Source organism: Pangasianodon hypophthalmus, chromosome 30, assembly GCF_027358585.1.
Source record: "Pangasianodon hypophthalmus isolate fPanHyp1 chromosome 30, fPanHyp1.pri, whole genome shotgun sequence".
Lineage (NCBI taxonomy): Eukaryota > Metazoa > Chordata > Actinopteri > Siluriformes > Pangasiidae > Pangasianodon > Pangasianodon hypophthalmus.
In genome coordinates, this window is record NC_069739.1 from 5,855,934 (window position 1) to 6,000,112 (window position 144,179).

The 144,179-nt window shown below is 39.7% G+C and overlaps 6 protein-coding genes, 1 long non-coding RNA gene and 6 other non-coding genes across 15 annotated transcripts in view; 4 read left to right on the plus strand and 9 right to left on the minus strand.

Moving 5' to 3' along the window:
• Positions 1-911: 911 nt before the first annotated feature.
• trnag-gcc (transfer RNA glycine (anticodon GCC)) lies at positions 912-982 on the minus strand. The gene has a single exon. It is a non-coding gene; the product is annotated as a tRNA-Gly (tRNA).
• Positions 983-2,061: 1,079 nt separating this feature from the next.
• On the minus strand, positions 2,062-2,132 carry trnag-gcc (transfer RNA glycine (anticodon GCC)). Its single transcript has one exon. It is a non-coding gene; the product is annotated as a tRNA-Gly (tRNA).
• Positions 2,133-3,211: 1,079 nt separating this feature from the next.
• Positions 3,212-3,282, minus strand: trnag-gcc (transfer RNA glycine (anticodon GCC)). The gene has a single exon. It is a non-coding gene; the product is annotated as a tRNA-Gly (tRNA).
• Positions 3,283-4,220: 938 nt separating this feature from the next.
• On the minus strand, positions 4,221-4,291 carry trnag-gcc (transfer RNA glycine (anticodon GCC)). The gene has a single exon. It is a non-coding gene; the product is annotated as a tRNA-Gly (tRNA).
• Positions 4,292-5,370: 1,079 nt separating this feature from the next.
• trnag-gcc (transfer RNA glycine (anticodon GCC)) lies at positions 5,371-5,441 on the minus strand. The gene has a single exon. It is a non-coding gene; the product is annotated as a tRNA-Gly (tRNA).
• Positions 5,442-6,520: 1,079 nt separating this feature from the next.
• On the minus strand, positions 6,521-6,591 carry trnag-gcc (transfer RNA glycine (anticodon GCC)). The gene has a single exon. It is a non-coding gene; the product is annotated as a tRNA-Gly (tRNA).
• Positions 6,592-11,513: 4,922 nt separating this feature from the next.
• Positions 11,514-23,725, plus strand: LOC113529080 (cilia- and flagella-associated protein 57-like). The gene is made up of 22 exons (XM_034301888.2): positions 11,514-11,682; positions 12,094-12,404; positions 12,749-12,984; positions 13,148-13,313; positions 13,665-13,805; positions 13,906-14,045; positions 14,488-14,653; positions 15,510-15,620; positions 16,171-16,377; positions 16,756-16,929; positions 17,217-17,378; positions 17,822-17,977; positions 18,365-18,458; positions 18,751-18,920; positions 19,444-19,617; positions 19,861-20,028; positions 20,509-20,706; positions 21,219-21,326; positions 21,536-21,667; positions 21,819-21,959; positions 22,355-22,451; positions 22,906-23,725. Exons 1-22 carry the CDS (start codon positions 11,514-11,516, stop codon positions 23,085-23,087), a joined length of 3,603 nt encoding a protein of 1,200 aa, XP_034157779.2. The 3' UTR covers positions 23,088-23,725.
• A 4,924-nt stretch (positions 23,726-28,649) lies between these two features.
• On the minus strand, positions 28,650-101,586 carry map3k5 (mitogen-activated protein kinase kinase kinase 5). The gene is made up of 30 exons (XM_026917806.3): positions 100,588-101,586; positions 80,253-80,392; positions 77,485-77,508; positions 73,841-74,034; positions 72,105-72,273; positions 69,527-69,633; positions 66,470-66,640; positions 65,266-65,378; positions 62,390-62,549; positions 60,906-61,059; positions 59,913-60,020; positions 58,122-58,174; positions 54,944-55,039; positions 54,636-54,717; positions 54,138-54,271; positions 48,066-48,193; positions 46,047-46,183; positions 42,960-43,065; positions 40,877-41,034; positions 38,446-38,626; positions 37,483-37,500; positions 37,175-37,352; positions 36,883-37,051; positions 36,584-36,769; positions 33,610-33,715; positions 32,182-32,422; positions 31,837-31,949; positions 31,546-31,646; positions 31,359-31,435; positions 28,650-29,947 (listed from the first exon to the last, which is right to left on the minus strand). The coding sequence occupies exons 1-30, from the start codon at positions 101,024-101,026 to the stop codon at positions 29,887-29,889; spliced, it is 4,104 nt and encodes a 1,367-aa protein (XP_026773607.3). The 5' UTR covers positions 101,027-101,586; the 3' UTR covers positions 28,650-29,886.
• A 6,444-nt stretch (positions 101,587-108,030) lies between these two features.
• Positions 108,031-118,597, plus strand: lrp11 (low density lipoprotein receptor-related protein 11). Its single transcript, XM_026917736.3, has 9 exons — positions 108,031-108,748; positions 111,947-112,104; positions 113,640-113,781; positions 113,909-114,034; positions 114,418-114,576; positions 115,051-115,221; positions 115,456-115,512; positions 116,379-116,495; positions 117,128-118,597. The coding sequence occupies exons 1-9, from the start codon at positions 108,187-108,189 to the stop codon at positions 117,280-117,282; spliced, it is 1,647 nt and encodes a 548-aa protein (XP_026773537.2). The 5' UTR covers positions 108,031-108,186; the 3' UTR covers positions 117,283-118,597.
• Positions 117,154-120,977, minus strand: LOC128317821 (uncharacterized). Its single transcript, XR_008301290.1, has 3 exons — positions 120,403-120,977; positions 117,473-117,517; positions 117,154-117,276 (listed from the first exon to the last, which is right to left on the minus strand). It is a non-coding gene; the product is annotated as an uncharacterized LOC128317821 (long non-coding RNA).
• A 452-nt stretch (positions 120,978-121,429) lies between these two features.
• Positions 121,430-135,060, minus strand: pcmt (protein-L-isoaspartate (D-aspartate) O-methyltransferase). 3 transcript variants are annotated; one of them, XR_004577623.2, is made up of 8 exons: positions 134,795-135,060; positions 130,390-130,494; positions 128,782-128,813; positions 127,731-127,835; positions 127,264-127,384; positions 125,364-125,449; positions 124,312-124,578; positions 121,430-122,784 (listed from the first exon to the last, which is right to left on the minus strand). XR_004577623.2 is itself a non-coding variant. In XM_026917737.3 (8 exons), exons 1-8 carry the CDS (start codon positions 134,967-134,969, stop codon positions 122,772-122,774), a joined length of 807 nt encoding a protein of 268 aa, XP_026773538.1. In that variant the 5' UTR covers positions 134,970-135,060; the 3' UTR covers positions 121,430-122,771. The 3 variants fall into 3 exon arrangements, 2 of the variants coding, with proteins under 2 accessions (XP_026773538.1, XP_026773539.1); XM_026917737.3 differs by having other exon boundaries at positions 124,409-124,578; XM_026917738.3 differs by having other exon boundaries at positions 124,354-124,578; positions 134,795-135,059.
• Positions 135,061-137,501: 2,441 nt separating this feature from the next.
• nup43 (nucleoporin 43) lies at positions 137,502-143,707 on the plus strand. The gene is made up of 8 exons (XM_026917556.3): positions 137,502-137,712; positions 137,825-137,947; positions 139,387-139,464; positions 139,882-140,044; positions 140,609-140,744; positions 141,583-141,734; positions 141,891-142,007; positions 143,394-143,707. Exons 1-8 carry the CDS (start codon positions 137,566-137,568, stop codon positions 143,618-143,620), a joined length of 1,143 nt encoding a protein of 380 aa, XP_026773357.1. The 5' UTR covers positions 137,502-137,565; the 3' UTR covers positions 143,621-143,707.
• Positions 143,708-143,826: 119 nt separating this feature from the next.
• The window catches only part of lats1 (large tumor suppressor kinase 1), an 11,276-nt gene continuing 10,923 nt past the window's right edge, over positions 143,827-144,179 (plus strand). The window contains exon 1 of the mRNA XM_026918304.3: positions 143,827-144,170. The gene's annotated coding sequence lies outside the window, so the exon portion shown is untranslated. The remainder of the gene's footprint in view (positions 144,171-144,179) is intronic.

Sequence of the window (144,179 nt, forward strand, 5' to 3'; positions counted from 1 at the left end):
CTCAACTTTCAATCGGGAGTTCTGCATTGGCCTGGAATCTGACCCGGTCCTCCCGCATGGCAGGTGAAAATTCCACCACTGAACCAACAATGCTGACACGAAAGACACGGGGAAGACCTATGAGACTGTCGTCTTCGGGCAAGTATATTGCGGCGCCAGCAATCTCCTCAGCATGACGGGATTCCGGATTACGTATTTAGGAGGCAGCCATGCCGCTTCATATTTTTGTGGGTTTTGCTTCTGTCCTCTCCTTGAACCTGTTTATTTATTTGTCGACTGCATCAACAACTTGCTCTGTGTAAGAGGAGTCTGGACTATGATTTCCCAAGGCAGCCATGATCCGTAATTTCAAAGTACTCTTTTGTACTTTGTTTCTGGTTCACCAATGATCACAGTCCTTCAAAATAAGCAGAGTACACCTTCATGTACTACACGTTTTCTTGGCAATTGACTCATCTTGTGGTGAGTCTGTTAATCAAATTTGAAAAAGAGCACCTTAAGTGTGATTCGCTTGTGTCACAGAGTGGCATCGAATCCCTCCACAGCCGTTGTTTGTACACCTTCACGTACTACACTTTTTCTTTGCAATTTACTTATCTTGCAGTACATCTGTTAATCAAATTTGAAAAAGAGCACCTTAAGTGTAAGCCTTTTGTATAATTGAGTGGCGTTGAGTCTCTCCACAACTGTAGTTTGTACACCTTCGTGTACTACACATTTTCTTTGCAGTATACTTATCTTGCAGTGAGTCTGTTAATCAGCTTTGAAACAGAGCACCTTAAGCATAAGTCCCTGGTATAATTGGGCAGCATTGACTCCCTCTGCCATGCAAGCTTGGGCAGAATTGACAACGCTCGTAAACCTCCTTGGGTGAAGGTTCTTGCCACACAGACGGCTTCAAAAGACAGCTGTGCATTGGCCGGGAATCGAACCCGGGCCTCCCGCGTGGCAGGCAAGAATTCTACCACTGAACCACCAATGCCTACCTGGTGGGTGCCGGGACGGCTCCGCATGCGGTCTGCAGGTAAGTATGCTGCTGCGTCTGCAATTTGGTTTCAAGTTTGAAAAAAGAGCACCTTAAGTCTAACCCTAGTGTGGGCGGACCTGGCATCACTTGCAATTGTCTTTGGGTGAAGGCGCTTGGCCAACGCTCAACTTTCAATCGGGAGTTCTGCATTGGCCTGGAATCTGACCCGGTCCTCCCGCATGGCAGGTGAAAATTCCACCACTGAACCAACAATGCTGACACGAAAGACACGGGGAAGACCTATGAGACTGTCGTCTTCGGGCAAGTATATTGCGGCGCCAGCAATCTCCTCAGCATGACGGGATTCCGGATTACGTATTTAGGAGGCAGCCATGCCGCTTCATATTTTTGTGGGTTTTGCTTCTGTCCTCTCCTTGAACCTGTTTATTTATTTGTCGACTGCATCAACAACTTGCTCTGTGTAAGAGGAGTCTGGACTATGATTTCCCAAGGCAGCCATGATCCGTAATTTCAAAGTACTCTTTTGTACTTTGTTTCTGGTTCACCAATGATCACAGTCCTTCAAAATAAGCAGAGTACACCTTCATGTACTACACGTTTTCTTGGCAATTGACTCATCTTGTGGTGAGTCTGTTAATCAAATTTGAAAAAGAGCACCTTAAGTGTGATTCGCTTGTGTCACAGAGTGGCATCGAATCCCTCCACAGCCGTTGTTTGTACACCTTCACGTACTACACTTTTTCTTTGCAATTTACTTATCTTGCAGTACATCTGTTAATCAAATTTGAAAAAGAGCACCTTAAGTGTAAGCCTTTTGTATAATTGAGTGGCGTTGAGTCTCTCCACAACTGTAGTTTGTACACCTTCGTGTACTACACATTTTCTTTGCAGTATACTTATCTTGCAGTGAGTCTGTTAATCAGCTTTGAAACAGAGCACCTTAAGCATAAGTCCCTGGTATAATTGGGCAGCATTGACTCCCTCTGCCATGCAAGCTTGGGCAGAATTGACAACGCTCGTAAACCTCCTTGGGTGAAGGTTCTTGCCACACAGACGGCTTCAAAAGACAGCTGTGCATTGGCCGGGAATCGAACCCGGGCCTCCCGCGTGGCAGGCGAGAATTCTACCACTGAACCACCAATGCCTACCTGGTGGGTGCCGGGACGGCTCCGCATGCGGTCTGCAGGTAAGTATGCTGCTGCGTCTGCAATTTGGTTTCAAGTTTGAAAAAAGAGCACCTTAAGTCTAACCCTAGTGTGGGCGGACCTGGCATCACTTGCAATTGTCTTTGGGTGAAGGCGCTTGGCCAACGCTCAACTTTCAATCGGGAGTTCTGCATTGGCCTGGAATCTGACCCGGTCCTCCCGCATGGCAGGTGAAAATTCCACCACTGAACCAACAATGCTGACACGAAAGACACGGGGAAGACCTATGAGACTGTCGTCTTCGGGCAAGTATATTGCGGCGCCAGCAATCTCCTCAGCATGACGGGATTCCGGATTACGTATTTAGGAGGCAGCCATGCCGCTTCATATTTTTGTGGGTTTTACTTCTGTTATCTACTTGAACCTGTTTATTTATTTGTCGACTGCATCAACAACTTGCTCTGTGTAAGAGGAGTCTGGACTATGATTTCCCAAGGCAGCCATGATCCGTAATTTCAAAGTACTCTTTTGTACTTTGTTTCTGGTTCACCAATGATCACAGTCCTTCAAAATAAGCAGAGTACACCTTCATGTACTACACGTTTTCTTGGCAATTGACTCATCTTGTGGTGAGTCTGTTAATCAAATTTGAAAAAGAGCACCTTAAGTGTGATTCGCTTGTGTCATAGAGTGGCATCGAATCCCTCCACAGTCGTTGTTTGTACACCTTCACGTACTACACTTTTTCTTTGCAATTTACTTACCTTGCAGTACGTCTGTTAATCAAATTTGAAAAAGAGCACCTTAAGTGTAAGCCTTTTGTATAATTGAGTGGCGTTGAGTCTCTCCACAACTGTAGTTTGTACACCTTTGTGTACTACACATTTTCTTTGCAGTTTACTTATCTTGCAGTGAGTCTGTTAATCAGCTTTGAAACAGAGCACCTTAAGCATAAGCCCCTGGTATAATTGGGCAGCATTGAATCCCTCTGCCATGCAAGCTTGGGCAGAATTGACAACGCTCGTAAACCTCCTTGGGTAAAGGTTCTTGCCACACAGACGGCTTCAAAAGACAGCTGTGCATTGGCCGGGAATCGAACCCGGGCCTCCCGCGTGGCAGGCGAGAATTCTACCACTGAACCACCAATGCCTACCTGGTGGGTGCCGGGACGGCTCCGCATGCGGTCTGCAGGTAAGTATGCTGCTGCGTCTGCAATTTGGTTTCAAGTTTGAAAAAAGAGCACCTTAAGTCTAACCCTAGTGTGGGCGGACCTGGCATCACTTGCAATTGTCTTTGGGTGAAGGCGCTTGGCCAACGCTCAACTTTCAATCGGGAGTTCTGCATTGGCCTGGAATCTGACCCGGTCCTCCCGCATGGCAGGTGAAAATTCCACCACTGAACCAACAATGCTGACACGAAAGACACGGGGAAGACCTATGAGACTGTCGTCTTCGGGCAAGTATATTGCGGCGCCAGCAATCTCCTCAGCATGACGGGATTCCGGATTACGTATTTAGGAGGCAGCCATGCCGCTTCATATTTTTGTGGGTTTTACTTCTGTTATCTACTTGAACCTGTTTATTTATTTGTCGACTGCATCAACAACTTGCTCTGTGTAAGAGGAGTCTGGACTATGATTTCCCAAGGCAGCCATGATCCGTAATTTCAAAGTACTCTTTTGTACTTTGTTTCTGGTTCACCAATGATCACAGTCCTTCAAAATAAGCAGAGTACACCTTCATGTACTACACGTTTTCTTGGCAATTGACTCATCTTGTGGTGAGTCTGTTAATCAAATTTGAAAAAGAGCACCTTAAGTGTAAGCCTTTTGTATAATTGAGTGGCGTTGAGTCTCTCCACAACTGTAGTTTGTACACCTTTGTGTACTACACATTTTCTTTGCAGTTTACTTATCTTGCAGTGAGTCTGTTAATCAGCTTTGAAACAGAGCACCTTAAGCATAAGCCCCTGGTATAATTGGGCAGCATTGAATCCCTCTGCCATGCAAGCTTGGGCAGAATTGACAATGCTCGTAAACCTCCTTGGGTGAAGGTTCTTGCCACACAGACGGCTTCAAAAGACAGCTGTGCATTGGCCGGGAGTCGAACCTGGGCCTCCCGCGTGGCAGGCGAGAATTCTACCACTGAACCACCAATGCCTACCTGGTGGGTGCCGGGACGGCTCCGCATGCGGTCTGCAGGTAAGTATGCTGCTGCGTCTGCAATTTGGTTTCAAGTTTGAAAAAAGAGCACCTTAAGTCTAACCCTAGTGTGGGCGGACCTGGCATCACTTGCAATTGTCTTTGGGTGAAGGCGCTTGGCCAACGCTCAACTTTCAATCGGGAGTTCTGCATTGGCCTGGAATCTGACCCGGTCCTCCCGCATGGCAGGTGAAAATTCCACCACTGAACCAACAATGCTGACACGAAAGACACGGGGAAGACCTATGAGACTGTCGTCTTCGGGCAAGTATATTGCGGCGCCAGCAATCTCCTCAGCATGACGGGATTCCGGATTACGTATTTAGGAGGCAGCCATGCCGCTTCATATTTTTGTGGGTTTTACTTCTGTTATCTACTTGAACCTGTTTATTTATTTGTCGACTGCATCAACAACTTGCTCTGTGTAAGAGGAGTCTGGACTATGATTTCCCAAGGCAGCCATGATCCGTAATTTCAAAGTACTCTTTTGTACTTTGTTTCTGGTTCACCAATGATCACAGTCCTTCAAAATAAGCAGAGTACACCTTCATGTACTACACGTTTTCTTGGCAATTGACTCATCTTGTGGTGAGTCTGTTAATCAAATTTGAAAAAGAGCACCTTAAGTGTGATTCGCTTGTGTCACAGAGTGGCATCGAATCCCTCCACAGCCGTTGTTTGTACACCTTCACGTACTACACTTTTTCTTTGCAATTTACTTATCTTGCAGTACGTCTGTTAATCAAATTTGAAAAAGAGCACCTTAAGTGTAAGCCTTTTGTATAATTGAGTGGCGTTGAGTCTCTCCACAACTGTAGTTTGTACACCTTCGTGTACTACACATTTTCTTTGGAGTATACTTATCTTGCAGTGAGTCTGTTAATCAGCTTTGAAACAGAGCACCTTAAGCATAAGTCCCTGGTATAATTGGGCAGCATTGACTCCCTCTGCCATGCAAGCTTGGGCAGAATTGACAACGCTCGTAAACCTTCTTGGGTAAAGGTTCTTGCCACACAGACGGCTTCAAAAGACAGCTGTGCATTGGCCGGGAATCGAACCCGGGCCTCCCGCGTGGCAGGCGAGAATTCTACCACTGAACCACCAATGCCTACCTGGTGGGTGCCGGGACGGCTCCGCATGCGGTCTGCAGGTAAGTATGCTGCTGCGTCTGCAATTTGGTTTCAAGTTTGAAAAAAGAGCACCTTAAGTCTAACCCTAGTGTGGGCGGACCTGGCATCACTTGCAATTGTCTTTGGGTGAAGGCGCTTGACCAACGCTCAACTTTCAATCGGGAGTTCTGCATTGGCCTGGAATCTGACCCGGTCCTCCCGCATGGCAGGTGAAAATTCCACCACTGAACCAACAATGCTGACATGAAAGACACGGGGAAGACCTATGAGACTGTCGTCTTCGGGCAAGTATATTGCGGCGTCAGCAATCTCCTCAGCATGACGGGATTCCGGATTACGTATTTAGGAGGCAGCCATGCCGCTTCATATTTTTGTGGGTTTTACTTCTGTTATCTACTTGAACCTGTTTATTTATTTGTCGACTGCATCAACAACTTGCTCTGTGTAAGAGGAGTCTGGACTATGATTTCCCAAGGCAGCCATGATCCGTAATTTCAAAGTACTCTTTTGTACTTTGTTTCTGGTTCACCAATGATCACAGTCCTTCAAAATAAGCAGAGTACACCTTCATGTACTACACGTTTTCTTGGCAATTGACTCATCTTGTGGTGAGTCTGTTAATCAAATTTGAAAAAGAGCACCTTAAGTGTGATTCGCTTGTGTCATAGAGTGGCATCGAATCCCTCCACAGTCGTTGTTTGTACACCTTCACGTACTACACTTTTTCTTTGCAATTTACTTACCTTGCAGTACGTCTGTTAATCAAATTTGAAAAAGAGCACCTTAAGTGTAAGCCTTTTGTATAATTGAGTGGCGTTGAGTCTCTCCACAACTGTAGTTTGTACACCTTTGTGTACTACACATTTTCTTTGCAGTTTACTTATCTTGCAGTGAGTCTGTTAATCAGCTTTGAAACAGAGCACCTTAAGCATAAGCCCCTGGTATAATTGGGCAGCATTGAATCCCTCTGCCATGCAAGCTTGGGCAGAATTGACAACGCTCGTAAACCTCCTTGGGTGAAGGTTCTTGCCACACAGACGGCTTCAAAAGACAGCTATGCATTGGCCGGGAATCGAACCCGGGCCTCCCGCGTGGCAGGCGAGAATTCTACCACTGAACCACCAATGCCTACCTGGTGGGTGCCGGGACGTCTCCGCATGCGGTCTGCAGGTAAGTATGCTGCTGCGTCTGCAATTTACAGTGGGTGAAGTATCATGCGGAAGAGAGCTCTTAAAAGAGCCTGACACTGCCAGTACCAGCAGTGTGGTCCAGACTTTAGGACAGGATGTAACGCTCGTCCTCCCAGTAACGGGAAAGGCACAGCAGAACAATAGCACTCCAATAAGATGCAGTTATCCCCACAGAGAAACAGCACACAGTCCAGAGTCTATACTATTTCCCCAAGCACCAACTCAGCCAAAAGCTTCCTCTTGAGGTGCCTGATGAATGTAAAGGTTGGCTTTTGTCCCGATAATGCGAGTAACACTGTTAAGGAGTACATCGAAGGTGTTACAGAGATATCGACTAAAGCCAGTGAAAGCCAACAAAGTGAACCAGTGGACAGCGAGTATCATAGAGCACTCTCTTACTCATTGGTAACTGGGCTATATTGCAGACGATTGACATAGCACTCCACACAGCCAGCTCCTTTTACTGCGACTTATTAGGATCCCATTGCAGCTCTTTTCAGTGGGTCAGATCATTTGGCTCAACTCACCGATAAGAATCGACTCATTTGGATCCAACTGTCGATTGTCTCAACTGACGTTTTTATAAGGGAAAAAAAAAAAAGACTGGTCTTTTGTCATATTTTTGTGCTCCACTGTTAAAATGCAAAGCTCCTATACAAAGTGTGCAAAGGTTGGTAGTGATTTCAACATTAATTTTTTTGGTACTTTCCTTCTCACCCTCGTTCCACCTGTAATTCCTTTGTGCACCCCACAGTTTAAATATCTGCTCTAAGGTTTCGACCGTGCAGACTCTGGCTCCAGTTTTGACCTACTGCACAGACTCAGTCAAGATGGCGACTTTGAAAATCACACAGTGGAAGCACATGACATCATGTTGTCCACCCATACAATCATTGCCCTGGAGACATGTGGGCATGGGAGTGAGATCTAGTAAGACATTAGAGACAGATGCCGAATCCAGACAAAAATAACCATCATTTTATCGTTTATTAACATTTACTTTAGCTGTGGCCTTGAAAGTATTGTACAAAAAAAATATCCTTGATTAAGTTTAGAAATATAAGCTTTTAGTGCTACTGCAAGGGCAGGTTCCCTCCAGCCACCCTCTGTCAAGGCCAAGACTCAAACCCAGGTCTGCAGCGTGAGCATCAAACACACTACTAGTAAGCCAGGGGTTTAACGAAACCCAATGTTCAGTAGGAAATTCCAAAGAAAAGATCCAGTGAAAATTAATTGCACAAAAATCTCATCAAAGAAGGGATCCAACATAAATAGTCTCTCAAAAAGGCAAAAATCCTAAAAGGTTTCACTTGTAAAAGACACGCAAGGGAAAAACAGAGGAACGTAACTCTTCTCCAAAGGTGTAGCTGGAACAAAAGGGACTCTGTGCTTCCCAGACAGCAAGTACACAGTACACAGTACACAGTACACAGTACACAAAGGGCTGGCCTAGCACCACTACTAAACACCACATGAGGAAACTAAGGAACAGGGCAACTTAAATACACATGGAAATGAGACACAGGTGGCAGCAATGAGACAATTAACAGGCAGCAGGAAAACAACACGGGTGAACAATGGGGACCTCTGGTGGCCAAAACACAGCCTAGCAAGTCCAGAGTCCTGACAACTCTCATTAACCCGGCCCATGGTTTTTTCTTTTAATTTGTCACAAAAAAGTATTTGCCCCCTTCCTGTTTTCTGCATGTTTGTCACACTTGATTGTTTCATATCACAATAGGTTTTAAATATAGCTGGGATGCATGTTAGCTGTTAAACGCTTATAAACTTTATTATCATTTTTTAAAATCTTTTTTCAACATTGAATATAATAATACATGCACTTATCATTCAAGAAATGAGTTCACCATCTCAGGCAAACATGTCTCATTTATAGACCTAGGTTTCTTCTTCTTCTTCTTCTTCTTCTTATTATTATTATTATTATTATTCACACAATAACGCAATAGTAATTTCTACAATTTTTTTTTAAATATTTTATTTGAAATATTTTAGTTTTAGATATATTGGGCTGGGTCAGGCGTAAATGTTGCTGTAGATTATCTGAAACATGCACATAGGTTGTTGTAAAGGACATTTTCCCTAAGGCTCATGGAAAGCTCTTCTGGTGAAAGAGTGTATAATTCATTTAGGTGTTTTTCAACGACTTCCCTCGGTTACAAATAACATATGTTTAATTAAGGCTTAGAAATTACATTGCCTGTCAGAAGTTTCAAAATGTACATAAATGAACATTAAATCTTTGTGGAACTTGTTAGCTGTTTGCGGACAGTAAATGTGTGTAATAAAGGCAGGAACACTTGTAGGTTAAAGCTGTTAAGCCTGTAGATAAAAGACTGATAGACAGTGCTACTATTAACTTACTGTGATAAAGATTTCGGCCTTTTCTGATTAGATTAGATTTTGATTGTTCCAATAAAATAAAGTAATTTCTAACATTTCTCAATTCACTAGGCTTAATATATCATAAGAAATATTTCTCCATTAATTTATACCAATTAAAATATACCTCATTTCACTTTACACTTTTTATAGGGGAAAATTTGTAACATTTTTGGTTTCAGCATTTTTGTTTTGAATTTGCACAAGAGCTGCATGTCTAAAAATCAGCTGCACCATGGATCAGAAGCATCTGACCAACAATCAGCATCATGCAAACTGCATTACACATGACTTATCCCATAAAAATCCCATTAAAATGTTTATGTTAATACAGTATCACTTATTCAGCTGATATCACTGCACTTTGAATTGTTCTAATCAGCAAAAGCTTCTGTTATTGTTAGTGACATTAGCCTCAATGCTTCTGCACAAAATGATTGGAAATGTGGACAATGAACATGTTTGTTTAAGGAAAGTGGGAAATTGGGATTTTGGGAAAGTGGGAAACTTGATTAAGTCAATGCTATTTAATGTTCTTTATAAATTACAAAACATCTCTCTCTCTCTTTTTTTTTTTTTTTTTTTAACTTAATTTGACCTTGTTTGGAGGTGCAGATGAAGTTGCACTGGATGAAATAAATGCTACAGAACCGACTCCCAAGCAAATGATTCACATATTTGTCACTGTAATTTTTATTTATTTATTTATTTATTTGAAAAGTGGCATTACATTGCTTTGTGTGTTTCACTGTAACAAAGATGTACACAAATGGGCACTTAGTGTGGTGCATTTTTTATTAGAACAGAGTGAAAACTATAATTTCGAAAAGAGTCAAAAAGAGTCGAAAAGAGTCGACTCCCTTGTGAGTGACACATCACTAAAACTCCGTAAAAGCGACTTAAAGAAATAGAAACATCTGATGACGCCATAAACGTTGCTAGGGAACCCCTTTATAGCGTAATAGAACACAGCAACGCAACACTAATTTTGTACTAATTCTTTTGGAAAGTTCCTCAGAATTCGATACTGATCTCGAGACAGCAAACGCGCACAACGAGTTCAGATATGGATATACAGGTAAACTCCTCCAAATACAAACAATACAAACATTTTCTTCATCGACCCTAATAATGATTGATCGGCTATTTAATGTACTTTTTTTTTTTTTTTTTTTTTTTGCGGCGAAAATAAATAAATAAAGCCTCTTTCCTGAACTCCACACTTGTCCTATTAAGTAGTTTAATTAAGTTTAAAATATATTTTTTTCTTATTATTTATTATCATTATTATCATTATTATTATTTCATACCCGCCTTAATGGCCTGATAGCTTCTTGTGTGCGCGTGCACGCTTGCAAAGACCTTTCACCAAAGCCACAGAGTGCAACATTAGCAATAAACACCATAAAAACCACCATATTTCCCTAAAGATGCTAAAAATTTCCTGTCCTCCAAAGCTAGAGATGTTCTCCTCTCCTCAGCTCCTCTGCCTGAGTGAGCTGACCTGCACTGTGTGTGTTTTAAACCGTGGTTATGTGCCGTTAGTGCGGTTAGGAGCTTTTCCCTCACTCTGTTCACTGCTGAGTCAAATTAGCCACATTAGCTGCATTTCCCACATTTCCTGTATTTTTCTCACTATATAAAGAGTAATAAGCTTAAAGAAGGAGTTCGTCTGAATCCAGTGTGTGAACATGGCCCCGTTAGACACCACTGCACTGACAAGGCTCTAAATTAGGGCTCATTAAGGCGGTACACAAGGTAGGGCTGGGAGTCGATTCCAAAAAGAATCGATTCCTTGATTCCAGGCCTTTGGGAATCGAGAGTCGACTCCGAAGCTTTGGAGTCGATTCGTTGAACGCACATGGAGCGGAGAATGGTGTTGAATGGAATCGACTCTTGGAATCGATTCTCACATCTTGGAAGTAGGACGTTTTACAGCCAAAAACGTTACCCACTGGGCAGTGGCTACATCAGATCAGTGATTCTGATGAGTTCACTAATTAAATAAATTTGAAAATAATTAAATAAATAAATAAAAGCCATACCAACAATTTTACTATAAAAGTTTTAACTTTCATGAAGACTCCGGTTTCCTCCCACAATCCAAAGACATGCGTTGTAGGCTGATTGGCATTTCCAGATTGTCCGTAGTGTGTGAGTGTGTGTGCGAGCGATTGTGCCCTGCAATGGGTTAGTGCCCCGTCCAGGGTGAACCCCCGCCTTGTGCCCCGAGTCCCCTGGGATACATTCCAGACTCCCCCATGACCATGTGTAGGAAAAGTGGTACAGAAAATGGATGGATGAATGCAACTTTCATAAAGTTTCCTCATTGCCATACAGTGTGTTTTTCCTTCACAGTGTAATGTGGTACCATTGCAGTATCTCTTTCAACTAATTGTTCAACTAACTAATGTTTTAATCGTTTTCTCCTTTCAGAGTGATTATACAAATGCTACAATGTCTTCTGGTGGAATTTCACCACAAATCCAGCCTTGCCACATTTTTGGTGTGTGCAAAGGAGTAAGGAACAACTTACTCTTTCCGGATGAGGAAACAGTGATTTTCCCAAGTGGAAACCATTGTGTCCGCTACCACGTCCATCAGCGATGGACCGAGTTCATTCACGGTAAGCCTGCTGAGAGCTTCACTGTCTGTAGGGCCTTTTTACAAATAACTTAAACATTTAACCAATACACTGACAGAAAAATAGATACTACACAGATTCATATTTCTTCCTCAAAGTACAGTGTAAATTTACTCTCAAATGTACAGTTATTTAGAGTTCGTTTCAAAATGTTGCATACACTTAGGACAAAATGAAAAAGAAATACATTTCAATTAGGAACATACTAAGATTGTACTTTAATAATTATAATAATATTAGATTTTTAATCTCCATTGATATATTCACTTTATAACTGCATCCAGCCTTATTTTTAGTTTGAGCATCCTTTGGATCTTTACTGTAGAAACATTCAGTCCCCTACTCAAACGTTACTCTACTCAAACGTTACTCTACTCAAACGTTACCCAACAGACGCAAAGGGAAGCAAGGGCATGCAGGCCCTGGCTTTAAGCCCCGACCGCCGCTACCTGGCCGTATCAGAGAGCGGTAAATGGGGCACCATCACCATCTTTGACCTAGAGGACGAGAAGTGCTGCAAGAGATGGGTTCTGAAAGGCAGCGACTTCGGCGTTGAGGAGTTCGTCTGCATGGCGTTTTCTGCTGACTCAAAATACCTGCTGGGCCAGGCTGGAGGACCCACATGGACCCTCTTCTACTGGCAGTGGGAGGAAAAGGAGCTCATCGCTACTGTGAAGACCACGAAGGATAACGTTATCAGTCAGGTAAAAATACTGAATGTCTTTTAGTTGTAAGTGAAGGCAGGCGGACTTTGAAATACTGAAGACATTTCTCCATCCAAAACATGCGTACAACTATGAAGAAAATAAAAATTCCAGTTTATCCATTTTTATTTATTCAATCATGAATTGCTGATGTGTACAGGAAAGGAAAAAGTTTAGATCGTGGTCATGAACCTGCTACAGGTGACAGTGTGCTGAGCCAAATGGGGTGCTTCTGATGTATACTAACATGTCCCCTTCCCCCCTTTTTTAGCCTCAGACATAATAACCATTTCGCATCTGTGTTTTAAGAGTGTATACTGAATGTTCTCTTTTCTCAAACCCAGGTCAGCTTTAACCCTCAGGATGACACACAGATCTGCGTGAGCGGAAAGGGAGTCTTCAAGATCTTCGAATTGAAGAACGGCTTCCTGAGACAGGCCAACTCATATAAGATGGAGCACGAGGAAGTCCTGTGCCATACGTGGATGTCTGGGGACTGCATCATCGCAGGAACCGAGGCAGGGAAACTGCTAATGTTGAAGTCCAGACACTTGCACAAGCTGGGGAGACCATATGAGAGGTAACACTAGAGAGAGAGAGAGATGCAGAGAACCTCTCCAACACCCTCTTGCTTTTTCTGATGATCTGTTTTATCTTTGTAATGCTTGTGTCATCCTACAGTGTACAATATAATTTTTACCAGATTTTCCCAAATCTCCGTTCCACATTCTCTCCCTCCACAGGCAAACGGAGGAGAGGGACTCGTCTTCATCTCCGGCCGTACCGGCATCTGTCACTGCCATCACGCGCTATTCTAAAGGCTTTGCCTGTTCAGCTGGCCTGGGTTTAGTTTGTCTCTATGAGAAAACTATGGAGAAAGACAACTACAGGAAGACCGCGGAAATAAGAGTGAGTAATTCATATTTAATATTCGGAAAAGAAGCTTTTATGCAAGGACACGCTGGGATTTGAAACAACAACGTTCTGCAGAACTTGCCTGAACTTTGACCATAATTCATTTTGTGTGAAACAAAAGGATATTTCAACTCTCGAGCACAAGAGAAGAGAGAGGATAGTGGTGAACTTGTATAATCAAGATATCTGATATGCTAGGAGTGTGAAAGCATGTGGCGTATACTCTAAAGTACAGTTCTACAGGATTGATATTCTGACACTCTGTATATGTATTGTTTGCAACTCGTTGTGAGGCTGAGCGTCAATGTGTTTAAGCACTAAGACCTGTTTTCATCTGATCTGCAGATTCCTGCGGACCCATACAGCAATCAGCCACGTCAGGCAATTGCCACAATGTGCATTAGTCCAGCAGAGGAGACACTGGCCATCAGCACAGACCAAGGCCAACTCTACCACATCAGCCTCACCTCGACTGAGATTAGCGAGGTAACAGAGCAACAAGCGGTGTGATGAGTATACAGTAATAAAGAAAGCCATTAATTTGAAAATGTACTGACTTCTGCTTCTCCATTGCTTCTTTTTTCAGAGTAAAGAGGCCCAGTTCGAATTCCTGTCTCACTCGCTTCACTCGAAGAGCATCACCGGTCTGTCCATCTGCAAATCGAAACCCCTCATCTCCACCTGCTCGAAGGACTGCACCGTGCACATCTGGAACTACAGGACCAAGTAGGAGCTGTTCATTTTTTTCTTTACACAGCGCCTTTCTCAAACTCAAGGTCACTTAACGAAAGCCAACAACAATCGCAAGCAATAGACATAAAAAGAAAATAAGACTAGTTAGGTAAAAAGTGTCTTATTTTATTCTTACATCATCTGGCTGGAAAATCTTACTTCATTGGACACTAAGAGAATACTGACATCCTGAGGCTTAACTAGAGAAAAAAAATAGCATGTTTGTTTTGCGTCAAATTAATCTACTATATATATTACTTGTAGAGCAATACCAAAAAATGTTGGTACTCGTCAGTAGTGAAATGAGTAATGCGTTGGTGATTGATCAGTCAGCATAATGATCATCATCAGACATGGTTACCAAAATGTAAATAGTGCTAATTTACTGTGACAGTTTTCTGACTGTATGGACGTGTCATGTTTTTTTTCTCTGCAGCTCTCTGGAGCAGTTTAAGCTGTTTGATGAGGAACCGCTCTGTGTGTCAATGCACCCAAATGGCCTCTCCATCCTGGTGGGCTTCTCCACTGAAGTCTGCCTCATGAACCTGTTAAGTGACAACATCCGCACTGTCCAGACCTTCGCCACAAGCAACTGCACTGAGGTGGGTCCTCACTGACGTGACCTTAGTGTTAGAAAGTTTTGTCTGGGTGGAGATGTTTTGAGATATGGGACATGAAAGTTTTGACATTCCAGCTATCAAAACTCTAAAATCCTGAAATCTACATTTACAGCTGAACGAGACTTACACTGTAAGGTTACTTCAAATTTACATTATTGAAATTCTGAGACATTTAGAAAGAGGATTTAAAAAAAAAAGATCAAATGCAGATAGATTGTTATTGTGCTGTAAGCTCACATACTGTTTTGTTTTGTTTCTTATTAAGCAATTTCTTATTCTTATTAAATGAATAATAAATGGTCAGTAACTCAGTAGAGAAAGACATTTTGTAATCATATATACTTTTCAATACATTTTACTTTGCCGAATGTATTCTCTAAGATCTAAAATACATATTTAAATTTTGAAAATATTTTACTATTGAAACTTTGTAAAACCTTTGACAATATTAAAATACATTTGAACATAAAATACATGTTTCTGTGCAACCACACAAATGCACACACAGTCTGCTAGCTGTAATATTTAATGCTAATGTTATCTGGACTGTGTACCTGAGATTTTATGATTCCGTGGGTATAAAGTGGTAAAGGGACAAATCCAAACAACAAGTCCCAGTGGATTCCATAGACGATTCCTCCTCATATAACTTCCTGTGTTTAGCACCAACTCAACTGCAATTGGTGCTCAAAAATGGAAGAAAAGACTCTCTTGTATTTTTCTGGCTTTATTGATTGTCTGTATAATGGTTGGATTTCATATTTGAAATTTGTGTGTTGTTTGTCCAGAAACTGTGTATAGAAATATTGACGAAAATAAAGTATGTGTGTGTCCACAGTGTGTGTTCAACCACGATGGCAACATGTTCGCCGCCGTCAACAAAAATGTGATACACATTTACAATATCAGAACAGGCGAGAAACTGGACCTGAACGGCCACCGTAAGAAGGTCAGTACAAATTGTGTTTCACAGCATTTTACTACCACAGTGTCTGTGTGAAGAAGGCGTGCCCTGAATGTGGGTGTGTCACTGAATCCTGTTATACAAGACATGTGCGTTATATGTGCATGTATTTTCACATATTTTGTTTGCAGTTAATATGAGCTAACCTGACAGTTCATAACCTTCATAATGTCCAGTGCTTGCTGACGGGATGACAAACTAACTTGATTTAGGGTTTCTGACAGGAATTTTAGGTTGCATTCACATAGCTGGGCGATAAGGCCAAAGATTTGGATTTGTTTTGCATGTCACCATATCATTCTACAGTGTATATTTATTTTTCAATAATTATTATATGTATATGTTCAATCTGAATAGTACTTTGAGCCCATATTATACAACGTTTTTGAACACTAAAATTTATAATTCCAAATATACCTATGAACAAAGACAATTACAAAATAATGAATACCAATAATATATATATTTTTTAAATATTTGAAATATAATTAAGACCATTAATAAATATCCATGATTCCCTGTTCTGACCCTTCAGGTGCAGACGGTGAAGTGGAGCAATGATGACCGTCGTCTGGTGTCATGTGGGATAGACGGCGCCGTTTACGTGTGGAACACTCTGACCGGCGACTACGAGAATAGGAATGAGACTAAATGTAGCTACACGGATGTGACGTTCTCGCCTAACACCGGCAGCGTCCTCGCTGTAGACCACTTCAATCTTAAGGAGATCCATAATGAAAGGGTAAGTCCAAAAAAAACCCATCATACTGTATGATTGCTTTGACTCTGAGAAAGGTGGATTTAGTTACAATCACAGCAGCTCAGCTGCACAACACATAATGAACAAGCTCTTTATCCACAGATTCAATACAAGGTTAGAGCAAAACATGACAGGATTTGCAAGAGTTTCTGTGTATTTAGCGATCATTTCAATTTAATTTTATTTATATACCGCTTTTAACAATGGACATTGTCACAAAGCAGCTTTTTTAATCACCGCGCTCTGATCTTGGTTTTTGCACTGTGATCCTGAAGACTTGATATTTTGTTCCACTCTATATGTGTGTGGACAGAATGACGAGGTTTACTTGATTTGTATGTGTTTTTTGTTTGCATTTAGATCCGATGGGAAATGGCCTCAGATGGTGTGACCTACACGGCCATCTCCATGACTCGTTCAGGCCAAACAGTCTTCATTGGGACTGCTGCTGGTACTGTTAGGGTCATCGAATACCCTTTTGGAAAGGAGACAACGTGGACAGAACATCTGGCTCATTCTGGTCCCATCACCAAAGTACGTGTGTGTTCTATAGGAGTGATGATATGCCAAAATAAATAAAAGAGAAATAGTTATATATTATACTATTGTAGAGTTAATGTCCAAAGAAGCATTCTGATATCACAAAAAAATAACAGCCAAGCAAGCGACAATGAACACAATGAGTCTATTTCCTTGGCTGTGTGTGCTTCCTCCTGATTGACAGAGTTATTTAACTAATGATGATTAAATCTGTTCTTGCTGCTTTAATGAACTTTTCCATTCTCTCCAATTCAACGTTATTTCTTTCATCATGTGCACAGATGGTTGTCACACCTGGTGATCAGTATCTGCTGACTGCCTCAGAGGACGGCACCCTCCTCATCTGGACGATCACTGGCCAGGAGGGAAGAACGATGGAGATGGTAAAAGAAATAGATTACGCTGAGGAGGTCCTCTGTACAAAGGCGTATCTGGATGAAAAGGTAAATATGACCATGCAATGAGCTATATAATCTTTGAAACTGATGGAATGATGTTTCACTTACAGTAGTACCTTTCACATTGGTGCAGTGGGGTGCATTGCCGCCTCACAGCTCCAGTCCTGAGGCCAGGTTACTGTCTGTGTGGAGTTTTGCATGTTCTCATTCATTACTATAGAAACCATACTGTATTAGAACGAGTGCATTAATAGATATCTGTGATTTGCTTTGAAACATATAGTACAGTACTACACTACTGCACTAGCCATACTGTTAAAACACTGCACTGTGGAACCTTGCATGCTCGGTTCTCTACTTAGCAATGGCTGTTCCACTGACCCAGGCCATCTCTTCATATTTTATAGTGATACAGCTCCAGGATAAAGACTTTGCATTGACGTACAGCCTCTGATATTTTTCTGTGTTAAACTTCTGTCATTATCCAGGACCAGACTATACATGAGCTCAAGTCCCACATCAAGGGTCTGAAGGTGGAGCATGAATACAAGCTGAATGTGAAGGACATGGACTGCAACAAGAAGATGAACAACATTACTCAGAATTACCTCCAGCAGATAGAGGCTCTGAAAGACCAAATCCAGGTCAGGACTTGAGATCTCAGCTGATAATTTATCTGTAGGGCCTCATGAGTGAGACAAGGACAGTAGATAATGATAAATCATTAGGTTGATTTCACACATTAGGCATCAAGCGTGAAAATATTCAGATAAGCTCTGTTTCAAGTCATGTGCTTTATGCAGTGTTAGTGTGTGTAGTGTGTTCACACTGAGTGGTAGTGAGATAGTTTATCATGAACATTGTGCGCTTATCGAGTTATTTAAGACAGCCATATAATTTCATATGAAGATTTCTTAAATTGATTTGTCTCTGATTTTTTTGTATTCTTGAGTAACAGGCGACAAATAAGTACAAAGTTATATTACATATTGAGGAATAATTCAGTGAAAATGGTATATATCTCACTATAGGTGCTGACTACTGAGAAGGAGAATCAGAGGGTCTGTCACCAGAAGGCACTGACTGAGATGAAGGAAAAACACTCCAAAGAGCTGAAGGATAAGGGTAAATACACTCACTACAGTATATGTCAACATTGACTCAATACAGAATGGCTTGTTTATACTTTAACATAGAGTTTGGGTTTTAAGGTTCACGTGAAATTGCACTTGAAAGCTCAGCTGCATTAGAACAATTTATTATAAAAATATAACCATTTATTTCTCAGACAGAAATGCGCTCGCCTCGGTGTATCTAATGAGCTGCAAGCATGTTTTTTTTTTTTTTTTTCCTGGACTACTCCTTCCTGTACTACACAAGTACATGAGTTAAAATGCATGGCTAATTTTGTTCCTAGACCTGAGCTACAGCGGGAGGATGATTTTGGAGTACGATAAGTACCGTGAGTTGGAGCAGAAAATGCAGAAGATGCAACAGAAGCATGAGAAGAACCTGCACGAAGCTGAGGACAGCCACCTCCGTGCTATGGAGGACAGGAAACAGGCTTATGAAGCCAGGCTGCAGGAGGTGAGGAAGCCATACCGCTGAAGCTCTCACTGTTGGCATGGATGCTCCTGTTTTGCTCATTTGTTCCTGATCTGGCTCTGCTCAAGACCACAGGGGATCATTATTGTTATCTAGCTAGCTTAGCCTTTGTCTCATTCTGTCTTGTGTTTCAGAAGTCCTGCATGTGTCAGTGCTGAATCTTGTTTTTGAGTTCCAGTCTCCCACTTCCTTTCACTAGAATTCTTACTAGTTTTTCTGGTATTAACATTTTAGTGCCCAATTTGACACATGATGCACTAGATAGGGTGCCTACATTAAGCTGATGTGCAGTAACCGTTAATATTTAAGGAATTGTTGACTTTATTGTACCCTCAAAATCCTACTATTAGACATACTAAGATATACTTGTTGCATTTGTGTGCCAGCTCAGTTAATAAAGTCCACTATGTGGGGAATTGGGATCCATTTTCAGTCCAACCTTGGGATTAGTACTTTTGACGTTTACACTGTAGTGTGCATCTCCTTGTCCATCTCCACTCTACAGCTACAGGCCAAGTTGGAGTGGGAAGTGAAGAACTCTGAGGAGAAGCAGATGAAGATTAAGGACAACGCTGAATCTGAGCTCATGGAAATCTGCCACGATTACGATCACGATCTCCAGGTGGAGAAGGAGACCAAGCTGAGAGTCCAGTGTGATATGAAACTCATGGAGAGGAAGGTGCATGTTTTGGGATTTTTTTCCAATCAGTGTAGCTTTTTAAACCGGGTGCATGTGAGAAACGCTAAATAATGAACCACAAAGTGTCGTTTTTCTACATTTTTGTCACTTGCTATGCATAGAAATGTGTACAAAGTAAACACCTGATAAGTTTTAAAATCCTTGTGAACACCAGCAGTCAGTCATGATGTGATTTGGCACACCCACATAACGTAAGTAATATGTGCATGTGTTTGTTTTAAGATATCACGGTACTGGACAATGAAACGCGAGATAAATGATCAGGGGTTTAAGATCTGTAAGCTGGAGGAGGAGGTGAAGAACCTGAGGGACCAACTCAAGAATGCGACAAACAACATCGAGGATCTGACAAAGGAGATGGAGGAGCAAAGCAAGATCATCAGTGACCGGGTGAAGCTCATGCAAAAACTACAAGTGCTTTTTGGCAAACATTCAGTTATTCTCAGTGTACAGCATGTTTTTGGCGTAATTCTCTGTTTATGTTGCATTATAGTACATATGTGTTAGTGTTATAAATTGAGTACTCCATTGTATAAGCTAAAACATGGTGATCAGATTCAGGTGGATGTTAGACTTTCCATAAACAAGGTCTTTAGCACTTTTTCTTCTTCCAAAAGAAAAGCCACCAATGTTTTAAAAAATATTGTTGTATATTTAGATATTATTATGTTTCTTTTTTATTATTATCTATTCTGGTATAACAAACAGTAAATACATTATGCAGCAATTTGGTCACACCCCTAGTTTTCAGTAACTAATTGCTAAAGGTCTATTGATTTATAAAAAATATTGAATAAGTCAACCATTAAGAAATTAAAACAGATTGACCTTATACAGTAAATAAGAAGGGAGTCTGTTCTGTCCCTTCAGGACCGCTACATTGAAGAGCTCCACGAAACAATTGAAAAGCAGGAGATGAGCTTAGAACAGAAGCAGGAAGAATTGGTCAAGATGATCTTGGAGAGTAAAAAGCATGAAGAAGAAAGTAAGCTGAAGAGCGACAAAGAAAGGAGTGAAGTCGAGCGACTTGAGAAAGAAGTACAGGAGAATAAAGAGACGTTCAAAGAGGTGAGGAGTTTAATAGTATGACACTAGGTCAGATTTACATACAGCAAATGACTGATACTACTATTATTATTCTACTGGTACTACTAGTACTATTAGATTTTTTCAAAAACTGTTTTTTTTTTCGCTACTCCTCATATAAATTTTGTCCAATCATCACCAAATTTGGCACACGTCATCTTCAGAGTAAGTTTCACAAAACGTATTAAAGGAACAAAACAAAAGTTGTCTGTCTAAACAAAAGTTAGCAAAGGAACTCTGATATTCCAAACTGTTCTCCCATAAGGGACTGGCAAATGCATGAAACTACAAATCATTCTTGAATCCCTTTGCCTACAGTTATGGCTCTGCTTTCCTTTGATTGCTTATGCAGCAATTTTAGCGCATCTTGGAATGTGAGGATCACCGCGTCTGGGTGCTTGGCCCCCGGAAATGCTGCTTGCAGCTTTAATTATTAGAATTATTTTTGTTGTTGTTATTATTTATGACAAGCTGATCGGAGGATGTTATTTTAGATTGCTGCTGATGTGGTGCGAGTCAAGAAGAAGAATGAGGAGATCATTGGTGGCCTGAAGCAGAAGCTGAAATCAAAGGACAAAGCCTTGCTCATCGAGAGGCATAGGGTGTGTTTCACCACAATATGCTTTGTTTATGATTAATCATTTCTTTGGTAATTTCTTGGAGTTCTTAGAATGGTTCCAGGAATGTTTCTGCTGCTATTCCAGTGCCAGGATTCAGCATGTGATTATTACTCATATTATTAGTGATATGGATAATAAGGATTACAATTTTACCACAGGTAACACTGATTGTAATGTCTTTGTTTCCACAGGTCAGAACCGTAGATGTCCTTGTGCAAAGGATGAAGGGCGACATCCAAAACTGCGCACGCTTCATCCAGGAGCCGAAGAAACTGAAGGAGAGCTTCAGCGAGCTCCATGCACGCTATGTCCATAAACCAGATGTGAGAATAATACACATAGATACACATACACACATGTCTACACGAACACACACACACACACACACACACACACACACACACACACACACACACAGACAGAGTACGCAGCCTAGTAAGCTTATACCTGACTGCGTGTGATTGACTGCACTAGGTGACAATCGAAGTGGATGCTGAGGTCATGCAAGAGCACACCATGCAGATGGAGCACTTCCAGAAGATCTTGGACTCTCAGAAGACAAGGCAGGCTAAGGAGATCAAGCATGAGAAAGCGAGATACTCCAAGATCGTGAAGGTAAAGAGGATTTCTTATCAACGTTTTTGCCTGATTCAAGTTTTTAACATGTGAAGCATCTCAGGGATCTGGCTTGTCTGTCACTCACTCATGCTAAATAGACAGAGTTCTCTATTAAGGGGGCGTGCTTACTACACTAGCTTGTCGCATAAAGTCGCATTTATCTAGTTTTTTCATCATTAGATTACCATAAACCAAACATAAGATTGTTAAACCTATTTGCAGACTTTTTTCTACTAATTTCAAGCTTTAATTTTTCATGTTCTGTTGGCTTCTTTCTAGAAAAAAATGCTTAAAATTAGCAAAATTACCTGCCAACAGAACAAGACTAAGCTTAGAATTAGTAAAAACATATAGAAATAGATACACTTTGACATGTTTTTGCATGTGTGTAGGAGAGTGGCTTTCTGATTGAACAGCTTAAGGAGCAGAAACTAAGCCACCAGCAGCTGCTGATCAGCCTCAAAAAGAACAATGTCCAATGTGTCAAGAGTAAGTAACAAAAGAGAGACAAGTATCTTTTATTATACACTTTTTATCATTGTAGAAAGTAGCTTTGTGGTCAATTCAGCATGTGGACATTCAACATGTGGAGTTATATGAAAAATGTGTTAAAATATATAACATACGTACAGTTAAAACACCTCAGGCTCATAATAAGAAAAACTAGTTAAAAATAATATATTAGATGCATGAGCATTCACCTCTAAGTATTTTATAATAGCCTTCTCAGTATCTGGTTTTAAACCCTATTAAAATGATGATGTAAAGAGGACAGTATTCATTTTAATTTATTTTTAATTTTATTAGAGCGTCATGCACAACACTTTCCAGTCATTTTTGAAATCATGTACAGTGAGGTACAGCATTCTGGACATGCCTAAAATGTCTTCACCTGGTTTAAAGCACTCAAAAAGCATATTTTTGCACTTTGTTTTTATTTCAGCTGCAGCATCCTCTGCGATCTTACTGGATGAGTCCAGGCCAGTGGTCCAGCTTCAGCGCCCAGTAAACCAGAGGCTAAAGAGGAATCTCCTGGATAAGAGACAAAGCCAAATCTTTGCACTGCAGAGTTCATCAGGCCATGACAAATTACCACCCATTATCACCACCAAGAAGACCAGATGATTGCCGGGGAGGTGTCGAACACTTGGATGTAGTCTAGTGTGGGGGCGCGCGCAAGCCGAAGTCTGAAAGCTTTCCAGGAAACTATTCACCAAGTGCCCATCCTTGGGTCCATCCTTGTCCTACACAGGGTGGACACCGAACTGGGGTCTAAGCCACCAGTTGGCTGCCCTGAATTGGCATTGCCATAGTTTCCAAATTGGTGAGGCGGTGAACAGAGGAACAAGGGTAATGGATGTACACATGGTGCAGCACACGGTGAATTAGAAAAAAGGAAAGACTTTGTGGGACGTCTCGGCATTAGAGGATATCCAGGTGTTTGACACTACCCCTGCCCGTCAGAAGGAATGAAATAAAAGCAAGCCTGGTATTAAATCTACTAACTGCCATCATTTAAGTCCTGGTGCATGTAGAAACAACTGAAATCGACAGAGCACACACAATACTGAACTGATGCCAAGTAAATTATTTGATAATGATACTATGATATCATTGATACTATGAGCTATTTTTTGTGTACCATTTCCACCCTTTTTTGTTCTAGACCAGAAAGAATTGTCATGTTGCAGCTCTGTGCTTTGGTTCAATTTACTTTTGTTATGACAAGCAAGGGTTATTATGGTTTCATATGACTGGAGCACTATAATTAGCTCACCTTTGTATTGTGACTGCTTGTACTGAGAGCATCATGTAAACCGCCCGTCTTGTGCCAGCTTGTCGAAAAATTTTATTGTACAAAATGCGCTCCTCATCTGCAGGTATTCCTGCCTGATGACATGCCATGCACCCAAAAAGCAATTTTCTTTGCCGGTTGATGTCATGTCATGTCATGAGTCGGAGACTGATGCAAATGCAGTTTAGAATTTATTTAAAGAAACTGGCAAATGGATCCAAAATGTGAGGCAAAAATGGTAAACAGGAACAGGCAAATCATCAGGCGATCGGCAAACAATACAAGGGCAAATCCTAAAACCAGATTGCAAGGCAAGATCAAAACCAGAATATCAAACACAAAATCAAAGGCTAGGTAAGTTCAGGTAAGGCACACTAAGTTCAAGTAAGTTACTTCACCCTGAACAAAGAAACACAAGGGCTTAACCCCTTCAGACCTGATTTTTTTTCTGCTGAGCAAAAAAAAAATTCCCAGTTGATTTTTACTCCCTTCCAGCATAGAAATAAAGGGAATTTTTTTTTTTTTGATAACTCATGTTTTTATTGGTATTTTTTTGTGTCCATTACAATGGACACCACGACTAAACGAATGTAAAATGCCAGGAAATCTTAGATTAAAAAAGGCCATGTTTTTAACATAGGAGGTTATCATGGAACTTCCAAACACATTGCTAACTTTTAACATTGCAAGCTAATAAGAGATCACACAATTACTAATAAATGGAAAATCACAAAAATACATCTGCTGGATATTCCCATATATTCTCTCATTTGCAATGAGCAGCCTTGAAGCTATTTCTGTGTGGCACAAAGCAAAGGTGGATGTTGCATTTGTCACAGAATACATGTGTTTTCCCTGTGCAGTATGGCCTCTTGCATCTGGTGGCCTCTGTCTTCTCATCATAATTCGGCATGTGGTCAACCATATCGTACTGCACTTCAGGTAGAGGCCTTGCATCCTGAACTCGTGGTCTGTGGGCATGCGGTTGTGGTTCTGGAGACATACTGGGTCTTCCACATTTTGCTGCCACTGGTTTATTGACACTCACCAGACACTGGGCCACATTCATCTTGAAATGGAGGAGATCCAGGGTGTTTTTTTGTCTGGAGATTGGCCCTCTTGGCATCCAGCCTGTACTCTAACCAACTGTTGACCACAGCTAGGTCAAAAGCATGTGTAATCATTCTCAGGGTCCACTTTCTTGACCGAATTTCTGTGCGGTACAGACTAACAAGTTGATCGAGCAGGTCAACACCTCCCATTGCTTCATTGTACAGTTTGACCACTTCCGGACGGGACACCTTCAAAAATCTTCCCTGCTTTTTATCCCACCGCTGCACTTCATCCATTGTGCTGACATCAACAAAGTTGGAGGCCATCACGACTGATCTGCTGTCAAACCATTTGACCAGTGCAACCTTACCATCAAGGCTTACAGCTTCATCGCAGCTTCCTCGCTGCATTTTTGCCATCACTTTGTCAGACTGTAGAGGAGGGTTGGCAATGCGACAGACCCTTGCTGTTCCAGCGGCATGAATTTTCTTCTCAGCCAGCAGCTCCAGAAGATTGTACGTTGTGAAATAATTGTCAAAATACAACTTGTGGTTGGCCTCTGTAATGCGCTGGCTGAGATGGTACACCACTCCAGCTCCAAATCCTAGCTTCATCTCTGACAGTTCACCCCCCCAAGGGTGTGGCTTGCCTTTTACGTATTGTTTGACAGAGAGAGATCCACGAAATCGCACAATTTGTTCATCAACACAAAGGTTTTCCTCTAGTGGAAGCTCCAGGCATCTTCTGCGCATAGCATCATAGAGAGGACGCACCTTATAAAACACATCATTGTTCTCTGCTGGCCTCTCCAAATTGTTGACCAAATGCAAATGTGACTGAAGCTGGAAGAATCTGTCACGGCACATGGTGTTTCGAAAAATACCAATGTCCATCCCGGCTTCCCAGTACATGCAGACTCTTGGCATTTTCATCACGCCCATAGCAAGGTGGAGACCAATGAGGGTTCTGATTTCCCCTGAACGGGTGGGTTTGAAACCTAGTGTGCCACTTTGCATGGCATAGTTGTTGGTGCTGTCAGACATCAGATCGAAGAGCTCATCTGGTCCATACTGTTTGAAGTATTCGTATGGGCTCATGGGATGTCTGTCATAAATCAGATGATTCTGAAAGGAAGTATTGTGATTGTGATGAAAGGCCTATGGCGCCACTTAATCTCATGCTTCCTGGTTACTGTCATCTGCTCATGATCATCTTCCTCTTTGTTCACTGTAATCTCCTCCTGATCCTCTGTCACTACACTTTCTTCTAACTCAACCTCAGCTGCCACCTCAAGTTCTTCAAGCATGCATGCATCTCCACTGTCCCTTTTCTCTGTCCCCTGTCCTATCCAATAACAATACAATCACATTTATAACTGTTTTTCCATGTTCTCACTCGTGACCTCACATGCATTTTCTGCAATCTCCATTTACAAGGTGTTCAAGGAAGTCTATGACTTCATACTCTAAAGGAAGATTGTGTGAAAAACAGATTATATACATAAAATAAATCAACTGTGAAGTCATAGCTTAGCTATGAAATGCTTACAGGTATTTTGTTTCTTTGCTTGGTGACACTGACTAACTGAGTGGTGGCTAATATCTCTTATCAATATCAGTGGGATGGATATTAAACTTTGAAAAAATTCTATAACTGAAATGAAATGAGATGAAATGAAATATTTTCAAAATAACGTGAAATATTAACATATTATTGTTAAAATATTATTGTTAAAATTATGCTGAGAGAAAATGTATTAGGCTAGCATGAACATAAATTAACATTTTTAATGAAAAATAGGCACTTACTCCTTCCTCTCTCGAGCTTCAGAGCCATGCTTGTCTTGGATGATGGCTGAAGCTCTCTCAGATCAAGTTAAAAGTCATTTCTCCACTGTGATTGGATAATCAGGAACCAATCAGTAATAAGCATTATTCAAACAATGAAATCAGATATTTTTTATTGGTTTAGACCCAGAAATATGTAATGTCCATTCCAATGGATGCCAGGTCTGAAGGGGTTAAATACAAAAACTAATCAAGGGGCAAACTGAAAACAGGTGAAAGTAATCATGACACACTAGGGAGACTACCAATGACAAAACATGGGCAGAGACAAGACGTGCACCAAAACAAAATGCACGTCAACGTAAACAAATATGACAACACGGAGGTAGGCCAAAAGTGATGTTCGTGCAATTGATCTACAGTTCTAAAGGAATTCTTCTATGTCTGTGCAGACCTGCAATTATGAGCCCCACCCCCAAATGAGCCCAGAATCAGTCCTGAGTGTGGACTCAAATATTCAAGTGTGAAAATGCCCTGAAAGTCCCAATGAAATGGCTTAAGAGCCGTAATTTGAGTCTATATTTCCTTTTGAAACAGGAATTCATAGTAACGCTGTGCTGAGGAGCTTGACTTATTTGGACTACAACCAATGGCATTTTATATACATCACACCCCTGACAAATCTAAACAAATGTAACAGCAGCTCAGCAAATTAGCTAAATATGGAGCATGGTGAAGAGTTTAGCAAGTCTTTTTTCAACCATGGAGGATTTCTTACTTTCACTAATGAGGACGATAACCTACACAATGGGACACAGTGTGTTTGTGGAGTTATTTTTGGAGTCATAAATACGGCAATTAGACATCTTTTAAACAAGTAGCTTACCACTTACTTACTACTTCGTATAATATTTTTATATTTCATTTTTATAATTCATCTGCTGCCAAGACTGCCATTGCTAATACACTTACTTTAAGTGTCATGTCAATTAAATTAAGTGTGTTATAACTTAAGCATTTACAAGGTCAGCTGTATTGCTTCTTGTTGTTATTATATATTTGAATTCTTTAAAGGAATTCATTATTAGTGTTTGTTGTTTGACTGTAAACTATACAGCCTTAATTCGCTCCATTTCTAGCTTTTCCAACAAGCATGTGAGCCATTCTGAGAGCCGCCATTTTTAAAGTGAACACGCACAGGACTTGATAAGGAAAGCCAAGCTCAAATTATACGAGTTGTTAACCCGCGTAGTGATACCAGTTAACCCAGAGAGTGAATGTTTGGTTAAGTGAAGCTGGCTATCATACTGAAACCCCAAGTTTTTAAAGCTTTCATTGTGGTACTGCCTGCCGAACTCCTTTTGTGTTTTGTGTGTGTGTGTGTGTGTGTGTCTGTGTGTGTCTGACCTTGCTAACTTATTAGTATGGAACCCATAGACATTACCAGATGCTGGATTTCTTCTTCCCTGGTGATGCTGCAACAGGTCTTTACTGCAGCTGGCTTTAGTTCCTGCTTATTTTTGGGGTATTTTACTTTCAGGAAGTGAAATGGATCCTTATTTGGATTCAGGTGATTGACTTGGACGTCGAAGATTATACGTAATTCTTTGGTTTAAAAAGTCTTGGGTTGCTGTGGAAGTTTGCTTTGGGTCATTGTCCATAAGTATTGTGAAGTGCCGTCCAATGAGTTTTGAAGCCTTTGGCTGAATGTGCTTTTATCAGCAGTCACATCATCAATAAATACAAGGGAAGCAGTTACATGGTACATAAGGTGACATGGTATGTTTGGGATTATGTGCAGTTCCTTCCCTTCTCCATACTCTTCTCTTCCCATCATTCTGGTACAAGTTGATCTGTCCATAGGCTGTTGTTTCAGAAATGTTTATTTATTTCAGCTCCAATACACTGTAGTAGACAGCTAAAATAACAATAATTTTGTCAATATCGAAATATTTATGGATCTGACTGTATTTTTTTCCTCCAATAGTTTTAGCTTGCATTATTACAATAATAATACTAAAAAAAAAACATACTCCCAAACAAACTCTCAAATGATTTTCAGGTCCCACTTTAATTTCACAGTTAATTCTTAGGATTGTCATATAACATTACACAAATAATCTCATTATTTAATTATGATTAAATAAACAAAAATGATATTAAATACCAAATATCAAATACAGAAAAAAGCTGTGTTCACTGAAAATGATCAATATATTAAAGCTAAGTATTATGACTGTGCTAATGATTTATAAAGTCATGAATCTTATAGAATGTAGATTGGTTGGAGGTATGTATTAAGAAATATAAGTTATGACCCAAAAAAAATCCTGCACTTCACTTGTTACAGAAATCTGGCTTTTAAAACATCTTCAAACTTTGTTCCATGGTCACATCTATTTTAATACAGTACAATTTTAAAGAATTGTAAGGATTATGCATTATGAAAATGGTATAGATTTATGGCAATTGACTCAAATATGCAACACATTTTGTTGTGCCAAAATACAGGACTCAGTACAAAAGCTCAAACAAGCAGGTCAAAAACAAGCGTTTACACTACGCAATATATAACGGAAAGTAAAAACAAAACAAAAAAGCGGAAAGTCTCAGTAGACAATAATAATAATAGTAAAAATATAGTGTTAAGATTGAAACCCTAGTTACATGTTTAAAATACAAGCGCAAGATATCTTAAGGTAACTCTGGAAATTCTAAATGAAGAATTCTGCCTGTCTTTCAGGACAATAATCAGTCTCAGTTTCTTTTTGTAAACATGAACAAGCAAAGAAACAAATCATATTCTTCCTGTATGAAGAACGTCAACCTGTGTACTAGCCTCACCAGTGTACACACTCTTCCTTCCTTCCTTCCTCTTCCACAGCCTTCTAATGGGTTTTTAAATAGTGACAGAAGGTAACACACTGTACATGTGAACAGAACAGACCCCCAAAATGTTCTGGTACAAGCTGATTTTAAAACTTGCATCAGTATAAAAGTTAATATCATGGCTGCTGTGAGCAAATCTATCCCATGATCATGATCAAATCTATCCCATGATATCCGCACCAAAAAATGACTGGGTATTAAAACTCAAGTCACTGTCAAATTGGATATTGCATAAAGGGCCGAGTAGAATGTCCATGTTGACCAAATTTATCCTACGGTTCAGGCCAGAGCTTGTGCCATGCCGTATCTTGAAGCATCTGTTTGGTTTCTGGAGCAGGTTCTCAGGGTTTTGGTCTGTAAACACACCAGAATAAAGTAGAGCAGGTAGCAAGCCGCCATCTCATCCAGGTTTCTCTCGGTATTCCGTAATAGCTTTCCATAGCTTACACAGGATTCCACCCCTGTGTGTGTGTGTGTGTGCGTGTGTGTGTGTGTGTGTGAGAGAGAGAGAGAGAGAGAGAGAGAGAGAGCACAGGAACAAATTAAGTCCACATGAAACAACACTACACAATATTATAGCAAGGGTTTACATAACAGTAGTCCAGGCACCCAGGAAAAGCAGATGTTATGTCACGCCTGGGCTTTTTTTATTTATAGTTGCTTGGCTGACTTTCACAAAACAAGAGTTTTAAACATACTGGTGGTGTGATGTAGCTGACAGAAGAACGATTTTTATCTAGGCGGATTCATTGGCGTGTGCGATGAATGATCTTTTTTTCGACAGATGATCTTTTTCAGAATCAGAAACGTGCAGGTTTGGGAAAACATTGATGAAATCAAGCTACATAAAGCATAGCACAAAGTCGTCATATAACTCTCCTGCTAGGAATCATAAAAAAAACATAATCGAGAGGACTTAAAGCCGCTAGACAGACATAAATAATAGAACACTACCGATCATAGCTGAAATGTTGACGGATGAAAATCCAGTTAGTTCAGTAAAAAAAAAACATTCATATCCCATGAGAGCTTCTGAGTTTGTCTAAATTTACATATAAGGAGACTCACTAATGTAAAAATTGATTCATAGTCGCTTGATATTATTATATATATAACTACAATAATTATTACATTACATAATTATATAATTAACGATGATTACTGCCATTTTATATATGGATTACCTTGTAAAGTTTACATCACTTAATCACTTACAATTCAATTGTACACATACATACATTTATGAAAATTTGATGAAATTGAAAAAAAGTTATTTCATATTAATGACTTAGAAAGAAAGTAATCCAAAATAAATCCATAAATCAAGACAAATAAGACTAGCCATTCAATTAAGACAAAAGTAATGGTGCTCTATAAAAGGAGGATGAGTTACTGTGTGTTTTTATCTAATGAGCTGCAATGGCTGAGTGGCATTACTTGAAGATTTAGCATACGCCACACTTAGGAGGCACTCTTTCAACATTTAGTTGTCATTTTGTTTTTTTCAGCTCTCTGTGATCTTTGCCTTTTATGGAGTTTTGTGGGCGTCACTAAATTTAAGTCAACTGTGCCATGAATGCACTTGGTAATTTACGGCTGGTTGGCATTTATCTATATATATATATATATATATATATATATATATATATATATATATATATACATATATATATATATATATATATATATATATATACACACACACGAGTACAAAGAAAATCAGCCAGAACTTTTGTAAATCTGGCAGGAATTTTTAGCTCAGTTTGGCTCACGAAACCATTTATACATTTATTTATTTATATATATATATTTATTTATTTATATCATTTATTAAAACACTGATAAATTTTTTTGAAATAAAAAAAAACTCACTTTAATCTCAGACTTTTCAGGTCGTCTCTGGTGACGTAATGAAGGATGTCGTCCAAAGTGTAGTCCTCCGCTACAATCTACAGTATGAGAAATGCTAAACTCAGCATCACCGGTAAATACTTTTTTATTTTAGGGGAAAAAAAAAAAAAAGCAATATTCGTAAAATAAAGGTGGAGGGAGATGTTACCCTGTCTATAGAATCTGCGTCAGCTCCATGTAGCCTGAGCCATTTAAGCAGCTCAGGGTCACTCTGAGTACCCTGAGTACTCACCGAGGGAGTGGCAACATCTACAACAACAACAACAACAACAACAACAAAAAAAATACAAATGCTTAATTATATAATAAAAAAAAATCGATTACTGCTAAACTAATACACAGCATTAACACCAATAATGATTGCAACAGTGGGCCCGATGGGTAAGGTGTAATGTAAGTGTGTGTGTGTGTGTGTGTGTGTGTGTGTGTACAGACTGACCGATGGGTTCAGAGCGAATCTTCAGTAGTTTAATCTCCTTCTCCCTCTCTTCCAAAACCTGATGCAGGATACACTGATACTCTCTTTCCCTCTCCACCAACTCCTCTAACAACCTGAAACACACACACACACACACACACACACACACACACATGTCAACACCACAAGACTGCTTTTTAACTGCTTTTAACTGCTTTTATTTCATCAATAACCAAACACTACTATAAAATTTGACCTTAGCTTCATTATATTTATATAAAGATTTTGTACCAGAAAATAAAAAAAAAAAGACAGAATCGGACAAATAATTTGTTAAAGTCATATTAAAAAGTGTTATAACGCCACCTGTTGGTCTCAAGCTTCATACGGCCCAGTTCCATGCTGACGGAGCGCTGCGCAGTTTGAGACTCTGAGACGGTCGAACTGAGCGTGCTCACTCCAGACGTGGCCACCGTGTCATCATGGGTGGCAATGGTCGGGCTTCTGTGTTTGTTGGTGAGGCTTCCATGAGCGATGGCGTCCTCATCGTCGTCTTCGTGGTCGGCAGGGTCACTTTCGGATGCTAAGCTGAAGTGTGGCCTGAGCTCTGGGAGCCCAAAAAAACCCCAGACAGACACAAAAACAAACACCAATGCTAAGAAATTCAGGCATTGAATTTCATAATCACTCTCATTTTTTCTCTCTTGTGACTTATCTACATAAGACAACCTCAAACTATTAATCCATTCACAGTTCCATTAAAATTTCTTGAACATATACTGTATATATTTTCACATTTTGCAACTGAACGCAAATGGTCAAAGCATCTCAGAATGCACAATATTTCGAACCCCGAGGTCGATATCACATCAGGTTCCACTCCTTTCAGCCAAGAACAAGACTTCTGAGGCTACAGTGGGCACAGGCACAGCAAAACCTAGTAGCTGAAAACTGGAAAAGACCTGGACTTTATACAAATCTTCCCCTGTCCTGCTGACAGGAGTAAAACCCAATGTGTCTTCTGCTGTTGTAGCCCATCCACCTCAAGGCAAGGTTCAAAATATTGTGCATTCTGAGATGCTTTTCTGCTCACCACAGTTGTAAAGAGTGGTTATTTGAGTTACTCTAGCCTTCCTGTCAGCTTGAAACAGTTTCCTCTGATCCCTCTCATCAAAAAGGCATTTCTGCCCACAGAACTGGATGTTTTTTTTGTTTTTCCACACCATTCTCTGTAAACTCCATGTATGTCAGTAGGACAGTAGGACAGATGGTCCAGTGGTCTCCTTCCCTGAAGAGGGTCTTACCTGCATTATAAGCCCTGATTTATTCTATTCTAACCAATCATATTCAAAATAAAGGCCAATATCCATTGGCTCACTTCTTGAAACACTCAAATGCTAAATTCATGATATTAAAATATATATTGTGTACATTTACTAAATTAAACAATGTAGCATTTATCACATTTATCACTAATTATATGCTAACTGATTCAATTTGCTTACTACTTGGCATGAAGCACCGTAATGCGCGCCACAGCATGCTTCATAATGTAGACCAACTAATCTCACATGAAATTCACCAAATATTTTCTACTGTATTTTATACATTATTTTTATTACTGTATATTTTTTTTTTTTTAAAGATTTTGTCAATTAGTTGAAACCTGTAGTTTCACTGAATGTGAACTATGAGAAAGGACACTTACTATTAATATTTATATAATTTTTTTTTTCCAAATTACAGAATATATACCCAGTTAGGTCAATGACACAGTGGAAAAACAGTCATTACCTGGCACCAGGATGGTGATGGCGGTCTGTACGGCTTTCCGGATGATGTTATCCAGAGCAAACATCCAGTGAGGTTTGATATTGTGATTCCGCAGCACTTTGTTCATCTGCAGACACACGTGCAGTTCAAACACACATGCATACGAAAAGGAGACACAGAGCAGACATGTAACGATAATGTGTATTATGATATGTAACGACTGGCTGTTATAACAGCACGCCTTGTCATGTTTTATTCCTTTTATATCACAGCTATTTGCCAATTTTTAGTATTTAAAGAACATGTCATGCTTTCTATCCATTTACTGTTACATTTAATGCTGTGGAACGTAAGTAAGTAAGTAAGTTTTATTTATAAAGCATTTAAACCAACAATAGTTGTCCATACATAAGTGCTGTACATATATAAGAATAAAATTTTGACTAAATATACAGACAGTAAATAAGAAATAAATGAGAAGTAAATAAGTAAATAAGAAATAATGCTAAGTAAATAGGGAAATAAAGAAAGAAAGAAATAACACTGTAAATAAGAAATAATGCTAAGGGATGCAACAGTAACAACAATAACAAGAATAAAATAAATAAATGGGAAAATTCATAATGCAAGCATGAAAACGTCCAGGGAAACAAGTTTCTCTCATCACTTAGGTTATAAGAGCTATTCCTTCACCAGCTTCTCATTTTATTTTATCTCAGTGTTATGAAGAAAAAAAACTGATCTGAGATTAGATTTGAGAATTCACCAGCGCTGAGGTATAAATCACAATAATCACAATGTGCAATTTTGTAATGTAAATGCTTCAAAATATTAGACAAGCCAGCTGTCTAGGTCAGGTACTATCCAACTATGACCTGTCATACAGTTTTATCTGTCCTTTAAGATCACAAATAAATGAGTGAATATTTGCCATCTTCTATCTTTGGTGTGTTTTTTTCTTTCATGTCAGTGTTCTTGCCACTAGATGGTGCGCAAACACTTGTGTGTTGGGAAAATAGACACTCTGAGGGAACCTGTGTCAGAATGAGTGGACAGAAGGAGCAGAAAGTTCACGCAAAGGTCACTGAAGCATCATATATAACTGTAGAGCTAGACTACTAACATCCTGTGTTGTTCCGCATGTTGTTCTATGCAAAAGATGGTTGCTACTTTTTCATTTCTATAAATTGAGGAGAAGGTGTTAAACTTCAGCAGTCAGTCTGTTTAATATAGACTGTTAAATTCAGCAGATTGTGGCCAGAGCAACCCCAGCTCCAGTCTGCAGATCAGTCTGTCCCAATATCTAATAAACTGTTTGCTTTTTTTGTGCACGCTGACTTTGTGTATTCCATGGTTACTATTTAGGGCCAGTGGGGTCACATGATCACGTTATGATACGTAGTATACGTACTTACTTACTAAATTACTTACTAAATTTCAAAAGAAACATCTCTACGTTCTCTTCACTTTTAAACAGCCCATATCTCTATAATCATATATTAGTAGACACATAAAGTGAATGTTTAGCATCAGATAGTTGATCTTACATTAGCACTGCAAAGAAAAAATCTATAGTCATCTTCAAATAATCCTTAGGCTTGTTCAATGAAGGAAATTCATAAATACTACAGTATGATACAGTCTTATGGCCAGTAGGTGGCATCATGGTAAAAGTCTTTAAGGGATGTTGCGTAATCTTTGTGAAAGGAGGTACTTATCTCTGAGTTATCAGAGTGGCATATCCTTACCTCTCTCAGCCTTTACTCAGGATTTTCAAAAAAAGCCCTTGCAGGGGCCTTAACCATTTATCATCACTGCAGTAATAATAATAATAATAATAATAACAACATTCTTTCATAATGCCTATGAAGCAAATCTTAGATATCATGAAGCGAGTGTGTAGGCTGAAGACCTTTTTTTCATTTCTGCTGAAATTATTTTGCTTTCTTTTCTTCTCAGTAGCTTGCATAAGGTGGAACATTTTTTATATATATATATATATATATATATATATATATATATATATATATATATACACACACACACACACACACACACACACTACACAGGGTCATGGAGGAGCCTGGAGCCTATCCACTCACACACACACACATTCATGGAAATGCCAATCAGCCTACAAAGCATGTCTTTGGACTGGGGGAGGAAACCGGAGTACCCAGAGGAAACCCCCAAAGCACGGGGGAGAACATGCAAACTCCATGCACACAGAGCGGAGGCGGGAATCGAACCCCCAACCCCGGAAGTGCGAGGCAAACATGCTACATTTTGTATCCAAGTGTTATAAATAACTGGTACTTCCCACATTCCCTCTAGCTCTTATTTATACTTTCGGATAATCTATGTACATAAACATTGTTAAAATTAATACCTGGAAAAAATGGGATATTTTGGGAATGTTGCCTATGGCAGTGCAGGAGTTGTTAAATTATAATCATAATTAGCTAGCAAGTAAAAACTCCTGCAAGTAGAAAATGTGCTGCCCAGTGCCATGTTTTGGCTGCCTGGAAACCTGACTATGCTAACATAACATAATAAAACGTATGGCGATCTAGTTAGCCATTTAAGTACATTAAGTGTTAAATGCAGACTAGGGGAAACAAACAAGTTTACTATCCTTATCCACTATTCCTAAGTTTTTAATGTAAGATAAGATAAGATAATCCTTTATTTGTCCCCCAGTGGGGAAATTTGCACTGTTACAGCAGCAAAGGATAGGAGACATATTACTTATAATAGTAATTATATACAATCTGATTATAAAAGATAGAGAAGCTGTAAAGATATAAAGATATAAAATATATATAGAAAAATATATATATATGTATTAGGCACATCATGTTGCACCTTCGACAGAAAGTTGCTGGCCAATGTAATGTAAGGTTTTTTCTCATTTAAAAAAAGCTAGAAAGTCTGGACACGAAACCGATCTGCGGTTCATTCTCTCCCCAAGTGATGAAGCTGAACAGAGACTCACCGCGTCCTGGAAGCTGAACAGCACCACCTGTAGCTGGCTGATAGCAACGCTGTCGAAGTCCAGCTCCAGTTTGAGCTGTGACAGCGTGTTGGCAATGATCTTTCGGTCAGCCATCCGTACAAAATCCCCCAGGCTGGCCACCAGAGTGGAAATGTGCTCGTGCTTTAGCTTGGTTTCCTCCGCACCCTGCAGAGAGAATGTCAACTCGTCAAGTTTGTTTTTAATTTTCATCTTACGCATATCCAGTGTCTTACATAAGTATTAAAGTCACTCCGTATGCATTGTGTGTGTATGCTCACCTGCGTGAGCACTTCCTGCAGGTTGGTGACTATTTTGTCTCTGTCCTCAGTGAGGATGCGGTGCAGCGTGGCCCTGCGCTCACTGTCCTTTCTCAGCATAAAGAAGCCAGGGTCCTTCTCCTCCGGAGACGGGGGGGCGCTATGGTCCTCAAACTGCTCCACTGGGATGCTGAAGAACACACACTCTCAGTCTACACACTCATGAACCCAATGATGGTGTTACTACTTTACATTTCAACTCAATGGCCCCAGGTTGTCTCTTTCTACTGTTTCTACTCCACGGTCTAGTTACCTGAGAAAGAGCGAGCGATGCCCTTTGACCTCTCTCTCACTAAGGCACTTGATGCTGGGCTTGAAGACGAAGGGGTTGGCGCTCAGGTCGTTGTCTGGAGAGACGGAGCCATATTCACTGCTGCTGCTTGTGTCCTCAACCACCACCGGAACAGGAAGTGAGATACTGCGCACATATTCTGGCAAGACATAGCAGGGATTAAGCTCCAGTTACGTGACTGTGCTATGTCATGTACTCTTTCTCAATTTCAATGAAGCTCATTAATTTCCTTAGTACTTAGCAAAGTCTAAAGGGATTAGCAGACTCACCAGTTGCTGGGGTCAAAGCTAGAAAAAGAGAATAAGAAAATACATTAAAAATCCTTAGAGTTAATCTTTTAACATGATGTAACTTAATGTTATTAGTATAGCACTTTTAAAGGAAGCAGCTAAAAGTGCTTTGGTGAAACCATAGACGAGAATGTGGATGTATCTTTGTGGAAAGAGGAAGTCATTAGCATTCATAGATACGCATGTATCTGCACTGTGTCTCTATTTACAATGTATAAATGTTTACACTCTTAAAGCAATTTTTAAAAATGTTCTCAATCTGCACTGCTAATGCTAGCCACATAGCCACATGACCCTGCTAGCCACATGACCCTGCCAGGATTTCTGAGGAAATGTTAATAATTTTTGTTCACAATATTCACTGCTAATGCTATCCTGATAGCTAACATACGCTAACCTAACAGGTTTTCTGAGAGAATGTTTGAGTAATTTTGTTCATTGTACATTGTACAAACATTGTACAAACAGATGGTGATCACAAGCCACACAGACCTTAACCTAATCTGTAAAATAGACATCTGTAATTTTCTTCACAAAATTCACTACTAATACTAGCCATATTGCTAACATAAGCTAAACTAACAGGTTTTTTGAGAGAACGTTTAAGTAATTTTCCAAAAGCTTCACAATCTTCACTGCTATTGCTAGCCACATAGCTAACATAAGCTAATCTGACAGGCTTTCTGAGAGAAAGTTTAAGTAATTTTGTTCACAATCTTCACTGCTATTGCTAGCCACATAGCTAACATAAGCTAGCCTGACAGGATTTGTGAGAGAATGTTTAAGTAATTTTGTTCATTGTACATTGTGCAAACATTTCACACTGTACAATGAGAGATGACGATCACAAACCACACAGACCTTAACCTACACTGTAAAATAGCAATCTATACAATAAAACACAACTTGTGCATATGCGCACTACTCAAAAAAGAAACACACCTGTGAAGTTGTTCCCCTTGGCTTTTTTCTTGCGAGACGTGACGGTGAGGAACTCGTGCATGAGCAGCTCGTTGGCTGTAGCGCGCCGGTCCGGGTCTGGCTCGAAACAGCGCAAAATGAACGCCTTGGCCTCAGCCGACATGGTGTCTGGAATTTCGGGATGGATCTTAAACATTCCCACCTACATACACACATACACACACACACACACACACAGAGCAGCTCACTTAAAAGGAATAAGAACACATTATCTAATTAATAAACAAAGAGGCGCTTCATGGCTTAATAAAACCCCTATTTTATGAAGGCCTTAATGTCATCTTGCACAAATCAGCAAAACCTTTAGAAAATGTCAGTGCTGGCGGCCTCTACAGTTGCATTCTCTCATGGACAGCATGGGATTATGGGCAATCCCTTTTTCGGGAATACTGACATTCCCTACATGGCTGAGGAATGTAGAGCTGAGTCTAAGAAATAGACCAGAATCAATAACATTCCAGTACTGGGCTTTGACTAGAGGATAAGCTGTCTGTGTTCATGCCATGAAAATGTTTATTTAAATTCTCAGGATTCCTGTCTGTAAAAATTTCCATGGAAAGTTCCATGGAAACCTTTTCCATGTTCTCAGGAACTCCACTGGTGTCCTTTCAGTAGTTTCAGTTATATCACTGACAGTGAGCTTCAAAGAAGGTCAAACAATCTTTTGTTATCTTCTTTTTATACCTATTAAATCTGATGATTTAGAAGACAACATGCTGAGTTGTTTTGGTGTTTTCTTGCAGATTACTACATCAAACGTAGAAAGTTCATTCAAAGAATTGAACATCCAAATGAAAGAGACTATTTATAGCGTACCTAAAGACTGCAGTCTGCTAAACAGGAGAAAACACGCAAGTTGTGTTTCATGTGCTGATGTGCACTATCTGATCCCAAATTCCAACCATTGCTTGTTAAGGTACCAATTTCACAACATCCTTGTGAGGCCCTTGGCATGTTTATCTAGCTAACTTCCGTACCACAACTTACTGAACGGTTAGCTAATATCCTTGATTTGGCTAGGTATTAACATCTGAGCTTTCTAGCTTAGAGGTTATATTACCTTAGTTATGTTGTTAATAGAAACTGACATTTCTTAACCTACTATTCAAAGGCATGTATTTTGCGAGGAAAATTAAGGAGCATAAAAATCTATTTTAACAAGTGTATTTCAGTACATGTTTTTAATTACAACTGTTATTTGTCAGATGACTTCTAATAGAAACTCTTCAATAAAATGCTAGTGTTTCTAGAGGGATCTCTTTTATATAACATAGATTAGGTCCAGTTGACCGCACATGGACATCGATATACACTCTCCGAGTGACTTATTAGAAACACCTGCACACCTACTCTTTCATGCAATTAACCAATCAGCCAATCATGTGACAGCAGCACAATGCATAAAATCATGCAGATACAGGTCAAGAGCTTCAGATAATGTTCACATTATAGATCAGAATGGGCGAAAACGTGATCTTAGTGATATGACCATGGCTATGGTAACTCAAATACAGCCTTGCACATTGAGGTGGATGAGCTACAACAACATATCGGGTTCCACTCCTGTCAGCCAAGAACAGGAATCTGAGGCTACAGTGGGCAGAGACTCCCCGAAACTGAACAGCTGAAGACTGGAAAAAAGATCAGGCGACATTTTTCAAATGTTCAAATTTCCAGATCCACCTCAAGATTCAATGTGTTGTGCATTTTGAGATGCTTTTTAGTTCACCACGACTGTAAAAAGTGGTCATTTGAGTTACTGTAGCTTTCCTGCCAGCTAGAACGAGTCTGGTAATTCTCCTCTGACCTCTCTCATCGATGGGGTGTTTCTGCTTGTTTCATAAATTTATACATTTTTACAGAAATATTTAAAAATAAAAAAATTTCAGTAATTAATAGCTTAACACTACTTTGCCCGGTTGGTATGCAAACATTTGCACCTGACTGTACATAAGCCTGTGTATTTTTTTTCCCATATACTGTACATGCACTTCATCCTCATTTACGTTAATGAGTGTCTCGTTTTATTGAACCATTGTATTCACACATTACTGTAATTATTTGATGCTAATTTTATGATTGTCTTTGTTAATGTTTAATGTGTTGATAACGTTGGTCACTATGGCCATAAACCGGCTGCCTGTTTACACAGGCTGGAGGATGGTGCCATTTTTTTTTTTTTTTTTGCCTACAAAGAAATAGGGCTTAACTGATACCATAAATGAACAAAATATATACATAAAAAAAAAATCACAGATATAACTTATTCTAAGGGCTTCCTAAACTAAACTTTAAATGACTTAAAAACCAAGTAGCCATGACCTCTTGCATTTGGGACACAGGCCAAGTCTCTGCAAAAGCTTGTAAAATGAATTATGGGAAGTTCTCAGACCTTAAACATGGCCGCCTGTGGTTCTCCCAGCTCATAAAAAGGTGGTTTCCCTGTGGCCATCTCTATAATGGTACAGCCCAATGACCAGATATCCGCTGGCTTCCCATAACCACGAGGGCCTTTGTCTATGATCTCAGGAGCCATGTACTGTAACGTTCCTGCAAATAAAAACACACCATAAACAACACACAGTGTCATGTTCTGTTCGTCACTTAGCACTGGATGTCCTATAAAACTAGATCTTCTCTTGTGATTTTATAGAATGTTTTACTGTTACTCTTAACTAGCATTTCTAAAACCTGCATGTAAACAACAGGAAGTTCCAACAGACCTCAGTTCTAATGTGTGATAAACTTATTAATTTCACTAATGCAATGAGATATCTTTCTTTAATGTGTGTGAAAGTTGAGAAGGTCTCTAGGCAGATACAGGCATGGGACAAACACACTGCCTTTAATTCTCTCAGAAAAACCTCAGGGGGCCAAATGTTCTCTAAAGAGCAGCTCAGTCCAGATTGGGAGTGCCTCAAAGGCTAAAGAGATGGAGAACGACCAAAAACATTTGTTTAAAGAACTAAATGTACTCTTCCGTGTAATTATTTATTTGTAAAAGCACTCATTAGTTTCCCAGGCCAAAAAGTACACAAGTCAGGACTTTATAGGAAGTCAGCTAGACTCTGATGAAGTTGAATTCAAGAGAAGAGACTAATAGTGTGATAATAAGACATTATTAGAGAACACTTATATCATATTTAAAAAAAAAACATTTTGCTTATCTACTCTGAATACCTCTGGCATGTTTTGTTACTTACTGATAATAAAGGAATATCTGTGAAACCTAACATTAAATAAATTTTTTGTTTTCTCCATTTTGCCCTAAAGGTATGCAAACATTTGCACTTAATTGTGTAGACAATAGGGTCCACTACTATTTCTAGATGAACTGAATATCCTGCTTAAAGATTTATTCAAAATTTAAAATGATTCTGATGCCATTTATGTCGTTCCACATGTAAACTCTCAACACAAAGAGTAACAATTGTAGTTTTTTTAATTATATTATATTAAGAAAGGAACTAAACACCTGGGCGGGTTTTGTTATAGGAAAATAATCAATGTTAATGTTAAAATCCCAAAGTTTATTATTTTCCTATATCCTGAAATGTTTTATTCCTCTTTTGGAATTGGCAATTGGTATAAGAGCCAATGATTTTTAATTATTTTACAGATTTTTTTTTTCGCCTTTTCTTTTCTTTTTTTTTTTAACAATTTTTTATTTAATAAAGAATGACTTCTTGCACTATTTGTAGTTACAGTTATGATTAAATGTCATGGAATGACCCCAAAAGTTCCTGTTATCACTTATATTATAACAGCTACTAAAAGCTTTGCTCTGTTTGAAAAGAGTCTTTTTTTCTCATGTGAAGTTTGTTAAACAAACAACAAAAAAAAGCTTGTCTTGTTACCAAGAAACCAGAAAGAGCAACGTTTTCCATCCTAAAGACTTTCATAAATAAATGTCTCCTTCCAGAAAGATTCAGCATATTGATATTTAGATAGTAACAGCACAATCTGTTTATTATTAGATTTAGATTATGTGGTGCATCTGCCATAAAAAGTCTAGCATAAGAACTGTAATATACAGTATAAACCTGTGATTTTTGCCTTGCAGACGAAACTACTGTCAGAGCTGCTGTTATAGAAAATGAATCAACTCCTTCTGAGATTTCAACACTCCATTTAGTCAAGAATGGTTAATTCTCTCAATCAAGCAGTGACTTGATTAAATATCAACCTGGAGCTGGGGTCACAGGAGCCGACAGATTAGAGAAGAATCGTGGGATCAAGACCGAGAAACATACCTTAACAGAAATGTATTTGTTTTTCACAATACAAAATAAGTTAGTTGGTCTTTCAGAATTTTCGGACATGACAATAAACTGCAAAACTTCCTAAAATTGTTAAATAATCATTTGAAGGCGCTCAGAATAAACTACTAAAAGTACTAGAGAATGTATAGTTGATACTCAGTAGTAGGAAACACTAGAGTACTGCAATTTTATTATAGAAAACATGTTGGATACCAGTGAAGGTCTCGGTACAGGGGTTGATGCCAGCCAGACGCTTTGACGTGCCAAAATCAGAGATCTTCAGAACTCCACTGTAGGTGTTTATCAGGACGTTATCTCCCTGTGTAGGAAGGAAACATATATATGAGATGAATCATCATAAAAATGTGCAAGAGGCCAAAACTGAGTCATTTATAAATTTTAAATAGTACCGAAAAGGTAGTAAAGATGTGTGTTTCTGATTAGTTTAGGCCATTTCAAACTAAAAGATTGAACTCCCACTTGTGCACACACACCTGCTATCAGGAAGATCCCAAAACATAGGTTTTATGTGGCTATTTACACTGTAATAATGCTTAATTTAATATATTTGACAATTTGTACAAGCCAAAGTGATGGCTATACAGTCAACAGAGCAGGAATTTTAAACATGGCAAAGCTGATTTGATCTTGAAAAACTTCAAATATCTTCTTAGTTACCCTGTTAAAAGATAAGAACATGTCTTTGTGTTGCTATCAGCACTATTCCTCGGAAACTGTGGCACTGGTCCAAGTAAAACCACAAGAACACTGTATTTGTGCACGCAAAGAGATTTTCTAGTGGCCACACAGCAGCACAAGTCCATAAAGACAGGGCAAAAGCAAAAACAGATTAACATTTCCTGACGTGACCCTTCACACAGACTTAAGTAAAGAAATGAGGCGTGTATGATGTAATGATGTCACTCCATAATGCTAACAACCCACACATTCGAGAAAATTCCCCTCTCACAACAAGACAAAGAAAGGCTTATCAACAAGGAATACAACTAAGAAATGATGGTTATGATGTAATGTATTTTTATTGTTCCAGGCTTAGATATAAATAGAGAAACAAGGTTGAAGAGAGAACTGTCATTAGTTTCATGTAACTGATAAACATGCAAACATTCTAGGAAATTCCCCTGCTCTGGATAACCTTGTTAAATGTGGCAAAGTGACCCACTGTAGATTTTTATAACAAAGCCAAATGAAACTTTATGTGCATTCCTAAACCTTGATCTGACTTAAAACCATTACTCATTACTTACAGCGTTAGATAACGTTAATAACCCATGAACCTCTGTGTTACTACACCATGGGTAATAAACAAGTAAACAACCTTGGTATTCATTTGTTTGTGTAAATGTTAACTAAATAATGAACACATGCATTAACCTATTTATGACTTAAGAAAACACTATTAATTCAGATGTAATTGTTTAAATAGGTAAGAAATAAAACATTTGGAGCATGCAGTTATAGGAAAATAATCAACGACGGGGTGGTGTGATGCTGCAGAGTTACTCTTACCAGCCCACAGCTAAACGTTTTCCAATAACAGCACATCCTAAAGTGTTTTATTCCCTTTATACCACAGCAATTTGTGAAACAAGTTAGATTATGTGGAGCGCCCACCATACAAGTCCCCGTGTAAGTTAGTATAGAAACAATAACATATTTGCATGAGAACCTTAATACAGTTGGGGTCATACAGTTAGGTCCGGAAGTACTTGGACAACTTGGGCATTTGGCAGCTGTTCGACTGGAGCTACCAATATGAAGTCCAAGGAGATCTCAATGCAAGTGAAGGAGGCCATCATTAGGCATGTATGGCTGCCAATGGAACGGGCTCACTGGTGTTTATTGATGATGTGACTGCTGACAGAAGTAGCAAGATGAATTCTGAGGTGTATAGGGCTATACTCTCTGCTCACATTCAGCCAAATGCTACAAAACTGATAGGACGCCGCTTCACAGCGCAGGTGGATAATGACCCTAAACATACTGCGAAAGCAACTCAAGACTTTTTGAAGGCAAAGAAATGGAATATTCTTCAATGGCCAAATCAGTCACCGGATGTCAACCCAATAGAACTGCTTTTCACTTACTGAAGACAAGACTGAAGGCAGAAAGACCCACAAACAACCAGCAACTGAAGGTGGTTGCAGTGAAGGCCTGGCAAAGCATCTCCAAAGAGGAAATTTGAGTTTTGAGAACATGCGCTCCAGACTTCAGGCAGTCATTGACTGCAAAGGATTTTCATCCAAGTATTAAAATTATGGTTATATTTACAATTATGTCACTTTGTCCAAATACCTCTGAACCCCTGAAAATGGAGGTACTTTGCTGAAAATGGCTGTAATTCCTAAAAGGTAAATGCCATATTTTTGGGGAACCTCTTAAAATAAAGCTGAAAATCTACACTTCGATCACATCTTGATTGTTTTATTTCAAATCCACTGTGGTGGTGTATAAAGGCAAAATCACAAAAACTGTGTCATTTTCCAAACACTTCTGGACCTAACTGTAAGTTTACATACGCCTTGCAGAATCAGCAAAAAGTTAATAATTAAAAAAAAAAATAAGAGGGATCATAAAAATTGCATTTTACGTAACCGATGTATACAAATAGTCCACAATACACAATAATAACTGAATGTACACAAATGAACCAGTTCAAAAGTTTACATATGCTTGATTCTTAATACAGTGTGTTGTTACCTGGATGATCAATGACTGTTTTTATGTTTTGTCATAGTTGCTCATGAGTCCCTTGTTTTTCATGAGCATTTAAATTGCCCACTGTTCTTCAGAAAAATATTCTGCACATTTTTTGCTTTTCCCGCAACTTCTGCACATTTAACCCCTTTCCAACACGGCTATATGATGCTGAGCTCCATCTTTTCACACTTAGAACAACTGAGGTTCTCCTATACAACTATTATAAAAGGTGCAAACATTCACTGATGCTCAAGAAGGCTACATTATATATTACAGGGGGATGTAAACTTTTGAACAGGATGATCGGTGTAAATTGTTATTATTCCGTCTCCTGAGAAACATGTAACTATCTTATATCTTATGTAGCTTCTGAAGGGCAATATTTAATGAAAAAAATAAGATCTTTAAACAAAATGAATTAACATTTAACATTCATACTACAGGAATTAGGATATTAATGTTATTACATTTTGTCCTGACAATAGCAGAATTAATAGTTCCATAATATTTTCTACTGATGAAGGTGAAACTAATTTATATTGTTGTTTTTTAAATAGATTTTGACATGAAGGTTGGTACCTTGATGTCTCGGTGGGCGATCTGGTTATCATGCAAGTATTTGAGCCCCTCCAGGATCTGTTTGGTGTAGAAGCCGATGGTTGGCTCGTTGTTCTTCAGTGGACCCCATTTGGATCGCAGCAGTGCTGAGAGACTGCCTGTGAACAACAATACACACCACAGTTACAGTTAACAGAAACGAAAACTATAATAAAACATTTTTGGAAAGTGAAACTATACATACTAAAATTAAAATCACTTCTAGTTTAGTGTGGAAAATTGTGGCTGGCAGGAAAAGAACGAGTGTGGTGTATTACATTATGTGGAATATTGTTGAATTCTCTTTCATAGAAAATGGTCTTATTTTTAACTCTCTTACTCAAACAAAAACTGTCTGGGTTCTATTGATATGGTGTGTTGCCAAAATCAAGTGAGAAATTCCACCAATTTGAATGCAAACTTGAACACTAGTCATCCAAAAATTTTAATAAAATGTCTATTAAAATATCTACACTATATTACCAAAAGTATTCGGTCACCCATCCAAATGATCAGAATCAGGTGTCCTAATCACTTGGCCTGGCCACAGGTGTATAAAATCAAGCACTTAGGCATGCAGACTGTTTTTACCAACATTTGTGAAAGAATGGGCCGCTCTCAGGAGCTCAGTGAATTCCAGCATGGAACTGTCATAGGATGCCACCTGTGCAACAAATCCAGTCGTGAAATTTCCTCGCTCCTAAATATTCCACAGTCAACTGTCAGCTTTATCATAACAAAAAGGAAGAGTTTGGGAACAACAGCAACTCAGCCACGAAGTGGTAGGCCACGTAAACTGACGGAGAGGGGTCAGCATATGCTGAAGCGCATAGTGCAAAGAGGTCGTCGACTTTCTTCACAGTCAATTGCTACAGAACTCCAAACTTCATGTGACCTTCAGATTAGCCCAAGTACAGTACGCAGAGAGCTTCATGGAATGGGTTTCCATGGCCGAGCAGCTGCATCCAAGCCACACATCACCAAGTGCAATGCAAAGCGTCGGATGCAGTGGTGTAAAGCACGCCGCCACTGGACTCTAGAGCAGTGGAGACGCGTTCTCTGGAGTGATGAATCACGCTTTTCCATCTGGCAATCTGATGGACGAGTCTGGGTTTGGAGGTTGCCAGGAGAATGGTACATTTCGGACTGCATTGTGCCGAGTGTGAAATTTGGTGGAGGAGGAATTATGGTGTGGGGTTGTATTTCAGGAGTTGGGCTTGGCACCTTAGTTCCAGTGAAAGGAACTTTGAATGCTTCAGGATACCAAAACATTTTGGACAATTCCATGCTCCCAACCTTGTGGGAACAGTTTGGAGCGGGCCCCTTCCTCTTCCAACATGACTGTGCACCAGTGCACAAAGCAAGGCCTATAAAGACATGGATGACAGAGTCTGGTGTGGATGAACTTGACTGGCCTGCACAGAGTCCTGACCTGAACCCGATAGAACACCTTTGGGATGAATTAGAGCGGAGACTGAGAGCCAGGCCTTCTCGACCAACATCAGTGTGTGACCTCACCAATGCGCTTTTGGAAGAATGGTCAAAAATTCCTATAAACACACTCCTCAACCTTGTGGACAGCCTTCCCAGAAGAGTTGAAGCTGTAATAGCTGCAAAAGGTGGACCGACATCATATTGAACCCTATGGGTTAGGAATGGGATGGCACTTAAGTTCATATGTGAGTCAAGGCAGGTGACCGAATACTTTTGGTAATATAGTGTATCTATCCATCCAACCATCCATGCATTAAAAATACAAACATAAACCAATACAACCAAATAAAAACTCTTCATTTTGAATGAAAACTGCAAATAATCTAAAAATCTAAACTAATTTCTATCAAAAGTAGAACTGTACTGATCCCTACACGTAAAGTACCTCTGTTTTTATTTCTAACGTTATTACAGCCATTTCTACTTTTGTTTTTTTGTTTTTTTTTTTGTTACCACTAAAGACATGCTGGGATACACTGAGTCTCCATGGATATGCTTCTGTCTCACCTCCTGGTACCTGCTCCATAAAAATCTTGATGAAGCCGTCTTCACTGATGGAGCCCAAATACTGCACAATGTTTTTATGTTTCAGGTGCTTGTGCAGGGCAATCTCCTCATGCAGAGGCTGGGAGTACCTACACACACACACACACACACACACACACGCACGCACACACACAATTATAACAGTAATACATACCTGCTCAGATTATATCTCTCAAGCAAGATACCATAATTCTTGACCGATTTGGCCACAACAGTCTTTATGCAGTGAAGCCATATTCCCAGACGTTATAACCCAGAACCACAGGCTATCCATGGACGCTGGCACTCAGTATGTCCAAACACGGCATGAGTATTAAAACCCTGTACAGGATCATGCAGGAGCAGAACTCTCCCACGCTCCTCGTGATTAAAAATAGTGACAGGCAGGTAAGACTCTCCCAAAGCATAACTGAACTAAGAGCTTTTCTTTAAAGACGTACTTGATGTGAATGGAAGCTTCAAGAGGCTGGTTAGAGTGAGTGTTATTCTGCTAGACTAATGGCCCTCTACCGGCATTTTGATTGAAACCTTGATTTATTTTGCTCTTGTGTGTGCAGACGTTATTAGGTTTTTCATACCCACACTTGTGTTACACGGCTGGTGTAATAGGAACTTTGTTTATTTGGGAAAAACCCACACCGAACAACCTGTACATCAACATTTTAGAATTAATATGTGACATTCAATAGCATCCAAGATTTATAGTTGACTTTTTCAGTTTAAACCTGTTCCATCCACATGTTGGTCTATTTGAACTTCAGTTAAGGGTTTCCTACATTAGCCACGATTCACCATTCAACTGACCACTGATAGTAGCAACTGATGATAAAAAAAAAAGGGCTGGGTTTATATCGAGAGAGAGAAAAACAGGACACACCAGTTAGACTTTGAGGGAAAATGTGACGATGGTGTGGTTTGCTGTTGCTCATCAAATCGGCCAGTGGGGGTGTGATCTTTCACAAGAGATTTTCGTTATAACCTCAGCTCCAGGTTGATATATTTATCCTCAGTATGTTTTACTGCAGCTGACACACACCTCAGAGAAAATCGACTGAGAGCTGATCTTTGCTCCATTGCAGTGAAGACTCTCTGACTTTGCAAAAGGGACACATATTTGCTATGTAACTCACTCTCCTTAACTTCCATCTTTATTACCCTCACAAATGAGAACCAAGAAAGAGAGACGATAGACACAGATATATAGCATAAGATTAAGGGAAATGAAGTTAGACAAAGAAACAAAACAGATAGGCTACTTCTCATTTCTCTAATTGCACTCCCTCATTTCCTTTCCTTACATCTTGGCTTCCTTCCCCTGATGAAATGAGGGAAGGATGTAAGCGTGAGATGTGAACAGAAAGGAATCAACATAAAGCAAGAATTGTGCCTAGGAAGCACCTGTGTACTCTAATCCTTTAAAGAATTCTATTCTAACTATTTAAAGAATCAATATGTCATTAATAATGATACTCATTGTTGCATCCTTCAGAGGCTGAATCATGTAGCATTCATTATTTTTAAAGTATTCATTAAAATATTATGTATTGTGCATAAAGGGATGCACAAAAATATATATATATATATATATATATATATATATATATATATATATATATATATATATATATAAATGAAGTGATAAGTCTATCACAATGTTTACAAATCATTTTAATGGTAATAAAAGTTTCAAGATAAAAGTGAATTTTAATAATAAAAGTGATTTAAAAAGGCGAGCAGCAGCAGGTCAGCAGTAAAAGTGTTGGATGTGTGGAAGCATCTCATGGTTTCTGCAAGTGATTTGAAATCACTGTTCATGCCAAGTATCAAGAGCGGGCACAACAGCCAAGGACTTCTCCACTACGAGTCTGAGTTTGAGTTCCGCATGGCTTTGAGACTTATTGTCAACCTTTAGCAATTGCCTGACTTGCCTGTCCTGTAGATACGCTTCTGGTTCTTCTTAGTATACATAATACAACAAAACTAGTAAAGCAAAAAATACAAAAAAACTAAAGCAAAAAATCCAAAGAAAGTCCCTGTTAGCGCACCAGTGCAATCTTTTCCCTTCCATTTTCTCCCTAATTTGGTGTTGGCTAATTCCCACTCACCAGCCAGTTCTTTCCTACCTACCAGGGAGAGTGAAAATTAACACATGCTTCCTCTGAGACACCTAAAGCCAGCCAACTCCATCTTTTTTGAACTGCTACTCATGCTGCATCGCAGGGCAGGAAAGCGCTATCTGCCCTCTTCCATATACACGAGCTCATAGACACGTAGGATTTGACTCGTGTCGCTGTGATTGACATGGGAGGGAGATTGTTCCAGGGAACTTCCAGCCACAAATGGCTGTGGCATCTTCAGGATTTAAACTTACAATTTTCAGATGATAGGGTGAATGCTTTCCTGTTGCGCCACTTAGGAGCATATCATTTAAAAAAAATACTAAAATTCATTGCCTCGGATGACCAACTGTTCCTGCTTCTCTATACAACTTTTTTGTTGCAAACAAATGAGGTCATGTGCCGACTGTGCTGTAAGTCACGCTAAGTAGAGCAGTAGAACAAAAAGTAATAATTTTAGAAGGTTTATTTTTGAAAAAAAATTGTAAAAAAAACAAAACAAAACAAAACAAAACTGATTTTCAATAATGAAAGTGTTTTTTCCTAAATTAATCACATTGCTAATTAAAATAAATCCTTACAGTTATAGAAAGATCAATGCTATGTCTATACCTAACTCTAACCCTAAATTTAGGGAATAAAAGTATATCTTTTGACTCAAATAAAATCTGTATTTGTTGTAATTTTGTGAAGATCAGCCAAAGGTCTTCACAATCTACAAAATGTCATGCATTACTGTCATTATGAGGATATTTGGTCCTCACAAAGGGCTTAAAGCCTGCACATGCACCCACACACACACACACACACACACACACACACCCACACCACTGCCACCTTTATGAGAGCACTTTAGTCTATTGTCAACGTTGTTACCTCCCACTAGAAGTAATTACATAACAGTAAGAGTAAGCTTACACAATCTGACGCTATGGATGCTACCATGTCTACCAGATCTTTTGGAGAATTTTGCTCAGAATTGAACGGTATAACTGTATAGCTGCACACAGACATGTTTCAGACTGCTGAGTCACGTTCATACTCATCATCTCGTCATTGTGTATCTCATTACAGCACAAACAAGACTGTGACAATAGAAAAGTACAGCGGCATATCATGAGAAGAAAATCTCACCACAGGGCTTCATAGTGTTCACAAGAAATCATATCTATGTTCACGTCGTGCTCCATTGAACTCGGAACAGACGAAAAAATTGTCTCAGCACATGCTACTGCACATTCTCCGAAACAACAGTTCATTCAGTAGACAAACTTGCGCTGAAAGGCAGGGGTTAAACGTAAGGAAAACAGCAATGCAGTGCAATCGAAATCAAAATGAAGTTAAAACCCAGGAATAATGAACAGAGAAAGATCAGAAATGCACACTGGTGTCAGAACTGCTGCGATAGAGAATTAATCAACACCATCTGACCAATCAGATTCGAGAATGGAACAGTGCTGTGGTATTAGGAGCCTGGTTAATTAAGAGCAAAGCTTTGAAGATCAGTGGTGAATAAAGAGGTATAAATACACCAAAGTTAATCACGATGATCAAAAAACACACAAGTTCAAAAGTTTCCCTTTGAGAAAAGCTTTAAAGGTTTTAAGTCGAACCCTTTTAAGAGTCTGAAAATGTTGCAATGGTGCAACATTAAAAAGTGGAAATAGGTTCGATTTATTTGTTCCCACCTTCCTTAAAATTAAAAAAAAAAAATACGAAATAACGGAGTCATACAGTCAGGTCCATAAATATTGGGACAGTGACACAGTTTTGGTAATTTTGCCTCTGTACACCACCACAGTGGATTTGAAATGAAGCAGTCAAGATGTGACTGAAGCGTAGACTTTCAGCTTTAATTCAAGGGGTTTAACAAAAATATTGCATTAACCGTTTAGGAATTACAGCCATTTTTTACAGAGTTCCTCCATTTTCACAGGCTCAAAAGTAATGGGACAAACTAATATAATCATAAATATTAGGATTATTTTTATTACTTGGAGGTAAATCCTTTGCAGTCAATGACTACCTGAAGTCTGGACCCCATGGACATCACCAAATGCTGAGTTTCCTCCCTTGAGATGATTTGCCAGGTCTTTACTGCAGCCATCTTCAGTTGCTGCTTGTTTGTGGGTCATTCTGCCTTCAGATTTGTCTTCAGTAAGTGAAAAGCAGCTCAGTTGGGTTGAGGTCAGGTGACTGACTCGGCCATTTAAGAACATTTAATTTCCAAGCTCTTGGGCTGCTTTCACAGTATGTTTTGGGTTGTTATCCATCTGTACTGTGAAGCGCTGTCCTATCAGTTTTGCAGCATTTGACTGAATGTGAGCAGAAAGTATAGCTCTGTACACTTCAGAATTCATCCTGCTACTTCTATCAACAGTCACATTATCAATAAACCCCAGTGACCCAGTTCCATTGGCAGCCAAACATGCCCATGCCATAACACTGCCTCCACATGTTTGACAGATGATGTGGTATGCTTTGGATCATGAGCCCTTCCTTTCCTTCTCCATACTTTTCACTTCCCATCATTCTGGTACAAGTTAATCTTGCATCAGAACTGGTCAAGCTTTTTTTAGAGGTTTTTTAGCAAAATCTAATCTGGCCTTTGTGTTCTTGAGTGTTACCAGCGGTTTGCATCTTGAGGTAAACCGTCTGTATTTACATTCATGAAGGTGGCTCTTGATTGTAGACTTTGACAATGATAGGCCTACCTCCTCCAGAGTGTTCCTGACTTGGCTAGATGTTGTGAAGGGGTTGTTCTTCAATAAGAAAAGAATTCTGCAATCATCCACTTCAGTTGTCTTCCATGGTCTCCCAGGCCTTTTGGTGTTGCTGAGCTCGCCAGTGCATTCCTTCTTTTTAAGAATGTACCAAATTGTTGATTTGGCCCTCCTAAAGTTTCTGCTATCTCTCTGATAGGTCTGTTTTGGTTTTTCAGCCTAATGATGGCCTCCTTCACTTGCATCAACACCTCTTTGGACGGCATATTGAGAGTTCCCATGAACAGCTACCAAATGCAAATTCAACACTTGGAATCAGCTCCAGACCTTTTATCTCCTTAATTTATCATGATATAAGGAGGAAACAGGCCACAGCTGGCCATGAAACTGCTTATCAGTCAATTGTCCCATTACTTTTGAGCCTGTGAAAATGGAGGAACTCTGTAAAAAATGGCTGTAATTCCTAAACAGTTAATGCAATATTTTTGTTAAACCCCTTGAATTAAAGCTTAAAGTCTACGCTTCAGTCACATCTTGACTGCTTCATTTCAAATCCACTGTGGTGGTGTACAGAGGCAAAATTACCAAAACTGTGTCACTGTCCCAATATTTATGGACCTGACTGTATCTGCTTTGACGTTATTGAGACTCAACTTTCTGTGTTAAAATCACAGAATTGTAAATCCAAGGTTTCAGTATATTATACCATGAATTACACCATTTCCATCATGTACATGTACATGCATGCATGTTTTATTGTGGTTTTGCTCTTATTGTATTTAATATACTGTGCATGCTTTCTATGTCTGTGCTTCTCTTCTGCATGTTTCAGTCAGTGATTGCATGTATATTTATAATAGAATTTTAATAATTTTCTAATTTCAGTGTTATATTTTGTTCTTAGGGTGACTAACAATCTGTCCAGGGACTACGGATGAAAAATAGCCTTTGGCTAACTCTGGTGCATTTACAGTAGTGTTTATTAATGTGTGCTGTCCCTAATAAATAACCCAATAAATAAATAAATAATCACACAGGATTAATAAAAAGACAATAAATCAACGGTGTACAACGTTTCACATTATTGTGTAAGTTTAACTGTGGTATGACGCAATCCTACACACACACACACACACACACACACAGAGACACTTTTTTGGCTATAGTAAAGCGAGTCCTGTGTATTGTCGTACCTGCTGTCCCGCTCGGGAATCTCCTTGATTGCCAGTCGCACCTGGTTACTGAGGTCGCGACCTGCATAGACGATGCCGAATGTGCCTTTACCCAGAATCACCCTCTCGCCGTGCTCATCGTATTCATAGTCATACTACACAGACACACACAAACACACACAGGAGTGTATCACTGTACATGTGAGAACTAACTACACAGACATTTTAATTTTTTAGATTAAAAAACTACCCAAAGTTATGAGTTTCTTTCACATATATTTGAAGAAATTGTAGCACAACAAGCACACACACACACACACACACACACACACACACACACTCAGACACTTTACAGAAGCTGAGCCATGTTTGAAAAATGACTCATTTCAGGTGATTGTTGCTATTTATTTAACTACACAACAGGTGGAGTCCACCACCAAGTATAATTTGTATGGATGTATGCATAAATGAGTGTGTGTATATGTATGTGTGTGTGTGTGTGTGTGTGTGTGTGTGTACCTCTAAAGTTTCAGAGTCACACTCCGCCTCTTCTGGACCTTTCCAGGCTTCTTCAGTCAGACTGTTCACCAGCTCACAGAACCTACACACAGACACCCATTCACACATATATAAAGATATAAAAACTTTTTCCCTTGAATTAACACAAACACGTAACACAAACCGACCTCAGTCTTTTTTTCTACCTTTGCTCGATTTGCTTAGCAAAGCACATACACATGCACGCACACACACGCGTGCATGCACACTCACACATACGCGTGTGCGCACGCACAAACTCGCACATATATATATACACACACACACACCTTTTGCAGTGCATCTCTGTGCAGAAGTAGATCTGGAAGTCTTCTGAGTTGTTCACTACATAGAGGAAGGAGCTGCGTTCATCAAACTTAGAGATGCTGCAAGCAAGAGAGAGAGAGAGAGAGAGAGAGAGAGAGTGTGTGTGTGTATTCACCTGGAAACTTATTTTCAGCTCTTACATTATGTGTATTGTTCATTTCGTTCTTAGTCTTCGCAGAACTGAAAAGCAATTTGGTGGAGCCTACGTGTGAACATTCATATTCTCTATCCATCTCTGCAAATAGCTCTATGATTGTGGTTAAGGTGATTACTGCACTTCAATTTGCATTTAATACAGCAGTCCTGTAACATGGTGAAAAAATCTGGACAAAAAAAAAGAAATTTATACATTTCTACCATTAGCTATGTGGCTAATTGAGCTAACAAGTATATATAAGCTACCACATATGCCAAATTCTCAGGATCGTGTTCAGTATCATGGAGCTCAAGCAGAACTCACAGGAAAGCCTCCACTACTAACAAGTCTAGAACTTCCTTACGAATTCATTTGTCCCAAATATCCTTAAAGTTTACTTCACACAGGAAGGAAGCTGTTGATGAAAAACTATTTCATAGATTTGACCTTACTGTGACCATATAAATACTACAAACTTTCAACAACTCAACACAGACGGACGGACAGACGTATAAACATAACGCTTCCACCCAGACGCATAAAAACGTTAGACGCTCTGTGTAGGTGAGTATCGCTCTGTGCCAGCATCAGCGCTGTTGAATTCTCGATTCTGAAGGGGTTGATTTATTTTCTACAATAACAGCTCTGACAGGAGTTCCAGATGTAATTCAAATCGCAGGTTTATATTAATACACTCGTTTGAATGTGTTACTGATTCTATAGTATCAACTTACTTAGGGACTTATATGGCACATGTCCCATATACACACATTAAAAAACGTGTAATCGGTTATACGGTGAAGTTTTCTGTGTGGTAAAATTATTTAGCACTTTTGGAAGGAGTCTCCAGTGTCAGAGCTTCAACAATCAGAGGTTTTCTTTAACAGTCAGAGGCAACTGAGGGAATGACTGCTTATAGTTGCTATAATGTAAGTGATAACAGGAACTAACTTGTTTTCACATTAAATATAACCATAACTGGATAAAAAGTAAGACATTGTTCTTTTATTCATAAATGGATAAAAGTAAGATATTGTTCATTGAAATGTAATTACTGACAAATTGCTGTGGTATACTAGGACATGGTATAGTTCCTCTGCTTGTCTGCTCTATTACACACTCGCACGCACACACACACACACACACACACACACACAAAGAGAGAGAGAGAACTAAGCAATCAACAAAGACCTCACTATTGCACTTCACCCAGTACTGAAGGGACTTTCCTTTTGGTACACTCTGTGTGTGTGTGTGTGTGTGTGTGTGTGTGTGTGTGTGCGCGTGCGCGCACGCGCGCATGTGTGTGAGATAGAGCAGACGAGCAGAGGGACTTCAGAACGTGTTAAACAGCTTGTGCATTGAACAACTGTTCATTTTGTGCTGTGATGAGAGTGGGAGAGACAAAATGTGTGTGTGTGTGTGTGTGTGTGCGTGCATGTGCGTGTGCGAGTGTGTGTTTGTGTGTGTGTGTGTGTGTGTGTGTATATATATGGGTGTATGAGTATCTGCTTTGTATTACACTATAGTCCTCTTTTATGAGTGGACCTTCAGTGGATGTTCCCTAGCAACCCAGACTCTGCTCTGACCAATCACAGCGCAGCACTGAAACAGTCGGGCCTTGCAGGTGTCCTCCAGTCAGCGGGCAGAAAATAAACTAATCTGTACTCGACACTTACACGTCCGTGACCCATTTTCAATTTTTACTGGAAGTGGAATGAAAATTTCTTCTTGTTGTTTCCCTGTTCACAACAGAACCCCTTCAGGAACATAAGAACCCTTAACTATCTAATATGGTATATAATTATCCGGATAGGATTGTTGATGAAGCTGTTGATGCCAAACAACCAAAAGGTTAAACCTGCTTAGAAGTGGGTTAATTTAACATAGAAAAATGATTATACACATTTCAATGGAAAAATGTAGTAAAATATGCGTTCGTATGTGTACACCAGTTTAAGCAGATGTTGTTTATCAAGTCTCCGTTTGGGACAGACTTTTAGTTAAAATATATTTCGGCATTGCGAAGTGTTACGGAGACTTATGCCACAGCGTTGATGAATTCTACAACGTGATTGGTCAGATATTTGCGTTGATTCATTTTCTTTGTAGAGCGGCTACAACTCAAATCCCATGTGTTCATCAGTGTGCTTGTTTTAGTAAATTATCATTTTTATACTAACTGCTAATTCATGGGGACTTGTATGGCAGACGCTCCATATAATCTAAGGCTAATAATAAACTAATTAAAAAAGTGACATGTTGATTTAACGTTTATGGAAAGAGTATTCAGCGTCATTATAACAGACAGTAAGTTTTCCACCATGGGAAAGTCTTCAGGATTTTTGCGCTTTGCGGTTTCTCTGTAACATGACAACCTGCGTATTTTGGTATTATTAATTTTTTTTACGAGAGAGGAAAAGAGAGGCTGGTAAAGGATATGATAGCTTTAACGTAAGTGAGAACAGCAACTAACTTGTTTAGCAAATGTTCCACAATATTAAATGTAACTATAAATGAATGATGTGTCATTCTTTAATTAATAAAAAATGTTAGTGTTGGCAAATTGCTGCGGTATAAGAGGAATGAAGTGCTTCAGGATGTGCTGCTAAAGGAAATTAAACATTCAGGATGGTAAAAGTAAGTCAACTCTGCATCGGGCCACATCACACACGTGCCATCGTTTATTATTTTCATATAACAGCACATTTCCCAAGTGTTTTATTCCATATATATGATATCATAATTTTAGGAGATGTATACATTTTATAGATGTAATGATATACAATCTAAATAATTGGCCTGGGTCAATCGGACATCCGTCGCTAATCAGGGAAGAGAGCATGAAGGTTGCGGTTGTTGCTTGAGGCTGTAAGTGGCTGTAAGTCTTCACTTTCAAAACTACACAAGTGTAGCCACTCATCCCACACTCTGTTAGTGAACTCAGTGCTGGTCATGGTTGGACTTATGTCTCGTTTTGAACCTTAAGGTTGGAGAAAACTCACCTCACGCCTCGCACTGACGCTGCACTGAAATTCCACTCATGGATCCCCTTATTCTGAAAGAGAGAGAAAGAGAGAGCGAGAGAAAGAGAGCAAAATGTTATATCATAATGTAGTTTGTTGCTGTTGACCAGTGTGTACGTGCACATGAGTGTGTGTATGTGTGATTTTCTGCATAAGAAGAAATGAGAGTAAGGGTTAGAATTCAGCCCACAGCAGAGAAAGTGAGAGAGACAGATAGAGAGAGGAAATATGTGCGTGTGTGTGTGTGTGTGTGTGTGTGTGTGTGTGTGTGTGAGATCTCTCGCATTAGAAAGAAAAATAGTGAAAGATAGAGCAAGACAAACAATGATAACATTGTATAATATGGCACACATGGCCAGATTTCTCTGAAGTGTGTGTGTGTGTGTGTGTGTGTACTTGTCTGCATTAGAGACAAAATGATTGACAATGCAAAAGAACAAGAGAAACAAACAGACAAAAGAGAGAGACAAACTATTATCAAAATGCATACATGGTCATTTCTCCACGTTTGTCGGCAGAAGAAAAAAATAATAGCAAGAGATGAGTGAGTGAGAGAGAGAGAGAGAGAGAGAGAGAGAGAGAAGGTAGAAACAGCAGGATGGTGAACATCTATTGAGTCAGTAATAAGAAGTATAAGAGTCTGAAGGTCATAGAGTGCAAATTTCCTTCTCAAACACACACACACACACACGAAGAGTGACGTAAATGCAGATCCCTGTCAGAAGCACACAGACTGATCTGGTTAAATCCATCATAAATCAGGTGTGTGTTGTCATACACTGTCATTGTCTCCCACAGTGCATGTGTGTATTCAGTGGTTGTGAGGATGTGTACTTGGTCATACAGTGTGAGCAGTCTGTAGTTATGAATGAATAAAATTATTTATAAAAAGTTTCTATTTTGCATGTGTGGAAATTTGCACAAATTTGGCCTACTACTGCAACGACACCAGTTTAAAACGCTCAGTATAACGTGAGGTTTACGCAGATTCAACGTAATGTTCAAATTTTTTCATCTAATTCATTTCAAATTTTATTTATACCATGAAGTTCTCCTTTCAATGAATGCAGAGCAACTTTTTCAGACTTTTTTCCAAAGCGATATCATGGAATTACTAGTTACTGGTATTGTTTCTAAATTTTAAACACCAAAATGAACAAGTGAATGATTGAGTGAGTGAACGATTGAGTAAATGAATGAGTGAATGAATGCATGAATGAGTGTGTGAATGAGTGACTGAATGAGTGAGTGAATTAATGAATGAGTGAGTGACTGAATGAGTGAGTGAATTAATGAATGAGTGAGTGAGTAGGTGAATAAATGAGAGTAAATGAATGAATGAGTTAGTGAGTGACTGATTAAGCGAATGAATGAGTGAGTGAATGAATGAATGAGTGAGATTCTGAGTGAGTAAATTAATGAGTGAGTGAGTGAGTGAGTGAATGGGTGAATGAATGAGTGACTGAATGATTTAATGAGTGAGTGAATTAATGAGTGAGAGAGTAAGTGAGTGAATGGATGAATGATTGAGTGATTGAGTGAGGGTGTGAGTGATTGAGGGAGTGACTGAGTGAATGAATGAGTGACTGAATGAGTGAGTGAGAGAATGAATGAGTGAATTAATGAGTGAGTGAATGAGTGAGTGAGTGAGTGAGTGAGTGAATGAGTGATCGAGTAAGTGAATGAATGAGTGAGTGAATTAATGAGTGAGTGAGTGAGTGAGTGAGTGAATTAATGAGTGAGTGAGTGAGTGAGTGATTGAATGCTCACTTTGTCATCAGGAGCCACGTGCCAAATGGAGAGTGTGTTCTGTTCCACATCTTTGTTGATTGACAGGTAAGATGGCTGGTAGACTTTAGTGGGCTCCAGAATCAATACCTGTCATAAATACATAATACATTCATGCATTAATAACTAACAAAATGTATAAATAAACAACTTGCCGCTAAAGTATGATATTCGTACAAGTTCAGATTATATCCAGTACGATGCAAAGAGCATTACCATGAACTGTTTGTTTCATCTGCGATCTGAAACTAATACAATATTAAACTAATACAATATTTATTAACATTTCACAAACAACATAAAATTATTCTTTACTAAGTAAAACTGTTTATTGTTATTGACTAAAAACAGTAGGTATGATAATGATATAATAAAATTCTGTGCATTATTATTATCTGTACTCAATCATTATCGAGCCTAGTTGAATCCTCAAATCTGATTGGTCAGAAGACGTGGATTACTTTTATATAACCGCACAGCTCACACAGTACTTCCGGCTGTAACATAAACAAGAGGTTTTACGTTAAAGCTCTTGCTCTAATATGATATTGTTTCTATAGCAACAGCTCATTCACAGGGACTTGTATGGTGGACGCTCCACATAATCTAAGCGTAATAAGAGAAACAAATAATTGTTGATGAGGTGAATTTTTTTAGGAGACATTCAGGTAACATGGACTGATGTCCCTCCCCCCCCCACTGTTTTGTAACAGTCATGGTGTTTTGCAAATTTTCCTAGCACAGGACAGAGGAGTTTACACGTTCTGGTATCTTCTTCTTAAAAATGACAAGCTGCGTTTTATCTATTTTTTTTTCCCCTCAGTAACTTCAAGAGAGGCTGGTGAGGTGATTATTACATAAGTGATAACAGGAACTAACTTGATAATTAATGAATTTAAAAGTAGACTCAGACTTTTAGACCCTACGTTTGTGTATGCATGCAGATTTGTGTGCGTGTGTGTGTGTGTTTCGTACAGGGAAGCGGACAGACGATACATCCTTTTTGGTAGCCTCTACCAGGAAGTCCATCCAAAAATCCACTAGTTCCTGTTTAGGCCCTGGTGGCTCAGTCGAAGGTTTCTTAAAGTGCTGATAGATTAGAATGGTCTCAACCAGTGAGCAGAGGTACCTGAAACGTGCACACACCCACACACACACACACACACACACACACACACACACACACACACACACATCCCAGTAATATTATTGTTTTTATAATAATTTTTATTCTTATTAAGACATGACATATAACACATACAGTAAGGTAATGTTACACTATCCTTAATAGACTAAGAATTCCCATATAATTAAATCTTTAATACAAAAAAAAAAAAGAAAAGAAAAGAAAAAAGAGGCAAGAACATATAGTTGTTCCTCTCCAGGTTCACTCTATATTGCAGCCAAGCTATCTTTATCTCGTCTGCATCGCCCACCAGCCGACAGGATTTCTCAGGATTTTGTTTAATCCTCTGCACGTTTCACTCAAATATGGGACTTTTGGAGACTTTTAATTCTGCAGGATCGCTCTGGCTGTCATGACCATACCAACAGACAACACTTTGTGATGTAGATGTGGAGATACTGCCAATTATGTTTTTGGCTTTGACTGTGGCATGGCTGATGGTGCCAGTTGGGCTAGTTTGTGTATTTCAGAAACTGCAGATCTCCTGGGAGTTTCACACACTCTAGAGTTTACGCGGAATGGTGCGAAAAACAAAAAATATCCAGCGAACAGCAGTTCTGTGAGTGGAAACGTCCAGTTAATGAGACGTTTAGAAGAGAAACATCAGACTGGTTTGAGCTGACACAAAGGCTACTGTAACTCAAATAACTACTTTTTACAACCGTGGTGAGCAGAAAGGCATCTCAGAAACCACAACATGGAAAACCTTGAGGCAGACGGGTTACAACAGCAGAAGACCACATCAGGTTCCACTCCTGTCAACCAAGTACAGGAATCTGAGGCTACAGTGAGCACAGGCTCACTGAAACTGGACGGTTGAAGATTGGAAAAAGATCAGGTGATGTTTATATCTGTCTAGTATCAGATAGGAGGTTGGAAAGCGTGTGGGTATATGTGTGTGTGTGTGTGTGTGTGTGTGTGTGTGTGTGTGTGTGTGTGTGTGTGTGTGTACTTATGCGAGTATGGGAGCTTGTTTGAAGATCTTCTCCCATGCCCCGTATTACTCATTGCGGTTTCATGCCCGATATATTACCAGTTTGTGTGAAATGTAAGCATGGGAGCTGCAGGTTTGAAGCTCTACACCCATGACACCTTTTAATCATATGGCTGCATGCCAAAAAGTGTGTGTTAGTGTCGTTAGTTTTCCTTTGTTTACACACCAGACCAAGATAGAGACGTATACAAGACAGTATAGAAGGCTGTCTGGCTGCAGGCCAGAAGAACATTAATACATACAGTATATACAGGTGTGTGTTTGTGTGTTTGCACATACCAGACGGGAGCTTTAAGTTTGAAGAGCTTCTCAGAGGCTTGTAAAACACGGGTGTTGTCGCAGGCCAGAAAGCTAGCGCCCAGGAAATATCCCACATCCCAGTAACTCTGTAGCTTATCCAGACTGCCTTTCTTTCCCAGGAGACTGCTCAACTTTACACCTACAACACACACACACACACACACACATACACACACACACACATCAAACTATTACAATGCCTAACTAATATGTCTCTCTACAACAGACATAACAATAAATATTAACTTAATCTCCCTCTTTCATGTTGCTTACTAATATCATACAAAATACACACACACACACACACACACACATGCACAGGCATTACACCTGCACACTGAGGACCAGACTTCAGAACCATCCTTTGTGTGTGCCTTTATTTGGACCTTTTTTTTTTTTTTCATTGCTTTGATAAGTTATACACCTTCACATATTCTAGCCCTTGCTACGTTAACTTTTAGTTTGTGGTTTTAGCTGGCGTGTTTGCTTTCGGAGGCCACGTTAAGCTCCTCCAACATGATGTTTGATATTAGTCATACAAGCTATTTGAATGCTAGCTCCCCAAACGCCTCCAAACCATCTTCGTGTAAACAAACTGAACTTGACATACAGCAGAACAAGATATAATCCACATAACGCTAGTGCGCAGCACTGACCAATGGTCTGAGTTTCCGCCAGGATTCTCATATAGAAGTCTACCAAAAAATGATCAAGAGGTCTGTACTTGAGCATAGCAGCTGGTAGTCATTAAGAGACAATTAACACTGGTAGGACTGTACGATTAATTGTTTTATATTGTAAGAGTTCTTATTAACAGTGTAATTTTAGCAAATATTAAAAAGGGAAATTCAACCCAATGGCAACTCCATTACAGTTACCCTAGCAACTTATTGAATATGTGAGGAATAAAACGCAGAGCTGTTATTAAAATGAACAAACGAGGTGGTGTGATGCAGCCCGATGTGAAGCAGAGTTACTGTTTCTACCCTGAAGTTAATGATTTTTCTGTAACAGCATGCCACAAAGTGCTTTATTGCTCTTATATCACAGCAATTTTGCCAAAAATTCCATTTTTAATTAATTAAGAATGATACTTTTTCGCATTTAACTTTAAGGAACGTCCATGAAACAAGCATAGGAGTAAGAATTTGTCTGAATATGACTGGGGAGAAAAAAAAAAAAAAAAAACAGTGGTACAGGCAAGAGCATCATTTCAGCTGATTTTTCCACGTAGGAACAAGATATTCTGTAATTATGATTTGTAGATACTATGTAAAAGTCCATTACAGGCATATTTATAGTAAATCATGGTCAGCAAATGTGTAAATATGATACTCAGATTATTCATATTATTCCACTTTCATAAGTGGATTTCATTTCAGCTTTCAATATTGTATTCTTATTCAACAATTATCACATAAGTGAAAAGTAGTATTGATTTTTGATAGTGGCCACATTAATTAGAGAGACAGTTTCCTTCATTCTACACTCAGTTTTCCATTTTTTTTCCATTTCATCACCCCTTCAGACCTGCCTGTCTACACGCACCTAATCATGCTACATTTTACTTGTTTCCCCATTCAGGCTGCTGGAAAGGAAGCTGCCGAAGTGAGGAGCTCAATTATGCATTTATTCCCTGACAAAATTTCACTGTGTGCAATTACGCAGTGGGCGACGACACAGATGACAGCTTTATTTTAAGCCCCAATGCTGGATTCTGCAATACGCCTGACAGGCTGTTCGACTTGAGTTTCAAGATTATCAAGTGCTGTCTTACAGAATGTCCCAGCCACAAGTACAGTGGTGAAGCTCCAACAATTTGGAAATTTCCAGCTCAAGACTCATTTTACTTTAGACTTTTATAATGAGGTTTTGTTCCAAGTTGTTCTAGGCCATGTTCCACACCCTACACTAATACGTTTACCTTTTGCACTTACGCTTACACTTTTACACTTTTTTTTTTTTTTAACACTTAACCTGCTGAAAGTAAACATCTGTACGATATTCTCAACAGTTACCAATGTTAAGAAAATACCCGAGTCAAAACCTGCCATTAGCACCTATGAATCAGTGTGAAATTATGTAAATGTACCTCTTTCAAAGAAGCTTGGCTCATGAGAAAAGTGATCATTTCGATAAACGTGAAAACAGTACTCGAAACAATACTCGAAAACAATATTTCAGCATCATGTACTACATAACATTATGTTGTATGCAATAAGCTTTACAACAATATTCAATTCAGAAGAGATTTAGTAAATGAATGAAAACTGATGAAGCATGAAATAGAAAGAAATTGATGTTATGTATATTTATGTTTCTTTATCAATTCCTGGAAATTTTGTTTGACATATTGTGAAAGATGTGGATATCCAAAAATCTGAAATCGCTAGCAAATTAGGCATTTACGCCTCTGGTACTGTTGCTTTTACTTTTGTTCTTCTATTGTTTGTCATAACTGAATATGTTCTGAGTGCTCTTCCTGTTTTTCATGTTTTGTGAGAACTTTCTTTTTCATGTTCTGTAATTCAAGCTGTGTCCTACTGAGAATGAAGTTTACAGGAACCAAGCATAAGAACTTAAAGACTGGAGAATTAAAAAAAATTGGAGGTTGGGGCATATGAGCCAGCCTGCGCAGGTTTGGTTCAAGGAGTTTACTGAACCTAAATATTTGAATCACATCGTAACTAATTTACAAATGAAAATATCAGCTTAATTTGTTACTTGTCACCTGAATCACTGCAACAGTAAACAGTAGTAAACAAATGGTCTTCTGTCAACAAAAGTAGATTACTGTGCAGATTTGCGTATTTGTGTGTGTTTGTGTGTGTGTGTGTGTTTGTGTTTTGACTCACCCACTTTACGGAGCTCGAAGGAAGTGTCAAACTGGTGACCAGCGGCCAGCAAAAGCACAGCATAGTTTATACCCGAGTGCAAAGTGGGCTCTGATTCAAACCCTCTCCTGAACCTATTGGGGGTAAGAAATAAGAGAGTAAAGACAGTTCATGCAAACTTTTTGTGCATCATAAAGCTATCTGTTAAATCATTTATCCCAAGAAGTCACTTAAACCCATAATTTATCCAAAAGAAGTCACTTGAACACATTAACATAGCATGACTGGTTTAAAAAAATGACAAACTTTGCAAACACCAATTTATTACAATTTCATTATAACTCGTGTCACATGACACCTGCTTTAACCAATGGAATTTATTGAAAGTTAAAAAACAGGCCACAGCACAGAGAAAAATCGAAAAATCTGTCTTTGAAGATTTTTGTTTAAACTTTGAGAAATGGGCAAAAAAAAGGAAAGAAACAGTATGAGTTGAAAAATACTTACAACCTTAGCCATTAAACCTTAAACCATTTAAACCAACGTAGATCTGATTAGAAAGACCGAGATCTTGATCACAATAACACAGAAAAAAATGTAGCTGGTTACTGAGAAAACACAAAGCCCTCCATCCAGAAGACTTAAAAGTTACAGCTTTACCTCTGACTGTTGCAGAGTTCTGACACTGGAGACTCCTTCCATAAATGCTAAATAAACAGCTTATTTCTAAACAACACTTTTACAGAAACCTTCAACATATCAATAATTACACTCGTTACAAAATCTGTTTATGTTGAGTGTCGGTCATATATGTTCCTGTGTACGCTGTTACTAAAGAAACGTATTAGAACAAGCGCATTAATATAAACTACGGCACTACTGTCAGAACTGCTGTTATGGACAATGACTCAGAAGTTTTGACTGAACAAGCCTGAAGAAGTTTATTACAGATTTTACACTGTGTTATAATTAGAAAGCTAAATTTGAAGGGTTTACATAATTTATGTCCCATAATAATGAAACTCCCTTCAACACTTCCTGTTTCTCAATTACTTTTTGTTTTATTACGGCTCTTTCAGTCTCCAAGTATCACTTCTGTTTTTGAGTACTTGGATTGCATAGATGTGTGTTCATTCACATGAAGTGAATGTAATGCTTGTACGATACTTGTGCATATTAGACCAATCCTGCACCAGTGCATTCGGCAAATAAAGCTTTTGCTCACCATTGTATGCTGCTGTCTCGGCTCTGAGTGTCAGCGAAGTGCGAGTCCTGAAACATGTCTTTATAGATGCGTCCCACCAAGCAGTAAATGTCCGAGGCCACCTGCTCTTCAGACTCCACCAGAGGCAGCATGATGTCCAGAGCTCGCTGTCTGTCCCCAGGCTGGTTCCTCCTAAATACACGAGTATTGAGTTGGAAACCAAATATTAATAAGCATGATTAATTATTATAATGTAATGGTTATGAAATCTCACCCATAAATATTACTATAATGCTGTCTGTTTCCTATTTAAGATTAGGAAAGCACTATGAAGGCCCTGTCTTATTACTGCACTATCTATCTTAAATAGATACAAAAAATAAATTTCTGTTTAAATGATAAAGGACAAATATGAATCCTGAAAAAAAAACAAAAAAAAAAACACAATATTATTCTATGCCACTTTCCTCCATCTCTGCTTTGCACACACACCTGCACTCAGGGGAGTTCCCACAGATATTAACTTGTAATCACTGAGATAAAGATAAGTTATATTGGGTATTTTAAATTAAACGTTCCAGTTGCATTGCTGTAAAAACAAAACAGATGGGTTGCGTCAATGTGACATCAAGGAGCAAGTTAGTAAATGGAACGTAAGCATCACGTTATGATGTTGTCCTTCATTACCTTGCATGCAACTTAAAGGAAAAATCTACCACGAACATCTTCAGTGGAGTCCAAGATTTAATTTGCAATGAAATTCTGAGTTGAATTTGTAGTTTTAACTTCTTCCATTGACATTTTGGTCAATTTTTCACTTTGGTTAACGGTTTCCTACATTACCCACGATTCTGCTTGTCTGCCTGCTGATAGTGGTGCCAATGGGATTGATCCCTTGCTTCATTTCTGCCTAAGGAGAGTGATGCAGCAGCGCTTTAGTCCTTTCGTCTGTCCAGCCACCTCATCTCTTCATCGGTACACTCTGTATATCTTTATACACCATCGTGTTCGTCATCACATAGTTGAGCCGAGATGGTTCCTGGCTATAAGCCTTAAATCGGAGCCAACCACGTTATAGCTACTTTGCAGTCTTTAACTTTAAGTCTCCGCTATTCTACACTGAATTTCCTATTAATACTACACTGAATACTGACGAGTGGGAAACGAAGGCCTGCCTCTTTTGTTTTTAGGAGCTAACAGCAAAACCTGACCATTATTACACTCCTATTAAACTCCACTACATCTGTGCAATGAATGTCACCCCTTGACATCAGAGCAGCGCACAACTCACACAACTCACACAACAGGAAGTTACAGGACCAACCAACACATTAGCACCAGAATCGCTAAGCACATCAGAAATATTTCAGTATAAACATATTTAATGTGTTGAAGGGTGGAGTATTCCTTTAAGGTTCTGGTTCATAACAAGTTAAAGAGGAGAATGCAAATGCGAGATTGTGAAAGCAGCCATAACATGCTGATTGAATAACAATGCAAACAATAGACTCCAGTCTTTAGCCCAGACAAAATAAGAGAGAATGAATGAAGTGAATGCAGAGCCAAATAAGAAAAGAAGAAAGAACGTAAGTCAAGAAAACATATTATCCCCTTAAACGTCTAGGTTCACATTCCTCCCTTACTAAAACATACTGCAGTTACTGAATAATTCAGCTTAAAGGGTTATAAATCGCTGTGCTGTTAATAAGACTGTGATATATTAGCTAACTAGTCATTAAACTAAAGTGTTTAGCAAGGAGCCACTGAGTCACTTCTACCTGACAGCTTAGTTTAACGAAACGTCAAACTACTTCCTGGTTATGACAACACCAATGGACAGATAAGTAGGTTTGCTCATTTGATTTTAAGTGACTGGATTTTTACTTATGAAATTTGAATGACATTTTGTTTTCATTTTGTCCTAAGGGTGTGCACATTTTTGCACTATGTAGTCACTGCTATTAATCATTTTTATTTAGTATTAACTATGGCTTAAATAATACTTAGCAAATACATTAGTTACTGTTACGCATAATAATTAATTATGCATGCAACCCTTAAAGCAAAATGCTATGGATAGAAATAGACAAATTGAGAGAGAATATATGAAGAGCTAAAAAATATAGGAAAGAAGCTCAGAGAGATGACTAGAAGTCAGGAAAACAGGAAAGACAGAACAGAAAGAGGAGAGAGACTGAGAGACTGAATTAGCCAGAAGGTAGAAAGAGAGAAATACAGCAAGAAAAAAAAGAAAGATATTGTGGGAGACATCGACTGAATGAATAGAGAGAGAGAGAGAGAGAGAGAGAGAGAGAATGTGCAAATGACCAACTAGAAGGACAAGCAAGAAGATAAAAAAAACAAAAAAACACATGAACAAGAGAGAAGATTGGGAGAATAAATGCCAAGAGGTAGGAAACAGATCTCATCTCTATACAGATCATCCCACTTGTGCACCTACACACACATCTATACAGTTACACAGCTCACTAAAAACACAGATAAATCCAATATCCTCCATCACAGAGCCTCCATCAGACTGGGCTGTTTCATCTGCAAACCAGCGTTAGATGTCACCGCCATGGGTTTGCACTTTCTCACACCTCCCCTGTGACACACACACGAGTCATTCTCCATGTCTGGCTCTGAGGCGTGACATGATAAACCGTCCCCTGGGTGACAATTACCAGAGAATTTCATGTCCCCCTGCGAGCCTGAATCCCCCTGACTGCCCCTTTTCGTATGGCAAGTAAGTGCAATTAAATCTCTCTTCATGTAACACGCTACTGTTTTTCAAGGGCTGGTGCTTGAATGGAGGAAATTGTTGCAATGCTGTTGAAAAGTGGGACGTGTTATAAAAAAAAAAAATAGAGTGAATAGAAATGAAAAAGGATGATCTACCCATGAGTCATGAGTGTATTACTGGCAAGGATTCATCACATCAATGCTTTTCGTAAATAAAACACAATATTAACACATGCAAATGAACAGGGAAGCCCATGAATATTATAAGTGTCTGAAGGAAAGCCATTCTTACACAGACACTCAACTACACACACACACACACACACACATCACCTGTTTAGAGCGAAGGCATAGTGGAATTTCACATGAGGGTTGGCAAAGGGGTCAAACGTTGGAAGCTTTTCTAGAGACTCAACCAGCTTCACAACGGATTCATAATCCTACAAACAGACAAATAAAACTTTCACTAATAAATCAACAATAAAGGATTTCCAATAAAAATATTCCTTCATCATGTAGCTGAATAGTGCAACATTATTGGAGCAGCCATCTTAGACAAGCCAAACATTATACATATTTGGTGCAATTTGGTATCATTCAATGCTGTAGGCTCCGCCTCCCATCATTTGAAGGCCATTTACAAAATCGTTTATTTAAAAATAAGATCATATATTTTACAAATGTGTTTAAAGTAGGTATATAAAGATTCAGGCATTTATTTGTGGAAAAGATTTTGGTTGCGACAGACTTCCATTACTTAGATACATTAGCCTTAGTAGTTGCTTTAGTGTAAAAATAAATAAATTATTTAAAAAAAAAAAAACAACCATAGGATACCAAACATGTCTTGGATGATCAATTAAATTTTGCATAAATGGAAAATATTACATTTCAACTTTCACCAAACCTTTAAATATCTCGCTTGTCCAAAAACAAGCTTAGATTTCTTCATAAACGTCTCTCTTGATTGATCATACATGAGTTTCGTTTTATTAAAATGCTGTTTTAGAAGCAGCGAGAGATGGTTATTTCATTCCCAACACACTGCATTATTAACGAAACCCTCCTGCATCATACTCTTGAGCCACTGCACAGCATGAAACCACTCAATCCAATATAAATAATTCAGTCAACCTTTACAATATGTCATATGTTGATATTAATTTTATTTATTAATAAGGGATGAGGTGACATGCTAGTGGCATATGCTAGATTCAGTGTGTGCTAGTGGTAGTGAAGGAAAGGTTATATATACATTTATCTGTTATATTCAAGTTTGTCACAGATTGCTTAATAGTTTCTAAATTGCTTAGATTGGACAGCATTGTTTGTCATTAGACTGGGCCACGTTTCTGTTTGAGTACTTCCACACACTGGCCTGTGTCTGTTGCCGGTTTGTTTTGTTCACGTCTACCTATTTTCAGGTGAACCGCGTCTCCTTCAGACTGGACTGTACAGACTTTTATTAGACTTCATAATACTTCAGAGCAGAGTGTGTCCTCTTTACATTTAGTTACACTGGACAGTGTCTGGTCCCATTAGACTTGACTGTATGTAACTCCAGTAAATGGCCACAATTAGATTGGACTCTATGTTCCCTCAATAAATTAAATCATGTTTATCACCACTTGATTGGACTGTCTGCCTTTATTAGAACAGAATGTACCTATGTCCATGAGACTGGACTACATTTATTTGTATCCACAGCCATAAACTCCAAAGTATGTAGATCCACTTGACTGGCCTACTCCATTAGATTGGACTGTGACAATTTACATAGACTGTGTCTATCTCCATTATACCACTGTTGAAATGAACTGAACTATGCCCCATTGGATTGAGTTGCGTTTTCATTAAAATAGACTATGCTGACCTGTATTAGATTGGACCATACCTGCCTCAGTTAAACTGGACTATTCTGACTTCCTGGACTGTGCCTTCCACTGGCAGTTTCAGGCATTTCCTGCCTCTGTTTATCTTTGTTCATGTCCATATGATTGGACTACATTCTGTTAAACTACAGTGTATCTCACCCTTGTGTCTCGCTGTTAGATTTGGCTGTGTCTAGCTTTGTTAGATTTGGCTATGTTGACCTCCAATGAACCTCCACTAGGTTCATTAAAAATGGACTGATTCCCTTTGCTACACTGGACTGTCACTTCCATCCATTCAACTGGACTGTGTGTACCTGCATTAGACCGAAATTTGTGAAGCTCTGTTAGATCAGATTGTATTTGCTTATAGGAGACAGGAAGCCAAATGCAGATAGAGGGAGTCCCTGGAGACTCAAAGCTTATTAAACATTTATGCTCAGACAAGAGTCTCATTTCAGTTCTGAGAAATTCAACTCCTACTGCACTTCACCTGCTCTCAGTGGGTATTTTGAGTTCTGATTTAAAAAGTGGCCTGTATATCCTATTAAAATTACTATTGACTGGTTAATTACTATTGGCAGCCAGACTTGGCTGGATGGTTGAATTGTTTGCATCTTAAATATTGCACTTTAGCAATGTGGAATATCTCTGATAGAATTAGCTAAAGTAAGCGAGACGTTTTTTCTAAAAACATTAGGACTAAGTCTCTCATAGTTGTTCAAATGGCTTGACATCTGGTGACCATGATTTACATCCTCATCAAACTATTCCGTGAGACCTTGTGCACTGTGGATGGGGTCAGGGTCATCCTAGAAGACACCACTCCCATCAGGAAAGAAATGTTTCATCAGAGGATCAGTCAGAAGAACTTTGTATTGATTTGCAGTGACGTGTCCCTCAAAGCAGACAAGTGGACCCAAACCATGGCAGCAAAATGCCATGACTTTACCTACTAGAACTCTGGCTGTCTTTATTGATGATTTATAATGAGAGAAACATTGACCAACAATAGCAATGGAGAAACCTGAGGATCTCACTTGTATGTCTCTGTATGATAAAAGCAGGTTGATCACGATGTCAGCTGACAGACACTCTACGTTGTCCAAACGCTGCTGGATCCGCCCCATCTCTGCTGCAAGCTCCACCCCCGTGTACAGCTCCCGTGCTTTGCGGATCTCGTTCAGAATGGTTTCCCGGAAGTACTGGCTATAAAGACACCACAAACACAGCATGTCAGTCTGAGTGCTGTGCTGAGAATGGATCACCACCCAACAAACAATGGCCAGGGGTGGCGCTGTAGTGGTGCCTTTCCCCTAACAGACAGGGTTGTCTTGAGAAAACAAAAACTCTTGGCTGGCTGGGAATCCTCCAGGACTGGCTGGAATATCTGCTAGAAATTAAGGTTCTAAACTGGATTTGCACATAATGTCATACCAATCAAACCTTGAGTCAACAACTGTTATTGTTACTGAATCCATACAAACCACCAAGAATCTTCTTGTGGCCTACTTTTGCTCACAGGTTACTCAAATATCACCGTTTTGTGCAAGCTATGCTTTTTTGCCCACGATTTTGAGCTAAACTCGCGAAAAGATATTTCTGTTTTTCACATGATTTCCCCTGAGAAACTTTTTAGCACCTAAGAAGTCACGCTGTGTCTCTTCCACTCCCACCTGTCTAACAGAAGCATCTGAAGTGGCTCATTTGAACAATTTGTGGTTTATTTAAATCAGACTGAACCAGATGGATTCAAATTCACGTTCACGGTTCTGGGTCTTGAGATATGTATTATATGTATGTAACACTATGTAATAAAATATGTAATAATAATTGCGATATGCAATAACCTAGGAGATACAAGGCAATGGTTAAAGGTCAAGGTTAGCAGGTATTTATGAAGGGAACTTTTAACAATGATCTGTAGTTCGTTTTGCCCATGCATGTCATCCATGAGGTCATGCAGCAAATTTAGGGTTTATCACAGTCAGTCTTACTTCATCCCCAGGTTAAGAATGCAAACAACAGAGTGTCAAAAAGTACACCTATAATTTTTGGTTGTTCTGGTGTTTTTGGTTGTATGTCACAGCAAAATATTAAAGCAGGAGTTTGTCTTTTTAGAGCCCTCTGGTGCCTTTGCAATTGCAATTGCTGCAGAAACATTGATAAGCGTTCCTCTTCCGCCCAAACGGCCCCATCCGCTGTGTTGAAGCCTTGTGACCTGCCATTTAAGGAAAAAGTGCTCTAGAGCTAATTTCTGGGGTGGATATGAAGCAAGCTAGATATGAAGGAATTAGCAAGATCCATTTGGCAATGTTATGGAGTACAGTTTCTCAAAGGAATCTCTGACCTACTATGTGATTATTATTGTTCTAGAAACACATTTAAAAAGGTGACATCTAAAATTTTTAAATAATACATGTTATATCTAAAAAAAGAAAGCAAAAGAAATCAATTTGAATAATTTTTTGGGCACAGCCAGTTCTCTCAGCCTAACAGCCATGACTCAGAGCTTTCTCGATGTGACAAAGAGGAACTTGCGCATTGAATAAACACACACACACACACACACACACAAACACACACCGAGAGATCCCTCCAACCCTCCGGCATCTCTGTACTTTCCCTGTGGTGAGTAACCTAGTGTAATCATTAACAACCTTTAATCATAACATGCAAGCGTAAATCAAAAAATCTAATACCAAGAAAATAAAATCAGACACTGAGACAGATCAGAGTCAGAATGTGTGTGTGTGTGTGTTTCGGTTTCACTCACCAGGAGCTGGTCTGTGTGCTGGTGAGAAGCTGGGTCAAGCGATCCACCAGAGGCATGCAGATGGGACCGAGGAGAACCTCAAAACTGGGCTGCATCAGCTCACTGAGGCCTTTCATGAAGCTGCTCTCGCAGCAGTACACCTTATTCTGAGGAGTCACTATGTACGGAATAAACAGGTAGTTCGCCGCACATGACTGAAGATAGAAAGAACGAGAGAGAGGAAGATAGAGAGAGACAGAGAGTATATGAGTATATGATAGGCATTGGCAGTAATGAAATTCAAACATTCATGGCCACCATGTACACAAAAAAACAAGTAGTTAATGGAGTGAAAGAGGTGAAGAGAATGAAGCTCAAGGTTCTGAAAATAATGCAATGCTAGCCTTGGACAGTAATTCTAACATTTATAGTCACCATGTACAAGAACAAAATAAGCACTCAGAGAGAGAGAGAGAGAGAGAGAGAGAGAGAGAGAGAGAGAGACGGACATTTATGCACAAATCTGTCTGCCTGTCTTCTTTATCTATCTCTCTACCTATCTGTCTATCTGTCTATCCATCTATCTATCTCTTCTGTAAATCACTCTGGATAAGGGCATCTGCCAAATGCCATAAATGTAAATCTATCTATCTATCTATCTATCTATCTATCTATCTATCTATCTATCTATCTGCCTGCTTGTCTGTCTGTCTATGTATGTATCTATCTATCTATCTGCCTGCTTGTCTGTCTCTGTCTGTCTGTCTGTCTGTCTGTCTATCTATCTATCTATCTATCTGTCTGTCTGTCTATCTATCTATCTATCCATATGCCTGCCTGCCTGCTTGTCCATCCATCCATCCATCCATCTATCTATCTATCTACCCGCCCGCCCGCCCGCCCGTCTGTCTATCTATATATCTGCCTGCTTGTCTGTCTGTCTATCTGTCTGTCTGTCTGTCTATCTATCTATCTATCTATCTGCTTGTCTGTCTGTCTGTCTATCTATCTATCTATCTATACATCCATCTATCTATCTATCCATCTGCCTACCAGCCTACCTGCCTGCTTGTCTATCTATCCATCTATCTATCTATCTGCCTGCCTGCTTGTCTGTCTATCTATATATCTGCCTGCTTGTCTGTCTATCTATATATCTGCCTGCTTGTCTGTCTGTCTGTCTGTCCATGCATCCATCTATCCATCTATCTATCCATCTATCTATCCATCTGCCTGCCTGCCTGCTTGTCTATCTATGTATCTATCTATCTAAATAGCTATCTAATTTATACTCATTTAATTCTAATATTCGTAGTCATAGATGTAAGTGGTTTATTATCAGTAATGCAAACATTCATGGTCATGTACAGGATGAACAGACAGTTGCTCACAGACATGGATAAAGAGAAGTAAGGGATTGTTTACTCTGGGACTCCAGGCTTAGGTAATAACTCTAACTTTTTTTTTTTTTTTTTTTTAAATGTTAATCATCACCATGACAGGATGAACAAAATAAGTAGGTATTAAGGGCAAATCTGCAGAGAGAAAGAAGTAACGAGCCATGGGAGTAATGTAAGTTTAACATTTAAAGCAAACAAGTGCTAAGCCATACAGAGAGACAGAGACAGAGAGAGAGAGAGAGAGAGAGAGACCCCAGGCTTCAGCTGCAATACAGTCCTAATATTAACGATAATAAAACTTTATTAAATTGAGCTGAAATGACTTGGCAGCCATTAGCGATATAATACGTCAGATATTACGAAGAACAGTGTGTGATGCTGAAACTCGAAGTAAGAAACAAGATGTATTGAACGTGGTGTTTCTGAATACAGAGAAAGAAAAAAAAAGGCGAGATATATTCTCTTCCTCTTTCTCTCTGTCCTTCACACACATACACACACTCTTTGATCAGTTCTATATATACACACACGTCCGGTGTGGTCAGACACTTGGCTGCGTCACCTGTCACAAGCTCATTCATATTTTAAGCAGCGAGGGACGCAGACACAGAGACAGAAAGAGAAAGAGAGAAAGAGAGAGAGAGAGAGAAAGAGAGGGGGGGGGGGGGAATGGGAGAGAGAAAGAGAGAAACACAGACAGCGTGCACTTTCATTCAATTTAGAAAGCACGCCCTTTGAAAATGAACCTTTTCAGCTGCATTATGAGCATCGTTATTAATCTATAAAAGAGAACGAGTGTTAAAACCGTGTGCTCGGCCTCCATTTTCTCTCTGCTGACTTACACAACCGAACCTGACACGCATAACAAACACGTCTGAAGAAAAGGGGGGGGGGGGGAGATTGAAAGATCAAAAACAGGGAGACAGGAAGAGGATTAGTCATCGACTTGATAGAGAAGCAGAGGTCAAAAGAAGAAAAGTAGGTGCTGAAGAAGACAAGATTAAAAAAAAGAGAGAGGAAAGAGAGGAGCAGTGAAACAGAGGGAGGAATCACACTCTTGCTGTTAGACAGAGAGTCAGCGCTGGTGTTTCCTGCTACCTGCAGCTCAAAGCCACCTGATCCTCTGAACCACTTATAGCCTCACTAAAGCCTAGCGAGCAACCCACTAACCCTGCTCTCTCCATCTGCTGCAGGACAAAGAGAGAGAGAGAGAGAGAGAGAGAGAGAGAGCGCGAGAGAGTTTAGAAGAAAGAGCTTTTCATTACCAGACTAGTCAGGTCCAACTGCTGGAGTGATGCTTTTTAAATAATCAACTAATAAATCGACTCGTAATTATAATAATTGTAATAATGGCCCAAATGTCCGAGTTGATATTATTTCATCAGATGGAAAAAGTATATTTTATATACTTTAGGAATACATTATTTGACCCCAAGACCAATAATCTGTTTAGCTGTTTCAGAAATCAACATGTTTTTGAGCTATATCTCAACTTCCTGTTTGTAAAAAAAAATTGCTTCATTTTTTTAACTATCATGATTCAGTGATGTGTGGCAGCCTGGGAAAACCCTTCGTATGATACAATTTTCCACTACATATAGTTCTGAAAGCTACAGTTGAACTGAAACTGAAATCTGGTTCTCTTTGGCACGTATCTTTAGGCAGGTAGAGATTTGACTCTGAATTGACTCTGAGTCGACTCTGAGTCGACCGGACTGCAGGAAGTGAACCAAACACACCATGCATTTTGGGTTATGTGCAACATTTTTTATAGACATTAGCTAAACTGAACCACAGGAGATTTGGACCAATGAAGAAAAAGACAAAATAAATTCTGGATGTGACACATAAAATGTTTTAAATTAGTTATACGCAGAGCATATAACTATCAAATGATTTATTGAGAACTGACTCCATGTGTTCTCCATGCTTGGATGAGGCCAATGTTTGTTTTCCTTTTTCAGTTGCCAGATTTCTGAGTAAAGATGAAAGAGTTTCACGAGAAAGGTTTCTGTTTTACATGGCCCTCAGGCGGTGTTTTTTTTTTTTTTTTGGTTTCTGATTCATTTAATTATGTGCAGTGTAAAGCCAAACTAAACCAAATATTATATGAATCAAAAGTATTAGCCAGCAAGGTTTCAGACATCTTTAGGCAGACCAGCTGTTTTTTTCTCACCCACTGTGTGTGTGTGTGTGTGAGAGTGTGTGTGTGTGTGTGTGTGTGTGTGTGTGTGTGTGTGTGTGTGTGTGTGTGTGTGTACTCACAGTGTTTTTCTGGCACACGACTTCCTGCAAAAGAAACACGAGACATGCGTGAGTTTACAAGCCCCTCAGTGAGGCCAATAAAACTTTACAGCATCCGCTCTAAATCTTTTATTTCATGCGAGTCCTGTTAATCCGCTCCTGTACGCATTAAGAGCTCATTAGCGTTCCCAAACAAATAAGTCCCTACATGCACACTATCACAAAATACATCATGATGATACACAATCATGGCAGGACTGGCACAGAGGCAGCATTTAACTCAAGCAAGACCCTTGAACAAAGGCTTCGAAAAGGAATCTAATTTACTCTGTTTAGTTCATTAATGTCTTTAGTTTTACGCTAGAGCTACAATGCTAATGTAGCTAATAAGTAATGGAAGTTAATGTCTCACCCAAAATCCAAAGGGAAACTATATTATCATCTATGTCTAGCTTTCTGGTATAAGTCCAATTTTAAACGTTCTTTCTTTTATTGTTGCCAAATTATGTCAAGTAATTATTAGTTGTCCAAGATGGCTGCCACCAGGGGCACCAACATGGCTTCAACAATGGGTTAAACATTGGGTTAAACATTGTTAATTTCTTGTAAATTATAAAAGAAATTAAAATATAATTTCCATTCTTATGTTTATGTCATTTTAAATATTAACCAATTAATTGTTATGTTGTTTTACCACACATTTCTTTTCTTTTCTTTTTTTTTTTTTTTTTTTGGATATTTCCCTGAATTTCTTCCTAATTTAGTAATAGCCAATTCCCCCTATCAGGAAACTTTCCCCTATCACACAACAGCTACCAATCAGAGAGGTCGAAGGCTATCACATGCTTCCTCTGAGGCATGTGAAGCCAGCTGACTGCATCTTTTCGAAATGCTGTTCCCACAACTTCAAGTGGTGGAGTAACACACTTTGAGGAACTCCAACTCCACAGACTCCAATGACTGGCTGGTTTCACTGTGATTGATAGGAGAGAGAGTATTCCACCCCTCCCTCCCTGAGAACACGGCCAATTTTGCTCTCTCGGGCTCCAGGCCACGGATGGCTGTGGCATCACCGGGATTCGAACCTGCGTGCTGCGGATGATAGCTTTTCTGTTGCGCCACTCAGGAGCTCTTATCGCACATTTTTGTCATGATACAGAATTTATTTCAATATGTATGGTTAAGATGTCAAAGTATGTTATAGGTTTGTTATAGAAAACCCCAATTTTGGCCGATTTGTCATCTTTTTGGCTATTTTCCAGAATTCAGCCACAGCATAATCCGACAAGTTTTCCCAGACCGCCACACATTTAAGGTTTGTAGGCGAAAGATTTTTATGGAAAATATTTTTGGAGAAACATTTCTTATTAGCTAGAAAAACTGTCTGTTGTAATTGTGTACATTTGAACTAAGTGGAAAAATTAACTCTGTAAATTAAATTTGACTTTTCAACAAAAAATTATTTTAATCCTCAGCTAAAAGTATTGATTGCATTCTGTCTATCTTATATGTCACTAAGCATTAAAGCGACAAACGTACAATCCAACATGAAACCTACATGTGAAAATGATAACGATCTAGAAGAAGCTACAGTGTTTAAAAATGACATCTGTGCAAACTCCACAAGATCTCATCTGGACTGCAATCTGAAGCGCTGCGTGCTTCACTTCACTTCACTGTGTGTGCGCATGTGTGTATGTGCATGGCCTCATCAACGGAGATGAACACTGTCCCTGCTCTGAACTTGTGTGTGAAATCAGCGCCTGAATATCATGCACTCTAATGCCCCTGAGCCCCTCACAATCTATTTCTCCTTTAAATTAGGCCAGAGACAGGACCTGCTAAAGCTGGTGGGATTTCTGTACACCACAATCAAAGGTGTTAAAAGTGAAATGAGTCATTCCAGGGTGTTAATGCGCCAAAACAACACTTATAGCTCTCGAGCTTTTTATAGTACATGAGAACAAAACTCTTCAGCATGCTGTAGTGCAAACAGCTACAGTGCACACAAGCACAGTGAAAGACAACATATGTTATTTGAATCTGAATGCTCAATATTCACTTATATACACTCTTTAATCATGAAAACACTAAACCCACGCAGTCAAATTTGTCAATATATCTTTGTGGCTCAGTTCAGTTTCTGGAGCTTTAGAGTTTGATTTACACTATCGCCAAAGCACCTAAACCTGTTCATATCATATCATGTGTCAATTGATTAAAGGGGCAGTAAGGAATTTTAGCTTAGCATTTTAGCTAAACAAATACAACCCCCTCCTTCATTGTTCCCTCTAAACGCATTCCTAATCTGAAACGCCTCACTGCTTGTGTAACAGGATGAGCTTTTTGAATTGGCAGTGAACATGATTGACAAAAAAAAATAGATACACTTTCTTGTCCTGATTGGCTGGATCCACTTCATTTGTTTGTTTATTCTGAATACAGAACCTGGGGCACTACTGAGACCAAAGTTCCCTTTGAGTGCATATTTTAATGACGAAAAAAAAAAAAAAAGTCCTCAGACTTAAATATCACTGACCACACCTTTAATCATCTAGTTATATTTGTGTATGTACAATTGATGTCGAATCTTTATTGTGTATTAGCACAAGATTAAACGTTATATTACAACTGCAGTTTAAGCCTCTAGATGTGTGTCTACTATATGACTTTGGTGATGTTACGGGATCATTTGTGAGATTTGGACTTGCAAAATATAGAGCGAACATGTATGTAATGTGAAGATGTTGCACTACTGTGAGAACAAGACTTCAGTGGGATTAAGCTACCTGGAGGTTCTGCAGCGAGTCGGAGTTGGAGTCACAGTACAGGATGATGTTGTTGGCCATGCTGAAACTCTCCCTCACTCCCAGGTGATAAAAGAGAGACGGCTGTCGGAAAGCGTCCGTCATTTCCACCACAGCAATATCTGCAAGACAACATCGCAAACTTATCAGATGGAGCTCCCAGATGACTTACAGTGTGACGTATAGAAAATGAGATTATGCCAATTTATTAGACACATCTACCTTGTAGCTACACTAATTGCTCCTTTTATCAGCTGACAGTACACATGGTCATAAAGCAGCTTTTTTTTTTTTTTTGAAGATCCCTAATGAGCAAGCCAGAGGAGACAGTGGCGAGGAAAAAAACTCCCGGGAATGACACAATGTAGAAACCTTGAGAGGAACCAGATGCAAAAGGGAACCCATCCTCTTCTGGGTGACACCTGATTTATAAAATACTACAGTATACAGATGTAGAAGAGAAAAGGCAAACAATAATATGTATGAGCATACTGTGAATAGGAAGTTCTGCAATGAGCACAGGACAGTCTTCATGATTACAACAGCAGCTCTCGGGTACAAATCTACAGTATCCGGGTGGAATTATCCACAAAACAGGAGACTGGTGATTTAAGCGTTTTATTACATAATGTGATTTTTTTTGGGGGGACCACGTATAGCTGTTAGTGTATACCATACAGCATCGTCAGATTAAAAAAAGTGTACTGCAACAAGACAGCTATGTTGGTTGGATAAGAGTGTAATGTGAGACACACACACACACACACACACACACACACAGGATTGTTTTTTATTTTGAGCAGTTCTACGGTAGAAAAATACTGTGGAAATCTAAATAAGCCCCTATGCAAAGAAAGAACTGACAATCCACGCACGCACTCACTTCCACAAAAACACAGTCTACTGATGTTGGCTATTTGTTTTTGCGTATATGTGTGTGTGTGTGGTGTGTGTGTGCGTGTTGTGCGGCTGATTTCCATAGGGCCTGTCCCTAGCACAAGTTTTCAGTGACTACATGTAAATATTGACAGGAAGTCATTTCTTCTGGTGTGTGTGTGTGTGTGTGTGTGTGTATGTGTCAGAACTTCTGTTCATTTGCTGGTAAAACAAGAGGAAACGATTCAAATTGTGAACTGAACAGCATGCACACACACACACACACACACAGACACACACAGACACACACCTTGTGCAGAACCCACATACACAGCAGGTGCCAATTAGTCATTAATCTTTCTGCTAAATATTTAACTTGTGTAAACTCATTTGTACGAACAAAAATGACTAAGACAGACTAACTTCATGGGTGTGCACTGGCGCTAGTAAAGGTTAGCTAGCAAGCACAAATTAGATAGGGAAGCTAGCTACAGTGTAAGCTAGCAAGGCAGCCTTCATAAACACAAGCCACTTTGAGAATGTTTAAGTGATTATAAAACTATGATTATGAGATTTAGTTTAAAAGCATTTAACAAAAAATATCAGACTAATAATGCTAGTTAATTCACAAGCCCTTGCTAGGCCATGCTAGCTAATCTAACTAGCTTTCATTCCATGTTAGCTAAATTAGCCTCTTTTTTTGGGTAAATTAGCCCTGTTGCTTTCAGAATAGGTGAATGCAAACATAAGTGTGGGATATTGTATGTGTGTTAGGGAGCAAATGACATTTTTTTTAGCTTTTTGTTTAGCTTCATTTTTCAACATTTCAGTCCCCATGAATGTTCCACAAAAATGAAGAACTCTAACAAGCTGGACTGCCTCCAGTCACAGCAGCTCACTTGAACAACTCACTTATTTTCAGAAAGTTCATTATGTAAGCAAATTAAAATCACAAGGTACAACAGGCAATGAAATGCACATTACAGGCAATGACTCAGCAAAAACAGTCGATTGTTTCTCATGTTTTATTTATTCGTTTAACGGATGCTTTTCATTTACCACATTAAACGAAACACAATCCCAGCACGCAGCTCAGTAGGTATGGCTTATTGGTTTTGCTCAAACATTGAACATCCAACAGCTACCACAACCCTCTCACCTACTGCCAGAGAAACCACTGTGCTCTGCTAACAAACCCTTGTCCCTCATATTCATAAAACACACACACTCATGTCTTGCTTGTTAGTACCTTTCACTAACATAATTTTTAATATTAATTAATAAATTATTAATTAATTTTTTTTGTCTTTTGTCAAAAAAAAAAAAAAAAAAAAAATGCAGATACCCCTACATGTATTCCCCACCAAGATAGAAAAACCTTCCCACACATACAGTGCCTTGCAAAAGTATTCAACCCTCTTAAAAGTCATCAGATTCACCTGGATTACAAATGACACTTACCCGGATTGTTCCTGCCAGTACTTTTTTTTTTTTAACTGCAAACCAATATGATCATGAAAGTACATTTTCAAAGTCAAAATTCACTATTACTTCAGTTCCTACCAGCTCTGCACACTGTATGGAAGGGATTTTCACCCATTCTTCCTGTCGGATTTGCTCCAGGTTCTTCAGGTTGGTTGGATGTTGTTTGTTGACTGCAATTTTCAAATAGTGCCACAGATCAGATTCCTAATGGGATTCAGATCTGGACTTTGACTTGGCCATTGTAGAACATTCACCTTTTCCATTTTAACCACTCTCAGAACTCTTCTGCACTAAGAATTTCATTGTACAAGGAAAGCTTATGAATATGACAATGAAGTTCTTTAAATCCCTGATTAATACTTTTTCCAGAACTTTGTCCTGGACTTGTTTTTATAGCTCCTGGGTCTTCCTGATGCTGTTTTTTTTAGGTATGTTTTCCAACAAACTCTTCCAGCTGCATTTACATTGAGATTATGTGACATTGTAATCACACAAAGGAGGACTCCATTCAGCCAATCATGTGACTTGTAATGGCAAACCTACTTTAGGGGTTTTACAGCAAAGGGGTGAATACTTATTCAATCACAACATATGTTCTTCATTTGAAGATACTTTTGCAAATTATGCTGGTTTTTTATTATATTCTCCCCACAATATTACAAACTATTTTGTGTCAATCCATGATTTATAATCCAAATTAAATCCATTTCTGTTCCAGGTTGTAACACTACAAAATGTGGAAAAGTTCAAGGAGGGGTTCAATACTGATGCAAGGCACTGTATATCACGCTTATATGTCGATTTGGATGAAAGCCTCAGTACAAATTCAGTATATTAATGAAGTATAGTGAAGTATTGTAAAGGAATAAATGCACAGTCACACAACCATCACAATGTGCGAAATACGACCGTATCACATAAACTGATCTCTGGGATTGAAATCCTACAAGAAAGGGAAAAAAGCCATTCTCGATACTTGGCATACATATTTGCCCTCCCACCCATTTACACACACAAAAAGCAAAACAAAAAGACAAAAGCTCACTCAGGTGTGGCAAAGGAGGCAGTCAGGGCAGTTTCTGCCCACAAATCTCTCTATTTCTCTCTCTCTCTCTCTCTCTCTCTCTCTCTCTCGTTCTCTCTGCTACTCCATGATGACAGAGCCATTAAATGATGATCAAAGCAGCAGCCTTATAAATCCAAATTATCTCTTCAAACGTGAATTTGTGTGACTGAGCATGCATGCATGTTTCATCCTTATTAATTCATTTATTTTCCGAGGGGATCAGGTCCCAAGTCCCAAGGCCTCAACAAAGCTTCAAAACCTCAAAGCCTATGAGAAAATGGATTTAAAAAAATAGGCTGTATTCAGGCACCAGACTAATGTGACTCATGCTATAGTGATACTCAAAACGTGGCTAACCTGATCTCTTCCTCTTGCTTAATACTCAGCTTTTTTTTCTGAAGATAATGGCCCAAATGGTTTTTAACACCGGCACCTTCACAATTTTAGAGTGCACGCCATGATCTTAAAGAAAAAAACACCCTGGTTGCTTTGATATTAATCTTATATTCTGTAAAAATGGATCTTCAGTGGCATCCAAAATTTGAGATCGGAGTTGATTTTTTTTTTTGTTTAAACTTCTTTTATAGACAGGTTGGTCTATTTTCACTAACCGTTAATTTAACAGCTTCTTACATTACCCACAATGCCGTTCAACTACCTGCTGATAGTGGCGCAGTGGGATTTAGCCCTCGCGTCATTTTTAGTTAAAGACAGTGATGCAGCGGGGCTTTAGTCCTCTACTCTGTCCAGCTCTCTCGACTCCTCATTTGTGCACTCTGCTCAAACAGATCAGCTTCAAAAGCTTCAACTTTCATGCTAATATCACCATCAACACCATTATGCTGGTTATCTCATCGACTGCTAACAGTAACATTCTGGTACTAATGTACAAATGTTTGCCGTCTCAACTAATTCTATGTTGGATTTTTAATTAAAATGACATTGATCATCACTGGACATCACTGGAGCTAAGAGCAAAACATTTCCGTTATAACTGAACTAGCAACAAACAAACAACAAATTAGCACCAGAATCGTTAAGCACAACAATAATTTCAAAATAAATTTATTTACTGTGTTTCAAGGAGAAGTTTTACTTTCATTTAATCAACTGTGTTCATCTAGAGTTGAGTCGAGTGTGAACGTGTGTATTGGGTGAGACGTAGAGTATTTAGTTCAAGCTTGAGGCGCTGTTTATATCTATATTTATGATCAGAGCCGTGAATTCACTCTTGCAAACGATCTCCAGGTAAAGATCCATGCCATTACAAATACATGCTGTAAAATTATGCCGACGGCATGACTATCTAAGTGCTAGATATGTTTATCTCTAACGCTGATGACTGGCGGAAACTCCAGACACACGCATTCCATTTGTGTCAGGGCTTTTCTAGCAGGCATGGGCCTGGAGAAGCTCTACATCACTGAGGAATGTGTGGAATTTCAGCACAGAGGTGTGGATGTGTGTGAGGGGGATAGAAAACGGAAAAGCAGGGTGGCCGTAACTCCTGATCTCAGGAGTTTTCCACACTGAGTGGGAGGTATGACAAAGGTATTCGCTATCTCAGTAAATTCCATCAAGAATAAACAATACGCTGAGCTCAGGTTGAAAGGAGTACGCTGCAAGTATCAATCGTCACAACTTTCATGATGGCTTAATGACCAAACATAGAAAGCCTATAAACAACTGTTTATTTTGTGTAAGCAGTGAAATACAAAATGTATAGTTTCTCGGAAAACATGACAAGCTGTATTTAACTTTATCAGAGAGAAAAGAGAGAAGCTGGTGAGGGAAGGCAGTTTATAGCTGCTATAATGTAAGCGATAACAGGAAGTAACTTGTTTTTGCCTATGATGTGTCATTCTTTAAGCAACGTGTGTTGTATAATAGGAATAAAACACTTCAGGACATGTTGTTATTTGAAAATAAACAACTTCAGGTGGTAGCAATAACTTCAATTCGCATCAGGATGCATCACACCACCCTGTCATTGATTATTTTCCTATAACTGCATGTCCTCCAGCATTTTATTCTTTACTGATGAAAACAAATGTAAGATTAAGCCTGTATTTTACTAATTTACATACAATTTCGAGGTTGAAACTGTCTTATTCTATTCAGTTAATTTTGCTTATTTCAAGAATTTTTTTTCTAGTAAGAAAGGAAATTTATCTCTTAACAGAATAAGACAATGTCAGGCTTGAAATTAGTAAAACAATTCTAGAAATTCAAGACAGTTTCACTTTGCTGAGATAACTTTTTTGCAGCGTAAAAGTAAAAAACAAACACAACAGCCCAATTTGTCACACTGATGAAAAATATGTTTGTAAATATACGTGAATTCCTTGTTGCACAGGTAGCTAAAGTTTAATTCCTATTTTGCTAACATGACACATCCTCACAGCTTTCGAGGCTAACTTATCATAAGCTTTAGTTATCCAGCTAACCAGTATGATCTCTCTAAAGTGCTTCCCACACACTAGGCCTGTTGAGGTTCCGTTGCTACTGCGATGCAAAACAAATTTATGTACTGTTTCATTACCTGCCATGCTAAAATTTTGGTTTTTAAGCTCCGTTTGGTAACATAAATACATAAATAAATAAATAAGGACTAGGTTCCTACAATGATAACATTTTTGACCTTTATCCAAAGAGCCTGGAGCAACAGCAGCAAAATTAATCTTCACAGTATGTAAAGTGGTTAAAGTCCAGTTTTTTTTGTCACTGGTCAGACAGGTTAGCTCATGCCTTGGGCTGTGGATTGGCAGCTAAAGAGCATTAGGGGAAGCTGACCCCATACCAGAAAGCTGCAGGTTTTGAGATCCAGACATTCAATCCCACAGAGCCCTTGGGTAGTTTGGCCTTGATGGCTCGGAGTAAATAAAAGGTGAACACTTTACTTGATGTCAAAATGTCAGTTTTGTATGTCTATTTCCATAGGATGAAGGTATATATATATATATATATATATATATATATATATATATATATACATGTATATATATATATATACATATATATATATATATATATATACATATATATATATATATATACACCAAAGTGTTAAACAGCATGTATAACCTGTTCATATGCAAAACGGATACTTGTCTTGGCTTCTACCTGGTCTAATTTGGTTCCTTTCAGCTGTGTTTTTCCTGCAAAAAAAAAAAAAAAAAAAAAAACGAATCCCACATGAGGCAGGTGTAGCAGTAACAAAAGCTTATTCAACCTGTCTGACAAGCTTAATAGAATTAATTCACGCTCACTCTGTTACTAAATTCAGACTCAAACAATTGAAGGATTTTACTGAGAGTCTCTGAAGTCCAATTCATAAATAAAAACTTTAGAACAAAGACGAGATGCCTGGTGAACAATAGTCAACCTTGAGAGCGAAGAAGGTGGTATTTATAGGTCAGAGAAAGAAGTGTGCGCAATCCCTCCCTAAGAACCATTATTCCTAAATAAACCAGAACGGCTTGTTCTTTCTGCCTCATGTTTATTGCTATTATGCTTTTGCTCACAGTTGAGGCGCTTGAAATGAACGCATACCTTAATGATATTCAAAATATCGCTCTTCCTCTTGCTCTCATATTCGTTCTTACCAACATAATGAGCCAAATACTTTTTAGACAGCCACTCATTTTTGCAAATGCACACTAAGATTTTTTCCCCCACCCTCTCTACCATTCAGTAGCTATCTCTCCCATATCACATGACTACTACCAACCACAGAGGTTGGCACTAATGTTTGTTTCCTCTAAGACACAAAAAACCAACCTCTGCTTTTTTTCTTTTTCTTCTTCAAACGGCTGCACGTGCTGCATCACAAGCCAGCGTAACACACTTGGTGGAAAAGTACTTTCTGTCCTCTTCCTCATTCATGAGCTCACAGATGCCTACGATTCACTAGTGTTGCTCTGATTGACAGAAAAGAGAGTATAACATCCCTCCCATCCTGAGAGAACAGCCAATTTTGCTCTCTTGACTCCCAAACACAGATGGCATTGGCATCATCGGGATTCACACTCGCAATCTCCCGACGATTGGGTGAACCACTCGAGAGTTTGCTGGCTATGATTTTAATTTAACTAACCAATTGTGCCTTGAGGAGTGAACGCAAAACCGGAAAGGTGAAAGAATTCAGAGAACATCTTTGCGTTGGAGCTTAAAGGCAGTTTTGCGAGATCAGGATCAAACCCTCATTTCCTGAGGAGTGAATAGTGGGGTGTTGGAGCGAGTGATGTGTATTGGGACTGCAGGACCCAACAAGAATAGGTGCAGGAGCAGGTAGATTTCAACTCTCATGTGGGTAGGAGTGGGAGGTCAGATATGAAGCTCAAATCTGATAAAAAATAAGTGTGGGAGCAGACAGGATTGGTAGGAATTCCTTCAGGAGTGGGCAGGAGCGGGACTAAAAAACAGTTCGGTGCACACCTCTAGCAGGAAGGAAGACAAGAAAGTTGTCGGGGGTAAATCATCAACAAAGAGAAAATGGTAATTCTGAGAAACATATCTAGGACCTTGTTATTATTAAGTACTAAATGTACAGAGCTAATAAACTGCCAACTTGGTTTCAAAACCAACTTAAATCAGATCCAACCAGAAGCTGTTTTCAATCATCAGCAATCATCATTGGCATCCTCTTTTTCCTTCTCGTCTTTCCTTGTGTGTGTGAGCACACTTCGCAATAAAAGCTCTTTCTGATTGAATCTGATTCTGATTCCTTTGGCTGTCCGGGCTTTAATTAGGCCTTGACATCTTATCTTTTTAAAATGCAGCTTTATTACCATGTCTGCAAGCGTGCTTATTTATGGCTGAATGCCAAAGCAGAATACTGACGCATCATTTCCGCCGATGTCCTGACAACACAGACATCAACGGGATATTAATATCCGGGTGTTAACTTCCCAAGGCGCTTTGAGATGACAAATTTCCTCTTTGTCATATACAGCTAAAGACCTTATTGACATGAAGTCTACTCAATAAAAAGACAAAAACACTCACTGGCCACTCAAATGCATAAAATAATGAGGATACAGGTCAAGAACTTCAGTTAATGTTCACATCAAACAAAAACGATGATCTCAGTGACTTCAAATGTGGCATGGATCTCATGCCAGAAATACATCAAGATTTGTGTATTTCAGCAACTGCACAGCAATGGTGTGGAAAACAAAAAACATCCATGGAGCAGCAGTTCTGCAGGCAGAAACACATTGTTGTTCAGAGAGGTCAGAGGAGAACAGGAAGCACTCTTTACAACCGTGTTTGTATATTTGTAACACTCTCTGAAAGTGTTACCATGAGTTGTAGACTTCTACACAGGACCTTTGAGGGTTCCTTTTTAAAGTTCTAGATCAATCCCAAGGGTCCAAAGGTGTCCAAAGACTAATTTACACCAGCCTGTGAGCTGTACCTTGAGTGATCTAACTGATTATCAGAACATGCCTAGCGTTAGACGCATGCATGCGTTAGCATATGAATGAAATATGGCATCAGAACCAGATAACAAGTGAACAGGATACGATTTTAATTGCGATACAAAAAAAAAATGTCTCAGTATTAAACAATCTGCTTTTGAATAGTAAGTTGGGTTTACTTTATTCATTGTAAATTGTGAAACAAAATGGTTCTTGGTATAAGTGATTTTTTTGCTCGCAGACTTAAGAAACGTTGTATAATAAATAGATGCATGAATCTTTAGGTTCAGGTGGGGTCACGCGAAAAGCTGCCACTGGCATCAAGCTACATCACTTTCACTTCCTGTCTTATCACACCAGGAAGAGGCTGTCTCGCTCCCTCCACTCTGCTACTGCTGCACAGGACTGAAACTGAAGTGATAATGCAATCGCGCACACACACATACACACACACATACATATATATATATATATATATATATACACACACATGTACATGCACAGCTGCTCATCAGGAAACTGTAGCAGTCACCTCAAGTAGACTGTGAATCCCACAAAGTAGGGGTTGCCATCACATGTTTGCTTCATAGTTCTTACTGTTGTGTGCATTTATTGTGTTGTGCTGCACTTTCATTTTACTGATACTGTAGTTTGCTGCCTCACAGCTCCAGGGGCCTGGTTCAATCCTGAGCTCAGGTTACTGTCTCAGTGTTTGCATGGGATTCCTCCGGGTTATCTGGTTTCCTCCTACTGTCCAAAAACATGCATGTAGGCGAACTTATGACGATAAATTGCCTGTAGGTGTGTGTGTGTGTGTGTGTGTGTGTTGAGGCCCTGAAATCCCACCAATCCCGCCTCACACCCAGTGCTCCAGGGAAAAGCTTCAGATCCAATCCAACCCTTGATCGGCATAAAGCTCTTACTAAAGATTTTAGACTAAAGTAAACTAAAGTTTAAAGTTTTTGAAACAGACACTGGTGAGTAAGCATGGTTGGTTGTTTGCAATGTCAGTCACATGGCAACTTCCTGTAAAAGTAGGCAGTTCTTGGGCATGTTTAGTCACGAAAAGTACCGGGCTCTCTAGCATTGCAAGACTAATTGAAACATTTCCAAAATTTATAAACATCAAATTGCCTGTTATTTAGAGCATACTTTATTATTGTTTAAATTAGATATCAATTATCTAATTAAAGGCATAAAACACTCAATCAAAGTGTAAGAACTAATATCTACTACTAGAAAACTATTATGTAGTTTAATTTAATTGGGTGTGTAGTGCATTACGCACATTCTACAATACACATCACCCAATGTAGTGAGCATACATAATAACTGGACTTTGGCCTAATTGGGTGTTAAGTAAGTAATAAAATATACCAGGATGTGCTGTTAGAAGACATGCCGCAGAAAACGTGACCATATCAATGAATATCAATGAACACTTTTTTTTATTCATTTATTAATCTTAGATTATGTCGAAGTTGTAACTAAGTTGCTGAACATCGGTATAAACCTTTCAGCTGGAACTACTGCTGTTATTGAAAACGATGCGACGCCTTCCAACCAATCACAATCGAGTATTCAACAAGAAAAATAAATTACTGTTTGTGAATAAATAAAAATCATTGAGAAACGATAGCATTTCTGATAGAGTTATGATTTATGATGAAGAGAGTTATGATGATACTTCATGTTAGGTGTCTTTGCTTAAGAAAGTGATTTTCACCTTCTGTGGTTTAGGTGGTAAGAATAATATTTGAATACTAAATAAAAAAATACTAGCTGAAATACACAGCATGTTGCATGATGAGATTTTGTCCCTCAGAAACAAACGTATATTCAGTGACGGCTTGTCTATTGGGGCAGGTGGGCAGAGCCCAACCATATATTTCAGCCATTCAACAAATCTTAATCTTTAAAGTGTCTATTCACAATTATATATTTTAAATTCCGTGAAAATACTAATTATCTCTTTTGAGTGACCAATGATTAAAAAAAAATGTTGCTGGCTGACCAATATAAGCCAATGTTCCATTGATTTGGTCGCATTTGTAGGCAGCGTGTTTACCGCCCCATTTAGGTTCCATTGAGTTATTATTGCACCTAGTGGTCAAAAATGGGAATTGCAACAAGTACTAAACAGAGGCCCACTGAAGCAGGAGTCACTTTGCCCCCTGATATTACACCTTCTGCATTCATCTTGCACACTGGCTACGTTTACATGCACATCAATATTCCAGTATTAATCAGAATGTGGTAATATTCTAATTAGTATTGATTCATGTAAACTATGCAATCCGACTGCCTGATTCAGATTAAGACAATATTCTTGATTTCCACCCCTGAAATATGCCTGTGTTAATCAGAATTATTTTTGCACATAAACACCTTATTCAGAAAATCCACTGAAAGGAGATATATGTGCATGCTCAGTCCACAAGGAATTATGGGTGCTAATAGATACGTAGCTATAGGCTAGGTATTTAGGAAATGGAAACTCAGGCATACTTACAACAACAACGTATACAGGAATATTCCGATGTCTGTATGCATATAAACATCGTATTCAGAATATGAATGCAACGTGAATAGACCATAAACTGAATTTGATGTGCATGTAAACGTAGCCACTGTGACAATGGATACGAAAACCACACCTGATCGAAAATAGTTCATAGTTTAAAAATTCATTTGAATGTATGCCATCTTTTTAGTCCACAGTTTTCAGTCCTTTCTGTGATTAGAAACGATGTAACTAACAAGTGTAATTTACACTGTTATCTAACTACCTATGTTATAGCTAGTTATAACTAGCTAGGGTGTTTAGCTTTAAAGTGCAATTATCAGCAACCAGAAACCATCATAACTGCACCAACTGCACAATTCATATCTTCATAAAGTCCTCATTAACAAGTCCATACATTTTAAAATACTAATGACCAACGATTCTTTTTTAAATGTTGGTATTTGACAGATATAAACTGATGTTCCTTTGATTTGCTCGCCTAGATGTTGCGCAATTGCTAGGCAGTGCGCTCTCTTCCTCTCTTTGTTCTCTCGCACACATTCTCTCTGTAGAGAGCTTTACAGCTTGTACTGTAGATCCTCTTGACCCCGTTTTCTCTATCCTCGGCCAGGATAAACGAAACACTCAGCATTAGCCATCGGTGCACGTGAAAACTCCTGCTGTGTGTTTATACAGGCGTACGGCTGAGCTGCAGTCTCTCACCGGCCTACCGCTATTTACTACGACCGTATTTACAGTGTACATAGTACATAGTGTGTGTGTGTTTTTGCATTGTGCAATTCTCGCTCACTTTCATCTTCTCTCTCTCTCTCTCTCTCATTTCTGTCTCTGGGAGTTGCACCACGCCTGGCTGTCTCTCAAACAATCGTTAATCTTACACAGCAGATCTGACCTGACGGCAAAAACTCATTCAGCTGGCAGAGGTATACGACAGTGAAACATTTTGTTTAGGTACGTGGCGTGTGGAGTTTGTCGTAACTTATTGGACCTGAGAGTAAAACCGAACAACAGGGACTTATAGAAATAACCTCTGCTGCTGCACTTCTCCTGATGACATCATGTACCCTTACGGTTTCCTGTTTCCTGCCTGAGAAATCACTCTGATTTCCAGGCATGGTGGCAACACCTTTAACCTGATCTAGATCCCTCTCAGGAGGACATGATGATAGCTTTCTTCGTTTGATCTTTTTTAATAAGTTAATTCAGCTGCCATGTTATTATTGTATCGATTTGACCATTTTCTTAGTAGATTTAAGATATGGTTCAGCCCCTTCATACATTTCTGACTTCTGCAAACTATTGTCATGTCTTAAGATCATCTTGCGCAAACCTAAAAAGAGTGGTGAAGCAGCCACTTGTTTACATTTAATTTGACGGTCCCTCAGTATAAGAAACTACATTGTGAAGTAGTCACACAGAATGAGAATCTTGGTCATGTGATTTCCACCAACGCATTAGGTAGATGACAAGATTTTCTCTCGTCGTACAGTGTAAGCTCTGTTTAATTTGGAAGGTTGTGGGTGGGAAGCAGGCAATCAAGCAACCAGTGCAGGAGGGAGCAGGGCAAAAAGTACTGTGGTGAAATCCCACACAATAGCCTAATAATTATAAAATAGAAAAAAATCTGCCTTCGCAAAAAAAAAATTTAAAATCCACACGTTTTTCATCAGCAACATAAAGTCATCTCTGACTATTAAGGACTGACACTGGAGACTCCTTCCAAAAATGTTAAATAAATGTATCCTCACACAAAACTTCACATTCAATGATTGTTGTTTAAAAACAGCATATTTTTCATTTTTTTATTTATAGGCTTAAATTATGTGGCGTAAGTTATCCGCCATACAAAGTCTATGTTCTCTGAATGAGCTATTAGTATAGAAATGATAATATATTATACATATACAAATTTGCAGTTTTGTTCAGAACTACTGTCAGAATAAGTGTTTTTATTCAATAATATTGCGCAAAATAAATAACAATTACTGCACATGTGTGAATGAAGGAACCCCTGTGTTACAGCAGGCTAGTCTACTTGGTTAGCGAATGTGGAGTCATCAAGAAAAATCCACATCTGTTTTGAATTCAAAACAGCGTAAGTACGTAAAGTCGTCATAAGAGTCGACATAAGTGCATGTATGGAGTGTGTTTACGTGAGACTCTGAAGGTGGGAGTAGGACAAAAACATTAGAAGGCAGAGTGGCACATGGTCCAAACAAACCCAGCACTGTGTAGGAGCGAGATGTAATCCGTACCACTAATACAAAACATCTCAAATGTGACTCATGGGCCTTAAAAGAATGCTGCTCTGTAGTCTTCTAACACTGCAATTAAGCCAACTATACTCGCAAGGTTCTTCACAGACCACAATGACCTCACTGACCTCAGTAACCTCATTAACCTCAGGTCAAATCATCTGGTTAGCTTAGTGTCAGACTGAGAGTCCATTTCCACACCCTGCTGCATGCGCTGTCCTTATACAAACTGCCCCAAAAACTGAATACGTGTTAGTTTAAATTATGTACACCACACACTTTTTAAGATTTAGTCAGTGATAGATTTGTGCGATATAATGATTTTATCATCTCTACACCATATTATAATGAAATCCAGTGACGTTTACTCTGATTATATTATACATTATACTGATTACATTGTACATCATACGTTATATTATATATAATACCAACCATTACGCATTTTGCATAGGAGATCCACAATTTAACATCAGAGTATGCTAGTACAATTTATCACTCAAAAAACTATTCCTAAAAGGAGTCTTTTTATCCGCAATAAAACAGGAGATGAGTAAACCGACATATGAATCTGGAAAAATTTAGGCAAGCATGTTCAACTTTCCAATATTAGCTGACACCAACTGGAAGCCCCGCCCCCTTCCTGCCACATCTCACAAGCTATTGACTCACGCTGCTCCTTTTCGTACCTTCGTTAACTGAGAATTTTGAGGTCATTAAATGTGAATAAAATCTATCAGTGTATGTTTGACTTAGCTAACATTCGACAAGTATATAGTCACCGAAAAAAAACAAAAAAAACAAAAAACAAAAAATGGCCAAAAAAAAAAAACACAAACAAAAAAGAAAACCCCAGCTCTTCTGGGCTTTTTTTTTTTTTTTTTTTTTTGCCAGAAATGGAAATAGGAAGTAGATTTGATCTTTTTAGGTCAAAATCTAACACTTTATAAATAATGTTAATAGTGGTGTTAATTAGAGCATGATTAAGTATGCCGCGCTTGTGTTGTGCTGAATTCCGGCTCCCAGCAGAAACACACTCCCTTCACACTCATGTGGGTTACAGAGTAAGGGAGCCGGATTCTGGTGGGGAGCCAGAATTCAGTACAACATCAGCAAGCAGTTGCCAACTGCACAGCCGGTAATATTATTACACTCTCCCCAGTACGCCTTAAAACTCAAATGGTAGAAATGCTTCTTTTCATGTCTTTTTCTAAGCTACTGGTTCTAGATGAAATTCTAAATTTTTTAAAATGGCAAATCAAAGCAAAGGGGAAAAAATCTATATCGCACAATCCTACTCAGTGAATTTAGCAGAGGTTAGCAAAAGCTAGTTGTTTCTGAAATTTAAAATTACAATTCTACAGACTTCCATTCAAAGCTCCTTCCAAAGCCACACCCCCCAAAACACTGTTGTTTGTGGTCCGCAATAGATATCATCACAACAAAGACATCACGATAGATATTTGGATGAAGATTTAGATCCCTAATGAGCAAGCCAGAAGTGACAAGGCAAGGAAATACTTGCTGAAGTCACATGAGGAAGAAACCTTGACGGGAACCAGACTCGAAAGGGAACCTGTTCTGTTCTGGATGACACCAGATAGTGGGATTATAAATCATGATAATCAGGTGTGGCAGAGTAGAAACAAACAGTATAGGACGGTCTTTATGATCACAGGAGCAGTTCTTAAGTACGCTTCTACAGTATCTCGGTGAGATTATTCACTGAAGCAGAAACTTTTCTGGCAAATGGACATTTTTAGGGTCTCGATATGGGACTATCCACAGCAGCAGAAGGTGAATCACAAATTCACAAAGCTCCATAAAGAAGTAGAGCCTCGAGGCTTGTTTTGTGTTTCGGTGAGGTAACTGAGGTACAGCTGTTCACGAGAGTGTGTTTGGGAAAAGATCCAATCAGGTTTTGGTTTTGGACATGCCTCAGCATGCCTCTGCCACCCTGCTGTCATCCTGTAGAAATCTCAGTCAAAAGATTTCTGAATGCTCCAAATGTTTGCAGGAAGCAAAACCAACAAAGGAGCAGACATGCTCTTATATTCAGCGACTAGCGTTCGTTTGTGTCTACAGTTATTCATTAGGAGGAACCTTTTATCTAACCAGACTTACCAGTGAGACAGAGTACATTCCAAGCATAGATCTTTGACGGTTAAGGGCCTCGCCTGAGGGCCTAGCTCTCTGAAATTGCCCAGGATGTGAACTCGCAACTTTCAGGTCAATAGCACAGAACCTTAAAGGAGCTGCATGCAACGTGCATCAGAACTGCAATGAAAACACCGGCAAGCTATCTTCTTTCCCCCTACCTGCCCCTAATACTATACATGCAAATACATTTGCCTTGTAAGTTGCCTTTTGAGGAAAATGTGTAGAGCTGGACTGCTCTTCTTAAGCTGGGGGATGGAGCTTATTTCAGGGCTGGAAAGATTTAAACAGAAGCCTAAAATGAACAATTAAGCCACATTCAAAACATGGTTTTTATCACATATCTTTGGAATTTTATGATTATTATAGATCTAGAAACACTTAAAAAAAATGACAAACTGCACCTTTAACTGTTGAGCTACCTGCCTTTTCATTTTTCACAAGCACAAATAATTGCCACTAGACAATTTGTAATGACATTAATGATTAAATTTACTTCAGGCTCACTGCTAGATACAGCAGAAAGTTGCCCGCCTTAGTTCATGCCTTTAGGGTAAACTGGACTGCTATAAATATTCTCAGCACAGTGCCAGTGACCATATGTTGGCAGGTTGCTACTGTAGTCCAATCTTTCAATGTCACTCTTAAACTCTTTACAGCCGTAATCAGGGACAGCAGATTCCTCTCAGTATATTCAGATCAACCCTACTCCTGCACTCAAGTAACGTGACTGCACTCCTTAATGCCACTGAGTGACATTTCACACACACATTCTCTGACCCTGAGCATGATAAGATGAAGGGGGGATGCCCCACAGTGATATCTTCAAGCTCTCTTTCTTTTGTTCTGGCATTTCTTGTCATATCTATGTACCACAGTGCTGTTAAATTCTCCATTCTGATTGGACAGAAGGGGCTGGAATTTTCCTAATTTTCCATTCATTCATAGATGAACTCATTAGATTTTGAGATTGAGCCAAGCATGGTCAAGGTCATATGTCTTCATTTACATTTATCTCATTTATACAGCTGAGCAGCTGAAGGGTAAGGGCCTTGCTCAAGGGCCCAAATCAGCAACTTGGCAGTGCTGGGATTTGAACTCATGACCTTCCGATCAGTAGGCCAACATGGTTTTAGGCCAACCACTGACCTACCACTGCCTCTTCAATAGCTTCCTACATGTCTGAAGTATATTTTAAGGGTATTTCATGCATACAGATTATGTAACAAGAAGGATTAGACTTCTTGTTCTTGACATCATGTCAAGTTCTACTTGTTTTCAGACATGTTTTGATTGTATGCACTAATTAACCCATTTACTCCCACTGGTCAAAACCGGGTTTAAATGAGTTAACTCTTTCCTAACTATAATGATGCTTGAGAGCTGGGGTTAACTTCTCAGATTCATCTATACAGATATCCACCAGGTCCTTCATGAGATGAAGTGAATCTTAGAACAAGTAATGTACATTACACTCATGTGCTATATGCAACAAGCCAATATTGTACAGATATTCTATTATGATTACAGTGATTGCAGATTTGTGATGGTTAATTGTGACTGTGATTAGAAATAGCCAATTTAGGATCCATCTGTGGTTGAAACCGGCCAGTGTATTGCACTAATCCTAACTCACTTCTTTCATGTAGTCCACTGAAGATACTTTGTCTGTGTGGTTGTGTATGATAAAGAACAGGGTATGGGGAAGCACAAGAGCTTCCACTTAGTGCTGTCAGGAGAGAAAAAAGCCAAACAGCTTCAATAGGCTTAGGTGGAGCACCAAGCCTGAGATTTGCTGGGCTTTATGAAACACTTCCAAAGTCATGGTACCACTGAGACATCTCCTGAATGAAGCAAGTGGGACTTGGGACAAGTTTGACCTGCAATACCAAATACCGCCAAAGCTCTTCAAAACTCATGCAACTCATGCTCAACTGTTCTAGAGCCCCATGACTGCACCATGTACCACGTACATACTTCTGTCCGTTAGTGATAGTGGTTGAAATGTGACTGAGCCAAACTGGGGAATTCTAACGCACTTGAATGAGGTAAGACATGTGAGACCTTGTTTTTCAAAAATAAATTTACACAAGATCTGTTTTTTGTTTTTAATCAAGTCCCAAGGATATCAACCAGTGCCAGGGGATGTGCAGGAAAGCCACAAGTGTCTCACCACAAGTCATATGACCAGTGTAATGTGCGGAAATTGCAGCAGAAATCTGTCCTCAGTGACATTACTGAGGTTTGCAAGTTTTTCATACCCTTATCCAGCTAATAAAGGGCTTGAAAATGAGATGATCAGATGAGATGATGAGCGGAAACAGCGCAGATGAAATGCAAATTCTTCTGTGGTTAAAGAAACAAAAAAATTTAAAAAATCAAGTCCTCACTTGATCTGAGATCCTTGTGATACTGCACGCTCTGCTGCGTATCTGCGGAAGGCCAGTGTGGCTGGAGGATTTGATACCAACCAAGAAGGAGCGCATTTGAGTCCATTTCAGTTTTCAAACAACTGATGAGTTGTATTCGGTGTGCTCCTGCTTAATCAGAAAAAAATGTGCAGTAGTCGATTTTTTTTATTCCTTACTAACCTGAAAGATACGTAGAACATGACAAAAAAAAAAAAAAAAACAACAACAATGGATTAAGTCATGGCCTTAGCAAAAGTGTATTACGTCATTGAGGAAACCTGTTTAACAGACTTCCGGTCCAGAATGCTTGTTTGGGTTTGGATGTGTCTACTGTCAGTCATTCTATAGACACTATATGAGCCAAAATTGATCCTGGGGGATCAATTGGGGAATTATTCAAATGTTGAACCCACCTAAACCTTAGAGACCTAATCTTGGAAATAAAGACTAAGCTTACCCACTTCAGCCTTAAATGTTGTTGTTGCTCTTTCAGCTGCTCCCCTTAGGGGTTGCCACAGTAGATCATCAGTCCATGTATATTTGATTTGGCACAGTTTTTAAACGCCAGATGCCCTTCCTGATGCAACCCTCCCCAATTTTATCCTGGCTTGTTACCAGCACTGAGAACATACTGTTGCATGCAACCCCATTGGCTGGGGTTGGTTCCCTGGCCAGGAATCAAACCCGGGCCGCAGCAGTGAGAACGCTGTGGCCTAACCACTAGTCCCCTAGGGACCTACTTCACCTTTCAATGTACCTACAGGCAAATGTCATATTATCTACTTTCATGACTGTTCCTCTACAGCTATGTTCCTCTAACTCAGTGTTCCACACTCCTGGTCCATTTTTGGGTTTTCCCTGGCCTGAACACACCTGGTTCAGCTAATCAGCAAGCCTAAACTGGGGTGTGATAGAAGAGGTACCGTGGCATGGTGTCCTCGGTAGGACTGAGAAACACTGCTTTAAGAAAAAACCCTAGTTTATTTCTGAGAGTACTGCAGTTGCATCCATTTGTAGGTAGGATTAGACACCACAACCACATTTTAACCTCATGGGGGGCTTATTTATGCACAATGCTAAGTGCAAGTGCAAAGCATAGACAGTGCACTATTTCGGTGCAAGGGCAATAAGGGAAAAAGATCAGCAAACACAGATCTTTTGCTATGCTGTATTCCTGCGGTCCCAACAATCTGCACATTTTGGTGTTTTCCAGTGGCTTATTATTTAGGTAATAAGTTGTGTCAGGTCTGAAGCAGGGAAATCACCAAAATGTACAAGGAATGGGGTCAAGAAACACTGTAATAGAGAACGAATCGCGGATTCTCAACTCCATTATGCGAAACCTACTACCCTGCATAGGCCAAAGTTCTCCCTCTCCTGACCCAATTCATCAAGGACCTCATGGTTTGCTGATCCGTTAGCTCAGAGGTTCTCAACCCTGGTCCTGGAGAACCTCCTCTCACGCAAATTTTAGTGTTTTCCCTGCTCTAACACACCCACGTCCACTCCGGAAGGGCTGTGAATTGGCTGATTAACTGAATTAGATGCATTAGAGCAGAGAAAACACTAAAACCTATACTAGTTCCCAGGTTCCCGGGATTGAAGTTGAAAATCTCTGTAACCATGACTAACTAGCAGGACCTCAGGGGTTCTGAAAGGTTTTGGTTTTTGTGCGTATGTACTGGCTTTTTTAATACGCTAGGGGAAAGAATGAAAATAGCAGTTCTATAATTTACAATAATTCGATTTTTTTTTTAAATAGGATTTATTAATAGTAAGAACTCTACTCTATTGGTCTTCAATGTGAAATTAGTTTACTGTGACACTTTTGGAAAATATGCAAGAACAAATAAAGAAAATGCTCAAAACTAATGGTATATTCTTGCAAAGGACCTCCTGTGCTCCTTTAACATGAAGTCTGTCATTTTTAAGAATGATGACAACTAGTCATATGGAGTCAGAGCAGTGTATGGAAGAATGGAAGGATAGTGATATTTTAACTAGGACACATTTGTGCACCCTGGACCTCAGTGAAATGTGGATGCTGGTTCCTGTGAACACGGCGCTCGCTGCCTGTAATGAAGCCTCGTTCACAGCTCCGAGGCTCAGCGACCCACCTGCGTTGTAGAACTGGTCGAGCACGGCCATCTCTCCGAAGTCCAGCTTGCCGAAGTGGACCACGTCCAGCCGGCAAGCCGCCGCGTCGCACGCATCCTTCAGGCACTGCAGGGCCGCGCTCTCCGCCGGGCCCGACTCCGAGTTCAGCACGTACGCGACGCTCGCGGCTCGGCTCTTGCACGCACCCGCGCCCGACGTTCCACCGACACAGCCGCCGCCGCTGCTATTACCTCCGTCCGGGCAGCTCACACTCCCCCCCGCGCTCGCGCCTCTCACCACCGCGGGCTCGTTCCAGAAATCGCCGGCCGCGGGGACCGGAGCGCTGTCGCCGAACCCGTCCGTGTGAAGGCACGAGGCGCTTCCTCGGTGCGCACCGTCCGCACATTCCGGCGCCGGGAGACACAAACCTTCCCGATCCGAGTTCATCATCATCATCATCTGGCTCCTTACACTTCTAAATCCCGATCTCCGCGTGCACACGAGCGTGCTTTAAAGTCTCACCCTCGCGCTGCGACATCCTCCGTAGAGGACAATCATGCATTTTTTTTTTAAATGCAACGTCTCATTTTCGGAAGAAATTAAAAAAAAAGTGCAGGGAAATGGACAAATTATGTGCACGCGCTGTCGTGTCGTGAGCAGCGGCGCTCTGGAAGTCACGACCCAAACGCTGACTCGCGCGCGGTGCGGATCCGGAACGTTTCACGCGCACACTTTCCCACGACGCGCTCGCATAGTTTCCCAAACTTCACGCGGTTCTCTGTGAAACTCCTCCCGCGCGCCCCTGGCTTAAGAAGGAAAGGGAGAGAGGAAGAAAATGCCTTCCGTTTTTAAAACAAACAAACAAAACAAAACAAAACAAAACAAAACAAAAACATTCAACTGCTAACAGTCACTGTCTGGATGAATTCATCCGGCATGAGCAACAAAAACAAGTTGTGAAATCGTTTCCCGACGTCTGCTGTCTGTGTTGGACCCTGCCCTGTTTCCAGTTATCTCTCTCTCACACACACACACACACACACACACACACACACACACACACACACACGGTGGGCGGAGTCTGAGGGCAGGGCGGTGACGTTACCATGTAGGGAATGAGTCTAACAGCCAAAACAGTGCTCCACTTCCAGTATGTTTACTATGGCAACTATTCTACCTTTCTATTTGGCTATTTTCCTGTGCAAAGATGTGCACTCTCTTTACACAGGAAATAGTTCAGATCTAAGATGTTCTTCAAAGTCAAAGTCAAACTTTATTGTCAATTCTGCTATATGTACAGGACACACAGAGGATTGAAATTTCGTTTCCCTCAGGGTTGCATGGTGTGAGACACCAACATAACAAGACAAGTAATTAAAAAAAGTAAAATAAAATAAAATAAAATACAATATGTACACTATAGACATTCACGGCACATGTGAGTGTGTAGATATTTACATTTTAGTGCAAAACAAGAGAGAGCAGCAGTTGTGGAAGTGGACCTGGTTACACTGTAGTGCAACAGAGAGCAACAGTAGTAAAAGTGGCTTGTGCATTTGTGTGATTTGGGGTGTGTGTGTGTGCGTGTTGGGGGGAGTTACAGTTCGGTGACTCTTAAAGCAGAGGGCAGAGAGGGGAGAGAGTTCAGGTTTCTGACAGCCTGGTGGCTGAAGCTGTTCTTCAGTCTTGTGGTTTGGGCCTGGAGGCTGCGAAATCTCCTCCCCGATGGCAGAAGACTAAAGAGGCTTTGTAAGGGGTGGGTGGGGTCCCCCGCTAGGGTGGGTGCTTTCCGGGTTAACTGGGTGTTGTAAATGTGTGTGAGGGAAGTTAGTGTGGTTTTTCCTGCTGCATTCATTATGCGTTGCAGTGTCTTCTGGTTTTGAGCAGTGCTGTTCCCAAACCACACAGTGATGCAGCTGGTCAGGATACTTTCAATGGTACCACGGTAGAATGAGTACATGATGGGTGTTGGGGCTCTGGCTCTTGTCAGTTTGCGGAGGAAATAGAGGCGTTGTTGTGCTTTCTTAGCCAGTGATGCAGTGTTGGTGGTCCAGGAGAGGTCCTCTGTTATGTGCACACCCAGAAACTTGGTGCTGCTCACCCTCTCCACAGCAGCACTATTGATGATCAGAGGAGAGTGCTGGGTGTGTGCTCTCCGAAAGTCAACAACAATGTCCTTTGTCTTCTCTATGTTTAGAGAGAGATTGTTGTTGGTGCACCATACTTCTTGCTACCTGAGAGAAAAATAGGCCTACCAGTTTAGCAATATTCAAAATGCAAACATAAAACACCAGCGGGGAACCACCAACCATCTTGCAACCATGCTTTTAGAAAGGTAGATTGGTGTTTTCCAACCGGTGGTCTATGCATCCATTTTGCACAGTGCTAAATTGGTAGCTATATGCTTTTATTGCTAAGCTAAGTTTACTTTTAACTTATAAACTAATTAGTCCAGGCATATTACCCTTTTATGGTTTTTATGGTTTAGCATTCATTTGGAAAATTCTGGTCTATCGTTGTCTTAAATGTTGGTTTATTTCCACTTTAGTTAATGGTTTCTTACATTACCCACAATGCCGGTCAACTACCTGCTGATAGTGGCGCCAGTGGGATTTATCCCTCGCTTCATTTAGCTAAAGAGAGAGATGCAGCAGCGCTTTAGTCCTTTAGTCTGTCCGGCTAAAGTCTTCAAGTCTTCATCTGTACATTCTGCTCAAACAGGTCAGCGTCCAAAGCTTCAACTTTCATGCTAATATCGCCATCAATGTCATCTTTCTCATCATCCTGTTGATGGCTAACTAGCCGAGCCAAGTCTCTGCTGCAACTCAGAACAACTACTCTACTTATAATTTTACATTCTGGTGTTTTGAGTTTGTTGTCTCCACTACTTCTATGCTGGATTTGTCATTAATGTGACGTTGAATGTTGCTGGGAAATGGTGAGTGAGAAAAGCTTTTTGGTTTTTAGCACTTATGTTTGAGATCATCAGCGCAGCACACAACCGCTAACTTGTTACCGGAGTAACGAAAATACAGCAGCAACCAAAAATTAGCAGCAGACTCACTAAGCACAGCACACATATTTCAGTATAACCATAGTTCATGTTCTTCAAGGTGGACTATCTGGGGCAAGTTTCAAATTAACTTGTGAGGATTTTAAGCACCCAGTGGAATGGAGCAGTCAACCAACCTCTGGGTTTCTGATTCAATCCTGAGCTTGGGTTACTGTTCTCCTTGGGGTCCATGGTTGAGTCCAGAGCTTGGGTTACTGTTCTCCTTGGGGTCCATGGATGAGTCCAGAGCTTGGGTTACTGTTCTCCTTGGGGTCCATGGGGTTTCTTCAGGGTTCTCCTTGTGTCCATGTGGGTTTCTGCAGGGTTCTCCAGTGTCCTCCCAGCTTCCAAAAACACACTGGTAGGCAGATTGACTACTCTAAATTGCCCCTTGGTGTGAAATGAGTGTATGCCCAATGGACTGGTGTCCTATTCAGGGTGTGTCCCTTCCTCAGACCTAGTGTTTCAGTATAGGTTCTGAATCGACTGCGACCCTGACCAGGATAAAGTGGTCTACTGAATGCATGAACTGTGAACTGACTGAAAAAGGCACTATGAGATTTTTTTAATGATCATTTCAGTCACTCTGATGACCTCAAGTGGTGGACGCTGGCTAATGCGTGAATGAAGAAACGACTTGGAGGGCTAGACATCCCACTCAGTAGCATATATAGTAAAACATAGACTAATTAGTGCAGATGTTATTATTTCATGCACTTAAATATGCAGTTCTGAGCCATTTGGGATTCAGCCAGACTTCAGGAGGGAAGGGAAGAGGAGGAATAATTAATCATAAACAAATGTAATGAAATTTGAAATATTGTTCATTTTGGTTTGGTACCGAAACCCAGATTTGGGTTATACTGCAATGTCAGTAGTCCTGAGCTTTATTCTGAGTTGAACTGAAAAGAACAACATGTGACGTCACATACATCCAGCTGCTTTTCTTGCCCGGGTTGCCAGATTGGACTGGTGGATGCATGTTTCACTGCTTTTGTTTGAAAGTTTGGCAACTACACATCGAATTTCAACACAATTGCATGTATTTTGTTTTATGTAGGTGCATTTCAATATTTTAACCAGTAATAATTCTAACCAATGTGAATTTCATTAAACCACAGCTTTGTCAAGTGATGTTTCATTAACATTTCCTAATTATTCCCTCATGATCCACTCATCCCATATATATCCAAAAGGAAAAAAAACAGAATATTTTCACAGGTGTACATTAAATCAAAATTCAATTAGCCTAACTTAAATGAAACTCATGTTGAGATTATAAGTAGTGTCTATTGTTTAGTAATTGTTTAATTTTTTGTTAGTTATATTCTGAACATTGGTAGTTCAGTGTATATTTCACAAAAAAACAGTTTAGTTTGTTTTGTAGTGCTTTGTTGTTGGTTACACATTAACTACAGGTTCCCAACCGTGGTCCTGGAATACCCCCTGTCCTGCATATTTCAGTGTTTTCCCTGCACCCAACATACTTGATTCAACTAATCAATTAATTAACAGTCCAACTAACAGTCCTTCCTGAGTTGAAGTATGTGTGTTAGTTAATCTCTCCCTCTCTCTCCCTCTCTCTCTCTCTCCCTCTCTTGAGCTACACATGCTACTCCTGAGATACCAGTGATCCTGACCCCTTCTGCTCTCCAGACCTTCCTGATCCATCCTGATGCCCTACTTCTGGTTGGAGTTCTCATCGGTTGGAGATCGCTCACTGCTGCTGGGGTTGGCCCCACATGGACGGCATGAACATCATTGGGATTACTGGGGATGGTGCTGCTTGGGGAAAGTGAAGATGGCTTTGGACTGCGGTTCATATGGGCAGTTGTACTGTGATGGCTTGGGACTGCGATTGCTGGGGTGGCTTTGGGGCTGCACTCAGGTCTAAATCAGTGGACCGTGGATAGGTTCAACTGCAAGACAGACTTCATGTAAAAACTGTAATGAATTTCCTGGTTACACAATTGCACTAGTTGTCCATGTAGTACACAGTTATAAATGGGATTTACTTATAATTGCACTTTCCGGTGTCACCCAATTGATGATGGGTTCCCTTTTGAGTCTGGTTCCTCTCAAGGTTTCTTCCTCATATCATCTCAGAGAGCTTTTCCTTGCCACCGTTACCTCTGGCTTGCTCATTAGGTATAAATTCATACATTTACAATTTATATCCTGAATGTATTTATTTCTGTAAAGCTGCTTTGTGACAATGTTCATTGTTAAAAGCACTATAGAAATAAAATTGAATTGAATTGGGAAAACACTAAAATGTGTAGGACAGGAGGTTCTCCAGGAACAGGGTTGGGAACCCGTGCGTTAAACAATAGCCTAAACAATACCATTGATATTATCTGGCAACCACTGTTTTCTGTTGCAGTAGTGCCCTGTTGGTGTCACATGCACTCGTCTCCTGGTGATGGGAATCACTTTGCTGATTCAATTCGTTCAAACAAATCCTTTAACCATGTGAGATCCCAACCATTTAGGACCCAATGTGTTTATCCAATGATATTTGTGTTTAGGCTTGGTGCACTCGATGAAATTATTCAAATTCTCCAGGGATCTTGCAGAATTTCACAAAAATAAGCACAACTTTAGACCAAAGCAAACATGGTGGTCCATTTCCACTGCAGTTTCTGTCTGAAGTTTCTGTCCAGTGTCTTGTTTTTGTCCCTCTGTTGTAGTAGGAGTTACAACATAATATATGAATGTTTATAGACAGTCCCTTTGATTGTATAACAGAACCAGCTTGTCCTCCAAATGTTTGGTCTGTCTTGTTTGCAAGTAAGTCTCCATTCATTCTGCTGCTTGGCTTCAGGTTTAATCTCTAGCAAACATATCACCAGATAATGTGAAAAGTCTAATAATTTAAACCCAAAATAGGTCCATATTGTGCTTCCTCACTGGGATTGGGATACAACCTACTTATTAACATTATTTAAGCAGCAGTCTTGGTTTTGTTTTCATATTGTGTTATGGGTAAAGTTGGAAAAATACTGAGAAATTACACTTAAGTAAAACTTTAGATAATGTGTTGAAATCTTGCTCAATTAAAAGTCAAAATATCCAGCCAAAATGTATTGAAGTGAAGGTTAAAAAAAAAAAAAAAAGTTACTATGTACTGTGTATCACAGGGTCATGGGGGACCCTGTTGCCTATCCCAGGGGACTCGGGGCACAAGGAGGGGTACACCCTGGACAGGGTGCCAACCCATCACAGGGCACAATCACACACACATTCCCACACTACAGACAATTTGGAAATGCCAATCAGCCTACAATGCATGTCTTTGGACTGGGGGAGGAAACCAGAGTACCCAGAGGAAAGCCCCGAAGCACGGGGAGAACATACAAACTCCACACACACAGGGCGGAGACAGGAATCGAACCCCAAACCTGGAGGTGCGAGGCAAGCGTTTTATGACTGATCTAAAACCGTTAGAACATTATTTTCATTTTAAAGCAAGTATGTTGTTTTGCCTGAAAACATCATACAGTCTGTGTAAATTTGCTGTTAATAGAATCGAGAGATTTGTAACAAGAACTTGTAAAAATGTAAGGAGAGAAAAGGCTTTCTTATCTGGAAAGTGTGACTAAGTAAGAGTACAAGTATTCAATTTTAGTAATACTCACATATAAATATGGCAAAATATATACTTTAGTAATAAAATACAGTACTGTGCAAAAGTCTTAGGCACCCTATTTTTAGTACAAACTTTGTTATAGATTTTTATTTTATGATTTCTACATTATTGAGTCAGTACAAAAACATTAGTTTTCCAGCACAAAATTAAATGTTACAGAAAAATGTTTGTAAAGAAGGCAGCAGATGACATAAGAGACACTTTTCAGACAAAAAAAACATAATGAAGGCTGCTGGGTTTCGCTGCAAAAATAAGAAGCGAGTCGACAGTCAAAGTCTCCAGAAGAGCTGTGGCTGCTTCTGCAAGATGCTCAGTAACACTTACACTCATTTCCTTATAAAACTGCACACACTGCACCTGAGACTACTATTTTTATTTTTATTTTTTTTAAAAAAGCAAATGATCGTCACACCAGATATTGACTTTGTTTCATTTATTACTGTTTACTGCTCTTTATAGTATTTTTTAAAAATGTAGAAATATTTATTTCATTATTTTCAAAGGCATCTTTGCTCTACAGCATTTCTTTGCATGTGCCTAAGACTTTTGCACAGTACTGTATATTTTTCAAGTATTACTATATAATAAAATAACATTATTATATAATATTCAGGTATTGTGGGCATAACTGCGTTGTACAACAGCTTGATCAATGAAAGCCAATGTTCTATAATGTTATAGACTACACGGGAAAAGGCATGTTCGATTCATTCTGGTCAGAATCGACTCGCGTAAAGGATTCAGAAAGAACCGATTCGTGAATCTCTCATCACCAGCATCTCTGTCGAGGACAAAAGCGGCACCTGCGCGCTGGATGGAGACGGAAATGCAGCTTTGTTTCTGCTGAGATCTGTGACTTGATCAGGAACACAACAGTGGTTATCTTCTCGAAAGTAAACACAAAGGATTAGAGGGAATATGTTGTTGTTATCAGCGCTCTTCCATCACCAGCTGGGCTTTGTGCTTTTCTGCTTCGCCAGTGCAGGCGTCTCTGGCGCCTCTCAGATTTCCGATCTGAAGTCCAAGCTGTCCGGTGTGGAGGAGCTGCTGGAGGAGTTCCGCAAGCAGCTGCAGCAGGACGACTCGTATCAGAGCGCGGAGGACGCCAGCGACGCGTGTCTGAGCGACTTCGACGCGGCGGAGGAGCGCATCATCCGCGCCATGGCCTCCATCGAGCGCGGCGCCACCTTCCTGTCGGCCCCGGGCCGCGTGTACAGCCGGCGGGACTGCGTGCGCGCGTGCTGCGCCGAGCCGCGCTGCACCACGGCCATCGTTCAGGAGCAGCCGCAGCAGCCGGACAGCGGCGGTGGTCTGCGCTGCTACCTGTTCAACTGCACGTACGGCGGCGCGAGCGTCTGCGCCTTTTCGTTTCAGCGGGGCTTCAGCACCTTCAGCCGGGTCGCGCGCAACGTCAGCGCGTCGCGAGAGCGTCACCGCAGGCCTCCAGAGGAGGATGAAGATGGAGACTCGGCGATGCGAGGTACAAGGATTTTATGGAGATGCACCAGGCTGGATGGCTGCTGAGCTGAGATCAAATGCCACCCTAATATTCAGATGCTCCTGAAGGTCATGGTAGATTAGCACTGTAGTCTTGGAGTAAATACACACACACACACACACACTCTGGCCTGCTTGTTTTTTTTCCTGGCTCTAAGCTAATTGATAGGCCCTTCTAGTTGTATTATATCAGGAAAACCACTGAAACATGCCAGCTGAATTTGCAGACTGTTACAGATACAAGGTTGAGCATTCGTGCCATTGACCAGATAGCACATCACCAAATGTTTGATGCTTGCACTGTATCTGAATTTTGGACCAGAAGATCTGGTCCATAACATACACCGATCAGCCATAACATTAAAACCACCTGTGTAATATTGTGTAGTTCCATCCTTGTGCCACCAAAACAGCTCTGACCCGTCAAGGCATGGACTCCACAAGACCTCTGAAGGTGTGCTGTGGTATCTGGCACCAAGATGTTAGCGGCAGATCTTTCAAGTCGTGACTAAGTTGTGAGGTGGGGCCTCCATGGATCGGACTTGTTTGTCCAGCACATCCCACAGATGCTCGATTGGATTGTGATCTGACTGGTCACTTGCTGCCTAATATATCCCCCTCCTTGACAGGTGCTGGGTAACAAGATAGTCAATGTTATTTATGTCACCTGTCAGTGGTTTTCATGTTATGGCTGATTGGTGTACCTGAGATACATTCTTATCAAGGTGGAATCGTGGCTGTTTTTTTTTTTTTTTTGGAAGCCAGATTTGGATGGTCTAGCATTCTTTAGAGTTGAGTTGAGTTATAACCCACATCTTAGGTGGATCTGCAGGATTGGGGGAACAGTATCCTATGCCAGTGGTCACCAGCCAATGTCTGATCTCTACCGTGGGAAGAACAGGGAGTGGAGAATTCCTTTGGTTATGGACTACTTCTATGAGCTGATTAGATTTCTCCAGAAGGAAAGTTGGTGAACACAGATATGCACTATATGGCCAAAAGTTTGGACACCTGATCATCACACCCATATGTTGAACATCTCATTCCAGATTTAGTCCCCTCTTTGTCGCTATAACAGCCTCTACTCTTCTGGGAAGTCTTTCCACTAGATTTTGGAGCATGGCTGTGGGGATTTGTGTTCATTCAGCCACAAGAGCATTACTGAGGTCAGGCTCTGATGTCAGGTAAGGAGGTCTGGGGTGCAGTCGGCGTTTCCAGTTCATCCCAGAGGTGTTCAGTAGGGTTAAGGTCAGGGCTCTGTGAAGGACACTGAAGTTCCTCTGCGTCAAATTCATCAAACCGTGTCTTTATGGAGCTTGATTTGTGCACAGGGGCATTGTCATGCTGGAACAGGTTTGGGCTTGACCCCTTAGGTCCCTAGTATTATTAATGCACTGATGTGAACATTTCAGTCTGATCAGTACCAATACTGACATTGTGGGGGTTTGGCTTTCACAGTTTTTGTCAGCAAATGTTTTTTTGTTTTCTCATATTTCAAGTACAAGTATGTTTCTAAAATATATAGATAAATGTAATTCCTGATTTATGCACATTTATGCACTGGCATTTAACAGGTGGATTACAAGTATCAGGAAACTATCAGGTATCATTCTTTATTTTTTCAGTTTCTAATGAAGCCAAAAGAGAAAGCATGCTTTTTTTTTTTTAATGGATTTCTCTTCAGCTTATTTCACCTTCACCCTCTGACAGCTGATTACAGGTAAAGGCTAAAAGAGAAAACATGAACACAATAGGCCCAGAGCAGATGTTTTCCGTATCTAAAGCATCACCTGCGGCATCTTTTCCCCCGCTTATGACTCACATGAAACAATCAGCACTGACTGTTGGCTGTTTCGAAACAGCTTCTGTTGGCTATTATGTCTGTGCATTTTTGTTTTAATGATTGGTACCATTTATTGGCCAATACATTGGGGAACCCCTCCAAGTCAGAAAAAAAGGAAAAGCATTATGATTTACACAGACGTGTTTCCCCAGGTACATAACAGGCGTTCATTTTCACTTCAGCACAAAGCAGGTCTAGATTGCGTTCCACACTTCTGGAGCAGATTGTTTGGTCAGGAAACCTAGTTAATCATTTACACCTTTGAGCCTTGATTCTGTCCTGTAGCACTAATCTAAAATAACGAGGAGAGTAAAGTGATTTTATTAGATCTGCTGTTGAATTACCTTGTTTTTATGTCTTTGTTTGAATTTCCATTACATATCAACTTGCCAGATTATTAGTTAGTAGACTATATATGTATATATATATAGTGTTTATTATCATATATAAATATATATATAGTAATAAACATTTCACTCAGTGCATATAGGCTATTCAGTCACATTTTATAAATTCATAATTCTGCTAATTTCTGTGAATTTTTTACGTTAGTATTTAGCAGAAGACAGTATGAATTTGCTGATGGTTCTTTACAGATATGTTGCCATATAACTAGGTAGCAGTAATATTAGGTATTTGTTCCTAGATTTAAACTTACAGATGTCTCAGAAACCAGTGCTGGGATAAAAACACACAATTTTTGGTACATTAAAATCTGCTTAATAACGTCACACTTGCAGCTGGAACTGTTGAAAAATTAATCAACACCTTCTGACCAAACAGATTTGAGAATTCAACAGCACTGTGGTATAATAAACCACTAATCTCAAAGTAACAAAATAAGTTAATATGTATTACTTGATGCTAAACTAAATACTGTATTAACAGATGTTTATTTCAGCCATAATTAAAAAAAACCCCACATATTACAGAAAAAAATAATTCACTGAGCTTAATATTGGCAGCCACCATTTGATCTCACTTTTTGCCAAATTTACCAAATAACCACCACAAACATATTAATTATGGCATTAGCTGATAGACTTATTTTCGCTCATGGAAGGAATTAATACAGGGATTTTATACGTGGCTTATTTGGTTTGTTATTTAAAGTTATACAAGCATTAAATACTATCATGATTTGCTGGTTCATTCACGAAGACTAATGCTGTAAATAATGTCAGGAAAAGTGTTAACTTGAAACTTTTCTTTTGGTGAAGGTCACAATATGCCATCGGATTTGTACGTACTGGGTTGCCAGTTTATTTAGCTATACTGGTGTAGAAAATAATGAACTGATGTGTACTCTGTGATCTTTGTTTTGTTTTTTTTTTTCAGAGCTAGACGAACCCCCACGCAGCGACGCTGGAATGGACGTGGTGATCCAGCTGCCTACGGACTGGGCCATACTGGATGGCAGGGACAGCATGGATGACCACGGTGTCGTACGTTACGAATGGGCTCTCGTTAAAGGAGATCCGTCAATCAGCATGAAGGTATAGACACTCAGCACTGTACAAACGGGATTACTTGGATTGTAGGAAACATTTGCTTAAGCCTTGCAGTCATGCTTTTTTTGCTCTCCTACTTAACACACAACAGCACTATAATGTGGCAGCAGCACAATGCATAAAATCATGCAGATACAAGTCAAGAGTTCCAGTTAACGTCAATGTCAAACGTTACAACGGGGAAGAATGTGATCATAGTGACTGTAACAGTGGTATGGTTGTTGGTGAAAAACAAAAACATCTATTCTTGTTGAATGAGAGAGGTCAGAGGAGAATGGCCAGACTGGGATGACCTGACAGGAAGGATACAGTAACTCAAATAACCACTCTTTACAAACATGGTGAGAAAAGCATCTCAGAAAGCACAACACATCAAACCTTGAGGGCCACAACAACAGAAGACCACATTGGGTTCCGCTCCTGTCAGTCAAGAACAGGAATCTGAGGCTACATTGGGCACAAACTCTTTGACAGTTCGCATGGTGTCCACTTATATATAACAGTCATTGGTGTCTACCTGCAGAACTGAAAGTTTCAGTTCACTGGAGTTTTTTTTTTTTTTCCCCCGCACCATTCTGTGTAGACTGTAGAATCCCAGGAGATCAGCAGTTTCAGATCAGGCACCAACAACCATGTCACTGAGAAAGTCAGCGTCACTGAGATGAATGCCGTGAGCTAGAGACCTGCAGTCCAGAGGCGCTATACAAACGAATGGGTTGATAAAGCTGCAGTACAGCCTGTTAACCAAACCAGGATAAGAATAATGCTGACAAGTGAAATGGTAGAATCACAGTGGAAAAGAAATCCAGCTGATTTAATGTTTGTTAGAATGTAGATATTAACAGGCGCTAAATTAAGGCACACACAGTGAGTCAGCAGCGACATCGCCTCCTTGACTACTCACCCACACAAAAATGGTTAGACGGGCTGACGTGTGTGTGTGTGTGTGAGAGAGAGAGAGAGAGAGAGAGAGAGAGCTCCTTTCCTGTCCACTTGTTCAGAAGGACAATAAAAGCCTTGTTAAAGCTTGGTGTGGTCTTGGCCTCAACTTGTTTTTTTATAATGAATGTGCTTTGCACCTCTGATGTAATTCCTCTTGACTAATTACATGTTTTTATGATGGCTTCTTCTATATCAGTGAATGGATTAAAAGTTTTAGATAATGTCCTGTCAGTTTTAAATAATGTATGTCCAGCGATGAATGTTCTGTCATGTCTGGTTAATGGTGGGCCATTTTTAAACATTCCCAATGCAATAATATGTAAGAAATAAAACACCATGGAGAGTGCTCTTATAGGAAATTAATCAGTGATGGTGTGGTGTGGTGTGGTGTGAGGCCGTTTTCACCCCGGAGTTGATTATTTTCCAATAGCAGCATGTCCTGATGTGATCACATCATACCTCTTATTTATACCATAGCAATTTGTCCAAGGTTACAGTTTTTAATAGATTAATGAATGTTGTTGGACTTTAGAGATTTAGAGTTAGGACGTTCTAAAGCTTCTTTGGTGTTTACACAGGTTACCCACCCGGGTCTCCTGAAGCTGAGCGGGCTCAGAGAGGGCGTCTATACTTTCCAGATGACTGTTACTGATACCATAGGACAGAGGAGTTCTGATAACGTCTCCGTCACTGTGCTGGCACCTGAACACCACGCAGAAGGTTAAAACCCCCAAACTACTTTGCGTTCTGTATCTTTCTCTCCATCTCCATCTCTGTGTATCACTATGCTTTTGTGTGTATGATCATATCATAACCCCTGTGATCCAATCTGTTGTTTTTCTTGCAGTATGTACTCATCATTGCTCGCCGTACCAGTTCATGTGTGACGACGGCTGCTGTATCGACATTAGCTATGCCTGTGATGGCAAACAGCACTGTCCTGATCGCTCAGATGAAGACTTCTGCCGCAACTGTGAGTTTATCTCCTTATTATTTATTTATTATTTAATTATTTTTCTTAAAGCATATTCAGTAGCTCATATGAATTATTTGGTAACTTTATGTAAGGAGTCTCCAGTGTTCAGACACAGGAAAGTCTTCAGGACGAAGGGCTTTGCGCTTTCACAATAACATGACAAGCTGTATTTTTGTCTTCTTATTATTTTTATATAACAGGAACTTGTCATTGATTGTTTTTTTTCTGTACCATATTATCATCTCACTAGGTATTTAAAAATATCACAGCAGGCAGTCTTAAATCTAAGAAACATTTCCGAAATTAACAGGGCTTATACTGTGACTAAAGGCAGGGGAGCTGAATGGCCTGTTGTGCTGTGTGTATTTCTTCATGTTTAGTCGACGGAGGCCGCAAGACGGTGACTCACACAGCCAGCGCTCCGTCTCAGAGCGGAGGAGCCAGAGAAGCAGAGGGCCGAGCCATGATCCCTTCAGGACCACGTAATACTGAAACCCCTGTAGAACCCAAACAACAAAAACAGCCTACAGTTGACCAAGGTAACGACGCTGACCTCATAGCAGACCTACAGCTAGTAAAGATAATGATACTAAACCTTATAACTAGTCAAGGTAAGGTTTTAAGTCTCACACACACACATTCTGTGGAGCAGCTTTAATCAAATCGGGGTTTCAGGGAAGAATTCCCATCTTTTTTCTATCGTTCTCTTGCTTTCTGGAAACAATGCTCCTCTGTGTCTTGTTACCTGATCCTCTGCGAATCTCAGGGCTGCTACTCGTAGCAAAGGCCAACTACAGGCTTGTTACTAATGTCCCTCTCTCTCCCTCTCTCTCTCTAACCTACAAACACACACACACACACACTCTATATATACTGTATATAACCTACAAAATGCAACATTTTGAGAATTCTGTGGCGGTACTGAAAGCTGATTAGATGGGGGTTTACCTCAGATGTTATTTCATCTCCTCTTCTCTCTCTCTCTCTCTCTCTCTTTCTCTCTTTCTCTCTAGATCCCTGCACGATGCCCCCTGTGGTCGGTCCATGTAAAGGCGTTTTCCCACGCTGGTACTACGACCCCACAGCCGGAGAGTGTAAACACTTCCTGTACAGCGGCTGCAAAGGGAACCACAACAACTTCCTGCAGCAGGCTGACTGTGCAAACGAGTGTATCCAGAAACCTGGTGAGCAAATACCCTAATTTGGTGACCCTAATTACTCTTGTCGCCTCAGGGAGTTTTTCCTTGCCACTTTCTCGTTAGGGATAAATTTACATTGAAATTTTATATCCGGATTTCTGTAAATGTCAATAATGTCCATTGTTAAAATGGCTATACAAATAAAACTGAGTTGAACTGAATCCCAAATATGAGAAATATGAGAAAGATGTGAGTGATGAACATGGCAATGTGTTTCAGCTCCAGGTGATCGACAGGCCACTGCAGCGCCTCCTCCCACCACACACACAAACACAGGTACTGCACTTCTGCACTCATATTTCATCCTTTCTATGTATTTTATTGTTCTTTTACTACTCTCTTAGAACAACTGGCTCTTGGACAGTTAAATGTTTTAGCTTCCTAAAAGGGTTTTGGTTCTGGAGCCCTGACTGGTAGTTATGATGCAGTAGATGTGATGAGATTCATTGGAAATGAACTTTAACTTTTAAACCCTGTGATATTCTAAAATACATTAGGACACTGTTTAATGTTTGTTACTTGACTTAAGTTAGTTTATCCAGCTTATATTACGGAGAAACCGCAAAGCCGTTCACCCCATACCATGACAGACAAATCAAAGTTACCGTTTTATCTCTTACAAAGTACATTTACGTTTACATTTACGTTTATATTTATGGCATTTGGCAGACGCTCTGGATAAGGATAGGATAAGGATAAGGGCGTATGCCAAATGCCGTAAATCCATCAGTCTAAAGACTCTGTCCGGGAGGAAATACAGTAAGAAAAGCACACAGACAACACTTTTTTAATTAAAGTGCTAATTTAAGTACTTCAGGAAGAGGAAGGTCTTTAGACGTCGTTTGAAGACTACAAGTGACTCAGCTGTTCGGACATCTAGGGGAAGTTCATTCCACTGCTTAGGTGCCAGAACAGAGAAGAGTCTCGATGCCTCTTACATGCCTCTAACACTAGAGACTCCTTCCATAAATGTTAATTAAATGTAGCCTTAAAGAAATAATCACCTTATCAAAAGTTCATGTATCATCAGAACTGCTGTTATAGAAAATCAATTAAAGCCTTCTGACCAATCAGAATTGAGAATTCAGCAGGGCTGTGGTATAAATGTTCTTAAATGTGTGTGTTTGTGTGTGTGTGTGTAGCTGCCAGGTCACCCAGTGCTGAAGTCAAATCCAGGAATTCTGCATCATTATCCCAGAATGTTCAGCCAGTAACCAAAGCTCATACAGAATTGAGTGGACACTCGCCACCAGAGTCAGGTTTGTGTGTGTGTGTGTGTGTGTGTGTGTCATGATAATAACGCTTAATTTTTTCCTATAAACAAATCCAGCTTGGCACCAGCCTTCACACTGAGTCTAAAGTTAGCTAGTTACAGTGCCTTGCAAAAGTATCCCCCCCCCCCCCCCCCCCCCCCCCCCCCTTGGTGTTTGTCCTGTTTTGTTGCATTACAACCTGGAATTAAAATGGATTTTTTGGGGGGGTTTGTACCATTTGATTTACACAACATGCCTACCACTTTGAAGGTGCAAAAATATATTTTATTGCAACCCAAACAATAATTAAGACAAAAAAACAGAAATCTTAGTATGCATAAGTATTCAAAATGTAATGAAAAAAAAAAAAAGGACAAACACCAATGGGGGTGAATATTTTCGCAAGGCACTTGGAAGCGACCAGGCGTATGAGTTTAGTTCTCCATGTTGTCTTTTAGTTAATTAGCTAAAGTTAGATTGCATTATGAATAAGAGAGGATCCTGAAATCACATTTTTACACCAGTAATAGTACGAGTGTAACACACACGATGTCATAGTACAGACACTGTTATGCAATTATCTTATTAATAGTATTGATAATTAAATATTAATGACGTGTGTGTGTGTGTGTGTGTAGGTGCAATCCTGGCCCTGGTTCTCGGGGTGATTATTAGCGCTGTGCTCTTGCTGATGGTGGGCTGCAGGCTGCGGGTTCGACGTCACAGGAGGAAGAAAGCTCTGCCGCTCACCACCGAGGAATCTGATTACCTCATCAATGGCATGTACCTGTAGTGCAACATGCACATATGTATATCACACACACACACACACACACACACACAGTGTGCGCTTATGTGCATATTTGGAGGGGAGAACCATGGAAATAATTAAAAATATAATGTAGAATATCAGCTGCTACACTGCGTCTGAATACATGTCTGATATGAAGCAGTTCAACTTGTTTTGATATTCGATGTCTTACCTTCACTTGATGAGATGTGTGTCAAAAGATTCATAGCAGGAATGTCTTAAAAAGAAAAAAATTCACAAGGATATCATTTAATTCAATAAAAAAAAATACTAGAGACACCTGCACCGGTCAGGAACAGGAGTCTGAACCTGGACAGCTGAAGACCAGGTGATGTTTTATCTAGTTTCAGTGATCCTGTGCTCACTGTAGCCTCAGCTTCCTGTTCTTGGCTGACAGGAACAGAACCTGACGTGGTTTTTCTGCTGTTGTAAGCCATCTGCCTCAACGTTTGTGCATTCTGCGATGCTTTTCTGCTCACCACGGTTGTAAAGAGTGGTTATTTGAGTTACCGTAGCCTTCGTGTCAGCTTGAACCAATCTGGCCAGTCTCGTCTGACCTCTCTCATCAACAAGGTGTTTCCACCAGCAGAACTGCTGCTCGCTGGATGTTTTTTTGTTTTTCGCGCCATTCTGTGTAAACTCTAGAAACTGTCGTGTGTGAAAATCAGCATGAGGTCAGCGGATTCTATTAAACTGGCCGATATTCTATTAGTGGCCTACTATATTTTGAAGAAATGAAAAAAGATGATGAAATAGAGGTTTGTTTTTCCAAATTTAAGTAATGATCTTCATTTTAATTAGTTTGCATCGAAATGAAAATTCTTGACCGAATGGAAATTCAGGATACACTGGACCAAAAACTATAACCAAAACCCTGAAACAAGTCCTGTATTATTATTATTATTATTATTATTATTAAGTGCTGTTACATCCTTGTTAAATAAATAAAGGGTAAATAAACAACACTATATTACTGTAAAGTTATTCCTTTTAATAAGACGCCACAAAACTTAGAAATAAAATCATATAAAATCTAAAATGTTTTACAGAATGTTAATTTACCTGTGAAACTTACAGTAACACCTAGTCCTTTTTTTTTTTTTTCTTTTTTTTTTTTTAAAGCCTGGACTTTTTTTTTGTTTTTGTTTTTTTTGGTCAAATTTGTCTTTCCAAAAATACTGAAAGCATCCATTTTTGCCATTTTTTGCCTGAAATGATTTCAGTCCATCCTTAAAAATAAAGGTTTTTCATTACATTTGAATAAAGTAATTCTTTCCACACTGAGTACTTACCAGCACGAGATTGTATTTCGAAGCTATTTATTGATAACTTTTCATCATTATTTGTCTTACGACCTAAAGGTTTTACTCGTGTATTTTGGGTTTTATAATTATTATTTTATAATCTTGTCTTCTCTTATTTTGACATGCTATTTTAGCCTATATTTATGGATCTACAGTGAGGGGTAAATGGATATTCAGACACTTTTTATTATTTAGTATACGTCTAGTGCATACATACACATGATTAATTATTGCTATGGTTCTGTAGCTTTTTCCATTCGAGTCTTCTTTAATAATGATGTCCCCTGAGAACTTTCGCAAGCTCCTCTATCTATTTAATTTTTTTTAAACATATCTTTGTTTATGCTTACGAATACATCCTCTTTTGTTCATATTTATAAGTACAAAGTCAAAAGACATCATGCATGTAAAGTTGAAGTGAATATACTGTATGCACTGGAAGTATATTAAATAATAAAAAATTAAGCTTCAGTGTAAATATAATTTGTTGGTGGGGGAAAATTCTGCAGAAGGAGAGTAGAGAGAATCATGCAGACTCCAGAAGCTCAATAAAAAAAAAAAAAAAAAGAAGGTGTTTATGATGTCTATAAAAGAGTAATTCAAGTAGCAGGCTGAATCAAAATTCGTATACGTCATAATCTGACAAAGGGGTTGTAAAGACAGGGATACGTGAGGCTACTGGAGTGCAGATGCACTCTGAAACTGGCTCAGACTGGTTTCTTGTACAACGCTGAGAAATCAGAACCTAAAACCTTGAAGATCTGATAAAGGAGGATGTTGCAAGCTCAGAAACATGATGGAAAAATAACATCACCACACCATTTGTGTACATCTGATCGCAGCTGAATTGTACTGATTGCTGTTATGACATATTGTGGCTTGACATGATCCTTTCTGCCAACTAGGATGAGTGTGTGTGTGTGTGTGATTTTGACTCCTGAGCTTGTAACACACATCAGAGCAGGAAAGGATGATGATTTAAATACTAGCTCTCCTCCGAACAGACTTCAGTTCTGCTGATTTATGATTTATTTAAGTCGCTATCAGATCTAAACTGAGCACGAGCAGCATTCTGTCTACTGTTGTCATCCAAACATTTAACATGATTCATTGTGTATTGTGAGAAAGAGGAGCAACGAGATGATTACATCCGGTTGTTGCTTGTCTTCACAATCGTCCCAAGTTAATAACAAGGAAACAGAATTTTACTACAGAAACCCTAGGTCCAAAAATTCCTCTTGAACCACTTGAGGCATGTTTATGACTTTAACCTTCAGGGCTTCCAGCGCATTCTTAGGTGCAAACATACAACCTGCATAAGAACAGCTAAAAGGAAACCTGACTTGTCATCTGATTTGAACCAATGAGTCTGAAAAAACTGAGAAAACTAGCTGAAGTGTTTGTTTTTTTTTCTGCTTATTCGCCAAGTGTCATGAAGCGAATGAAATGTGCGAGTGGGTAACACAGGAAGTTGGTCTCTGGAATGAAAATCATAATCCTTTGATCAAATCAGTAAATGCAGTATGAAGTCTGATGGTATTTTGTGAAATTTAAAGCCCCTGTGTTTTTCTCTGGCCTGCTACCGAGTCATCGCTAGCTGCTCTGTACTGTAAATGTGCTGCTATACTTTCAATACACCATGTACGTCTATGTATGGAAATTTATGATTATATCTGAAAAAAATATATATGATTTTGTTAAAGCTCCAATGACATTTCCTGAGATCTGTTTTTTTTTTTTCTCATGAGCAGATTCAATTTTATTACAGGCAGTGAAAGGAAAGAATATGTGCACACACCTTTAGGTTTTTGGATAGTTTTGCACGGCTTCTCCGTATGATGACTGGAAGATCTCTCTCAGAGGGGCTTCCTGCCTGCCAAGTGCCAATCACTGAAACGGTAATGAACATGACTGACATCTCAAACTTACAAAGTAAGCGATAAACAGGTACTTCATGGTTTCATGGATGTTCCACAACATCAAACGTAACTATAAATGGATAAAAAGTACGTTGTGTCTTTCTTTAAATAAAAAAGAATGTTAGAGTTGGCAAACTGCTGTGGTACAAGATAAATAAAACACTTTGGGATGTGCTGTTATTGGAAAATAATCAGCTTCGTGGTGGTAAGAGTTGCATTAGTTTGGGTCAGGCTGTATCACACCACCCCACTGTTGATTATTTTCCTAGAACAGCACAGTTCCATGTGTGCTGGGAGGAAGAAGGTTGTATTTAGCACGATGATGCATTTTTCAGTTTTTGTAGCCTTAAAGGTTAACAAGGATTCCCTTCCAGGAATGGTTCCAGGTATAATCCTTAAACATCCAAAAAAGCCTTTTTTTTCCCCAAGAGTCTGACACTAATATATATATATATATATATATATATATATATATATATATATATATATATATATATATATATATATATATATATATATATATATATATATAGTGGTGGAAATCACAACCCACTATTATCAAGTTCTTACTCTTATTAGCATATTTGACTGGTCACTTAGATTAATCCACACCTCGATAACTCAAAAACGCTATAAATAACATCCACTTAAATCTGATGTGTTTGTGGAAAGATCAGGAATAAATAGTTCTAGGCTCTACTAAATAGATACAACATTAATGTACACATTTAATTAGGAATAATGAAATGAAATAAAGCCGTACTGAGAGTGTACCTGGCTACCAAAACCCCCGCACTAATGAACATAAGGGTGACCGTAACATGCCAGAACAGGCGAGCTGCATTAACACTTCCTTGACGTGTGATGGCTGTGATGTTGAAAAGGAAAAGGAAGCGGGAGACGGAATGGTTTGCACTGTGTTGGGTTTTATTTGTACAAAGCCACGTGTGTGTCACAATCAGCATGGTGACAGCCAGCATGTCCACAGTGGAAGGGGACACAAGCTCAGCCCTGCGTGTATGTGCATCTGTGTGAGAGGAAGAGAGAGCGTTTTAACACGTGTGTGTGCTCGTTGCACGCGGCGGTGAACCTCTGGAGCATGTTGGACAGAGCAAATGTAAGCGGTTGGTATAGGATGGCATTAGCAACGAGCTGTTTGTTAATCAGCTAGGGTTAAAATAGTGTCACACCAGCCTGAGCAGATCTACGCTAAACTGTGCTGCAGCTGTGAATGGGGTCTGAATGGAGATTTGGAGCTGAGGCTCGGGAAATGTACACGCCGCTTCACGAGTAAGAACTGTTCCTAAGAAATTCATCTCGAACCGATGCGCTTGCGTAAAAGAAAGTGAAATATTTTTCAGAAGAACCGCTTTGAGGTTCATGACCAATAGTGCATAAAGAACTATACTAATGTGACTGGTAAATCTTTTCATTTTCATTTATTATATTAGTGTTTTTCAGATTGTGGTAATGTACTATTGTGTAATCCTTACGATTTTTGTAGCTAATTAGCAGAAAGGAAAGGTTGGGGGCAGGGAGGAATTGATCTCTAATGATAAGTCTGATAAACCCTGATCAAGAACACTTCATTGATCTAATCTCAGTCGCAGCCCTAGCTACCAATCAAATCTACTCTCTACAAATTCCCAGCCCAACTTTCAGAACGTTTTACAAACCTAACTAGACATGTCCAGGAAAAAAAAAAAAAATGCATTCAGCATGGTTTCATGAGCGCCCCTTTAACATGAGCAGAGAACAGAGTGTGGACTTATCCTTTAATATCACTCCCACTCCTATAGTCCAAAACAGCACCAGCTCCAAACAAGCTGGAACACATGTAAACAAAAAAAAAAGAAAAAAAAAAACCAACAAAAAAAAAGAATCAGCTGCAATACTGTAGTTCTCACAAAAAAGTGCACCTGCAAATCAACAATGAGAAAAAGAACAATTCACAAATCCTAAGCAAACTGCAGGCATGAAAATGTCAAGACAAAGCCCCTCATTTAGTTTTTTTTCCTTTTTTTTTTTTCAAGCAGTCTTTATTTTTTCTTCCATCCTGAGGCCTCTTTGGCCACACAGCGGTCAGACTGTCCCGAGAGCAAGAGTGCAGAGAGCGTGGCTTTTCTTCGTCATCCGTTTACCATCTTGTCGTTAGTTGTTAAGTCCAGATGGATGCTGTGTGTGTGTGTGTGTGTGTGTGTGTGTGTGTATTTGTATGTATGATGCTGAATATTGCCAGACTGTTGTTTTAGAGTTCATCCCTACGAAAGACAAAAAGAAAAGAGTTACTCTCGCTCACTCACACACACACACTCAAATTGTCTATCCCAGTAGATGTGCAGTGTCAGTACGGAGCATGCTCACGTTCAGATCCTCACATTCATTTAATATACACACACACACACACACACACACACACACACACACACACAATATTAGCCATTCCCAAACTTCTTGTCAGTCCAAAATTAACATATGACTTGTACCAGGTTATTAACAAAACCTTTTCAACAACAGCTACGTTTACATGCAGACTAACAATCTGCTGATCTAATGGATAGCTCATTTTTCAAAAATGAAAAGCCTTCATACCTAAATCGGACTACAGTGATCCAGCTGGTCGATCCAATCAAACGAGGATGTTAATATGTAAAGTAATTCAGTACACAGTGTGTAGGCTTGCATCATGACATGTTGGCTACAGAAAGGTTTTGTGTTCCAGATATTAATATGTTTAAAAATAATTGTGAGCTTGGATGGAGGGGGAGTGATGGATATCCGACTAATTCCTCAAGGCAGAATGATGGAATGACTTCCACTTTCCTTTTAATGAGGAGTTTTAGAGGACATTTTGCTGGGATTGGCACTTCTCACGACGAATATTCATTTTTTGTTTCTTAAAGAACGTCATACTTTTTATCTCTTTATAGTTGCATTTAATTTTGTGGAACAAAATTAAATTAACAAATTACTTCCCAGCAGCTGTATACAGTTGTTTGCTCACTTTCTATTGAATTTAATGAGACAAGGCAGCTTGTCATGTGACTGGGAAACTGCAAAATCCTCCGTCCTGGAAGACTTTCCCATGTCAACTTAAATAAGCATCACCGTTTTAAATTTTTAACAAAGAAAAACTTTTTTATTTCGTTTATTATTTAAGCTTAGAGTCTGGGGAGTGTCCTGTGACCGAGCTGTTACTATAGAAACGATAGGCTGTAAGAAGGACAGTCTAAACATAAACCTGTGTTTTGAATTAGAGCTGCAACTACTGTCAATGCTGCTGTTTTAGAAAAGTAATCAACACCTTCTGACCAATCAGAATGCCGAACGCAACAGCGATGTGGTATAACACTTGTTAACTCAAAAAATAAAAAAAAGCACCACCTGAATGTGGTTCAGATCGCATCTAACATGCATGTGGAGGTTTTTTTTTTTTTTTTTTAACAGACTTCCATATGATTTTAAAAAATTCTGAACGCTAATCTTTGCATGTAAACATAGCATAGATGTAAACTCATGGGAGCTTATGGGAGACATGCTTCTGGTCTAAAGCACTGACGGAGTCTTAACTTAAAGTCAAGCCATCGCAAAATGCAATGAAGAAACTGGTTAAAAAAAATCATATTATTAAAAAAAAAAAAAAAATCTTTTTTTTCCTATATAATTTAGAGCGAAGCGGGAGGCAGAGGTTAAGGGAAAAAACGTGCAGACGCTCGTCATGGTATGGAGAAGGTGCGCAAAAAAAAAAAGAAAAAAGAAAAGAAAAAAAAAAACCACAGGCGACTTGCAGCAAAGGCAGCCTTGTCTTGCTCCAGACCACACCATTTCACCTGTTCCCTGGGGAAAGGAGGGAGGGGGAAGAGAGGGACAGGAAGTCACTTCCACCTGGACCACTGCTTGTCTTTGTCTGTTAAAGGCACGTAAATCACCCCCATGAGGGGCTTCATTTTGGTGCTGCCGTCCTCCAGCTTGTCATGCTGCTCCAGCATCTGGTTCCCTCCAGCTGGTCCGACTGGCAGGATGAGACGCCCGCCAGGCTTCAGCTGGTCCAGTAACTACGGGAGACACGCAGCAACCTTACAACACACTACAACAACAACAACAACAACACTACTGAGTATGCATGCCGCAATAAACATGAACGCTTGTTATTACAAATAACAAAATATGTGTGTAGCATTTTTGCAGGTAACGTGTCAAACAGATCAGAAGCCATATTAGAGAAAGTTATGTGCAAGATACAAGTACACAGATTTATATTACAAAAGGAAATCCTGTCTTAATTTATCTATGTTTTATCTAAGTTAGAAAGTCCTAAACTAGCAGATCAATTGTAATTTTAAGTGAAGCATTTAAACTCTGCTTAACCCCAAAAAAGTGAACAAATTAGCAGACTGTGCTGAAAGGTTTCATTCCAGTTCCACTAAAAGACGCCGCTGCATTTATAACCTAATCTACTCAAAACGTTGTCGGCTGTCAGCTCGCTAGAAGCGTATATGCATTCTTCTGTGTTTGGATGATACGATGGCGCAGGAGATTTTGACATTTTTGACAGCCTACGCAGATCCTGCACTGCTAAAATACAACCCCAGTTGCGTTTTCAGATTACTCAACTGTGGATGAAAGAGTTTAACAAAACGCTGTGGGCGTACTGATATACAGCCATGATTAATTAGAATGTAGCTGTCCTCAAGCACGCAGAACTTTCGGGGAGGGACCGTGTTTTCAGGTGTCTGTGGTAACAATTGCGTGCATATTATCTACTTGGGCTCGTTTCAGTGTATCAGTGTATAAATGTATGGATGTTGGAACTATGCTTGAGTTTCAGGGTGGAACTTACAGCCTGTGGAACAGAGGGAGCTGCAGCTCCTACATGTATCGCATCATAGGGAGCCTCCTCCGGATAGCCCAGCCTGCCATCTCCAACTGCACACACACACACACACACACACACACACACACACAGTCAGGTCCCATGACCTATGCAGCCTCAGTGCCCACTTCTTCTCTGAACAGATGGGCAGGTTGCCGTAGCGATGCCAACCTCGCTGTGATGCTATTTGAGTGCGTAAAGACCAGGATTCAGACACGCACTGCTGAATAATTTAGCACCTGTGCTTTTGTATTTACAACAGATCCTCTTTAGGCTCTTAGCAGATCGACAAACTTGAGCTACAAAGGTAACCCAAGTGATATTCGTTAATCATTCAACAGATGCATTTGTGCAGAAACAAATCCACTCTAAACTTTTTAGACAAATTTATAAGAAATTAAATGAGGAAGTGTTAGCTCGGTGGTAAAGTGTCTGTGCTAGCACCAAGCGCCAGGTTGGATTAGAGGTCAAATCACATGGACAATTTGTAATTTAAAACCTGAAAGACTGCAGACTAATGATGCTTGTACAAGTGGTCTAGGTGGTAACTAACAAAGATGAACTCAAAGCCTAGGTAAGTACATTAGCGACCAAGGCAAGTGCTGAGAAATAAAGTAAATCCTAAAGAAAGGAAGTATATAGACTAGCTTTTTGGATTTTGCCTTACTAGCAAATGAATAAATGAATGTAGTGTAACAATGATTTGACAATAATTTACATCAAGCTCTCAGGCCCCATCTAAACGTATACTGATTTTTTCGAAAACGTAATTCTCGTCCATACGAACCGCATCTTGGGAAACATCTCCACACGAAAACACAAAAACGATTTGGAAACGCTCACATGAGCACGTCAGCCCAGTAGGTGGTGACAGTATGCCACGAACTGTTCCGTCAGACGCCTCAAGAATAACGTTAAGAGCTGCGTATAGAGCAGTAGAGAGAGGAGCAGTACAGCACATATGTGTAATACTCTGTCGCCTCTGCAAGCGGTTGTAATAATGAAACAAAGTGAAATTCAATTGCGAAACACGTTAGCAAGTAAAAAAAATTACAGGCCACAAAGTGACAACCAAGTCAGCAACATATTCATATCATACGCAAAACCCGCAGAGGGCCTACGCAGTGACATCAACATTAAAACAGTTAAAACAGAAGAATGAATACTGAAGGGTGTCTTCAAAAAGCTGAGTTTGAGGTGAACCAAAACACAGTTTTCATGTTTACAGCAAGCCAAAATGCAGGAAAAAAACTACTTTCAAAACTATCCATACACACTATATGGTCAAAAGTTTGTGATCACCTGACCATCACACCCATATGTGGTTCTTCCCCAAAGTGTTGCCGCAAAGTTTGAAGCACACAATTGTACAGAATGTCTCTGTATGCTGTAGCATTTATACTTTCCCTTCACTGGAACTAAGAGGCACAAACCTGTTCCAGCATGACAATGCGCCTGTGCACAAAGCGAGCTCCATGAAGACATGGTGTGTGAAGGTTGGAGTGAAAGAACTCGAGTGTCCTGCACAGAGCCCTGACCTCAACCCCACTGAACACCTTTGGGATGAACTGGAACACCGACTGAACCCCAGACCTCCTCACACACCCCAGTGCCTGACCTCACTAATGCTCTTGTAGCTGAATGAACACAAATCCCCACAGTCACGCTCCAAAATGTAGTGCAAAGCCTTCCCAGAAGAGTAGAGGCTGTTATAGTGACAAAGAGGGGACTAAATCTGGAATGAGATGTTCAACAAGGACATATGGGTGTGATGGTCAGGTGGCCATATAGTGGATGTGAGGATGAAGCTTCAGGGAAAGTATCTAGGACACTTTTAAGAATCTGCAACTGTAGAACTTTACCTTACCGAGAAGTTTGATGCGTCCTGATGAGATCAGTGTCGGGTCATCTTTCTTAACGTTGTTGATTGAGTCGTCCACCAGTTCCTTTATGTGATCAATCCCAATGACTTTTCCCTTTGGCCCCACCTGCAAGTCAAAACACATCAAGCAAAATGCCACAACTGGGGAAAATATAGGTGATCCATTATGTGAATAAATTATAAATTTAATGATAAATTTGTGTGATGAAGTGTGCCACGATACACTTTTCTGAGATATCACAGGTTTCACCTTATCACCTTTTTTTATATAACAGTGGCTCTACTGATGCACTAAAATTGACTGCTTGATAGTTAATGAAAAGATAAATTATCAAAGCAAGTGACACACTGTTCTCATCACCTCAAAGAGCCCATTAAAGAAGCGCAATGGAAAAAAAAAAAAAAAAAAGACGTCACACAGTGATAGCGCAAGAAGCTGATTTGTGACTCACCATCCTGGCGAAACAGACTGACAGGATGCCGCTGCCTGATCCCACATCCAGAGCTTTGGCACCTTCATATAGCTGATCATGTAACAACTCCAGTGCATATGCATGCTACACACACACACACACACACACACGCAAAACACAGAGATATCAGCACCTGTTCTCATGGCAGGAGTCCAATTGTATGCTATTTGGATTCAAATGATCAGCTTTGTTTAAAAAGTCTGACGCCTGTTTTGCACTGTCAGCATTTAGAGGCAACATTGCCAGCTGCTGTTGCCCTAAAGAAATCTTCTGGGAGGAAAAAAAAAAAAGAAAGAAAGAAAAAAAAGCAACGGTTCTTTAGCTGGGAACACTTCTGAATGATATCTAAGTGCAGTCCCACAGATCCATCTTGAGCAAAGCCTTATTGCGGGTGTAAGGATGTTAAAGCGCGAATCATGAGGAATGAAGGAAGTCTGAAAACATGTACAGTATATTCTGTAAACATTGATATGTTTTTATAATCATTTTAGTAAACTAACGTTTAAATACAAGCTGGTGTTTCGGTAAACGTTCATCTAGCTACCTAATGCTAGCTAGCTGGCTTTGGTTTGTTAGGAAAAACAAACTGCGTGATGCTTTATGAAAGGTATCGAGTTGCTACATAATTACATAAAATTGCAAATGAAATAAATTGGTCTGTGACGTCTGCTTACGTGTTACTGCCACATGTCCACTTGAGCAGTGTCGTTACGTCGTTCTGCATGACTGAGAGCAAATGTGAAACACTTCACAGCTTTCGTCTATATTTATACCTTCGTTATTCTGTCAGAACTGGAATGAGATGTCGCTTAAAGCAATGAGCCATGTGAGTGTGTTAGGCTGTGTGAGGCTGTTGCTCTTAGTCAAGACATGAAGCAGAGTCTTGAGTGATATTTATATTTCCATCTAGCTGTTTATGATTTATTTCTCACTGAAGGCTGATGGCTATCTAATGTTGCCTCCAAAAAATAAATAAATAAAAAAATAAAAAATGTGCCAGTATCATGTCCTACAGAGACTTGGAACATACCATATGTGGCGCACTGATGGTTGCCTGGTATCCTGTGGAAATTCAAAAGAAGTACACAGATTCATTACTCTATACCACAGAACAGCGAACACACAGCATGCTGAAGCAAACTGCTCTCGCAACAGTAACGATACACACACACACAAACACACACACAAACACACACACACATAAACCTCAAACTGCTGCACGCTGGCAATGTAGCTGAAAACAACTTATACCACAGCGCTGTTGAATTCACAACTCTGACTGGTGTTGATTATTTTTCTGTAACAGCAGCTCTGACAGTAGTGCCGGCTGCATTTCAAATCACGAGTATATAGTATTAATGCTCATTCTGTTACGTTATCGTTTCTATAGTAGCAGCTCATCCGCCACATAATCTGTACCCAATAATAAACAGATTAAAAAAAAAAAAAAAGTCAGTATGTTTTAAGGCATTGGAAAGTGTTTAGGAGCGAGGATTTTGTGCTTGGTGGATTCTTGTGGATTCAGACAAGCTGTGTTTTATTTTTTTTTTCTTTGCTCTTATTAAAATCAAGAAAAATTAAATAGAGAGGGTGGATATAGCAGCTGTAACATCCAATATATATGCAAAGGTTTGTGGACACCTGACCATCACACCCATATGTGGGTTTTCCCCAAACGCAAAGCTGGAAGCACACAACTGTCTAGAATTTCTATGCTGTAGCATTTATAATTTCCCTTCACTGGAACTAAGAGGCTGAAACCTGTTCCAGCATGACGATGCCCCTGTGCACAAAGCGAGCTCCGTGAAGACATGGTGTGTGAAGGTTGGAGTGAAGGAACTCGAGTGTCCTGCACAGAGTCCTGACCTCAACCCCACTGAACACCTTTGGGATGAACTGGAACACCGACTGAACCCCAGACCTCCTCACACACCCCAGTGCCTGACCTCACTAATGCTCTTGTGGCTGAATGAACACAAATCCCCACAGCCACGCTCCAACATCTAGTGCAAAGCCTTCCCAGAAGAGTGGAGCTTATTATAACAGCAAGATCTGGACTAAATCTGGAATGGGGATGTTCAGCAAGCACATATGGGTGTGATGGTCAGGTGTCCATATACTTTTGGCCATATAGCATATCTGAAAACAGGAACTAACTTGGTTTGTGAACAACCACAACATTAAATGTAACTATAAACGGATAAACAGTATGACATTTTTGTTATTTAATACATCTAAAAAAATGTTAATTGTTGATTTGCTGTGGTATAAGAGGAATAAAACAATCCGAGACATGCTGTTTTGTGCAAAATAACGGTTTACTATAACAGCAACCCCAAGCTCACCCCCGGTGAAGAGTTAAAGCTTCTGCATTATTTAACCAGAATTACTGATCATCATGATTCATCAAAACATGAACAGAAGCCTTATCCGGGGCCTCTAATATGACGAGAATGCTCACAGGACACAGAATTTTAGTTAGAGGTTTTGCCAATATTGCAATAACGATTAACAAACAAGACAACATGCAGTCACACATCTGTATTCAGTCACACATCTGTATACAGTCACACATCTGTATACAGTCACACATCTGTATACAGTCACACATCTGTATACCCAACAACATCATGCGTACCTATAGACTGTGGAGAATCCATATAAGGGTTACATCTGGAGAAATGGGCTCGGTCTGTGCTTAGCATGACTTCATACACACGGTCCGACTTAATGATGCCATTCTCTGAAGAGAGACGGACACATACACACACACACACACACACACACACTTCAATTTGTGCAGTCAAATTAAAACACACACGCCATTCTCTCCTTTTTCACACAGACAGACAGAGCGTGCTTTGTGAGATTTGAGTTTTTCAGTGGAAAAAAAAAGTCATACAGTTCCACATGAATACGCAGTCAGATGATACGCAGCCGGTCGAATATTCCGGTAACTTGTATATCCTCAACCTCAAACACAAGCACTAAGTTATGTAATTGGCATTCTGTGCGATGATTAATCACGTCAAAGCCAGCAGTGTGTGCAGGCCTGGCTATTTCCAGCAGGTATGCGGCAGAGCCGAGGCGAGAGCCAGGACGCTAACACACCAGCTCGTTTCAAACCGGGCTCGGACGCCACGCGAGTGTCAAATGGCAAGATCGCAAGACCAGAGACCACAAATGCACTGAAGGCAAAATCGAGGCCACATACACCCACTAACGCAAACGGGAATATTGTAACGTATTGTAACCCGTGGCAACAAAGACAGAAGCTTGTTTTAATTATCAGAAGATTTTATGTCCATTACATAAAATCTTCTGATAATCAAATTTAAAAGAAACACATATGTGGAAATACTGGGGAAAAAAAAAAAAGCAGATTCTTCTTCTAACTATTATTACTACTAGTAACACAAATAGCAATATCATAACTCAAATAGCTTTTACACTGTATTAAAAGAAAACAAAGTTGTTTTCAAACGACTGCAATTTTTTGTACACATGAATTGTTTGCTTTTTAACTTTTTTTTAACTTTGTTTTTATGCATTTGCAATCTGTATTCCACACATTTTAAGTTCTTTTTAAAAGAACATTGAACTATAGTAAGAAAAGTGATACACAGATATGTAAAGCGTCACCATATTCTCAAAAAGCACCAACTTTATAGATAAAATGTCTTCTTTTAATCAAAATTTTATCAAAATGACCGCAATTCCAGCGTTGGAAAGTGTCTCTTAGACATATTTGATAAAATGCAGACAAAATGAACTGCATTGACATATTACAGGTAATGTAATGCATAACGTACACCGAAAGTACAGCTGTAAAAATATCTGTTGTGAGAAAATCTTGAAGAGCGATAAGGAAACCACATAAAGTTGTGTTTGAATTCTGTGGGAAACGTATAACAATTAAATACCGTCACACGCTGGAAATTAATTTAGAAGTGATTTCTATTATTAAAACATTTCCATAATAAGCTTTGACTCAGGGTGTATATTCGCTAGGAGCATTGCTGAAATACTTCACAGGCCCACACACAGCTCTGGCTGCTGAAACCCCATGTACTTGTCTGCTTTGTACAGGTTTCGTCCACACACTAATGTTAATGTTAATGTTAATACAAAAACTCAAAACCTGGACCGGAACGGCAGCACTGCCTCGTTCACTTAACAAACCGACGGCACAAATGAAATCAAAGCAGGTCAGTTTCAGTGTTCGTCAGAACAGCTACGTTTCGTGATGATAACGTCATACAGGCGCAACACAGGAATCAGAATTTGATTCTCGGATGCTACGCTGAAAGCTGAAAGTATTAGCATGAAAGACGATGTTTGGGCAGACTGTACAGATGAAGACTGGAGAGAGCTGGACAGACGAATTCACTAAAGCCCCGCCGCATCGCTCTCTTTAGTAGAAATGAAGCGAGGGCTAAATCCCACTGCGCCGCTATCAGCAGGTAGTCGAACGGCATCGTGGGTAACACAGGAAGCCGTTAAAGTGAAAATAGGCCAATGTGTTGATGAAAAGATTTGAAACTAAAAAAAAGTTTCATTACATTAAATCTTGGACGCCACTGAAGATCAAACGTAATAAAATAATTATAAAGATAAATATGGAAGGGTGGATTTTTTTTCCTTTAAAGTGTGAAGATGTTGTAAATATTTCAGCGTTTCATGTTTCACACGGTTATCTACAAGTCTTCTGGCAGCAGTGTGCTGTTTTGAAATTCAAAATCCAAACAAATAATATCCCCACCCTTCAGAGCTCCTTCCAGCTGGTGCAAGAGGAGGAGCTTCCTGAATTAGCAGACGTGATTGACAGGCAGGTCAGAACTTTTCCTAATCCTGATTGGTTGGTTGGTTGTTTGGTTGTTGGTGGTCCATAGTGAAGTTGGTCCTCTAATCAGACTTTTATTGACAGCTCCCTTCCTTTAGTGCAAGGAAAAGATTGCCGTTTATTACAAAAAAGGGTTCTGACTTCTGGCACATTTGATGATGTATCAGGGCAGATGTCATTGAGTGCAAAAGTTTACATCCCCCCGATATCTGGGTGAAGAAAGGAAACCGTTTCGAGTTTCGTGTCGTCCTTTTATTCGTTGCTTTTGGACATGCGTCGTTGCAGCTGTCACGCTCTGAGATTTTAATATAATTTTTTTTGGACACTGTAAGAGCTTTGTCGTCGGTCAAACATCATTTTACACAATCTGGGAAAGCTGATGACTCACGACTGATAACGTAGGAGTTTTTATCTGTGACAGCAAAATCATTGCAGTATAAAACCGTTCCCATTTCCCCTTTAATTAAGGGATGTCACCAGCGAGGCTACGCAAAAAGACAATAACTGTTTCTCAATATGCGTTCTTATGCGATCTTGCGTCCTCGTGTACTCGTTCTACATCATCATCCACCGCCGAAGTTCATTTCCAATACTCAAGAACGCAAGTACTGAGGACGCGTGAAATTACCCGGATGTGTTCTTGATATCGAGGAGGCATCGGATGCTGACTCGAGCGCACTGAACCCGCCTGAAATCCCAGAAGTCACTGCGGCAAAACAATGGCGCGGGACGGAAGTCTGACCCATAACGTCTTTTTAACGACAACAATCTAAATATTCAAAAATAAGAACGATTTTGATGTATGATTTAGAGTGAGGTTGTTGAAAAGTCGAACTTATTTCCCGTTCCAAGCGCGCGAAAGTAAAGATCAGTAGTGCTCCGATTCAAACTCAAGTGTATGTTTTATTGGCATGACGAAGAATCTTTATAATCTTTCACAAAGCATTCATAACATTACATATACGTATTTATTTACATCGATATACGCCGTTATAGAAAAAGATATAACATACAATAAAATAACGTAAAATAGATGTAAATAATAATGTAAATAATGTTATGTTCATCATGTTGCAGTGTTGAATTTATTGTCCGTTGAATGAATGTTGCAGTGTTGAGTTTATTGTCCGTTCGCTGGTTCTGTCCCACTGTTAGAAATGCACCGGGACATTTCTACGCAACAGGAAGATCGCAGAACGTCTCAATTCTCGCAAAAAAGATGCGTCCGAAGTCCTTCTGTCCTTCCGAGTTTGTTTTTCCAAAGTATCCTGGCAAGACCGGTGTTCACGAGAACGCAAGTCCGTTCTTTGCGCTCTTAGAATTGAGAAAGAGCTTATATAAACAGAAAATAAACTACTAGCTATTAAACAACAAACACTAACGGTAATATCGTCGATGTATCGAGTACAGAAACAAAATCGTCACATGACTATGACCGCTGCACCGCCACGCCCACCGAGCTAACACATGAAGGGGCAGGATTTTTTTTATTTAATTTTTTTAAAAATTACCAAAATATTATTGTAAAGCAGTGTTTATCAGGATAGCTCTAATATCTTGGTTTTAATATTTATTATAAGTCAGGAGTCAGGGGTTATTTCAGGTCAGGTGAGCTCGTGCAGTCAGGCAGATAAACAACAATATCGAAAATATGTTTGGCGACTGATAAATGTTCCCATTTAACAGACAAACAAAATGTATTTGACGTTTCTGCATACTTAAATAGGTCGTCGTGTTGTTAATAATAATAATATTATTGCAACAAAGTAGGTGTGTATGTATGTATATATATATAGAGGCTAGGTTAGCATGACATGACATGACTGGTAACGTTATACAGTGACTTAGCCGCTATAGAAAAGTTAGTGACGCACATTATAAAAAAAAGTACTGTCAATTATTATTCGTTAAAAAGAGCGACGTGTTCGTTTGGGGAAATATTTCCGTGTTAAACAACACTATTAACACTAGCTAGCACTAGCACACAGTGGCTAACTGTAACAGAAATCTCCCCTCAGCCGTTTTTTTTTTTTTGAGTCGCACCGCGCGCGCGCCGTTGCTATAGCTAGCCCTGTCGTCAACACAACAGTTTTTAATTTTTAAAAAAAAACAAACAGACCCCAGTCTCCAGTCATGGAGTTCCTGGATTAATGTGTAGAGAAGTAAAAGAAGTGTTCATGGTAGAGGGTTTGACACTCACTGCGGAGGTTGTTGACGAGCTCCGCTTGGCTGGCTCCTCCTGATTTCCAGGCCATTATTAAACACACTCTGCGGATCAGGTAGAGAGCGGCAGTGAGAGCCGCGCCTGCGCACAACGCTCTGCCCAGCACGCTCACCACTTCCCACACGGACGGAGCCGCTACGTCACCGGGCATGCCCGCGCGCTCTCCGGTGCCGCTGCAGATCTCTGACCTGCTCTCTCACTCCACTGTGCTCCTGTGGTGTGCATCAACTTCCAAACACGCGCGTCTGTTCAAGGATTTATTGTTCATTTTGCAGAAATCACGGTAGCCACCCTGGAGTGGGCGTGTCACTCCTGCGCGGTGACGTCAGGATGTTTTTATGCGACCGCGCTTTGGATTGTGGGCAATGTAGTTTTTTTATTTTTTACTTTTATTTATCTATTTATTTATTTTTTATTGTATATGCTGAATAATTAACATTAAAAAGTGTAACGAAATGTTACAAACGTGGTGTTTACATTTTCTGAAAGAAAAAAAGGAAAAAAAATAACAAGGAGGGTATACACTAATACATACTTATACATCATACAGATGTACAATATAAAAAAGGGCAGAGACGGCTTTTCCTCCTAAGACGACTTAGGTCCTTCGACATCTGCAGGAAGATGCTACATATGTTTTACCAAACTACAGTAGCAAGCAAGTGTGCTGTTTTATGCTGCAGTCTGCTGGGGAGGCAGCATAAAGCAGAAGGATGCAAGGCGGGTGGACAAACTGGTGCAAAAAGCTTCTTCAGTGACTGGAATGAGGTCTGAATCACTGGAGGCCGTGGTGGAGAGATGCACACAGAAAAAGCTAGAGGCCATTCTGGAATATCCTGACCATCCCCTACACAACACCCTGATGGACCAGAGAAGCAGCTGCAGTGGACGACTCACCTCACTGCGCTGCAGGACTGAACGATACAGGAGCTCCTTCATCCCCACTGCCATCAGGCTCTACAACACCTTAGCCAATGGCAGATGACTAATCACTACTCTCATTACTTTACTACTTCACTACTCTCACTAATTTCTACTACTCACACTACTTTTTACTACTTTCTTTCTTACTTATCTACAAGACTACCAGAATTTCCCTTCGGGGATTAATAAAGTTTATCTTATCTTATCTTATCTTAATAATCACAATAGAAAAGAGGAGTTTAGTTCTTTGAGCGTATCCATAGTTCTGGTTGCTTTCTGATTTGAAAGACCTTGAATAGTTTCAAAATAAATCCTCAAGTCAACTTTGAAGTGGGAGACACTGGCCTTCCTTTCTGACTATTTACATTTGTGTATATAAAACTTACCTAATAATATTAGAAGATTGAGCATAAAAATGTGACTCTTATCCATATCTTTTTTTTATCAAAATAAAATATGGCAGTGTAGTTCTTCATGAGGAAGTTTATAGACACCTCACCATTATGCCCATATGTGCTTTTTCGAGCGTTGTTTTCCAGATTTAGTTGCCTTTTGCCCTTATAATGACCTCCATTCTTCTGGGAAGGCTTTCCACTAGATTTTAAAGTGTGGCTGTGGGGATTTGTGTTCATTCAGTAATGCAAGAGCATTAGTGAGGTCAGATGAGGAGATCTGGGGTGCAGTCAGCGTTTTAGTTCATACCAGATGTTTTCAGTGAGCCTGAGATCAGGGCTTCTTGAGTTCTTCCACTCCACTCTTGGCAAACCGTGTTCATGAAGCTTGATTTGTGCACGGGTGCATTGTCATGCTGGAACAGGTTTCTTAATTCCAGTGAAGGGAAATTGTAATGCTACAGCATACAGAGACTTTGTGGCAACAGTTTGAGGAAGAATCACGTATGGGTGTGATGGTCAGGGGTGCACATACTTTTGATTATATAGTGTAGCTTGTGTATATTGGGATGGAATGCTGTTTCTGTAAAATGACATGTACAATATAATCCACAAGACAAGACAAGTTCATTCCTGATATCACTTAACAGTTATAAACTCTCGTCCCGTCATCAGCCTCTCTTTTTTCTCTCTCTCTCTTGAAGCTGTCACGTAGCAGAGAAACTGCGAAGTCCTCCATCGTGAAGGTTTTCCCGTGTCTGAAAGCTTAATGGTGCAGCTTTATTTCGGACTGTTACAAAGCACCGAAACTGAAGACTCCTTCCAAAATAAACACAAAAAATAATATAAAATATAAAATAATCTCGTCACAAAGAAAAGTCACTATATCGTTGATTACCCTTGTAAATCTTAAATCTGATATGTAATTTACTTAATAATTGATCATTTTTTTATTTTTATTTTATTCTATTTTTTTTTCTTGAGGTAATATTTCTATTTTTAGTAGTAACTTGATTACATTTTGGAATATTATTTATTATAATGCTTGATTTTTATTTAAACTTAGTATATTATTTAGTTTACAATTTTTATAGAGCTTTAGCATGGGTTTGTGGCCTGATTTCATTCAGCGATGCATGGTGAAGATCTGTTAAACATCATTCATAGCTATTCATACATAGCAGAGTCAGTATTTATTTATTTTTGTTTGTTTTGTTGTTTTTGTTTTTAGAACCGCGCCTTTTTGCCTGCGTAGAGCCACCGTAGTGAGCAGAAACTTAACGGCATTCGGACAAAACCACGCCCTCATGCCCATGATTGGCTGTTAGTGTACCGCCTTCTTTGCTCTGATTGGTTAGATTCGCGAGAGCAGGAGGAGGGCGTGGCTTGTCGGGAATATGGGCGGGAAAAATAGCAGCTAGCATAAACTAAATGAAAGCAGGAGTCAGAAGGGAGGAAATGGACTGCATTAACGCAAAATACGTGTCACAGAAGATCAGTAAAACGCGATGGAGGCCCGTGTCAGCGGCTTCGTTACAGCAGCCCGAGGTGTTCGCGACAGGCTCGTGGGACAATGAGGTGAACGGCGTTTAGACACATGGCGAGCTAACTCAGCTAGCAGGTGATGGACACGACTTCCGGTTTCACCCGAGAAACAGCGCGTGGCTAAACTGAGTTCTGTGTGTTTCAGGATAATAAACTGTGTGTGTGGAGTGTGGGAGAGAATGCAGGCGGCATCATGGAGGAGGAACTGGAGGGAGATCCGCAGCTGCTGTGTGAATGTGACCACGGCGGGGATGTGCTGGACCTCCAGGTGGGTTTGCAGCTCACTCAGGGTCGCAGCTCATTGGCCAATACAACCGGAAGTGAATAGTGTCGCCAGGCATGACGACTTTTCAGGGGAAAGTAACTACCATGTGCTCAAAAATGGTCTCCAGGTGACGCCATGGACTAATCTGCATATTCAGTGATTTGTCATGATCATTTGCATGTAAAAATGTCTACCAGGATTTTCTGAAGACACAGAATAATAGTTTTATCAGTGCAGAAAACAGCAGATTATAACTAGATTAAGAAATCTTAAATGAAGCGGTGGAAGAATTGATTTTATTACTTGTAAATATAGCCAAGAGGAGAGTTTAAAATGAAATAGGAAGAACTGTGCAAGGGGAACACACAATCTCGCTCAGTGATTAGTGATCGGATGCTGGGGAACAATGATGATCAGTGATTGGGAACAATGATGATATGAGATTGGTTGCTAGGAACAGTGATTAGTGATTGGTTATTGGGAATAATGATGGTATCAGATCGGTTGCTGGGGAAAAATGATCAGTGATTGGGAGCAATGATGATATGAGATTGGTTGCTAGGAACAGTGATTAGTGGTTGATTGCTGGGAACACTGATGATTAGTGATTGGTTGTTGGGGGAAAATGATGATCAGTGGGTGGTTGTAGGGAACATAGGCTTGCAGCTGGGTCAGGTTTTACATGCTGGTGGGGACTCAACCGAACTGCTTTCTCACCTCATATAACCAGATGCTGTTCTCTGACCGTATCAAGTACAGGACATTATGCTCAAAAGGTCACTAGATTTGTCACTACGCTGTCTTTTGAAATATAAGAACTAAAGGGGTCTAAACGGCCACCAAATCTAACAACAAAGCACCGAGTTTACAACAATGATTTTTGCTCGTTTGAGTAAATCAGATCAGTTGACTCAGTAAGAGTTTACTCTTTCAGCTCCATCTCTTTTGAACTTAGCAAAATGTATGATATTTTGACAAGTGATTGTTCTTCTTTGGCTGTCTGAGCATGAAGTCATGCTCTACACAAAACATTACTTGTAGATTCACGTGTAAACAGGAGGGTTAAAATCTAATATAACAATTCAGGAAAGACACCTTACTAAAAACAATCTAATTCCAAAACTCAGAATCATGTCTTTTAAGCAATAAAGCAATACTCGAACCATGCAGTGTTCAAAGCTTCTGAGTGATCTTTTATTGTTATAGATATTCATACAGAATGCCAAAAGTAGCCCAATTGACTGGATGAACTGTTTACCTCCCAATGATGTCATTCAAACAAAATCAGCCCTATGTGTCATTTAGCTAAAAGAGAGATGAAAATGTCTCTTTCAGTTTCTGAGTATGAAACTCAGGGTTGCCAGATTGGATCGATTGTTTAATGTTTTCTTGTTTTTAATGTACCACTGAGTGCTTATGCAAACATTTCATTTTCATTTCAGTTCTTAGATCAAGACAGACTAGTTACAGCATCATCGACCGGAGCAGTGACTGTCTACAAACTCCATCCTGACAGCCAGGTATTAAAATCTTTGCCTTTTTAGACTTAATATATTTCATATGGGTATGTGACTGTTGATATTTAATGCTTGTTTTTTTAATGTAACCGCATAGTGCTTAGAATTCTTCATATATATTGTGTATTATTGAAATTCTGTATAGGTTTCTATGGATTTCTGCTGTAACAACTTACATAGAGACTTGTGGCAAGTCTTTGTGGTATAAGAGGAATAAAACACTTCGGGACATTCTGTTACAGGAAAATCATCAACTTCGGGGTAGTAACAGTAACTCTTCTTCGCGTCCGTCCACACTACACCACCCCGTCTTTGATTATTTTCCTACAACAGCACTTCGCCAAGAGTTTTATTCCTTACTTAATATCTGTGTGCTGTATGTAAAAGACTTGTTGCTTGTGTGTTTCCTGTGCAATCTAGACTCTGTCCGTGGCTCACGTGTGGGATCAGGCACATCACTATCAGAGCGCTAACGCTCCGTGCACTGGAGTGGCGTGTAACAGTCCGGAGCTGGTTTCTGTGGGGGAGGACGGGAGAGTCGTCCTCTATAAAGCCGATCAGAGGGGCATCGTCCGTGTCATCGGTCGGTATATTCAATCTTCACAACTTTGCACGCTTTAGTGTTCTTGTTGCTGCTTAACAAATATTTTTTATGCACAAGAAACCATTCGGAAACACCTCTGAGTAATCCTGCTATGCCGTCCTGGTGCTCATTAGTCACAGGTTTGCGTCATTGTTTGTACGTTAAAATGCACCATCACACCCATGCAGGTTCTGTCCACATCATCCTCCATCATAAGGCTCAGAATAATGCGGGATAAATATATCTTCACATCAACAGCTACAAAACACATCACATTCTCAATACAGTATTTTTCTTCATATGGCTACTTTGAAGAAAACCTGTTATTTAAGGCAGGAGAAGTTTATAATTTATTGGTCGTAGGCTGTAAATGGTGATGTTTGTAAAAAGTAGAGCCTTAAAAAGGACTGAGAAAATCTCCAGAATAGCAGTACGGTTCAGTACGGTGTGATACTGTGTATGATTTGCTGTATACATATAATATAATACAATACACAATATAGTAATGTGTATAATACAATACACGGGGTGTAATTTTTTTTTTCTTTTCAAATATTTGCACAGAAAACGCAGACAGCAGCACGATCCATGCCGTGACGTTTCTGCGGACGACTGAAGTACTGACGGTGAACTCCATCGGACAGCTGAAACTCTGGGACTTCAGGCAGCAGGGCAGCGAACCTGCTCAGATCCTCGCACTGTAAGACTACGACACACACACACACGCACATGGACACCTAGTGTTGAGAAAGAACAGCATCTAGCATTAGAAATGTGCTTGAAGTAAAAGCATACTATTTTTTTTAATAGGAAAAAAACTGAACACATTGAATTAAGTTCTTTCTAGTATTAAACAATTAAAAATAGGGTCTAGTTTGAAAAATTCAGTTTGTTAACTGTATGACCAGGTATTACAGTATAATATTACCAGATACACCCCAATTCCATCATCTTTTGGGTATATTACTAAGGTGTATGTGGTACAAATGGAATTTTTAGTTTGATAACCACGCACACAACCTGAAGACACTCCCATCTCTGTGATTTATTTAAGCCACAAGGAGTGTGTGTGTGATGAAATCACCATTATAATGTTATAATATTTTATATAAACTATTCTTCCGGCATGAAATGTAGTCTATAAACGGTAAGATTTGGTTGCCAAGCAGCACAACGGGCAAAGATTAGAGGATTCTATGGACAGAACAGTGGCACAGCCCGATTTTACACCTGTAACTATCTGTTATAAAAGCAGAAATACCTTATTCTGTGCCAAGCGATCATAATTTCTACAGACGTCCTCCAGAAACCACCTTCAGGAGGATTTGACCTTTTTTTTTTTTTTTTTTTTTTGCTATGTACTATACAAGAATGTGCAAAGACATTTTTGTAATAAATTATTCTCACCACCGGGTTGTTTTTCAAATGGCCGATGAATGCTGCGATATTTTTAGGCTAGGTTATCATACCATGAAAATGTCACACTGTAACACCGCTAGTTGTATATTTAGTGACAGTAACCCCTGTTGTCTCTGCAGCACCGGGGACAGGGTTCCCTTGCACTGTGTGGACCAACACCCGAACCAGCAGCATATAGTGGCCACCGGAGGCCAGGACGGCATGCTGTGTATCTGGGACGTGCGGCAGGGCAACATGCCCTTCTCTCTCATGGAGGCTCACTCTGCTGAAAGTGCGTCAGCGATCTGGGCTCGTAATTAATTTGTTTATTTATGAATTTAATGCTCCCCATGACCCAGATATGTCACAGTGTCTTAAGAGTCAAAGATATATTTACAGGCAATAACACTGGAACTTGGCATTGATATTATGTTCTTTTTCTCTCTAGTGTGGGAGGTGCATTTTCACCCGACAAACCCAGACCACTTGTTCACCTGCTCTGAAGACGGCTCTCTGCTGCACTGGGAGACATCCTCGGGGTCTGACGCCCCCTCGTTCCTGCAGGGTAAGAGCAATCTGTAGCAGGTCCAATATGTAATGGCGGTAATCTTTTCTTGGACTTCTTGTGGCATTCTCGGTATACAAAGCCACTCAAAACCTTATAACACATCCATCCATCCATCCATTTTCCATACTGCTTATCCTACATGGAGTCATGTGGGAGCCTAGAGCCTGTCCACATGGCACAATCTCACACACTACAGACAATTTGGAAATGCCAATCAGCCTACAACGCATGTCTTTGGACTGGGGGAGGAAACCCCCGAAGCGCTGAGAGACCAGAGGAGCGAGGCAGGCGTGCTAACCACTAAGCCACCGTCCAACCACCTCCCCCAACACAACTGTTATTGTGCACAAGTTTAACAGAGGAAGGAAGTGACCTCATGTATGTTTGGGCACGTGACAGTGATGGGGAAATGTGCTTTCAGACACTTCTGTTTTTATTTGATATACTTCCTGTGTATATCTCTACTTCACATTTATACACATAATGTCGTTTGTCTTTGCACTTATCTTGTTGAAACGTCCATCTTCTCCCTAGATTCAGTTTCTTGGCGGATGAGATTCAATTCTCCTCTAATATTTCCCAGTACATCGCTCCACTCATGTTTCCTTCCATGATTTGTAAAGCCCCAATACTCTTTGCAGAGAAGCAGCCCAATATCATGATGCTCCCACCACCGTGCTTCACTGTGGGTGAAGCGACGATCTGAATTCTTGCCAAAGAGGTCTATTTTTGTTTCGTCAGACCAGAGTATATTGTTTCAATGGAATTCTGATTTCTCTAAATGCCTTTAGATGCACATCTCTCTGCTTGTTTTTGAATGGAGGAGTTTTGTGTGAGGCGTAGGAACGGAGATGATCGCGATGTTCATGGTTTATTGTTCTCTGTGTAGCTGTTGTTCCTTCTGCTTTCTGGTCATCCTACAACTCTTCAAGTAACCGCCTGCGTCTCTCATACCTTTCTTGATTTTATTTCTATGTAACATTTACATATATACATATTTTTAATATAGTGTGAATACGTTTTACTGATCCATTTAAATTTTTAAACATCTGTTTATGCTTATGAATATGTCCTTCTGTAAGTACAAAGTGAAAAGACATTATGTGTATTTACATTTAAGTGAGTATATGCATTGAAAGTATATATTTGAATAATTATTTGCCCTCGCTGTACATATTACACATTCAAAGGCTCTTGAGAGTAAGTGTAGAGTCTTCTGTGCCTCTTTCCATTGTTTTCCATTTCTGGAAAGGCTGTCATTCAAAAGTGTGGTTAAGTGTGACCTTTGAGATCAGAAGTTCACATTGGCACCAACATCTACCTTTTTTTTTTTTCCCCCCTTCTCTATGAGTTTGATTATGTTTTGCTCTTTCTGTCGGTCAGGACGCAACAGCAGCATGATGTCGCGCAGCGCCGCGGCCCCTGCAGGCGGAAACCAGTCCCTCATCAGCGCCTGGCTCAACGGAGACTCCAGCAAAGGCAGACTGGAGACCACACACATGCTCCCCAGCCAGACGCTCTCCGTCAACAGTCTGGATGTGCTCGGACAGTGCTTAGTGTGCGGGACTGACGGGGAGGCGGTTTACGTCCACAGACGGGTCCCTGTGTGACATCGTCTGTCTTTGAACATACCGAACAAATGTGTTTGCTGATTGTGTAATGCACTTGGATTAAATAAATAATAATAAAAAAAATTAAATAAATAAACAAAACAATGTTGTTGCTAGTTGTTGTTGTTGTTGTTGTTGTGCACGTGCTTTGATGTGTGAAATAATACCTAGTGTTTGTAATCAAGTTCATTGCAGAGCTTAAAGACTTTGAGGTTAGATAACTGTTTTAGAAAGAAACAATTAGAAAGCACTTATCAAGGTGTTGAGGATGGTTCAGAAGAAGCGAAGAAGGCGCTAAGCATTCTGGGAATTTGAGTAAGGTGCGCTTACATCCGGGTATTTTCATCCTCTCACATTGACAGACACCGGCGGAGCACCAAGGCGACAGTGTCAATACAAAAGCGATAAAAAAAAAAAAAAACACTCATGCGCTAATTAGCTAGAAAGAAAAAATTAACCGGCTAATATTTCTACGGTTGTATTACTTCTGGAAGAGATATCCGCTTTAAAAATGTTTGTCTCAAACAAAATGGATATTCTTTAACCAAGGGTAAGTGGC

Coding starts and splice junctions, on each gene's coding strand:
- LOC113529080 (XM_034301888.2), top strand. CDS start 11,514: ATGTCTTCTGGTGGAATTTCACCACAAATCCAGCCTTGCCACATTTTT. Junction 11,683..12,093: donor ATGGACCGAGTTCATTCACG/GTAAGCCTGCTG, acceptor GTTACCCAACAG/ACGCAAAGGGAAGCAAGGGC. Junction 18,921..19,443: donor ATGAAGCCAGGCTGCAGGAG/GTGAGGAAGCCA, acceptor TCCACTCTACAG/CTACAGGCCAAGTTGGAGTG.
- lrp11 (XM_026917736.3), top strand. CDS start 108,187: ATGTTGTTGTTATCAGCGCTCTTCCATCACCAGCTGGGCTTTGTGCTT. Junction 108,749..111,946: donor TGGAGACTCGGCGATGCGAG/GTACAAGGATTT, acceptor TTTTTTTTTCAG/AGCTAGACGAACCCCCACGC. Junction 114,035..114,417: donor TGAAGACTTCTGCCGCAACT/GTGAGTTTATCT, acceptor CTTCATGTTTAG/TCGACGGAGGCCGCAAGACG.
- nup43 (XM_026917556.3), top strand. CDS start 137,566: ATGAAAGCAGGAGTCAGAAGGGAGGAAATGGACTGCATTAACGCAAAA. Junction 137,948..139,386: donor GGGATGTGCTGGACCTCCAG/GTGGGTTTGCAG, acceptor TTTTCATTTCAG/TTCTTAGATCAAGACAGACT. Junction 140,045..140,608: donor GGGCATCGTCCGTGTCATCG/GTCGGTATATTC, acceptor ATATTTGCACAG/AAAACGCAGACAGCAGCACG.
- map3k5 (XM_026917806.3), bottom strand. CDS start 101,026: ATGATGATGATGATGAACTCGGATCGGGAAGGTTTGTGTCTCCCGGCG. Junction 60,021..60,905: donor TATCGTCTGTCCGCTTCCCT/GTACGAAACACA, acceptor TATTTATGACAG/GTATTGATTCTGGAGCCCAC. Junction 36,770..36,882: donor TGCAGGAAGTGCTCACGCAG/GTGAGCATACAC, acceptor TTCTCTCTGCAG/GGTGCGGAGGAAACCAAGCT.
- pcmt (XM_026917737.3), bottom strand. CDS start 134,969: ATGCCCGGTGACGTAGCGGCTCCGTCCGTGTGGGAAGTGGTGAGCGTG. Junction 128,814..130,389: donor GGATTCTCCACAGTCTATAG/GTACGCATGATG, acceptor GAATTTCCACAG/GATACCAGGCAACCATCAGT. Junction 127,836..128,781: donor CCATCAGTGCGCCACATATG/GTATGTTCCAAG, acceptor GTGTGTGTGTAG/CATGCATATGCACTGGAGTT.